This window comes from Passer montanus, unplaced genomic scaffold (genome assembly GCF_014805655.1).
Source record: "Passer montanus isolate IOZ18808 unplaced genomic scaffold, ASM1480565v1 scaffold13, whole genome shotgun sequence".
Lineage (NCBI taxonomy): Eukaryota > Metazoa > Chordata > Aves > Passeriformes > Passeridae > Passer > Passer montanus.
In genome coordinates, this window is record NW_024359832.1 from 4,001,236 (window position 1) to 4,145,414 (window position 144,179).

The 144,179-nt window shown below is 37.1% G+C and overlaps 1 protein-coding gene across 3 annotated transcripts; it reads left to right on the plus strand.

Moving 5' to 3' along the window:
• Positions 1 to 25,544: 25,544 nt before the first annotated feature.
• GABRG1 (gamma-aminobutyric acid type A receptor subunit gamma1) lies at positions 25,545 to 85,078 on the plus strand. Of its 3 annotated transcripts, XM_039699072.1 has the most exons (9): positions 25,545 to 25,808; positions 42,204 to 42,352; positions 49,921 to 49,988; positions 62,678 to 62,898; positions 65,686 to 65,768; positions 66,965 to 67,102; positions 67,227 to 67,379; positions 70,473 to 70,684; positions 75,555 to 85,078. In XM_039699072.1, exons 1-9 carry the CDS (start codon positions 25,717 to 25,719, stop codon positions 75,831 to 75,833), a joined length of 1,395 nt encoding a protein of 464 aa, XP_039555006.1. In that variant the 5' UTR covers positions 25,545 to 25,716; the 3' UTR covers positions 75,834 to 85,078. The 3 variants fall into 3 exon arrangements, with proteins under 3 accessions (XP_039555006.1, XP_039555008.1, XP_039555007.1); XM_039699074.1 differs by lacking the exon at positions 70,473 to 70,684 and having other exon boundaries at positions 75,555 to 75,733; XM_039699073.1 differs by lacking the exons at positions 25,545 to 25,808; positions 42,204 to 42,352; positions 49,921 to 49,988 and adding an exon at positions 62,509 to 62,562.
• Positions 85,079 to 144,179: the final 59,101 nt, after the last annotated feature.

Consider the following 144,179-nt stretch of genomic DNA (forward strand, 5'->3'; position numbering starts at 1 on the left):
AGGTAATCTCACCCCTAAGGAGTTACAGCTGTGCCAATTATCAAGCATTAAGAACAAGCCTGCCCTTAATAGGCCACAGCTGGATCAAATTAAGAGGGGTATTGTAAAAGAGCAGGTTGGCTGATTGAGGTGTAAGAGGGACGGAGTTTGTTGGCTGTGCTGAGAGGAAGAAACAGCTAGTGCTGTGAGGAGCTGCCCATGAGAAATCATGAAGAAGGTATGGAACTTTTGCAACAATCTAGCAACAAAGTACAGTGCCCAGGTCTGGGGTCCTCAGCACAGAAAAGACATGGAAGTGTTAGAGAAGGTCCAGAGGAGGCCACAAAGATGCTCAGAGGTCTGGGACATGTCCCATGAAGACAGGCTGAGAGAGCTGGGCTGTGCAGCCTGAAGAAGGGAAGGCTATGGGGAGATCTCATTGTGGCCTTTCAGTACTTAAAGAGTGCTTATGAAAATGAGAAGGGACTTTTTACCTGGGTAGATAGTGATAGGAGAGAGGACAATTGTTTTAAACTAAAAGACAAGAGATTTAAATTAGATATTAGGAAGAAATTTTCTACTACTTTCTACTCTGAGGGTGCTAAGGAACTGACACAAATTGCCCAATGGAGTGGATGCCCCCTCCCTGGAAGTATTCAATGCCAGGTTGGATGGGACTGATGGGACTTTGAGTAACCTGGTCCAGTAGAAGGTGTCCTTGCCTAAGGCAATTTATGGAGTGCTGAGGGATTAACAGCAATGCAGAAAATTGTCCAAAATATAGTATATATTTTTCAGGAAATACTTAATCCAAAAATCAGACTGTAATGAATAAGGATTTAGTTTCAAAAACGTGTTTTATGTCTGGATAAGAAGCAAACAGGGGCCTGAGTAATACTTGCAGAGTTAACAAATCGTATGGGAGAAAAGAACCATTTAAGTAGATCCAGCATGGAAAATATTTTGAACATTTTGTCCTGTGCATTTGTGGTGGATAGGAGTCAAAGTGAAAGATGAATATTCATAACATTTTAAATATTGAAAAGCAACTCTGCTTTCAAGTTCTTTGCAGATCTTTTGAGACCCTGCTATAACTTATTAAAGAGGAAGGAATTTAATGTCTCTTCAACTTTCCAAAGATTAGCATCACTTTTTGCTAATGCTGGACATAAGTGACAAAGAATGTGACAGTTTGATGAAGATTACTTTTTTTGTAGAGTAACATATTTAACTCCTGCAGTCCTCTCCCTCCTCCCCCCACACCCCGCCCCCCCAAAATCAATTCTTAATGTTGGAGGTAGTAAGAACCAGCAGTTAAAATTGCCCTCAAGTTGTGGCTTGACATTATTATCTTAAACCTTTCTGATGGAACACATTTTCCTTCAAAACACCTTTCTCTTATTCTTTTCTACCACAGCCACCTGACACTAATGAGTTAAATGCTCTCAGAAATGACAGTGGTTAGAGTTTAGAGTCAACCATGCTTCAAGTCTCATTGTAGGTAGAGTTCAGCTGTTTCTACTGTATGTTGTATGCAATGGTAAGTGTTTCTATTTTTAATAGAAGAATTCTGACAGCATTAATATGCTAGAACAAGTGTCCAGCAATGAGCCAGTGATCAGGTGATACTGGGAATATCAAAGACTAGATCCATCTGGCAACTCTGCCAGTTACCAATGGTAACTTCACACCTCACACTAAGACACAGTATTTTAAAAAAGCTCCAAAAAAAAAAGAGCAGAAAAAACCCTGAGAAATATAGGAGGCTGTTGAAATGCATTGATGACAACTTCCTGGCTGAGGTGATGCAGGAGTCAAGGAGCTCATGCAGCTCATACTTACAAAAGGAATGGACAGGACAGTGAGTAGAAAAAACCCTGAGAAATATAGGAGGCTGTTGAAATGCATTGATGCCAACTTCCTGGCTGAGGTGATGCAGGAGTCAAGGAGCTCATGCAGCTCTGTTGCAGCTCATACTTACAAAAGGAATGGACAGGACAGTGATGTGCAAGCCTTGGGTGACCATGAGATAGAAGGGTTCAGGATCCTTAGAGGAGAGAACAAGGCAAAAAAACTGGATACCAGCCCTGGACTGCAAGAGAGCAGACTGACCCTTATCTCTGCACAGTGCTAGTTCCATTCACAGCCCCAGGCAGCTGAGGGGAAGGGTTGAAAGAGTCCCTTGGTAGATGGCTCTGGTGAGAAAAGAGGTCCAGAGCATCTAGTTGATTTTCAAACATATTCTTCTCCAACCTCAAGCAAAGTCCAACTCGGCAAGCAAGAAGTCAAGCCAAGGTGGCAGGAGGCCTGTAAGATAAATTGGCCTTGACTAAACTCAAATATAAAAAGGTGGAAGCAGGGGCAGGTGACCTGGAAGGAATATAGAGACACTCTCTAAGTTTTTAGAGAGAAAGCCAAAAGTCTGAGGATGGGAAGGATACAAACACATTTCCTACCTTCAAAGAGGGGTGGAAGGAGGGTCTGGTGACCTACAGGTCATCTTCACCTTGATTGTTGATTGGTTTCTTTGTAACAAAACAAATACTCTTGAAAAACGTTTTCAAACATCTTAAAGACAGCAGGCCCATTGAACTCCATGTATGTGACATTACTTGTGAAGGTCTGGCATCAAGGAGTGAATCTTTTCCAGCAGTTCCAGTAGTATAACATTACTATTAGTCTGCTAGGATTTTTGTCTGATTCTGCAGATACTTTTTTTCCTACATGAAAGAGATTAGGAATAATTAGCTTTATCTCTAGCATTCCCGCAACAGTCAACACAGCAGGCAACCCTTCACCATTGCCCCCTTTCTTACCTTTTATGCTGATGTCTCATTTTGCCTTAGAACAACAGTTTCTATTCCTTACAGCTACAAAGAAAGCCTCTGAAGTATATGCTCAACATCAAAAGATACAGCACTTCCTGAATCTGCAGACAATCTGACTCAATAGATCACTTCTGAGAAGTGTCATTTTAGTGTGTTGTGGAAAAATCAGTTAATCATTTAATTGGTACTCCAATTAAGACAATTTAAGTAATTTGAGCAGGGAAGAGGGTTTGTTTCCTCTGCCAGGCTACAAATTCATATTTTTAACTTTGGTGCTTAGGAGATGGGAAAGAGGAAATCATAAAATAAGAGCCAACTGAGGTTTATGCAGTGCTACACTATAATGAATCAAAAAAACCTGAGTTTTGAAGGTTGTAAGACAAGGAAGGATGTATTTAAAAGTACCTTCTAAAGTTATAAAGCATATAATATAGTCATATTAACAGTACAGACACCTGCCCTTTAATAAGGCCTTTTTCCTGTGTAGAACACATGCTAGAATTGCAGGCCCATTTTGGTGTTGGTAAGGAGAAGCCTTTTGCCCACCACAGAAAACCAGTGTGTGAGAAGGCTTTTCATATGTTTCATTACTTTAGTTATTTCTTCTGTGTTGAATGACTAGATCTCTCATAACAATTTGATATCTTATATTTATGACTCTAAAGGTGCATTAAATAGTCATTTTAATGCTAAGATGCTGCAACTGAATCAACATTTTGCCTGCTACCCATTCTCACAATGAAAATTTCAAAATTGTGCATTCACTTTTGTAGACAATTCATGGCAACAAGATGATTTCTATTTATTGTAAGCTAATCACAATGTCATAAAGAGATGACTACTTGAAATTATTGCCTTTCTCAGTACTCACACATCACTTTTGTTGCCAAAGCCTAAGTGTTTATGTCTGAAGTATAATTTCTTTGTTGACAAATTATAATAATGGCAAAACTTTTAAGACCTTTGAGCATGATGCACATATCAATATTATTGTAATTATTTCACTGTTGATGAAATAGTGATTATCAATGATAACTGAATAATCACAATGAAATGAGAATCGTCTATGAGTAATATTTTGTTAATTTTAGCAGTGTATTTGGGTTATGACAAGAAATATGTCTCAGCTTGACTTCCCTCACTAACTCTCATGGAAGATTTTATTCTTTTTCACTTGGAGTTTCTGCCTGGTTTTATTGACCAGATTTTTTTTAAAATAAAGGCGATTAAACTATTCCCTTTCCACACAGAAGTATAACTTCTGACATTTATTTTTTATGTGTTGGCATTTAATTTCTCACTTCAGTAAATATTCCTGAATCCCTTACACCTGCTCAAGCACCAATTACTATATCCTTGCATCCAATTACATTTTTCAGTACAGTTAATTTTTTTTCATTGTGCTAAGTGTTGCAATCACAGATTAATACTACTTTTCAGAATATTTGTAAGTGTCCTTCATCAGAATTTATTTTGATCCATGGTGAAGGAATCTTATAAGTTTTGAATCTCTGATTAATAAATGATACATATATTATTCACAGAGATTAATGGTTTCATTTGCAAGTTAATTTATTGATTACAATTTCTAAAATGTAGACCTTATGTAAAATCTGAAACAAAAGCTTGTCAGCCTAAAGATTTCTTCAGTGGAGTAGTGGGTCATTGGATATCATAATTATGTATCTGTATTAGAAGGAATCACCACTGAGATGGTAAAGTCTGCTTCCTGTCTATTCCTTGAGGAAAGCCATAGCGTTTAAGTATGGAATTAAGTGCAGAAATCTACTGCAGACAAACAAGATGGCTGGAGTGGCACAGGGAAGCAAGCATTTTTGACCTGGTGAGCACCTGACCTTATATGTGTGATGTTCCCATTTTTAGTGCCCTACACATTAAATTTCATTTAGAGAAAAGATCAAATCAAATGTTATAAAGTACTAGTCCTTCACCCTGGGTCTCTTTAGCTCAGACCTCTCCTTGAAGTGCAGAGCAAGCCCTCCCAGGTTGAAGGGGTCTGGTGTGGGCACTATTCCCACCTTGCTGAACTTCAGGGGCTCCCTGTCATGGAGCAGCAGTGACCAGAATACCATCCAGGGGAAGGCCCTAGGTAACCCACGTTTATTAATGGCACAGTGCCCAAATGCAGAACGGGATTCTGTTGAAGCAAAACCCTTTGGTACTCATGTCATGTTTGATTTGCCCTCTTGCCTACGTGGTGGTGACTTACCTCAGGTAATCCTGGATTAATGGACCTCCTCACAAAGCACTTTCCTGCCCTGGTGGGCTGTGAGGGCAGATTTGCTTTACATGACGTTGGTTTTCCCCTCCAGGTTCTCTGGCTCCCGTCAACACCAGCAGGCACCTCGTGGGGCCACTGTCGGAGAGCAAAGCTCAACACCTCTCTGTCTTACATCCTGTGTGTTCTGGTGACCTGTGACAGTTTATTTGGTTTGATGCATAGGAAGTGAGCCACCAAAAACCGCCTGAGGAAGGCAAGAGCCCTGATGACCACCCTCTCATGGTGCATGTGCACCAGTGGGAAGTCCATAGTTATCTGCTACCTGACCAGCTCATTCATAAGTTTAATTGCAGTCCCAAAGGAAGCACGATGGAATGCAGTGAGGATGAGGCCAGTGCTCTGTCCTCCCCTTGTAGTGGTCTTGTTGCAGCAAAGAGAATTACTTTCCATAGGCATTGTATCAAGAATTGTTTTCAAACTACCTAATCCAGGATCAATGCCAGCAGTTAAGCCTGAAGGCATTATCTAACCTTCAAGGACCATTATTTTTTATAGTTTGACATTTTACCTAGAAGCTTTTAAAATATAAAGAAATGTTGAGGCTATAAAATAACCTGGCTATCTGTTTAGCAGCCCTCTGATGGTATCTCAGTGAATTCCCCTCCCCCAAGTATTATTTTTCCTTCCCAAAAATGGTTTAATTTAAAGAGCAAAAAGCTACAACACATCTGTTGTGTGGTATGGTACCATAGGGAATAAAAGAAAATGAAATATGCAAAGCATCTAAGAAAATAATTACTTTAATTGAGAAATAATTGGAAGGAGAGAAATTGTTCAAGTAGAATACTTCAGGATAATGACTCACACTATTTTCATAGCAAATTACAGAACTAATCTTGTCAATGCGGCATATTATTTGTATATTTGAATATTTTTATGGATTTTAAAATTAAAATCTTAGAAAATGTTCATGTTTCTAATCCAAACTACCTCCCAGTCTGAATTACCTTTAAAGAATTAATCCTTATAAGTTTCTTTTGCACTTCAGAAAATCTGACTACGAAAAAGGAATATGATTCATTGATAAATCTATTTTAAAAAGCAGTTCAGCAAAAAGCACAATAGACATATTTCTTGCCAGGCTGGAAATATGGTCGTTTCAGTAAAGTCTCAGATTAGGGTTAAAAATGTAGATTGCACAAAGCACATTGTATACACAAGCATGAAAACTAAGTTTCTCATTCATAGGGATCACCTATAATAAAACTGAGATGTCTTTCATGAGAGAAATCACTGGTTCTTCAAGGACTACTTTTGAAGAAATCATCCTTAATATTTAGAAAAATAATAATGAAACCTGTATAAGTTTTCCATCTCACCTGCTCATGCAACTGTGTAATACTCTTTAAAGCATAAAAATATTTAATAGGCACCTGGATTTCAGTAAATGTGTTGTGGGATAGGAGTATGTATTTTCATTTCATGGACTATTTCCCTCATTGTGAGTCAGAAACACAGTCTAGGTAATTGTCATCAGTTAGATAATTGGGGAGTAACTCAATCTGACACAGAAAGCATCAGAATGTGAATATCAGTACCTGTACTATTTGTGAATAATTTAAAATTAGTATATAAGTGTTTAGGAAAAGTTACTGCTATTTTCAATAGGCAATATTTTGAGGCAACTCACATCCTAATGCCATCTCTGCCCCAGGCAGCTGATGGTGAAGATGTGCAGCTCCAACCTGGACATGCATAAGAAAGAAGACGTGCAGATTCTTTAAAATCAATGAAAAAAAATTTTTGTGAGTTTCTCTTCTATACAGTTTTCTTGCCCAAAACATTAGTACTTAGATGTGCTTTTTATTTGGAAGCTATCCCACAGAGATGTTGGAAGAGGGGGCTGTAGCTGATTTGATTTCATACTTAACAGGGAGCTCGTGTTGCAGTTGAGTTTTAGAAAACCTTCCTCTACTTAAAAGTGTCTCCCTTTTGTTCTTGCAGTCCTCTATCAGATTACAAGAGACTATATAACAAAGGAGAGATTATGTAATAATGTACCACTTCAACTGAAACACATTTCATATTCATTCTTCAGTACTATATATCCCTTTCATATAGTCATATTTCAATAGTCATATTTCATAGTCACCATAAATAAATTCAGGGTTAGATTGTACCTCTCAAGGTGACTTGTTCAGGATAAAGGCAGTTGTTATTGTGTTTCAGATCTTTGTAATGCATGTACAAGGCAAGGAGGGCTTTATCAAAAGAAAAATGTTTTAGTTTTGAGCTTTTTTCTCATAGCAGAAAGTCAGACAAACACAGAGCTATTGAACTTGTACTTTCTCAAAGAAAACTTGCTGAACAATTGAGGAAGAAAACCAAATGGAATCTAAACAAACTTATTTTGTAAAAAGGTAATGTTTGCTTTATTTTCCTAACACATTTCAACCCATTTAATTTTTTCCTCAGTTTAGTTGAAAATAATTTTTCTTTAGGGTCAGGCTTTTACAGTCCTTTTCCAATTTTTTTTACACCTTTAAATGTTTCTGAAAATAATTTGTTTAAATTCCATTCGTTTTAGGTATTGGGGGTTGTTTTCTATGAGATTTTGGTGTAGATTATTTTCCTTACATGTTTCATTCTAGAGAATGCCTTCTTAGCTTAGCGAAATGAATTTTTCCTTGGATTCAATACATAATGTCGTATTTCTTTCTATAAAAGTATGAGAGCTTACAAGAGCATTTCGGAGTCTCCTATCTCCTCTCAAGCCCAAGCAAGATTAGATTCAATGCACCTCTTATTTCTGAGACACAGAACTCTTGGGAAGAAACATTTTTGTTTACAGAAACTTCTGCATGTGTCGGAGAGAAGTCAGGCAAAATACCAGGCAAACCTCAACTACATAATACCCTTTGCAGATGGTTTGAAGGTATGAAGGCGTAAGCATTTATAATGTATGTAAAGCCATAATCCTTTCCTTAGCTTTTCTGAATCATCTGAGAAATTCTGCCTGGTTCCTGTAGGCTGGCTCAGCCGCTGGCTCAGGGAGGGGATGCTCAGAGGTTTTTGGAGCTGCAGATGGGTGCAAACAGCACACTGAGCCTCCTGCTCCTGGAGGGCAGCAAGGGCAGGGAGGGAACTGCCAGCTGCTGGGGTGTTTGCTGTCTCCTCTTTTTCCCTTGCAAACTGACTTAAGACTGTGCAGGACAGGATGCAGGTTAGTGTGACCCATCCTTTTGCAGCACACAAGAGGGCTTGCATTAGACAAAATAGCAGCAATGAAAGTTATCCCAAAAATCCATGATGAAGAATTACAGTGAGTTTGCTGGAGACAGTGGGAGAATTTATCAAGACATCAAAGGAAACATGCAGTTAAGTCAAGCAGAGGATCCATATCATTAGGTGTTTTTTTCCTACAGAAACCAAAACTTGCTCAAAAAGGGCCTAGAGAAAATTCAAACCCTTATTAATTCCCAGAAAATCCCATGTTACTACTCTATAATAAAAATTATGGAGTGCATTTGTTATGTTAATAGATAGCCAGGTGCCTTAGAAGCACTTTTGGGAATAAAATTCCCTCTAGATGCATCAGATGTAAGCAATCACATTACCTGGTGTATTTTGGCAGAGTAGCTTGCTGTATTTTTTCCACTTAGAAGCAATTGAGATTGTTTAAGTATTGGAATAATGTGGGAGAAAATTAGAATCATAATAAGTGTTAAATAGCCCTAAAGTAGTTCCTTGGCTCAATGAACTCATAATATTTTTGTAAGGGATATTTAACTTAAATTTATTTAAGATATTTTCTACCTCTTCCAACTTGCATGGTGTTTCAAATTATTACTGAAATGTTGTGTAGGAGTATATATTAATTCTTGCATATTGGACTGATCCCCAGGGAATTCTCTTAAAGCAGATCACATTGTAGCTCTTGATAAAATACAGCTCAGAGTTTTACAATTTCCTTTCCTTCAGTATTTCCATTCCCAGATCAGTTAGTATGAATTGCATGAAAAATAATTTTATCTTGTTTTCCCTTTACTTTGCCTCACAAGAATTCCTCCCACATATTTTGCATGCACAAAGAGCACATCTGTACTTTCTTGTCTGAGCAGGAAGAGTGAAACGGTCCCATCACTTCCTTCTCTAGAAATAATAGCAAAGAAAGGTCGACCTCAAAGTCTCATTTCCTCAGATACCTTTTCTTAAGTTTGATTTTGATATTTATGAAGTTTTTGCTAACCCAAGAGGCTCTTCCCTCCAACATTATAAACCTCCTAGGAGCCTGCATGTCCTGCTGTTGTACTGCAGCCATGGAAGAGTAATTTCAGGGGTATTGTGTCACAAAGAGATTCCCTCAGTTCTGCTACACATTTGTATTACTAGTAAATTTACCTACACTACTTGCTTGAACTTTAGTTGTGTTTTCATTGTCATGAGCATTTTATGTTTATTGCCATAAGAACATTTCTAGCTCATTGTCTGTAAACAGTTGTTTTGTCAGAATGTTAGGGCTGCTGCACAATATACAGCCACCACAGCATCTTCAAGGTGCTGTATTTAAAGCCCAGCTGGTAACTTTGCAGTTAATTTTAAGTGAGAGTGGTTTGTTTTCCATTAGAGAGGCCTTTACACAGCAACAGGTAGAGCTGGGAGATGACTAAGCATTAGCTAAGCTCAGTGCTGCCCACTGTAAACAATAAGGGAGCACAAGCAACCTTTTTTATCCCAGACACTTTGATTTAGTGTATGAAAACAGGCTTGAGAGGTATAGTAATACCCAGGTAGTGATTTTGCTCTGCAAAAGTTGTCTTTTAAAAGACTTGTTTGTCTACCATAGTATCCAAGAGTTATTTTTTTTCCTAAAAGGACATTTCACACTTAGATGTCATTTCAGCCTTGAAGAGGTACTACTTAAATCTGCTGAATGCTGGATCATCCCTAAGGGATTTCAGGACACCACATAAAGTCAGCTTCCATAGGTCTTTGGTGCTTTATGACTAAGACAGTATTTTGAAGTGGAAAGAATGTCTACAAAGTAGATACAGGGGACAAAATGAAAAATTATGCTTAGACAATTCAGAATGGCAAAAGTAACAAGCAAACACACTAATAATTTGCAATATTTAATCACAAGCTACTGTGTTACTCCTTTTAAAAGAAATTTCCTGAAGATATTCTCCTTAGAAATTATTGATTTATGGTAGGATGAAGAATATTTAAGAACTCTTAAAGGCATCAGACACATCAGGGAAATAAAAACATGGATTCTCTAGAAAGGACTTTTACAAGGGTTATGTATTCAAAGGGGGCTGCTATATATTATCAAAAGAAGTGTTGCGGTATACAAAGTAGTTTATTGCCCTTCGCTAACTCTGTCTTGGTCTGACTAGCCATGATTTTTATAAGGGATTTCAGAAGTTCTATTCATGAGCATTTATCACTAATTTATAAATACTTGGTTTATGTCATCTTATGTAGTATGCCTCTACTAGTCATAAATTATAATTATACTCAAACAAATGTCAAACATCTAAGGGACATTTTTTCAGTGTGATTTCCTCACAGAAAAGTCTCAGAAATGTAATTGTAGACAGAAGTCTTTGGCAGACAGGAGGAAGTAGGACTTTCTGTGCAAAGGAAAGAGTTTGATCTCAGGTGCTTCACAGGACCGTAGGAAGAAGAACTGTAAGTGGAAAAGACAAACCCTCCAGCCAGACTTGCACCAAGATGGGATTACATATTTTTCTACATTTGCAGCAACTAGCGCATGCAGGCATTCCAGAGATGGACAGGAAGTCAATCAGTGTCTGTATAAGTGAACTTAGGGTACAGGTAACTTCTTTATGTGTGACACAGGGCTTCTAATTCCTGTGATTTAGGAGAACCACTCGGTGCTGGCAGCAAGCTGGTGCTGTGAAGGCTTGTGCTCCTCCCTTGCTGTAGCTTGTGCCTTTACCCTGTGCTATCCCTGCTTGTTTCCAGAGCATCAAGGGTGTTAGGACAGCCTGTGGCAGAATTCCCACTATTCTCCTTTTGATTGTTGTGGCATCAAAAGTGATGAAACATACCTAGTCACTAGACCTTCATAAATGCACAGCCTTTCATTAAAGAAGATCTGTCCTGTTGATTTGTCTATTCTTCTTTACATATTCGTCCATTACATTGGACGAATATGTTAAGAAGAATAAATAATTCATGAGATGCCACATAACTTTAAAGAACAGTGCATTCAAATTATAGTTAAGGGTAAGGTAGCAGTCCAAATGCTTTGTGTAGTGCATCTGGGCTAATGAAACATACACCTCATGCAAACCAGGAATTTATTGTTAGTCTAATTAAAGTATTAGAAATCTAATCAAATTTTGTATTACCAATCTAGCTACAATGATGCTAGCACATACAGTTGAAAGTAGCTAATTGAAACAATTTCTTATTTAAAATACAGTTGTTGAACCCAGATTTCCTAGTCTCTTTTACACACACCTCTATTATTCTGGGTCAGAATATAGATGGAGTTACTGTTAAGCAGAACATAATAGGGGGAGCATGGTTGTACTGTGGATCCAGCATCTGAGGTGCTTCACTGACAGGAAAATGGTGGTTATAGTAGGACTTCTTCCTCATCATTTCTGGTTTCACTTGGTGTTATATTTATGTGTTTGCTAAAAAAATTACTTTCTCTTTCTTCAATGGTCTTCAAATTCTGTGTTATCATTGGGGTTTAGTATATGTAGCGTGTTTTCCATGTCTTAGATACTTGAATTTTGCTGCCTTTGTTACCTCTACATGCAGTCTACTACCCTGATCTGCTGCCCTAAGAGTTCTGATGCCATCCTGCTCTTTCACTTTTAAGGGCGATTCTACATCTTGTGCTTGAGTTTTTGGAGAGAACTGTTTTTCTTCAAAAGCCTGGAGCTGTTCTTTCCCAGTAATGTAGCATTATATTGGCACAATCCAGTAAGCACACAGCCTCATTCAAGAGTAACTCAAGGGTTCATGCCACAAAGAGCAATGCTCTATGGGCACATCTATTTGTGTACTTATATGTTTTGGTAACCACTTGTTATTAAAACCTATTAGTTATGGCAGTATGACTGTTATGGAAATTGCTTTACCAGAGGAGGGATTTCAGTCACTAGAAATGGAGTAGCAATTTTAAAAAGTTTACAGTGTGTTACTTCTGGTGTTTATAACTTGTCAGTATGAGTCAGTAGCTTCTGGAGCTGAGGGCAGATTTGAACAGTTGAATTCAAATCCTTAGTGCACTTTGCACATTGTCAAAACTGTGTAGGATTAACTGTGGAGCAATTCTGTTTGAGTGCATTGCATGTGAAAAATTCATTGGTAGATCGGACTGGGATGCTGTTTCTCACTCATTGATTCCAGCTTGTTGGTATTATAACCGCAATTTAATTCTGGTGACAGACTTAACATTTGTTTCAATCCATTTATGTTTTGCCATAGGTATTTACACCACCTTAAGCAGGCTGGCAACAGAAGGAGGGCAGACCAACATGCTGATTACCAAGCCCTCCCATTCAGGATCAGATATTTTGACAGTTACATATTTAAAATATTATTCAGAATTCCTTAGTGAAATCTGTGGACTGGCTACATTAGAATAAAGACCTATAAAAATAAAATTCTGGAAAGGAGTTCTTACAGAAAAGAAGGAGAACTGGGGAAAAAACTTCCATAAGCTGCGTTGGTTGAAGATCTTCAAGGTAGTGAAGTTTGAGCTGACTTTTCAAAAGGGTATTTGAATAAATCTAGCAAGGAGTTCAAAAAGATTAAATAAAAGAATTTAAAGGCATTAAAAAGTACTAAAACTTATAGCAATTGATGGAAAAGTAGTGTCACCAAGACCTGGTAGCAGAACACTCCCCTGGTGTTCTGAGAAATCAGCTCCAAAAAGTCAGCCTTTCTTAAGACCTTCAGGTACCAATCATCAATTCTCATCAATTCAAGCAACCAAATATTCAGGGAGCTATTCAAACCTAAAATTCTGATTGAGAACCACATCGTAAATTGATCATTAAACAAACATACCTCGTCTCCTACCTCCTGTAGTTCTTTGTTGAAAAAGAACTAAGTGCTCTTTGCTTTCAACTTGTCTGTTTGACAAATACAACCATGGTAAATCCAAAGCAACTGCACATAACCTCTGCTTTGCTTGGAGTTTTTTACAATTTTTTCAGAATTGGTGGAGACATGGTGTACTTATAAAGCATGGTGTAAACCACCAGGGTGAAGAGCCAGGTGAAATATTCCATGAGCAGCTGGCTGATGTTTCATTATTGACAGCCCTTGCTCTTGTGGTAGACTTTAACATGCTGGATGTCTTCTGGAAACTCAACACAGGAGGCAGCCTGGGAGGTTCCTGGACCATGTGGAAGGTAATTTCCTGACACAGCTGGTGAGTGAGCCTACTGGGGTGGACCCCATTAGCCCTGCTGTTCACAAGCAGAGAAGGCTGGTGGGAGATGTGGTGGTTGGGGCTGTACTGGACACAGTGACCATGAAATGAGAGAGTTCTCAGTTCTTGGTGAAGTAAGAAAAGTGGTCAGCAAAACCTCTGCACTGAACTTCCACAGGGTGATCATTGGCCTGTTCAGGACTCTGGTTCAGAGGGTCCCTTGGGAAATAGACCTTAACAACAAAGAGATCCAGGAATGTGGGATATACTTTCAAACGTAAATCTTAAAGGTGCAGGAGCAGACTGTCCCTATGTGCTGAAACACAAACCATCATGGAAGAAGACTGGCCTGGTTGAACAGAGGGCTGTTGCTGTAACTCAAAGGAAATAAAGAGAATTTATGACCTTTGGAACAAGGGACAAACAACCCAGGAAGAGTACAAGGATGTTGCTAGATCATGTAGAGAGAAAATTAGAAAGGCAAAAGCTCAACTAGAACTCAATCTGGTTACTGCTGTGAAAGATAATAAAAAATGTTTTTATGAATATATTAATGACAAAAGAAGGGAAAAGGAATATCTACATATTTTTATTAGATGTGGAGGGCAACATGGTCACCAAGGATGAGGAAAAGGCATGAGGTACTTAGGTACTCCACACTTGTCACCAAGGATGAGGTACTTAATGCCTTCTTTACCTCAGTCTTTAACAGAAAGGGCAGCTATCCTCAGGACAACCAGCTTCTCACTTGGTAGACCAGGACAGGGATTTCCTGCAACCCAGGAGGAAGTAGTTAGTGACCTGTTGCTCTACTCAGACATAAATCTATGGGGCTGCATGGAATTCACCTGTGGGTAAGGAGGGCAATATGATTTTCTCTTACTCTATAGGAAAATTACTGTTAAAAGCTGCCACCACCACAATCTACAATGTGAGAGTAGTGTTTGTGTGTATAGCAGTTACTTTACTTTTTCAAACCCATTCATTCCAGAAACACTCCAGCAGTGCAGTCATGATTCTGTACTTACAGCTGAGAGAACAAAACCACTGCAATAGAGTGCTAAGGCATATGTGCTAATAAAGAAATGTGGTAGCTTGAACAATTTAGGATAATACATCTGTTTAATTGTAGATTAGCACTTGGTTACTGAAACACTTTAGCCTGTTCTCAGGAGCATCTTTGAATTTGTGAACATTGATATTACTGAGGTCAAGCTGTACTGGCCTGAAGATAATCTATAACTTGGACTTAAGCACTTTCCTTTCCAAACACACATATCAGTAAACTATACAGATGACTTAAAAAATGTTACATTTTTTTTTTTTTCCCCGGGTATAGATTAAAAAATCAAGATTGTTTCAGTATAGTATTTTTTTTACTAGACTGCTTCTCCAAGGAAAATTTGATGTTATTTCAGAGAGCATTCTTACAGGATAAAAGCTTATTGTGCTATCTTGAAACGTTTCTAAACAAAAAAAACCCCAAAAACAAAAGAGCACCAAACACTAAGAGATGTAAGGCAAGATGACCTTAGGTACATCTATCTAATAACACATCCTGCCATTTTACATTATCCAAACTCTATTTAGATGCAATTTAATCTTTGGATTTATTTTCAATACATTCTTAATTACCAATGGCTTGAACAGGATTATTAACTCATCTGTCCTCAACAGACGCAGAGTGTAAGGTCACAAGTTGTCACACGTCTTGAAGAGTTGTGTACTTGTGAATAGGCAGCTTATTTTGAGTCCAAACAAGAAATAGGTGCTCCTGGTAACACATTCACATAAGGTTCCAGCCAGAATACTTGCTGCTAGCAAAAGTCTTCACCATCCTGAAAATGCAAGTTGCTTTCCTTCTTAAAGACAGTTAGTATTTACACACCATGACAAAACTGTTCTGTGATACCAAAATTTACTGGGGACTACATGCTACACCACGGCTGTTGAAGAGTATTTTGTATTTGCAGTAGGCTCTGGCAGTCCCTGGTTTTTTTTGTACAGCTATGATTCACTTTATCTGGGCTTACACATGGTCTACTGCTTGGCACAATGTGAGTGTGACCCAAAGCCAAGAGGTAGCAGCAATGTCTTTTCCATTGCTGCAACATTCATACCTTGGTTCTGGCCAGGATGGGGTAATTTTTTGTAGTAGCTAGGAAAGAGTATGGCCAGGGCCCTGATGTGTTTTGATCCACATCACCTTGCTACCTCATGGGAAAAGGACTCTCCTCCTTCCAGGAGAAGGGGATCCTCTGGTTTGAGTAAACAGTATGGCCAATGGAGTGGTCTGGTATTTGTTTATTGTTGGGAGTTTTCCATGCAGATTGTTTATTTTTCTTACACCTTTAGTTATTGTTGCTGTTACTGTTTGCTTTCTCATCTCATTGCTGTTTCCAGTAAATTGTTCTTATCTCAGCCCATGAGGGGGGTGGGAAGGGAAGCAGTATGTGGATTTAGTAAAAATGCTGAGTTGGAGAATACCATTCCTAAGCAACTATTGTTTATTACATGGGGCAGATCCTATTTTGTTATAAACCCAGCATGTAGAGCTACAACAAAGATGAGCAAAAGTTAAGTCTCCCATTCTTGTCATGATTTCCCAAGAGAGCACAGCTGTACTTCAGGTAATGCTCACAACCAGGCTATAAATGCCAAAACCTGGAGGCAGGACTTTATCAGATGACAAGGTAACAATCCACTGGAAGCAATTTGTGGAACTAGCAAAGCCAAGAAAGGTTCATGACAGACACAAGCTCTGCAGAACAACAACACTGAAAAGAGTGACTGCCTTTATATTTCCCTTGCTTTTTTTTTTAATAGGATTTTCCATTCAAATCTTACACTTTTGACTAAGTGCGTTTTGTGCAACTAGCTCATAAATTTAATGAGGTAGTTTAAGAAATTATACAAAGTCTTTGATACTGCAGTAGCTACTTTGAGAAATGTCTGAGGTGAAAAAGATTCAAGCTGGAAAAATGGAAGTAGGTTTATAGTCCTCTGACAATAATCTTTTCATAGCAGAAACAGTGTGATGCAGGAAGAGCTGCAAATTCTACTGTAAATAGGCATCCAGATTCTGGTGCTGATCTGGAAGGAAGTAGGAACTGTCACAGAATATTATGAGTTGGAAGGGATCCACAAGGATCATTGAGTCCAACTGGCCCTGGAGAGCGCATCTCCAAAAGTTACACCCTGTGCCTGAGAGGATTCACTCACCAAAAACTTCTTGAACTCTGTCAGGCTGGTTTTGTGACCACTTCCCTGGGGAGCTGTTCCAGAGCCCAGCCACCCTCTGGGTGAAGAACCTTTTCCCGTTATCTAAGCTATTTTCCCCTGACTCAGCTTCAGGCCATTCCCTTGGGTCCTGTCACTGGTCACCAGAGAGAAAAGATCAGGGCCTGCCCCTCCTCTTCCCCTTGTGAGGAAGCTGTAGATTGCAATGAGGTTTCCCCTCAGTCCCCTCTTCTGCAGACTCCAAGTGACCTCATACACTTTCCCCTCCAGACCCTTCATCATCCTCATGGCCACGTTTTGATGCTCTCTAATAGCTTTATGTCTTTTTTTACATTGTGGTGCCAACACTGCATGCTATGATAAAGATATATGGAAGATAGAGCATGGAAATTCCTCAGCTCTGGGACACTGGCAAACACTGCACAAATGGGAGTTTCTGCTTGACACCTGTCATAAGCCTGTGGCACATTGAGACTGGCAGCAATTAACATACTGCAGCCTTTGCAATACTTCCTAAAAATAAAGGTGAGTCTCTGGGTGGACAATATTTTTCCAGGAGCTAAACAGAATTTAATGGAAAAAAAATTAGTACTTTAGAAGAAATAAAGTAAAGGAGATATGAAACAAAATAGACAAGAAAATTAAATTACATTTTATTTTATTAAATCAGACTAAATTATAATGATTTTTATCAGACTACATGGCTAGTGCAGTGTAATCACTGAGGTGAATTTTCACAAAAACATGCAATGCTTTTAACAGCTATTAGGGAAATTAAAGACTCTGACATACAGAGTATCATTTGCAACATAGTTGAAGCAGAATATGAGTAACACCAGTCTTGTCAGTGGTATTATTTTAGGAGATATTTTCAAGAGAATGATCCTTCTCTGGAGTAAATCAACCATTCTTAAGAATAGTCATCAATGATGCAAATCAAAGCAGCTGCTTCATCAGTCTCCAATCAAAAGGGTGAGTTGGTATTGATAATCATAACTGATAATGGCCTTCCTGAGAGCATATGATAAACCACAGCATAATGTGTCCAGTTTCAAAAATAGTTAATTTCTCTGTTATTCGCTAGAATGATCTCTGCACAGCAACTTTTTTTTGTCGTGCTAGAATACTGAATTTTCATCATATGCAAATGCTGGAATATGCAAGTCGGTGATTAAAGACAACCACAGAAAAAAGAATTTGTCTAGGAGCAACAGACCTAAGACTAAGGGTCTTCTATTTTCTGGTATTGTTTGAGAGGGAAAATTATTCTCCTCTGGGACATGTTTAAAAGAATATAAAAATCAAAGCACTTTCATCATACTGATGATGCAATGAAGTAGTTTTGAAAACATACCATGAAATATGTCTTTAAAATATTGGCAGACTTCTGTATTGGGATACAGTGGAATATGCATGTATTCTTCAACCTCCATGCTATGCCAATACTGTTAAATGTCTATATGTTTGATATTATCCACAAATGATTTCTGATTATCGGAAATCATTTGTGGATAACATCAAACATACCTTACACAATCTAGTGAGGACCTGTCATAATAAACTACTTTTCTCTCAATAATTAAACTAGGGAGGAATGCTGGTTTGACATGATGTATTCTGACACAATCCTACAAATGTAGATAAATCTATTGACCTGACAGCTGAGTTTACACCAAGGTATATTGTTGGGCAGTTCTATCTGATTATGTAGTGAATATCCAATAACAATTAAAATAATTGAAGCTCAGCTAGATCTCTGCTTATTTCTCTTGTAAGCACAGGAGATACTTCTGCGATGTATTCAATTGGGGTATTAAACATTTGTTTCATAAAGTGTAGTACAGTAAGCAATAACTGGAAGACAGAAGAGGAATCTTAAGAAAAATGGAGATGCGAAAGGATAAATGCAGTGAAATTTTAGAGAATGTAAAAGGAAGCAAAATACAATCTAATATACCAAAAAGCAATCTCTAAATATCTGAGACTTTTGTTAAAATTGAAAGACCTAGAGGTCAATTAATAGCAATTGTAGAAGTTCAGCAAGTGACATAATATACATTGCAGGCAGAGTGCTAATGTTCTGGCCAGAATTACTTTACTCTTCCTTTAGATTTGCTATGGGATACTGTTACCAAGAGTTTAAATTGTCATTCTGGAGAAAATGTTTTCCAATTATCAGACAGACCAGCCTTCTGAACAGACCTTTTTATCTCTTGTGCTTTGCAGATTAAAAAACTTCTTATACTCTAAGGAGGATTACTCAGGATAGGGTCTACTGAAAAGGCACTTTCAACTTTCAACAAAGGCTGGGCCAAGTATCAACCGAATCTTTTTGAAACTGGAAAAAGTACAGACCACAGTCTTTGCCTGCCCCATTATTTTTCATTTTCACATGTCTTTGTCCTCCTGATCTGGCTGGAACAGTAAGTGCTCACAGTAGTCAGGTAGAACAGCTGCCCTGTTAGCCTCTAACAAAATAAGACCAGACAGATAATCAAATAGTATTCTCCTGAGAGCATCCTATAAACTGTGAAATTATTCCTATTCTTAACTATTTGAAGGGAATTTTTGTCCTAGCTGGAGACAAGAGAAATCAGCAAAAAGAAAAGATTTCTTTGCTATGGGATTTTGAAATATGGGTGAGCATACACCGAACATACACGGGCACACTGTTTTGCCATGAATTCATGCCAGGGCCCTAGTCCTTTAATAATTTACAGTGGCTTTGGCTAGACTGGCAAATACTGGAGCGAAATAGAAGCAGATCTTCAGAGACAATCCATCCACTGTACCCAGAACCCAGCAGCCACAGTAAGTGTGGTTTGGAGGAGATTTACTTTAGACTAGCGCCAATCTAGTTCCATGGACAGAAGACCCATTAGTGCTGGAGCACAGTACATTCCAGCAGTCCTGGTCAGCACATTCAGAAGGATGCTGCAATCACCTTCATGTACCTCGTGGCCCACTTTTGATTCGAATGCTCCTCATTTGCATTGCAGTACCAAAGTAAACCACGTACTCCTTGTACATTTGTCACTGGGGTCCACTGGGTTGAACTGTGTCTCTTCCTTGACAGGAAAAAGAGAGCACAGATGGGAGACGAGTTTGAATAGTGCTCACCTCCTGCACATGACTTTGGTGTTGTCCAAGCTGGATTTGGGGTTGCTCAAGCTGGATTTAACTTCCTAAAGGAACTAGAGTGCACCTTGGTGTAAAACTCCCTGTAAGACTCCTTGCCTTGTCAGCAGCATACATGTGCCTCAAACATGGAAGTACCTCCCCTCTTCTCACTGGTCACCTTATTCCCTATCAAAGTTGGCTGCCTTTGAGGATGTGTTTTGACAGATGGTAAATCCAGGCTCCTGAGAAATCCAGGGTCCTGGTGTTTGTTTACTGGGAAATTGTCAGATAGGTGAAGGAGAAGCAAGTCAAAATTGTGCTCTTAGGGTGAAGAAGAGTTAGGGATTGTGGACTTATGCCTTGTAAAACAGGAAAGACCAAAAAGTATTTATTTGCTGTTTGCTGGCTTGTGATGAAAATACTTGAAGATCTAGTGAAAGGCGATGACAATAGCAATAGACCAAGGGAATGTTTCTGGTTTGAAGTTATCTTTCTGTACCTAGGCACTCCAGTGATGACAATAGTAATAGACCAAGAGAATGTGGTTTGAAGTTATCTTTCTGTACCTAGGCACTCCAGCCTAGTTACCACAGATCTGTTTAACTTCAATTTGTTTTTCATTTTATCTTAATGAGGAATGGAGAGGACATGTAACATGCTAAATGTAAAGGAATATCATCTTATATACTGCAACACCTCCCCTTCCCCTGGATTCAATGATAGGTGCCGTCTTCCTTCTTCATCAGCTTTTCTCTACTTGAGATTACTTCCCTTGCTTAATTTTTAAGTGCAACTGAAGATGTGTGTATGTTAGTAATCATTTTAATGAGTAATGTGAGCAGTTAAATCAATGTACAGAGATGAAATCTCAATTAAAATAGTATTTAGTTATGAAAGGTGAGAATTTTATAATTTATTTTCTATTAAGATGTTGACTGTTTCACTGAAAGCAATTATTTTGTGGTTCAAATCACAAAATACAAGATGCACTGAAGTTACATTTCTGCATCTTTCTCATCTCCTCCTGTGGATATCCACCACCATCAAGTCTAAAGGCCTGTTTTAAAAAGGCCAGTACCAAAATGTTTTCATTAGTTTTCTTTATTTTTTGAGGTGTTTTTACATTTATTGTAGTACTATGCTACTGTGCTGTTTAAGATAGATCTTTAAATTTATATTCAGGTAGGATTAACCATGATGATGCATATTTTAAACCACATTTTCTGAACTTCCCTAAGAAGAATGGAAGTGTTTTCATTTGGTTACAGGTTTTAAATACCATGCATGTGACTCTGTTTTTATGTTTGTGCTTACTCAAATGCAAGCACACAAATGACATGTGTGTATATTTTGAAATTGTCCCTTCCCATGACAAGCAGATTGGACTAGATTACCTTTAAAGTTAGATTACCTAAAGTATTCTCTGATTCTATAAATCTAAGGTGTGAGGTGCACACAGGAAATTCTTTTGTGAATACACAGTTAAGGTCTGCATATGCAATTTCATCAAAATATTGTTATGCAAACCTACCCTTTTGAAGACATGACTGCAGTGGTCCTTGAGCTCTTGCTGTTCTATATGGGGATTTTTTGGTGGAGGACAGAACACCATAATAATTTGTTCTTCCATCTCCACATGCTGGATAACTTTGTTCTCAGCAGGTAAGTGCTCCTTAAAGAACCACATGAGAGCCATTAACTTCCCTCAAGCACAGTGAACGAAGATGGGCCATCCACTAAGTCCACGTTTTCAAGGCTCTTATGCACTCAAAATGGTATGCAGGCATACAAATCTGGCATCAATCCTCATATGCTCCTGTCAGAGAAGTAGCTATATCCAAGAGAAATACAGCAGATGTAGGATGTCAGCTATGTAAAATTACATAAGAGTGTTTTTAAGTTCCTCTGTGGTCCTGAGCAATTGAATTGTGAAGAATCAAAATGCTCTTCAATACTAAGTGTGAAGCCTCCCAGGTGAAAAATAGAGTGATATTTGCTTTTTATTTATTAATGCGGCAGATTTTTTTTTCCTCTCCCTTCTATTTGGACTTCAGCTTTAATAATGAAAATTCTTTCTCATGTACTTTTAGATGAATCACAGATTGTAGGTACCTTGTGGTTGAATAGGTGAGTTCCAGACTGGAAATCAAGAGCTTGTGCTAAGTGCTATTACTCCTTTTATAGTGCATGAGGTTAGGTGTATTACTATGGAATCCAAATCAATAATTACACTTTTAAGAAATTAGGAAGCTGGTAATCTAGCCTGGCTGTGTTTTAGAGGTCTTTTACATTGGATTATCCTTGCACTCCTTAAATCTGAAGAGTAGAGAAAGTTTTCCAGTGAGCTTGGGCGAACTTTAGGTGCTGAGCTGCTCAAATTAGTGCTCCTCCTGTTTGTATGAGTATTCCTCTACAGTCCTGGAGAAATTTCAGTTAATTCTGAATATATGTCTTCTCTTGATTTTCTACTACTAGGCAGCAGCAGAGCTGATAGCTGAGATGTGATTTTACATTTAGGTACTTACAATCTTTACCAAATGTAACCCATTAATTATTTTTATTTTTCCATTTGTCAGCACATCATCACTTCCCATTTTATAATTGATATTCTACACTGTGATGATATTAACTTTTTTTTTCCTACAGACTTTCTGAAACTTTCATCTACAAATTTTTGTTTCTTCTCTTTGAAACCATTAGTTCAGCGAGTAATCAGTTAAATACAATAGTCTCAAGATCAGATTTGTAAGAACTCAACTGTTTAACATGGATAGTTAATTGCTAACAGTAGTCTCAAGCAGTTTCTGAAAGTTGGCATTACTTTCCTACTGACCCCAAAACTATGCATCTTCTTTAACAAATTTCTGACAGACCTAAAATGGTTTTGAAAGACAATAAATTATGAAGCTCTGTTCTTCTATTGATAGACTCATTAAATATGACTGAAGAAGATAGAAATGTGGTTTTCCATTGCAGAAGCCATTCTGGTTTGTTCCTCCTTAGTAATAGTAGTGATGTGAATCCTACAGTTTTCTTTAACTTTGGTTAATTTGATGTTTCTGAAATGATGCTTAGCAGGTCTGAAGAGGCATTATTAACTCGTTTCTTCACCTTAGTGTTTTTTTTTTTAAAGATGGCCTTCTTACTTCCAGCATCAGAAGGTGTTTTTAACTGAGAATTTAAATACTCTTGTCAGGTCACCTGTGCCAGTACCAAGCAGAGGAGAAATAGTTGCAGGTCTTAGTAACTAACTCACTATCTTTCAGTATATTGTCCTGTATCAACGTCTCCTTTTGACACTCAAGTAGGTGATTTCCCCAGCTTTTCTTTGATATTCTCTTTTCTATCTTGCAGTTAAAATTCATTTATTGGTTTTTTTATTTTCCTTAGGAATACAGACAGTCTGAGTTGATTTCTTTCCCTTCATGTTTTCTTCTGATGGTGAAAGTTTTCTTTTTGTTATTTTCTGTTCCCCGTTTGCTCTTCAAAATTTTATACCTACTTCTCATCTAGTATTTTACTTAATTACGGAATAATTTCTTTTCTAGTTTTTAGAGGGATGGATTTCTATTGTTTACATGAAAGTACAAGAAAAATTTGAGACTAGCTCAAATCAGCTTGTCCAGATGTTATCCTTAGTTTTGTGTCATTTGAGAAATACCATTTGCACTGCTTTTATTTTAATTTTTTTAACAGTACTTCTATATGCCTTACTGTTCTCAACCCCAAAATCAAATGAAAAATTCCATTTTCTCACTATTCATGCTGCATGTTATTTTAGCTGTAATCTTCCACCTCTTTCACTGCTAGCAAGCTGCTGGATCTACACCGGAGTGAAATTAAGTTTTTAAGTAGATGCTCCAAACTGCTCATGTAGAAAGATGTCTTGGTATCCTGTAAGTATGTTTAAACTTCTAATGTCAAATTTTTGCAGTAGTTACTTTAATTGCATATCTTTCAGTGACAGGGTGGAATTTTATACACTGGTAAAGAGCTTTAATGATTCCACAGACATCAGAATGCAAAGACATAAGCATTCATTGCATATTTTGCAAAATGCAGTCAATTTGACAGATAAATTTCTAATAAACCTAAGGACCATGGCCATTTTCAGGGCAGAGGGACTTCCTGAGGGGGACTTGGGGGTGGGCTGTGCCCATTGTCTTGCTGAGAGAATCAGCAATCCTGCTTCTTGGAGCTAGTGCCACCAGCTGCAGCAGAGGAGCTGCTTCTGCACTTACTCTGTAATAAATGCATATGCTCTGAGCTCATGCCTTCGCCATCATGCTAGGATGCTGCCTGCTGTGTTAATCCACCAGTAAAGAGACCTCAGGTCATCCAATAATATGTGCCTTTACCGTCTGCCAGTATCCCCAGGACTGGCTATTAATTTTCAAGTTGTTGAATGTTCATTTAATGTACTGCAGCGCTCTGAAGCATGGTGAGTTTCTTTAACCATTAAAGCAGTAAGCTGTATATATAAAATAACCAGATGATGAAGTGTAAGGAAGACATAACACTGCTTTTCATAGGAAGAACCACTGGACGGGGGATTATTTAAATTTCTGTACAGTGACAGCTTGACTCAAAGGAGGATGATGATGATGGCTGTATCATGGTTTGCTACTTCCACCGAGAATTCGGTGCACAGGTTACTCCCTAAGTGCCCTGTAGAGAGCCGCGAACAAGGGCATCGCCAATCCGGCCAGGGGTTTGGGTTGGTGGCAGCCTGAAGCCGAAAGAAGAAACACGCGTTATCTAAGCGCTGTTCCCCCGGGACGTGCCCACTCGCCCCACAGCCGGTCAAAGCCTGCGAGCGCGGAACCTGCGGCGTCTGCCGCGGCCGCGGCGCTTTTCTGCCCGGGTTCGGGTGTGTGTGTGCGGGGCTGCCGGGGGCATGCCTGGCTACTTTCCCGCCTACATCTCCGGAGAGAGACCCGGGAGGAGGGAGCAGCCGAGAGGAGACAAGAAGGGAAAAAGAATGAAAAAAAAAAAACAAACAACAAAAAACCCGTACCCTTGCGTTTTGCACGCCCTGGCACATCGTCCGCCTCCCGCCCGTCCCCCCCGGCGCTCCGCGGCCGCGCAGAGCCGCTGCAGCCGCCGAGCCTGCGCCGCTCGCGCCTGGGCGGCGCGCAACTCCCGCGGCTGCCCCTGCGCGCCCGGCGTGCCGCCCGCCTCCAGCACGGCTGTGGGCACTGCGGCTGCACGGGTGTGCTCCCTCTCCTGGGGACGAACGAGGGATGGCGGATGCCCCCTTCCCCGCGGCTAGGGCCCCCCCCCTCAAAATCTCGATCGTGCCAGACGTAGAGACGCGCGCAGACCTCGCGGGTGTCCGGGCGCATCCCCGCGGTGCTTCTGCTCCCGGCTGCGGGTCTCCGCTAGGCAGGGAGGACCGGACCGCCTGCGTCTCTGAGAGTCGCCCTCTGAGTAGCCTCAAAAATAGAAATATTTAAATGTATATGTGTAGCTTTAAACATGTATTTAACATTTTATACATTTTGCTTATTTATATTTACATGTATATACGTAAGGTCTAGTCCATTTCCCTCTTTGGAGAAAAATAACCAAATCAATGCCACCCTTCCTCCCAGGCATGTTTCCCTTCTAGTAAAGGAGGCTCCACCTCTGCTAGGGATTGATTCGTCCAGCAGTTTTTAGGATAATTTATGAAGCAACCTGATGAGCCTATTGGGCGAGTTGCTCGGTCCTTGCAGAGTGGGTTTCTACCTGTTTGGGTGTTTTATTTTATTTTTTCCCCCCCTTCCCCTCCCCTCCCTTCCCTCTCCCTGCCGTGTGCCGCGGGGTGGTGGGATCGGTAGGGTCGCAATTTCCCAGGCTCTCCGGAGAAAACTCGGGCGAGGGAGAGCGCCTTCACGCTCATGGATGCGTGGGGGGGCCCCGCGCCCCGCTGGATCGGCCGCCGCGGGGCCCGGCTGCTGCTGCTGCTGCTGACCGTGCGCCTGGGGAGCGGGTGAGTACGGAGCTGCCCCGCCGCCGCTCCGGACCCGCGAACCGCGCCCGGGCTGAGCGCGGGGCTCCGGGCGGGGGCAGGGGCAGGAGAAGGAGAAGGCGGCTTGTTGCGCCGCCAAACTTCGACCAGCAAAGGTGTCGGTGCTGCTGTGGCTCCCGCGGGCGGCTGCGGCGGGAGCCGGCACCGGCAAAGTAAAACTTCAGCCGCATGCCACTTATTCGCTGGGCGGGTCGGTGAGTCCAGGCTCGGCTCGGCGCTGCTGAAGTCCCCCCGTGCCGAGGGCGGCCCGGCGCCGCGGGCCCCCCGCGCGGTGCCGCCCGTCCCCGGCTGCGGGGAGAGGGNGTGCGGGGCACCCACGGCGGCAGCGGCACCTGTGCGGGGCCCCGCGCGGCACCCGCTCCCGCCGCTGCAGCGCTCGGCAGCGGCATCCGCCTCACGCGTGCGATGGAGCAGCGCAGCTGCTCAAGTCCCAGAAGTTGGAAACGCGCGTTTTAAGGGACAGTTAGAAAATTGAGCTGGAGACCTCTGAAGAAACAACAGTTTGGTACAGCTGTGGTCATGTGTTATTAGTACCCATAACAACGAAAAGCAACGTGATATTTCAACTTCATTAACGATGCAGAGCTAATGTGAACCATTCCACAGGTTTCACTTATAAAAATCACAAAGCAGCACTTTAAGTATAAATAAAGGGTATTTTACTGTTGCTCAGTGTGTGTTTCTTTTAAATGAAAGAAGTTATCATTCTAGAGGATATAAAAATGTGTAGTGTAAAGGCTGACAAAAAAAAAAAAGAAAATAAAGGGAAAAATTCTATTAAAAATTTTTAAAGTCCATCATACTCTACACCCCTTCCCCACACTGAATGATGTGTGAGGTACGTTGATCTCACCACGTCTTTCATCTTCAGAAGGCTGCTGTGTTATCCTAGTCAAAAAACCACTGATTATACTTTTCTTAACCTGTGTCTTTTAAAACCTTGATAAATTATGGAAGTGTTTTTCAAAGGCATTGATGAAAATGATACCAGTGCAGCTGTGCATCTTCAGAATGTTTCTTAATGATCATAGTGTACTTCAGGTGTGAAAGAAATTATCAAGTGGTTTGAGAGAAAAGAATATGCATGCTAATTTATCAGTTCAAAGACTTTGTTACAAAGGAGGAGAACTACCTAAAAAAATATTTTGCTTTGCTTGTCAGACTGTGGGGTTATAAAACTAGGTGTAGATTACTATGGATGCATCTCATTAACATTATAATTTATAAATAAGGTGATAAGAAGTGAGAAAAAGAGGTAACTTACATGCATTGTTTTGTTCTGTGTTCCAGGACATCTCAGATAAAGGGGAACCTTTGCTATGAATAGCCATGTATCTGAATCAACTGTTTTCAGCCTTGACTTTTTTTTTCAGAGGCTACATGGAACAATGGTGTTTGCAAGATTTCTCCCCCCCTTCCTTTTTTTTTTTTTTTTTTTCTTTTAAGTGACCTCAAATGGACATGGGGTGCAGATCGGGATTCTCTGGTATGTAGTGCATTGCAATTCTTGGGTGTTTGTGGGGATCTTAGGACCTCTGACACTCTTTAAAGTCTGCTCCAAAGTAGGATGGAAATACTATTTATCTGCTTCTTTGGATGCCTCTCTGTAGTTTCAGCCGAAGATTTGCCTTGAAGCTCAAACTAAAACACAGGAGTAATGTTTTTTCTCAAGAGTAGACCAGGCTGCACCAACTCTGCCAGTTTTTCTAAAACTATCTTTCAGGAGCCAGTCTGCCTTTTCAACACATATTTTTAAAAGGATGCAAATTGCATCATTTTTAGTATGCATGTATACACAAAGTACTTTGTGCTGAGTATGAATAAAGTTGCTTCAGCTGCAACAAATGGAGCTAAAGCCTAAGCAAGGGCACTGGAAGTGGAGCCCAACCAAGAGTTTATTCTTTTAAGATACTGCTCCAGAAGATGTACATTACACAAACATTACACCAAAGTCTGGGAACTCTTTCCCATAAAGCAGTTGTTTACCTCCAGTTCTTCACCTTCAGCACTAACGGGTCAGAATGGCCAATGCCCTTGATTTAATTTAAGGGGTCAGTATTTTGAAGGACTACTTTTGTCAATAGCAGATATCTCTTCTGTAGCAGAAATTGGGCTGTGAGCCTTTCTACAAGATGTGTGCAGGGAAAGAGTACTTACCCAGCAGGCACTGCAGTCCTGAATGTTCAGCAAACCCATTATTCTTGTTGAATTCAAATAAACAGATAATTGATAGGCAGAGCATAAGAACTGACAATATAATTAATGTTTTTTTCTTAGTTCCACCCATACAGGTACACCATAACTGTAACTTTTCTTTTAATTTATACTTCTTTAAATGGTATGTGGTGGTCAGCATGCCTAAAAGTATATTGTAAGCTTAACTTAAGTTTGGCCATAGCTTCCCTTTCGTTTTGTAGTCTGATGTTCTAAAACAATTATAAATGCTCTATTGAAATGCAACTGTCAGCAGGTACAAATGTCAACTGATGTTTTCTTTTCAAAGTATCTGTTAGGAAAATATATAATACAGCCTACGTTTTCCTCTCCTATAAATTCGTGGATCAGAGTTAAGCCTGTCATAACAATGTTGGTTTCTTAGTGCTTGATAATAGTGATTTACTGTTTCATTTGAACATCTGTGGTGTTTATTCATTATTATCCTCACTCTTACGTTCTTTGTTCATGATGTGACAACAAAGAACTTGTTATTCAGCAGTCCCAGTGGTTTAAAATACAGTTTATTTTATTGAAAGTTTGTTAATATTTTCTTTTGTTGGTATAGTTTAAAGAGACCTAAATACTGAGAAATACTTATATGCTTTGCACATAATCTTCTTACAGCAGTTTCAAGGAAACCTTCAAACTATGTCAATCTGTTAAATAAAGAAAAGTCAGCAAATTGAAACAAATTTTCATTTACTTTTAACTTTCTGTTTATTAAATATGCCTGATGTTAAAAAAACCACCTTTGCTGCATATTCAAGCTTTTTTGAGCTGGGCAGAAAAGTTTACAGGTGAGCACTTGTTGAGCTTGTTCAACTTCTTTTTCTGAATACACGAGTCTGTCTACAGAGTAGATTACAAGGGCATCAGGAGAATAGGTGTTTTTCTTTGAAGCTCTAGAGGAATTGTATTAATATGGTCAAACAGAGCACCTAATAGGTAGGACCACTTAAATGGACTAGGTTTATGCACTGTTTGAAAGTGAGTTGCTTTGGTTTGGGCTATAATATATATATATAAACTAAAAGAGTCATAAGTGTTGAATTCGCAGAAAACCAAAAATGACCATCTCAAACTCCTTTTTTGTAGTACCATTTATGATAGAAGAGAGTAGCACTTTTTGAATTACCTGTATAACTCTTTCTTGCACTGCATCTTAAATTGATCACGCGCATGAGTAAAATAACGATATCATAACTTAGTTGGTAAAGAGCAGCAGAGACAAGTACTAATTATAAGTGATTGTAACACACTGACAGGAACCTTTCAAAGGCTGGTGGATGACAATGACACTAACTTTTATTTCTTAGCAATTTCTCTGAATAGTAATAATTTGTACAGAGTAATTCAGATGCAACTGAATTAATCTAAAGGTGACACAGAAGTCCTGATTTTGAATTTTTACTCATGCAAACATTATTTAAGACTGAAAATAGTGTGGTGAGTTCAGTGGCCTACAGGCTTATGTAAAAAATTGATTCTATATATATATATAAACCTAAAACGGTAAATCATTTGGAGCAATGCTGAACTAATAGAGGTTACTAGGGAGACTAGGAAGGTCATCAGGAGTTAATCAGAACAGAACTTATTTCAATAAAGGGGACAATTTCAGTGATATGGACATGATGGAAATAGTTTCTAAAATATGCTTTAATTAGGGATTTTCCAGTCAGTAGGATTTGTTGAGATAATCTGGTCTTATATAAGAATGTATAAAAGGCTAGACAAAACTAGAGATTTTACCCTGGCATCTCTATCAGGTTTGTTCCTTCAGTTTAACTAAGTCCCCGCATGCAGACTTGGTGAGGAGGAATCTGATGAAATATTAGACAGTATTTCTAGTCTGAGGTTTCTCTGGCTTCTAGCCAGTGGATCTCTTGGTCCCAGTGCTACCTGCTACACCTGGCTCAGTCACTGGATTCCCATGTCCATCTCTTTGTGGGGAAATCCATGTCTTCTTTTATACTTCTGGTTCTGCAGGGTAGCCTCAAGGTATAGACCAATGGCTGCAGCTGCTCTTCAGGAACAGGGTGTGGTCTGCATCCATCTGCTCTTCAGCAAGATAACCAGTCATCAAAGCTCCGCATTGTTCTGATTGCCTCTGCCAAGTTTTGCCCTGACAAGAACTCAGAGCATCTCAAGTGAATCCTGAAAATTCTTAAAGGAATCAGCATTTTGATCAGAAAATATCCTGGTGCCTTTCTCTTTCCAGCCTAGTCTTTCATAATATTTTGTAGAAACCTCCTCACCTCAGGGCGACAGGAAGCTCCAGTGTGGTCAGATTCCAAGCAGTTGTTGCAGGATGAATTATCTAGTCCAAAATGAAAGTTCTGTACAGATGTGCCACAACTGGAGATGCACAGTGGAAATGTCCACTGAATTGGGTTTACCCATGCTACAGTCACACGAACTGATCTTCAAAGCACATCCTGGTATATTTAGTTTAAGAGACACCTTGATAGCTGCTTACATTCTCCTCTCACATAAGTAAACTGAGATACCTGCATTTCTTCAGAAAATATTTAATTATTTGCTTAACCAGTTTTAAGTGCTTTCCAGTTTCTTGTCTGAAGAAGAAATACACACAGAATATTGCTTCACTACTACTTCATACTGCTCAGATACTCTCTCACAGGATTACCTTCAATACTGTTCAAGTGTAACTCATGTTCTTTTTGCCTTGGTTGTCAAATCCTTTTCTGTGTCACTACATTCATATCTGGTAAGGTGTGAATGGCTAATTCTGCGTTTCTAAATTTATACGCAGCAATTTTTCTTTGTTTTAAGGGAGAGAGACAGACATAGTGGATAGGAAGAATTGAGGTAGAACAAGATACATCCCCTTATGATTATATTATTTGATGTCTCAGATTGTTAGTATTTTCCTTTAATATGGTTTTCTTCTTGTTTAAGGCAGTGTACCATGAGGGATTAAATGCTATTATTATTATTAGTAATGTAGTATTATTGTTCAGTTTTTCTTTCTAAATAAAATTCAGTTGGATAGAATTTATATTGGTAAAAATTGTAGCATCAAGTGTCCATTTAGGTGGTAATGTGTCAATGTAAGTCACAATTTTTTTTTTATTTCATTGTCCAATGTTAAATTTACATGACAGAATAAACTATGTAGATTTTTTAAAAAAACTTGTCCTCAGTGCTTTCTCTGGAGGAGAACAGTTCTTAATATCATCACCATACAGCCATTGGATATGGATTGGGTTCACCAGACCTGCTGCTGGTGACCCTGTGGACCTGTACCTTAGGTTCTTGCTTGGCCAGTGAGTGCCATCCAGCTGATGGCCTGTGGGTTGTGTCCAGCAGAGGACAACTCTGACTACCCTAAATTTTAGTCACCATCTAATGTCAGGTGTAATTCTCCTGTTTTAAAGATATGTGTAATGTAATACAAAATACATTCCATCAGAGAAGACAATTTTGTGCATAGAGAGAGACAGCAAGCTTTTGATTACATGGTTTTGGTATTTCCATTCTTCCTTACAGAGTATATTCACCTTTCTATACAATTATTCATTAACTTAGCTGACCTTTGGATTAGTCCATAATTGCCTAATTTTACACTACAATTTCGGTAGAACCTATTAATTGTATTTCTATTGGGTACATGTTGTCATTGCCTAGTTATTGTAGTTGTATTGCTTTTTCTGTAATTTCAAGCCAAATTTACTTATATGCTGCAATTACAGTGTGAGATTCAGTGCAAGTCTCTGGTTCTGTTGCTGCTTCAGTCCATGCATATTTCTTTGGCTCTTGTGGGAGAAGGATGGTGCCTGCTCACATCTGTACCAGAATTTGGAACTATTTCAGATAAGTTTGGTTTTATGAGGGGTTGTACTAGATTTCTTGTCACCTGAAGATTTTGCAGGAAATAAGTGATTAATTGTGATAGAACAGATGTTCAAATGGATATGATGAAATACCATCAGCTTAAGTGACTGGTAATGCCTTATAAAGGATTGCTCATTTGATATATTTTTTGAGATGCTGATGATATTTTGAGGTAGAAAATTGACTTTGCAATTTGATGAATTTTATAGTTAGTGTGGGATGGCATTTAATTAGGTTAACTTCTTTTTATTGAGGTTATGGTTCTCAGCTTTCATTTATCAAAGGTTTGTTTTAAGTCTAGTTTCACTGTGGAAAATGTATCTTGGATCAAAATGCTTAGCCCATCAACAGTGTATCTGCTCATTTTGAATTTGATGGCAATTAACCTTTCATCAGTCAAGTGTAGATAGTGTGTGAATGGTGTGCTGACGTGTGACACATGGATTTATGTGTTCCTGTCTTTATATCTTTGTGTGATGATCAGTCTGAAACTTGCAGGAGATCTGGTACTGCCATGGTTAGTATGTGTTTCACATATCCAGAGAAGTTATCAACACTGTGTCCTTCCTTAGCAGTTTGGGGATGACCTTTATTTAATACCTGTTGTCCCTTTTCATTTATATGTACTTAGGTTCTATAATTTGCTTTGGTATCCTCTTCCTATCCTAGCTTCTGTTCAAGTCTTCATTTGTTTCCTGCTGCTTTGTCTAGATGAACAGTGGGCTATGGCTGTTTACATTCTGGTTGTTTGATTGCATGGTATGGCCAAAACCCACAAAGAGGGTAAAACTTACCAGCTGAGAAAACAAGATTGCACCTCAAGTCCTGTGTTCAGTTCTGGGCCCCTCATTATTGGAAAAAACATTGACATGTTGGAGTGTGTCCAGAGAGGGGCAGGGGAGTTGGTGAAAGATCTAGAGGCCAAGTCCTGTGAGGAGTATCTGAGGGAGCTGGGCTTGTTTGTCCTGAAGAGAAAGAGGCTCAGAGAGGCCCTTACCACTCTGTACAACTGCCTGAAAGGAGATTGTAAAGGTGGGGGTCAACCTCTTCTCTCAGGCAGCTAGAGACAGGATAAGAGGAAATGGCTTCAAACTGTGCCAGGGGAGGTTCAGGTTGAACATTGGGATGAATTTGTTCCCAGAAAGGGTTGTTAAGCATTGGGAGGGACTGCTGTGCTGGAAGATGGTAGAGGCACTGTCCACGGAGGTGTTCAGGAAACAACTCTGTGGCTCTTGATACCATGGTCTAGTTTACTAGGTGGTGATCAGTCAAAGGTTGGACTTGATGATATCAGAGGTCTCTTTCCAAACTAAATGGTTCCATGATTCTGTGAAAAGGCAACATACAGCATCTGGTTACAACATTTCAGTTTGTAATCAGAAGACTAACTAATTTCTGCAAGGAAAGAGAAGTGAGAAGTGTGTCCTATTTCCTCCTTTGTCTGGGGTGCAGCAAGAACTGCTCAGAACATCAGGAATGATGATTTTAGCGTAATGTTTCTTGAAGATGTTTTTTCTGTCTTGAAATATTACTTTTTTATCAAGTTCATATGTTTGCAGACAGGGCTGCTGTTCTGAGGGAGCAGGAGAGCCTGGGGTAAAGGGTTGACAGGAACATTATAAAATTCATCAAGGATGAGTGCTAAAGTCCTGCACCTGAATGGAAAGTCCTCCTCAGCAGGACTGGAGCTAGCTAGCTTGGGAGCAGCTCTTCCAAAAGGACCTGGAATTGCTGTTGAAGAGCATGGCACTTTGGCAACAGGGAGGGCCAGCAGCCTTCTGGTGTGGGATCAGGTACACATTCAGGAAATTGAGGAAATTGACTGTCTCCCTCTGCTCAACACTTGTGAAACTGCATGGAGATACTGCATCCAGTTTGGGGCTTAAACTGCAGGGAGCTAAGGAGAGGATACCAGGCTGGTCAAGGAGGAGCACCTGTCCTAAGAGGGGAGGGCTGATCTGACGAGAAAAGATGACTTCGTGTGGGTTCAGCATCAGTGGGAGACGATCCAGAGAACATAGGTAGGCACCTCCTAGTGGTGCATGGTAAGAAAATGAGAAGCAATGGTGATAAATTGCAACAGGGAAATCTCAACTAGATATAAAGAAAAAAATCACTAGGAAGATAATTAAACAGCAGAACAATATATCCAGTGAAGGTTTGGGATGTCTTTCCATGGAATTTTATATGCCAGCTGGATTAGGCAAGCACTCTTGTCTAAATTCAGAATCGGCCATTCTTTGACTAGAAGTAAACTTCTCAAGATCCCTTCTAAATTTTATGTGAAAACTAATAATTTTTCTGGAAAATTGCAGAAATTATCTTGTATTTTTTGTTTTGTTTTGCTACTTGGGCAAAGTGCTTGATCTCTATAGTGTAGCACAAAGTGAGTTGTAGAAACAGGTAGTTTTCTGCTCAGGTCTACAAAACCGAATATTTTTGTCATCACATATGGAGATAAAGATATGGTCAAAGTAAGATTGCTATACTAATCAAGCTGAATATATTTTAGAGCTCAGCAGCTCTGAAGTGGTGCAGAGAATTACCTGTGCTTGGCTAGACAGATGTGAGAAAAATTGTCAATTGATTTCAGGACTGCAGCTTGATAGGAGTAGAGGCAGCAGTTATACTGATATGGCCATATCAGTGTTTGGATGAACTTTCAAGGAGAGAAGATAAACTTTGTATTATGTGAGAAGACTGATGGATAAAGAATATCTGAGATGCTTTGAGTCTTTATGACAATTTTGTGAGATCTGTAAAATCCATTTGAATTAATAGCATTTGACCAGTGTAATTTCAAACAGTATGCAGCATTATGTGAAAATTGACTTGGAGAAGAGCAATTTGTGTGGATCTCAGAACAAAATTGTGCTCCTGGAAGATAGCTTTAATAGTATCTGTTGTTCTTCTTGTTATAAATCCACATTTCTATAAATATTCTTTGCAGTCAGATTGTGCCTTTATTAAGTGCTCAGAGTTAAGTCTGGTTGTATTGTTCAGAAATTTTGAATTAGTTTTTAATGTATAAGTATCACAAAGATGTTGAAGATTTTATGAGACATGTGAAGGTATCACTTCCATTAAAATTAGTTGGACTGAAGTTAATGTGTGTTGGAGAAAATGTTTAATATATTTCAGAGATGTGCTTCAAGATGTAATGACTCAAAAGATCTTAATCACCCAATACTTGTGATATGTATGAATATCACAAGGTTAATAGTCTAAACACACTCAGATACATAGGCAGCACTTTTTGTTACAGAGTGAACACCAAAGGTGTGTGTTCTTATTCTGTTACTGCTATGATTGTTCATTTTTTTGCAACAAAGCTTATTTAATTCCAAGCAAACTTCCCTATGTACCTTGTACTTCTAATCTAGTGTTCAAATGTTTCTGTGTAGGAATTTAGGAATTCTTAATATTTTTTCTACACTTTTCCCTGATAATTAATGTCCGAATTAATCCCTTCACTAAACACCCAGGAAGAAGAAGGGAAAGAAAAAAACAGAGGAGGAAATTATAAACAGCCAGACAAATATGAAATAAAACAAAGAGCACAAGGCACTATGTGTATTCAGAAGAAGAATCAACCTAACAGTATGTGGTGGGTGTACTGGAAAAAAGACACAGAGAATAAGTAAAACATACTTCAGTGGGAGAGAGAAATACTTTTTGACACACAAAAGAATATGCCCAAGTCTGGCAAGGCAGAAAGGTTGGGAAATCGACAAAAACATTGGAGATGGAATGGATGGGGAAAAAAGAGATTTTTGTCAAGAATGTCTAAACCAGTTTAGGAAGGATAAAGAGGAAGGACTATAATATCAGTGGCTCTATAGCCCACAGGATTATGAGGAGAAAGTAATGCTTTTTCGACACATATTTTCAGTAGCTGTATTTTTTTGCTTGCAGTTACTTTTATTTTCCCAGAAAATTTCTGTGACACATAAAGCATATCAGTGAAGATGCTGATGATGAAAAGCAACAGTTCACTTCCACAGAATTATGACAAAACTGATGACTATGAAGTCAGCCATAAAGTCTGAAAGATAAGTCTGGAGAGATGTTTAAACATTCACTACTGACAGCTAGCAGTGATAGTGAGCTTTCAGGCAAGTCTTTTCTAGAAAAAATGGAATTGAGTTCTATTTAATGAGTCATGACTATGTGGTCCTAATTATTTTTGCTATTTGAGAGTAGTATTTGCATACCTAAAGAATTGCTGGTAAAGTCTCAGCTTCTGAGGATACCACAAGTCTATCTAACATTCATGTTTTATCTTAAGAAGATTCAAGAACATATGCAAATATATAATTTAAATTTCTGACATGAGAGTAATTACTCACTCCTTCCACATTGAAGTTGCATTTTTCTCTGCATTTAAGGAACTTTGCTCTGCTTCAGACATTTCTTAAACTTATCATCCTGCCAGAGTTCAGATTTTCATCTGCACTTGGTCCTATGACTTGATCATTCACATGACATGACTAAGTACTTGCATTTTTTGTCTTCTGAACTAGAATCATCACCATCCTCTGTACAAATGTCTGACTCTAGACATTGGTGCGTCAGTGATCATGTTTAGCTTTTCAGCAGAGCTTTAGGACTTTTTCATGTGTGGAATTTGGCTATGTCAGGTGAGCTCTGACCTCACATTGACGGGGCCATGAAATACACTTTACCACATACAAGCATATAATGCTGGGTGTTCTGGAGCAAGCTAGTGTCTGATTAGATGTCTGTTGGAAAACTTCCCTGGGAACCTTACCTGTCTTGACTGACTTTTTATGAAGGCCAGTCTGGTTAAATGCACTATTTTGACAAACCTGTGAAGCAGTATTGTTGCTAACAAAGTAATCTGTCATGTTTACACTTCAAGAAACATTTTTTGTTTGTTTTTTTTTTTGGGGGGGGGGGGGCAGTTTGAAGCAATACAAAATAAAGGTTAAATTGCATTATATTTAGACAAAGGACGTATCCTGGGGAGCACAGCCAATGAATAACAGCTGTCTTATGGCATGTTTCATCATTTAGGTAAGTGTCACTATGCCCTACCTGTGGTGGTAAAACTCCTGAAGCAACTGAAGATCCTCAGGTAAATGAAGTAACACAAATAACCTTGCTGTTTTCATTCACATATGTAAGGTGATAAGGAAAGAAGTGTATTTGTTTTAGCTCTGTCAGCATAGAAATTATCTGAAACACTCACTTTCCTCCTTATTAATTAATTAAATAATCAATAAAGAGTATTTCTTGTACAGAAGGATCACTATCTCCAAATAGACAAGGTCCCTATGAAGGTTGTCTAAACCTCACAGATACCAAGAGCTTGACTGAGTTGCTTGTGCACAGACTCAAAGCTTCAGCAGAGATAACTCAGGTTCCTTGACAAGTCTCTTCTTTTCCAGATGTCTACAGGTTCCCTATAAATCAGCCCATCTTGGAAGACTGGATATCCTTGTGTGTGTTGGATAGGAATAGGAGCCGGGAATGGACAACTGAATTGATGCTTAGCTATATTTAAATACTCTCACTTACAGCATACATGTACTTCTGGGTGTAATACTTTGACATGCATGATCCAGATAGCAGTCAGAACACTTTCACTATATTCATTTTTTTTCCAGTCCATTGCATAACTTGACAGATGTTAATTGCAACACAAAGGTCACTTGATTTTTCTTATATTTAATGGAGAACAAAAACCTATGGTATTAATGGCTGAAGAGAAGCATGTTGCCTGATGTTGAAAAGACTTATTTAGTACTTTGTCATTTGTGCCCAGAGATTTCTTAGTCATGGTAATGTTTCCAGTTAGTTGAAGGACAGAGACCATAATGGAGGCACTTTTTGCCTAATTGCTGGTAGCTGTGTACATGCAGTTTACTGTTGAGTTTATGAGGGTACCTGAAGTGTTACAACAACAAGCATCTTAAGAGGTGAGGTCTCTTTCTTATTTATAAAATCATTAAAATCAGAATTAGCACCTGCATTAATAGACTTAAAGTAGCACTGTGCCATGGAACAGAAATGTTTTAATGTTTGATGATGTATTTTTGTTCTAAATCATAATCTCTCCAGACATTCTAAAAAATACAGTGAGTGAACTTAGCTGGAACAAATATATTTTACAGTAAATGGAGAGATGGTCAAGTATTATGTTCTGTGTATAGTGAAATAACCTTTAGATTAACTTGGAAAGGAAAAGAATTCCTCTTTAATTAAGCTTGCCTTTCTTCTTGGGGTTGTGAAAGAGACATGATAGTGCTGCCATTAAAGTAGGAATGGTGTTAATTGACATTAATCTTCATAGGTTTTTTAGATTTGTTTTAATGGCAAAGAATTAAAAAGGTCTTCAGCCCAAGTTAACTGTCACTAAATAATTGAATGCCATACCTGAATTTAACATTTTGTTTTCTGGTTTGGAATGAAGTTTGTTGCCTTCTGTTTTTCCTTCTATCCTATTCCAAACCCTGGAGAAAATGCTGGAGATACCCAAAAACCTGGTGAAAGATTAACAGGTTTGACCCATCTTGTTTACTAAAGTGAATGTTTCTTTATAGAACATTGTCTAGCAAGGTCGATTAACTGATAACACTATCTCAACTGATTCTGCAGACTTTTTACATCTGAAGGGATTTCTGTCTTTAAAACAAACTAATTCAAATCTGTTTAGCATGACAAATGTTGGTAATTCAGGTTCCTAGAAGTGACTATGTACACAGTGCCTGTCCTGTTGCCTTCACATGACTAGATGCTCTTTTGAGGGAGCTTGGTGCAACTCCTCCCAAACCAACTGGATTGACAATTCAAGTTGCGAGGTGATGTGCTCTGCTTAATTGGAGGGTGTACAAAGTTCTCTATATTCTGGTCACTACCTTCTTCCATCCCGTATCATTCATTCTTAGCACAGTCTTGTTGCTGCACATCAGTGGCTGTGGTTTAGGAATCAGAACTGTAGAACTGGGTGCCATCACATTTTGGAGATACTATAGTCTTTACTGCGCTCTTGGTGGTCTTGGGCACATTTTAAAGACAAGTTTAGAAGATGGTTTTCAGCTAGTGAGATGGCTTCATCTCACTCAATCACCTGTGAAATGGCTGGTAAGATAGGAATAGAGTAAGAATAGCTGTTTTCACCATGTAGAACAGGTCTTCCACACGTTTGGTTACATTATTTGATTCATGTTGGTTTCTTTGCCAGTTTAGCAAATGGGTTAGTGAGTCACAAGCTCTTGTTGGCCTTGTGTACTAGTGTAGAAGTCAATTGTGTTTCTTTTCGTGCAGTTGGCTTTTTTTTCGGGATACAATATTTCCTAGATAAAATCAAGTAGTTCCATGTAAATAGTTAGAAATGCGCATTTTAAATCAAGACTTGTCAGACACCAAGTAAAGAAATGTTGCCTCTAATAAAACTACCTTCTTAAATGGATTTATTTACTGGTGCCTGGAAAAATCACTCAGATATTGGGTTGGAATTTTTCCCTCTCCCCCTAGAATTGAATTAATAGCTTTCTGTAAGCCGTCATTGTATACCTGTTTGTAGTTCAGAGTTTTAAAATTGGAGGAGGACTAGAGATACTCCAGTTAAGTAAGACAGAAAGTGAAAAAATTAAAAGTGAAAGTCTGAAATCTGTTTTTATTTTCATTTTTTCTTCTTGTTAATTTCCAGTTAATTTAAATATATTAAATCGTAGAAAAGAGCCAAGTGGAGATCAGGTTGCTCAGAGAGATTGTGCAGCTTCCATTTTTGGATGTCTGCAATAACCAACCTGAGCAAGCCATGAGCAACCTGCTGTGACCTTAGAGCAAGCCCTGCTTTGAGCAGAAGGCTGGACTAGAGAGACCTCTCATGATCTCTTTCCAATGTGATTTGTCCTGTGAATCTATAAATAAAATTAAGGACTCTTTGAAATGTCAAGATATTCAAGTGACTTTGAGTTGAGGTGTTGTGGTTGTAACTCCTATTTGGTTTAGGTGGTCATGGCTTGACCTCATGTACTTTCCATTTTGGCTAAATCTCTGCTGTTCTTAATAGCTTTGTGGAAAAAACTTTAAAGCAGAACAAAGTAGTGTCATAATCACTTCAAACTCTGCAAATAACTGGGCTGATCCAGAGAATCAAGTGCCCTGAATATATAATTTCAGTATACTTTCTACTGTTTATGGGATGGAAGACAAAAAGAAGAAGGTCAGTTTGGTGGTAGTTATGTGTCTTTCCTTAGGGAGCTAGTTATAAATTAACTTTTAACTCCTCATCATCTTAATGCCTCTGGGAAAAAGCTGGGATTGCCTCTGCACTCTGAGCAACTCTAAGATAATTTATAAAGTAATTAGACGCCAAAAAGTGCAAGCAGACCATAAATAGATATAATAATAATAATAAAAAAAAAGATGTGTGGCAACAACACATGAAAGAAATAGGTAGCTCTGAGGGAGAAAGAGTGTACATTTACAAAACTTAGCTTCCTAGTTTTAGTGCTCCCATTAGTGGGATCCTGCTAATGGGAAATGTTAAATATTTAATATCTGACATTTCTCTATGTAGTGCAGTAAAGATTTAGTATTTTATGATGCATTTCAATTTAAAAGAATGAAAGCACTTTTCAGGCTGTTACAGGGGAGCTGTCAGTGAGCCTTGTATTTAGACTGCGTATTACTTTCTGCTATAATAGACTCTTTCAACTTGTTTGCAGCAAGCTAGGTATGAAAGCTCTGATATCTGAACAGTGCCTTTTGTTCATCCTCTGGAAACCTATTGAGCTGTGGCAAGGTTTCACTTCCCAAATTAAGTAGGCATGCCAAAACCACTGAGAGTTTCCACAGCCATGACAGTTTTGATTTTCAGTGAGACTTGCTAGTGTTATCCAAGAGGTGATGCAAGGCCTTTCTACTACAGACTGGTTTGAGGCATTCCCACAAAGGGCTGCAGCAAAAGGCAGGCATGCCTTCTCTCACTCTGTCCTTTCCTGACTTTTTCTGTCCTTTCTTTACATGGAACACACTGGTGGTCTTCTTTCTTGTAGTAAATTTGCTGAAAATTTCCACTCTTAGTTTTGAGGGCAGCTTATGTCTGTGTAATTTAGAAGCCCTTAATAAAGCAGTAACATTTTTAGTTTTGGTGTACAGTGTGAATTGGCACAAGGATATTAATATAATTCCTTCCTTTTACTGGAATATTGTGCTTGTGTTAACATTGAATCTGATTTATAGGGGCTGCATATTTTCTGTAATTGCTAGCCAGTGCCCATTTGTGAAGGTAGGTTGTGTTAGTTACTGCTGTCAGTCTCGAGCAGTTTGCTTGACCTCAAGCCCATAGGATTTCCTTGAAATAAACTGGATGAGTAATATAGGTTGCAGTTTTTAGCACTGGAGAAATACTGAAGTCCATACTCATTTGATTGAAATGGAAAGAAAACTACTTTCAGGCATTCTTTGATCTTTTGGTGGTATCTGAGTGAATTTGCAGATGCAACCAAGGTATTGCAATTTTTTAAAATGATCTAGGGATTAGTTGTCTACTGCTGCTTATCTAATTAAAAGATAGGTAATAAATGAATGTGTAATTATTTTCCTTGTACAATTTGTTTAATCTTGATAAAATAGGTAGCTAACAAATGGTCTGAAAATGGTGTAGCATTCCTTTCAGTTAACTATACCATGTATACATACAGCTATATAATTGGCATATGACTGCAGCTTCTGCTTCTGCTAATGCTTAGTTGTAGCACATGGGTGTAATGTTTGCTTGCTTAAAATGTGAATGGAGTTTAATAAGTATACAAGGCTACTAGGAAGGAGATTCAGTTGATGCTCTTTTAAGTAGCATGCAATAGGTATGCTATTATGAAGATTAAGCATCTCTTAGAAATATCAGCAGCATTTCTTGGAAAAGAAATGCATGTACGGAAAAGCTTTGGAATTGCACTTCTGTTTTAAAACAGGAAAAGGCTGATGGTAAGATGATGCCTGCTGCTGCTTTTGTGGGTTTGACTCATGGCTTGAGATTTTCTATACGGGTGATGTGTAAATGCCTCTATTAACCCACTCTCCACCATCATAAAACAAAATGTTGGTAAATATATCTATTGTAAATAAGGGCCTGTTTCTTTTGGCACTAGAATGCATTTGTGTTTGCACAAACTATTTTAAGTAGTGTTCAATATTTTTATCTTTTTCTTCTCCAACTCTTGTTTATTCAGTTTCACTGTGTCTTGTGTTTTTCCAAACCTTCCTTGGTTTTTGTTTTTTTTTCTTTTTTTTAATCACACAACATAGAGCTGATAAAGCAGATGATGAGGACGATGAAGATCTAATGGTGAATAAAACATGGGTCCTTGCACCAAAGATTCATGGTGGTGATGTAACTCACATATTGGACTCCTTACTTCAAGGATATGACAATAAGCTTCGGCCAGATATTGGAGGTAAGCTCATAAAATGATTCTGTACAATAGAATATGTGAACTAGAGATGGTGTGCATTTGTCAAAGATGGCAAAACTCCATGCTTATTCCAATATTTAAAATTCAGTATAGCAAGCTAAATATAATAGTAATAAAATACAGTCATTTTCTGGAACTAGTAAAAAAATGTTCTGTGCAAGATAAGACTTCATGGTCTATTTATAATATTTTTTTTTCTTATGGAGGGTACTGGTTTTGGGGGACAGTGAGCAATCTGTAATAAATCACTAAAAGGCAATTATAATTTGCTTTGTTTAACAAAGATCTTCTGTCAGAAAGAATTGTAGATGTAAACCAGCCATGGTCATTTCAAAAATTGATCTTAAGTCTTTAGGACTTCATTAAAGAATTATCCCTAGACATTTTATTCTTACTGTAAGAAATTCATTGTGTCTATTTTGAGCAAATATAACTCAACTCAATTGTCTTCTTCCCTTAGCTAAGTTTTTGAAAAAAATTTCAAGAGTCTAAAAATATAACTTAGGATCCATTTTTTAGTGGAATATAGGAAGAAAAACTGCATTGCTATAGATCAAACTTTGCAGCTCTATGGAGGCAATTTTGTCTTCCAATAGTCAAAGCATCAATTTGCATATAACTATTAAGCATAAATACTTGAAAGAATCTTGTTTTGAAAACATATAGTACATGAAACTATGCCAGCTCCTTGCATGCAGGATCAAATAAGAAAAACAATATATTTTCTCTGAGTTTGTTTCCTCAAATGTGAAGGAAGAGGTGGAGGACATAAGTATTTGTGATGTACCTGGCATTCCCTATCAAAGGAATGCCATGTAAGTCTGTAAGCAGCACCACAATCTAGACCTGTTTCATTTATGTATGGGAAGAAAAAGACACAATCTCAAATTATGCCTCTTCCTTTGAAAGCTTCTGACAAATTGTTTTCTTTCCCAAACTTCTTAGTGCTGTTTTATTGGTGACTGTTATCTTAGAGATGTTGAAAGGCAATAATTCTCTCCTTGTCATAATATAATCACATATGAATCTCATAAAGTTTGGTTTAAATCTTTTCCTTCATGTTCATTTAATTGAATTACTAAAAACATTTAGACAACATGGAAAGTCCTCCAGCATGCTTTTCCTTAAATTCTCAATGTGTGACAAATGTATAGCTTACTGTTGGTTTTTCCCTGTTTGATGCAACAGACAGAAAAGTGATTGTGAGGAAATGAACTGTCTCTTCTAGGATTCTTTCTAATGATTAACTTGCAGGTGGGGATGAAAGAAAAGAGAATTATTTTTCTCTTTTCCCCCCATAAAACTTTCAAGTAAATGGAACAAATACAGAGGAGGAATTTATTCTGACATGTCAAATGCATTTAGATGGGCATAGAAGAATTTTGATGTAATTCTTTTATTTATTTTTCTGGTTATATTCTGAGTCTTGATAGGACAAAAACTGTCTTTTTGTGAGTAACTCAATGTACAGCTTTTTGGATTCAGAATATCAGTTCCCAAAAAAAGACACTTAGTTCTAGCTTCTCTCTCATACATGTACCTCTTCTCAAAATTCTGTACCAATGTGACCTTTGCTATCTGGGGCCTGCATCCATCCACTATACTGGAACTTAAAGTTCATGAACAATCAGCCAGAGTAATGAAAAAAGGAAACATTTGGGAGTATTCACTTTGTTTTGAAGAAATGTTAAGTATGATTCTGCCACAAGGAAGAAATTTTGGACAACATAAGATGAAATTTCTGACTTCAGGTGAAAGCACTGCATTCTGTCCAGTTGTTTGGGAGCTGCAGCAGATATTTGACAGAAAAACAAAATCAGGCTATAGTTTATTCATCTTAATCTGCTTCAAATATGTGGATAAAATCTGGTGTCAGATTCCTTTCTTCAGAGTGTATGTCAGTTCTTGTACAACAAGGTTATTGAACTAGAATTTTCATTATCTTTCAAAACATTAGAATCCCACAGAACATTCTTATGATTGAATTACAAAGCTCATTTACAATAGCAACATTTTTGGTTTTGAACTTGGGCTGTTTGGGTTTGAATCCCAGAGCAGAATTTAGTTTTCTTCCTGGTATTGACACAGAATTTCAGCATCTCACAGTGAGATAAGAGTTCCATTGTTAAACATGCAGTTAGCTGAGGGACATGCTAAAGAAGAGCCAAATGAAAATTGGAAATTTGGAGGCAATACTGAAATTTAGTAGGGGAAAACCACTCTTATCATTTTATGTTTGTCTCATTCTAACATCCATGAGTTGTAGTAATTACTTAACTTCCTCCCTTTGCTATGTTTAGTAATCTTACTGGCCTTTAACTCAATTTATGTAGTAGGCTTGAGGTGTTTGGAGAATAAATGTTCTAGCATTCTTCTACTCTGTATGAAGTAATAGTAGTTATCTGATAAAGTCTCCTGTCTTTGGTATAAATATTTTTAATTACAGATACAACCTTGGAGTGTTGATATACTAATAGAGCAGTATTATTCTCACTGTAACATTACCTTCTGGGTGCATGATTTTATAACCATACTGTTTCAGCTCTAGTCCTGCATCAAAGTAGCTATTATTTTTGAACTTTCCTTTTTAATGGAAAGAATTCTGGCTTCTCATTTTTCACCTCTCTCATCCTAGGGGCACTGATACATTAATATTAGCCTATCAAGGTACAGATTATTTTTTCCAGCAGTGATGTGTGTAGGTGCGAAACACAACTGCACTATCTGAAAATTTAATTAAAAATAGGAAACAATCATCACATATCTACAACTTTAGTGAGTGTTTTCATTAACAGTTTAAGACAACTCATCATTGATGGAAATTTTAAGAATGGTGGGAATTTAAGGGTAATTACTCATGGACATAGAAAAATTGAATACCTAGAGAAATGTGGATAGTTGTTACTACCCTATAAGCAGAACATGGGTAAATAATTACATCTCTCAAGTGCACTAATGTGAATAGTGATGTTCTAAGAGATATAAAGAATATGTGGAAAACACAGGACTTTCAAACAGAAGTGCTAATTCTCCAAAAATAAATGTATTAGAAAGTATTCTGTTGAACAGGTGCTCCTAGTGTAGCAGTGATGAAATTATGATACAGGCTGAAAAGTAATAAGCACAAAATAATTCCTAAAAATCTTTAGATTTTTATATATTGTTCATATGTTTGTAACTTTGCAGACTGTTAAGGCATAGTTATAACTTCTAGTACTTTTCCTGACTTCTCCCATCTTTTAACAAGCTTTTACTAATACATTTTTAAAATTCTGTTTATTAGTCTAGCAAGGACACTTTGTTTTGCACCATACACTGTAGACACAATAACATGGAGGGCTGAAAGATCGGGGTGGGGGTGTGTGTGGGGGGGGGAATGCTTCAGTGGAGCAGAGGAAATTACCTAACCAACTGTTCTTCTAATTGGACAATATTTGTTAGATATACTAGTTGAATAACCTTATAAAAATTGTAGAAATAATGCATCATGTGTGCATATCACTATATTGTGCCACTGTCAACGCTTTCCATTAAGGACTTGCTTTTACATTTGCATTTTAACACTCTTTGGAACGGTTTTAAGTTTTATTCCAGGCAGCAAAACAAGTTAAAAAAATACGAGTTAGAGAGAGATTTATTTTGAGTTGAAGAATATTTTCCAATAATTGAAGAAAATCAAAATACAAGAGTAAAATGGAGAAACACATATTCAGGGAATGTTGAAGGTATTGGACATGTGCACTGCATAGAAAATCATGGAAATAATAAAAGTGGATGGATATCTGCGAAAGATGTATTTCTTTTAAATAGAAGGATAAAAAGTTTAGAGGACAGGGCTCTGCCTTCCTCAAAATCACTTTGAAAAAATTCTTCAGAGGTTGACATGGAAGCCTACTGTAGACACGTGAGGCTGAATTTTCAATATAATAATCTTAGATAGCTGATTGTGAGAATTGTATTATTCCATTAAAAACTATTACAAATTGAAGGATTTAATTAGTTCTGAATATGGTACTCACCAAATTTATTTGCTGAGTAACTGCTTTATCACTAAAGGGGTTGCTTCTTTAGGCAAGTAGTGAGGAGTTATAGCAAACATGCCCAAAGAAAATAAGCCTGGATGAAGTTATAAAAGTGGTCTTAGTTAAAGTTGAAGAGCATAAGAAATATTAATTAAAAACAAAGGTGATGTGATTTAGACCTTCATTAGAAAATGAGGGAATTGTGGTAAACTATGGGGTTAGTGTATTTAGGTGGACTACCATGCTCTAGGTTAATGTATTGAAGTAATAGATTGGAGGAATAAAAATAGCAGAATTAAGCAATAAAAAGTGCAGTGTTCTGGACTTTTATAATAATGATAATTATTTGTGTCAGGAGATAGGTGTTTATAGAAGGAAAATAGCTGATAACAAGAGCTCTTAAGTGTAGCAAGAAGAGATATATGAAATATTAAAAGCTGAAAATTGAGCCCGTAAAAATATAGGCTGAATACCAGGGGCAATTACTAAAATAATTTGTCAATGATTGAGATAGATTTTTATTGCTATGTTTTTCTTACCAGGAATAAACTTTTTTCAAAATTTTTAAAACCAGAAGTTTAGTCTAGCAAAAAAAAAAAAAAAAAAAGAAGGAGATCAAAAAGTGAGTATACCTCTCTAGATTGGGCTTACCAAAGGCTTACCAAACAGGTTCTCTGTGTCCTTCAGCTACATTAGAAGCTGACCTTGTGGTCAGCTGTTCCTTTGTGCTCTTCTTTCTCTGTTTCCCCCTTCCTCTTGAGTATGCACTCTATTGTCCTCTCACCTTCTTGCTTTACTCTAGCCTGCATCATACTGTCTTTCAGTTTAAATATTTAAAATGTTCAAGCCCTTTCTCCTCTTGTTTAGAACACTGCTGCTCTGCACTTCATGCAGGATGTGTTAAATAGCCTTCTTCGTACTTGAGTTTTCAGGGCTGATACCAGGTTTTAAATTAAATAGAAAGCAGTCAGGGTCGGAAAATCTTCTCAATTTGTTCTTCTCAAAGTATCAAGAAGGTATTTTCCTCCAGTGTTTGTCATTTTCATTAACTATTATCACTTCAACGCAAGAACATGAGAAGTATTAATTAATCCTTCTAATTCAGAAGTACATTTCTCTGTACCATATAGAAGATCTAAGGTAACAAAATAAGCTTATTCCTCTTGAATTGAGTTTCTCTCTCTGGATCATTTATGTCAATTAAAATAATTTCAACAGAGGCTGATTTTTAAACTGTTCACTGGCTCTTAATACTTCTTATAATCTTACTCAGAGAAGTATGGAAAAGGCAAAATTCACTGAGTGGCTCACTACAGGAAAGCCCTTGTGGCAGATGAAGTACTGCATGATGCAAGTTGGAATTTCTTAAAATTGACACAGCTCCCATTAAACACTGTGTCACTGACAGAGCTTGAAATTTAGTTGTTAATAAAGGATGCCAGTGGCTGGGATATCTATAGTGTGGTGTCATAGGAAATTTTTGATCGAGAATAATGATATTTTGGATTACTTTAGCAATTCATTTTTGTAGTAAAGCTGGCAGATGACACAAAGACTGGTGGAAAGGGAGTGGCTGCATCTGCAGAGTATTTAGCTTCTTGAGTACAACTGGAATTGAGAGGAGAAAAAAAGGAGGTGGAGGGGAAAAGAATCCTGTGAGTTGTATTTCAAGGAAGTATTCAGCATTACTTGAGGAATAAGGCAAGATATACTTTGATCCACCTGCTTGTGTTCTGGTCTAGCAGTGAGGCTGCTGTTATAAATAGGATTGCAAATTAAAGGAAGAGGAGATCTGTTTGCAGAATATTATATATGTCAAAAGGATTATGTTATACATATGACTATGTACATACAAGATAAACTTTTTTCCTACTCTGATATTTCAGTCTGTGTGTATGAGTTCTCATGCTGTCCCCCTTCCTTTATGAGCCCTGCAGAAATTGAAAACATTTGCAGGTCAGAATCAATGAATAACAGAATTACAGAATATTTTGAATTGGAAGGGACCCATAAGTATCATTGCAGGAAGTATTTATGTTTTTTCCCCCAGGAAATGAATTGGTTTCCAGAATCTGTTTAAACTTTCTCTGAAGTATGCTGGAGACAGTATGGTGATCAAGTGACTCTGTGCTCTGTGGTCATACAGAAAATCCTTTGTGCAGCCTTACTAGTCTGTGTATCTGTCAGGCTTATGTTCACACCATTAACCAGATTTGGAATCAGGGCAAGTTTCCTCCCAAGTGAGCTTGGCAGGGAAAAAGTATCTTGGGATATTTAGGAAAAGTATCTTGCCTGTCATTGTAGTTGGCAAGGATGTCAGTGTTACAGTCTTGCTTTCTGTATGTCTGTTAAATTTTCAGAAGTTAGGTTTGTGGTTAAACCCTAGGCAGTCTCTGAAGTTTTGCTGTATAAAAAAATTGTATCTGGTGACCTAAGGTCCCTCTCCTATGAAATCAAAATGCCTTTTTGTTTGCACCTTCCCACTTTTTTTATCTGCAGCTTGAAAGACATGCTTATTTTATTGTGTCATACCATAAAAGGACCAGCAGAGCTCTATTATTATTATCCCTCTCCATTCCACTGGGTACAAGGACACATATTCTCTTGTGTCCACAGTCTGGTTCTCCAGCACAAACTAGAAGGCAGATGCTTGGTAGAATGATGAAATAAAAATGCATCCTCTCCTCTTTCATTTGTGCCCTTTTTTTTCTGTATAAATCCATTAGAAGGAAAAAAAAATGAACTATCAGAGCCTCCTGTACTTCAGGTGTGCCTTTTATGTACACTCTGAGACTTTGCGTCCTTCTGAAAATGCACAGAGTAGAGAGTATATTCTGCAATGGAACATATTTTTTAAAGTTTTTGATTGTCTATCTGCACAGTGAGTGTTTTCCCCGTATTTAAAGAAAAATAAGTTTGGTAATGTTTACCTTTTAAATAACTTAAATTGATGAGCTTTCAATTTGGTGTTTTAACCAGTGTATTAATCAAGCTGATGAAAGAGCTTTAGTAATCCCTAGGTGTGCTATAGTTTTATGACTCGAATAAACCTGTGGTGAAAAGTTATTTTTAATCTGTTACTTATTCTCAGCAGAAATTGATAGAAAGCACTTCATATTGACTCCTTGTAGCTGATAAACATATTTGTCCCAGACCTCATGGTTTGTTGTATGAAAAAAATGTTCAAAACTTGTTTTCTTCTTAGGACTGTATTTTTATGTTGGAAGAGAGTTTTGGGTTTCTTTTTTTTATTTGTTTTTCCTTTCTTTGCCTTTTTTATCTGTCTTATATGGATCAAATAGCACGGGCATGATTGTATTATGAATTAAAAAGTTCTAAAAAGTCATATGGAATAAGAGAGCCAAGTCACATATGATCCTTCACAAAATGAACAAACCAGAAATTTAATTATTCTGAATCTAATAAAAGAATACCAGATACGCTGTTTTTAGTTAAATGAAATAAATTGCATTAACAATGCACAGAGTTAATGAAATATGTAATTATTATGGTTACTGTTTTGTGTAGTGAGAACTACAGTCATTGAAACAGATGTCTATGTTAACAGCATCGGTCCAGTTGACCCAATCAATATGGTAAGTTCTGATTATTGACAGAAAATATCATCTGCATGTTGCTATGGGTTAATATTATGAAATAATTCTAATCTCATTGAAATTTTTCTTTATTTCTTACTGTATATTCTTATGCTGTTTGATATGATTTTAGTTACTGTGGAGATACATTTAGTCCTTCTGTTTGAAATTGTTGTAATTTTAAAAATAATTTTTCTCTTAAAAAAGTGAGGTCACACAGAGTACATTGTATCAGATCCTTGTTTTAGTTTGTGTTGAACATTTCCACAATATTTGCATATATCTGGTTTATCTCTGGCCTGGTTTGATTTCATGGAGCTACTCTTCAGAGCCTAAGAAAAATAACAATTGACACAGTATTTGAACAAAACTGTTTTCAGTGAAGTGATCTGTTGTTTGTTTGGTTTTTCTTCAAATTTATAGAAATCAAAATTTGAATTAACTCTTTTGTCCTTCTTTTTCCATTTAGTCTTCTGTGTCTTTTCAGTGTGTGTGTGTGTATACATGACTGGTTTCCTAGAAGTTAAGAAATACATCTCACTTAGTTTGTGGTACACCTGTTGAGATCTGACCTATCTGTTTAGTACCAACACTGAAGTAACAGCACTTATGAGGAAGTTTGGGATGTGGTATTGTCTTAGTTCTCTTAGATTGTGTGTTGTATGAAATGGTGGAGGCTTTAGAAAGGCCTTTTGGTATGACTTCTACCCAGGACTAAGAAGGGGCCTTGCTTAGATTTAGAGTTTACCTCCTTTACTTCCTCCCTACAGAATTGCTGACAGTATTGAATTTGCATGGCAGAGAACAGTTTTGTTCAGAGGCTAGAGCATGCCAGTGCAGAGGGCTTATGAGCATTTCCTGAGAGTGCAGTAATTCTCAATTATTAATAGGGATCTTTTGGTTTAGACATATGTCATCATGTGGGGGTGGAGAACAAGCGAATTCCAGTGATAGGAAGCCAAGCAAGAAAATCCAGTGGTACTTAGATACTGTGGGAAAAGATGCAGGTCTGTGGCAGATCATTCTAGCATAAAGGCCTAACCAGCTTAGGGTTGGCATTGCCTGGGGCTGTGGCAGGGAAGTCGATGTCTCAGGTCAGGACTGCATGTAATGAAATCTGTGATAGAGCATAAGAGTGACCGTGTTCGGTGTAAGTGGTGTCTTTGTTTTGTCTTTTGCCTCCCTCTGTCTAATCCTCTTTGTCTTTCTCTTTTGCTTCTCTCTGTCTAATCCTCTTCTGAATGAACTTACTGTGGAAGCAAAGTGGGAAGATGTGTAAGGAGGATCTAGCAAGTGGTAGAGACGTCTTTTTCCAGTAACCTAAGTAAACTTTTCAGCCTGTGACCAGTAGGTATTGCACACACTGGAATTGAGCATGAGCTATGCTTATAGCTTCTGTTTTCTAGTTTAAGAGAGCCAGCACATGCAGAACAACTGACCAGCTTAGTAGATGAGGGAAAGGCTGTGTTCTACCTAGACTTCAGTAAAATATTTGACACCATCTCCTACAGCATCCTCCTGGAAAAACTGGCAGCTTCCTGAATGAAAGGAAGATCATGAGGGATGCATTTTGGCCCATACTTGAGAATTTATCAGGTTTCCTAAAGTTGTGTGGATTCAGTGTGCAAGCAACAGAAATTTTTGGCAAGTCAAGTACATGCAGTTCATGCAAATTGATTTAATTCTCTTTCAAATGGCAGGAATTCCGTGATCAATTTGTTCATAAGACAGGACAAAAGTACCAATGGGTCTTTTAATATTAACTGTTACTTATTGTACAGTATCTCCTTTAAAAGAAGTTAGAATTATATTTTTTTCCCAGTGTACATTTTTATTTCAGTTAGGGAAGATAGATTCCAATCATTGTGGTGCCTGTCAGCACTGCAAGTGATCATGGTTAATTGGCTTACTCAGATGACTGAGATTGATGGATGCTGTTCATGTACAGCAGCTGAGTAAATATTTTTTTCCGTAGCTTTGAGCATTGTGGAGGTATTTATGGAATATACTTAAAAGTCAAACTAAATATTTCTGCTAGCATATTTCTAGCAGAATATTTCTTATGTAACCATCTCTAGAAATTGAGTAATATTTCACAAGTACAGTTTAATGATTGTTCTCTCCTTTTCTTTATTTCCCAAAAAGATTGGCTTTAATTGATTAATCTGGTTCTTGCAGTTTGATTACTGCTATTGGAAAATACCTCTAAGATTGTCTTGTTCAGGGAGAATTGGCCAAATACATGCAGTATCCTGCTCATACTGGGACAGCCTAGCAGTTGCTGTTCAGCAGTTGGTTCCAATTCCTGTGATCAGTTTGAAGGGAATGGTGAGGAGTGAGAGAAAATGTAGTTACTGTACAGGTAATGTACTGAGCTGTTACTGAACAGAAAATACAGTTACAATACTGTACTGTGCTGTACTGACAAATATTGCTGTAGCCTTCTGAAACCAAAACAGAGAACAGACATCTTTTCAGTCCTGATTCTAAACAGCATTCAGTATTTTTCCTGTTTTCAGCTGCAGTTTACCAATTGTCCCTTAATAAATGGGAAGCCAGGAGAGGTACTGAATGTTCCACACAAGTGACTAGGAAAATCCATGCTCTTTGCTGTAAAATATGGCCTAATTTCTATGTGCCATATAATAGCATTGCTATGTAAGGCTGCAGTTTTTTTGTGCTGGGGTTGGTTCTTAAATCTTAGATTAGTTCATGCTTTAGGAAATACTGGTTTTGTATTGTACCACTGCATCACTTAAGCCACAGCTGGCATGGTTGCAGTAATGATAATAATCAATATAGTAGTAGTGGTACTACTACTACCACTACTGTTTATTTTTATTCACTCCCCTGTTTTCAGTAGAGTGTGCCGGCATACGCTTTGGAAATCCTGTTTGTTTTGTCTCACATTCATAGCATTCACAGCCAGAGCAATACCAAACTGCCTGTGAAGTACCTGAGATTTCAGACGTAAGTGCTCTGTAGTTGCACAGGGCCAATCTGTGATTCTGTAACTTGCTAAAGAAATGGCAGGAGTGCTGAGCTGTGGACATGGATAGGGCCAGACAACAATTCTGAAAAAGCTTCCTTTTTATCTGTGGTCAGTCTTTCAGTGTGTTGTGATAAAGTATCTTAGTTTCTTGTGTTCGTTACACTTGATCTATTTAAGTATTGATGTGAATGTATTTCTGAAAGCTTTTCCTTTGTTGCATCTGCACAGTATGTCTTCCACAGTCACCTTTTCTTCTCCTGTGCTCAGTTCCTTCTTGGAAGTTTCATGCACAAATTTAGCCACCTTTCTTTGTCAATAGCCTGCTATTCCGTGTCTTCTTTTGTCCTAAGGAGTCTAAATTCTGTCCTGTGTCACTCATATGTGTTCACAGTTGTTTTGTTAGCTCAATATGGCTGAATCACAGCTTTAAAGCTTACACATTTTCACCTCTTATTCACTCTCAGTTGCTGTGAATAATCATTAATTTATGCCATTGAGGACTGAAATCTAAAAATTTTCTATGATGTGATGACTCTTAGAATCAGGAGTAGAGTCTCAATTTTAGTCTTGCAAATTCTGGATACAAAGGGATTTTATATTTCTTTATTTTTTAGCCCATCACATGAAAACTGTTGTCCAAATCCCCATCGTTATGCTAACAAATTTCTGTAACCTTTCCAGTTGCAGCTTGGCTCCACTCATATCATCTAGAAATGTCCTACAGGTAGAATTTTCCACATTTTCTACTGACTTATCTCTTGCTCAGGTTCTTCTTTTGTCTTCTCTTTCATTGGATTTCACACATAAACTGTTCCCTTTCACTTTCAAGGTACTTCAAAACCTGTCCTCAGCGATTTTTAGTTGGTTTTTTTTTCCCTCAAGAGGCCATTTCCTGCCTCAGATCTTCCTAGTTTCTGCTCCCATACTTTCAAACTTCTTATATCAAGCTGCCCTTTATGCTTGAAAGAAACTTCCTATAAATGTCTGCAAAGCCACTTCATTGTTTCTCTTTTTGTTTCTGTTTAAACTTACTTTTCCTTTTGCTCATTTCCCATTTTTCCCCCTCTGTGAAGGTTACAAAATATCACAAAGAATTATGCTCATGTTGTGCTAAAGGTGCTATCTGTAATTATGCCCCTGTTGGCTTTCCAAATCTTGCCTTTTATGTTAAAGTCAGGCTCCTTGCAGAAGTTAGGTATCCTGTGTAAGCAATATTGAGTTCCTGCATAGTTCAGTTGTGATCTGAGATGATCTAAACCAGGAGTAATGTTAATGTATTACATAGCACTTGATTGAGAAGACAAAGATATTGCCTAGTGTTAAAGCTATCCCAAACAGCACTTTACTCTTTTTTTCACCCCAAAGCTGCACAGACTACTTCTCTGCTCTGATGTATATTTTGTCTTACTTCCTGTGCCCTAATATCCTCTCCAGATACTTTCTGTCTTCTTCAGCTGTGTTGTGTTCCTTGTGTCTACAGCTAAGATCCATTTAATTTTCTGTCTGTACCTCTTATCTCCATGTCAGCTAGAAGATAAATATTTTGAAGAGCATTACACACCTGTTCTTTAATTCCTTATCTGTCTGTCTATACAGACACATGTCATGCTGCATTCCAGTTGTGTGAATAATTCTGCTGGCCTAGATTTGAGCTGGATTTTGGAGAAGAGGCAGAGGGTGTGCTTTGATTGTTGCAGTGGCTAGTAATAGCTTGTTGTGATAGGTTCTGACCTCAGCAGTGGCTCTTATCACAGGGGTTTTCGTGGCTGCCTCTGCGGCTGTGCACCAGTGAAAGCTGCTGTCATTCACTGGCCCCTTGTCCTGAGTTGACTGTGTGATGCTTTTATCCCTAATTGTCTGTTCTGTTTATGCTGAATAATTTTTGCGCCTTTAAGACTTGTTCCAAAGAGTGAAGGGGAGAGAGAAGAAGCACACAGTTTGTTTTCAGACACGCACCTCACTCCTCCACATTCTTCCTCCTGGACTGTTGTTGTCTGTGGATGGACAGACAGCAGGACAGAGCTCTCCTTTGTTTTGGTTAGTTTTAGCTAGCTGAGGCAAAGAAATTCCATGGACTGTGTTTTTTTTCCTTTTTCTTGAAACTGTTATACCTGCTCTGGATTGAACACCCAGAGGAGCACCGGCAGCTCCACTTGTGGCCCACCAGGCTGGACCTGGGCCGCGGCATTTCCAGTGCCGGAGGGACTGATCAGAGACTGAATGAGCCTAGCTGCAACCCGGGGAGGGGACTGTTCTGAGTTTGTCATCTCTTTTGGAGCAGCAAGAGGTTTTATTGTTTAATACTGTTCAGGTTTTATTGTCTAATAAACAGTTTTCTCTACTTTTCTCCAAGGAGGTATTTTTTCCCCAACCAGTTGAGGGAGGGGTCAATTGAATCTGCTTTCCTAGAGGAACGAACCCCTTGGGGGTTCTCTCCCAAATTTGCCCTCAACCAGGACACCCCTACAAGGGCTGCTGTCAGCATGTGTGCTGACACTACAGAACCTCCTTCTCTCTAAAAGCCAGGCAGCAACAGCTGGGTTTTTCTCCTCACGGCACGTTCTACAGGAATTTCACTTTGCTGCAGGGGAGCGCTCTGGAAGCCTTGTCCTGCAGCAGCACCTCCAAGCTGTTTACCAAGAAAGTAACCCTACCCCTGGAGAGAGTGCTTCCTCGGCAGCCGGGCTGACTGCACTGACCAAGTAGCTATGAAGAAATGGAATATGCTTTTGCTGATAAGTGAATGCAGCTTCACTGCTTGTTGATCTTGGCTTCCATTCTGTTCTGGTTTTGCCTGATTTAAATTTCACTGAGTCTTTCACATTTGGGTGCTTATTTAGACCACCATAGAGAATGCATGTTTAAAATACTTTTTCTTGGGCTATATTGAAGTGTGTCAATCACAACCATGCAGTAAATACTGATTGAGATGTTGCCTTTTTGAATAACAGTAGTGTCTCAATTATATAGTTTTATCCCCACAACAGGTTGTGTTCTTGAAAACAGTAAGACTAGGAAGTAAGTAGAGGCTCCTTTTAGGAAGTTCTTGATGGCTGTACATGCTCTTATATATTCTATATCTTGTATAGTATAGCAGATGATTGGTGTTTGAAGCTAATTTCTGCCCCATCAGCCAGAAAACCAAATAGGTATACTGTAATTCATGTGGGACCATGTATTTTGCAGGAGTTGCAAAGTAGAAACCAAGCCACAGATAAGTCTGTTTGCCATCAATGTTGGAATTTTTAACCATGTCAGGAAAACCATGCACATTAAAGATCCAACAGTAAGTGTGCAATTCGTCTTGCTTTGAAAACAGTTGCACCATACTGAATGGTGAAGGATTCCCTTTACTTACAAAGGGAAACTACAAAGCCATATATGCTTGAGTAATGTAAGGCTTTGTTGTTAAAATTGCCTGTGAGTGCAATTTTGGCTAGAGTGTTTCTAATTACAGGGAGGTAAATGTAGCTACTTAATTTAGAAAGTCAATGGAGCAGATAAATCACTATTGACAATCTTCAAGCCAAATCCTTAATCTGTTTATTCCTGTTACCCATTTACACGTTTGGTGGTTGGTTTGTTTCTGTTTTTGGTTTTTGGGTTTTTTTTTTGTTTGGTTGGGTTTTTTGGTTGTTGTGGGTTTTTGTTTTGTTTTGTTCTGAGCTCTCTTCCCTAACTCTTTATAGAGTGTCATGTTATTCATGAGAGCTACTGGCTAAAATATTCAAATTGATATTGAAAAGTAAATCAAAACTTTTTATATAATTTTTGCCATGAGAATGTATACAGATTATGTATATAACTTATCTACTTCCTCTCCTTATGTTCTCTTCAAATGTCCAAAATCTAAGGTGATGAAATAAAAGCATAGATTTTGCTGAAGTGCTTTAGTTACTTTTCTAGCTGATCTTTTCACTATTGGCAAGATTTTAATGATAGTTCATAATCTACAAAACATTGAAATAAGTCTTGCCTTTTATTCGTATTGTCGTTTGCATCTGTCAATTTGCATGTTCAAAATAAGGACTAGATTAGCACAGATGCCAAATTATGATGTGAAGAGTGAGATTTTTTCCTGAATTGTGACTATGTAGGTCTTGCTGTACTCCCTCACCTTCTGTAGATATGATTTGCCATATTTCCACTTATCCTGTGCATATGTTCTCATAGCATCCTCCGGTGTGATTATCTGTACAGTTACAGCAATCTGACTGATTAAAACTCTAGAAGCAGACACTCTGCACTTCTGTTCACTGCATTTCCTACAGCCCTCACCTCTTTCATGGCTGCAGGATTATTAATGTAATATCACAGATATGTGTCCGAGGCACTGTGGTTTGTTGGATCTGTTAGGTTTCCCCCTAAGGTCACTAAGTTCAGATTGCTTTAGAGACCAAACTAAAATTTTTACTAAACAAAAAAATTTTACTTCTGCTTTGGTTTCAGCCATGGGGATTAAATTCTGAAACCATCATTGGCCCTGAAACTCAAAAAACCCCCAACTCTTTAAAGGGCTTCTAAAGTAATCTACCAGGCAGAGTAGCCACATTTTCAACGTTTTGTTAATAGGGGTTATATATCAAAGATAGGTTAAGTATTTTAATAAATTACTCTATAGCCCTTTACTGATGTCCAAAGAAATTTGGGTGAGGGAAAAGGCAAAGGTTACTAATGTTTATTGGCAGCACTGTGGGAAGATGAAGATAAATTAGCTAATGCTTGATGCTTTATTTTTTGCTTACCTTATAGGAAAGCATGTGGTTATTGGTTTTGTCTATGACTTCTTTTGTTTTTAAAATCTTTTCATCAGAATACTAAATTGGTATTTGGTATTAAATCACATCTCTTATTGTGAAAACATATAGGCGGTGAAATGCTTTCTTTAGTTTCCCTTTCTTAATTTTTTTTTTCTGAAAAATTCCCTGAATCACTGATCTTGAATTCCAGTTTAAGAAATTAGAAGGCAGAATAGAATAGAATGATAAAGTAACTGACTATAAAGTCATGTCAACTTGTTAGTTGAAATGCTTTGAGGGGCTCCATATGAAACAGATTTCAGAATGTACCATTACAGGAACACTGAGGTGCCCTTCACACAAAATTTTGAATCTGGAAGAAAAGCTGGACTGGGTTTCTGAGCAAAGATGAAGTGACAGGAATATGTTTTTATTTATTTCTCTATTAAATTCACTGGTCATTAGCTGCATTGTAGGTGTGCAGTTTGCAACATTTTGTTTTTTTAGTTCTGAGTTTGGTTTTGGGACTCTTCTTGATTTTCTGTTTCAGAAAACAGAACTAGGCCACTTTCTTCTGTTCTCAAACAAAATGTGTTGCATTTAACATAATCCAGCCAACAATTTAGCTATTTGTTACTTGCCTTCTCCACAGTTGTTTGTTTTTTTTTGTGCAATATCAAATCAGTGGTTGGACTGTCAGGAAAAATATCCAAGAATTCTTTATTTCTTTTTGCTACATTTTTCCTATCCTTACTGATATTATATTGGAATTTGTGTGATATAGTTTATAAAGAGAAACAATTTTATTAGATGATATCTGCCTCTCTTTCTTTCACAGCTTTCCAGTAAAAAAAAACCCAAACAATCCACTGACGTGTTTTGAAGTCTGGCTTTAATTGAACTGTTCGAGACAATGAAACATATTGAGGATCTTATTTGTCCCCCTTCAGTAGCCGTTCCTGCTTTGTTTGAAGTAATTGTTTTTATATATTAAATGACTTCCACTCAGGCTATGAATCTGTCAGTAGTCACAGTTTGTGCCCTGCCTGGCTCTTTAATGGTAATCTCTGATTGGTCACACTGTTCCCAGCCTTTGGAGTTTGCTAAGATCTTTTAGAGAAGAAAGAGATGGAGGAGGATTGAAGTTATCTGTCAATAATTAGACAGGTGAGCACTTCATGCCAGCTGTGAAAAAAAAAAAAGAACTCAGCAATTTAATCAAATGCCAAATATGAGCCACTATGTGCCGTTGTTCTTGAACCCTGTGAGGCTAAATATGAATAATCATGCTATGGCTGTGACTAACACAGTCACAGATGGATTCCACTTTATTTTGCATGGCTATTTTGCCATTAGTTTAATTTGAAAGAGAGGGTAGTAAACCAATTTTTATGGTTGCACAGTGGCATTAAATGGTGAGTTTCATGAAAGACTAGTAGAAGTGATAACAGTTTAATTTTAAATTTTGTAAGAAAACAAGGAGAGCAAGATAGTTGTCTAGAAAGATTTGTTGCGCTAAAGGAATATTGTATAAATCTTGTTGCTGTTGTTCTTGCTTATGCAATCTCTGAAAAAACATAGGGCTTTTATTCATCTTGTTTCAGAAATAAAGTGCGCTCAGAAAAGACAGTATGGTGATTATTCTACGTAATTTGTAATAAATTTTAGGGACCCAGATTTCCCCTTCTTAAAAGGAAGTAGGAAATATTTTGGGCTAAAAATGTGATCACATGTAAGATACATTTTGTGAGGAATATTGCGACCTCAGGATGTGTTATGTACCATCAAAGACAGAGAGGTCTTAGGGAGGCATAGGATAAATAGATATGCTGAAGAAGTCGGTAGTAATGTCACCAAGGCAGATGGTAGAAGTGGAGTAAATATTCTTGGCTGAAATCAGAGCATTGTCTCCGGGTCCCTGCTGAAGAGCAGGGTGAGCTGCTGCTGCCACCCACCATGAGGCAGTCTTTCAGGTGGGATGCATGGTAGGATTGTGCCTGTAGTTGGCTGATTCCAGAGGGAGAGGAAGAAGGATATGTCTAACTGCAGAGGTGTGAGCTTATACATGGAGGACAAGTCTCTTCATGTGTGTTAAAAGAGGCTAGCACTTGGATCTCATTTGACATTCAGCAAGATGCTTGGAAACAAGATGTTGCTGATTTTCTGATGTTAAATTATTGTGTACTGGCTTACTTTTGAACAGTTGTAAATGTATCATGAGGAATTGTTCTTGGGGGGTTTTGTGTGGTTTTTTTTCCCCCAAAAAGTTTTCTAAAAAACTCCTCTAATACATGCTGGTTTCATCTGAGATAGAAACAATTTTCTGCTTAGTAGCTGGCACAGTGCTGCTGTTTGAAGTTAACAGGATACAAACTTGCATGTTTAATACTGAAAGACAAAAGAATGCAGTCATCTGAGTCCGCTGAGGCCATTCCCTGTTTTTTGTGCTCAAAATAATCTTCCTTTTTTATTCTAACTTATTAGGGTGGTTGGTATTCTATGACAAGCTGTGTTTTCTTGCTTGGGTTGATTTGACTGTAATGACTCTGATAATTTTTTTCTCAAACCAGAGAAATTATATAATTATATAATTGCTACTGTGAAGTGGCTGCTAAGAGTAGCGCCTTCAAACTCAGACATTCTTCACTTTTCATACATTTCATCATGTCTGTTGATTCTGCTCGCTTCTTTTTTTCTTTCTCCTATTTGTATTGTAAAGGCAATGCATAAATCTTTGTTCATTCTCTCCCATTAAAGCCCATTAAAACACTTCTCTGGTGCACTGCCTTGGGCTCTTCTTTATACTACAGCAAGGCAAGTTTCGTTTTCAGTTGCAACTACAAATGAGCACAGAAAGCTGAATTTTAACGTTAAAAAGTTCCAGGGTTTTCACAGGTATCTGGAATCACATTTACAGACACAAAAAAAATAGGTTAAGGACTTGCTTTGGTCCTCAGAATCTTCCTCTGATGGCAGTGACTCTCAAGAAATACGCAAAGTTTTAGAACAAAGTCACCTTAAAACTGTATTTTTATAGTATTTTTGTTCTCACTGTCTCTCCACGGTTTGCCTCATGCATTAGTTGCTCATAACCATTGGAAAACACTGAGTTACCACAGTTCAGGTGGTAATCCATCTGCCATACTTCATAGAGCAAGAGGAAACCTCCCTCTAGCATATCTGTTTCCTGAATTTATACTTCTTCCATCTGGAGATGTGGGAAAACTATGAGAGATTAAGATAGTTCTGGAATATCTGCTTTGGTACTTCTCAAGGATGAAGTGTGAAATTTCTGAAACTTTCCTAAGAGATGGGTGGTATCAGTTGCTGAAACTCATAGTGAGGAATCTGTAACTTGTACAGTTGGCTGCTGTGATTGCTTAATAGGAAAATGAACAAAAAAATCCACTCCAATCAATGAAGCCTTCAGCTTTTATTTAAAACCAGAATTGATTGACTGCACTATGCATTTTTATTGACTTAGTAAACTAATACTAACCTATCGATGCACGGGTGACCCCTGATGAAGGGGAGAGAAAATGATGCATCTGACTCCATCATCAGAACGCTAAAGAATTACTTTATTATTCTATACTATATACATTACATCTAAAATGAGTCTGCCTTGCACTCACCCTTGGTGCACAGAACTGCACTCCTCTTGATTCTCCTGTGACTGTCTCATGACAGTCCAACACACACACACTTCTTGGCCCTGATAGGCCAAGGGAACAAAACATCCTCACTTTGGGTAAACAATCTCAATATTGCATTCTATTTTAGCACAACACAGGCACAGCAAGAAAGATAAGAATTATGTTTTCCTTCTTTGCTTGTCTCACAGCTTCTCTCTGTTCAGAGGGCATGTAAATACCACACCAACTCCTTTGGCTCAAGCAAGAGTGTGAACACTGTCTCTTCCTCACTTTTGCCTGTCCATTCAACCTGTAACTGAGAGGTGAACAACCAACACCAAGTGTTTCATCTTGGTCTCCAGCTCTTTCCCTGCAGGGGAGCTGCCAGGTTGCTCATTGAAGCCCTCATGGGGCAGCCGTGCAGGAAAGATCACATCTGCCATCAGGTAGTGAGACTGTTGCCATTAAAGTCAGAGTATGGTCTAGAGCTCTGACAACACCAAGAGCTGCTGCTTTACCCCTTTGTCTGAAGTGCAGAAACAACTGGCTGGATTCTTCAAAAAGAATAATTCTTTTATGCATCTGTATTGATATCCCTCTCAAGTTTTACTGCATCAAGAATTATTTCATGAAATGGGGTTACCTTTTATCTATTTATTTTTGTTTTCACCTTTCTTTTCTGGCCATAAGTACAGAAGAATTTGATTTTCTATTACAGAAGGAGCTTCCTTGAGGCTTTAACAAGTAAAGTGGAATTTCTTTAAAGAAATTTTCTTCTTGATTATGATTATGTATACTTTTATATGTATGTTGGTAGGTGTACAAGGCGGATGATAACAGTTCTGCAAACTGCCATGTTTAATTTCCACATATTCATGAATTCTTCATAATCTGAAATGTCTTGAAAAATACTGTGTGTTGAAGAGTTTGGGGGAAAACACAGAAAACTTGCTTTTTTTGGTTCTTAAAAATATAGAATATCTGTGTTAACATAGTCTAACCCTGAAGTACTAAGGTTGCCCTTAAATTTCTGTCCAGGGCCCCCAGAGGTGATTGCACTGTGCGGGAACCTCCAAGTTACACTCCCATCACTTATCTTCTTCTGAAGTAATCAGTGTGTGTCAGGGGAGAGGAGGTAGCAACAGAAGGCTGTGTGCATCTTGTGTCTCTCATTCTGGGTTCACGGGCTGCTGTCTGCTATGCAAATGGTAATACAGAAGAGAATAGAGGAAGTGGCTTCGGATTTATATACGAGTCAAAAAACAGTTGGCTTGCAGACACTGGTAAATGTAAACATAGATATGGTTGTTTCTCTGTTTTTAGGAATACACTATAGATATAATTTTTGCCCAGACTTGGTATGACAGTCGTCTAAAATTTAACAGCTCAATGAAGGTGCTTATGCTTAATAGCAATATGGTTGGAAAAATCTGGATTCCAGACACTTTCTTTCGGAACTCAAGGAAATCTGATGCTCACTGGATTACAACTCCTAATCGTTTGCTTCGAATCTGGAGTGATGGAAGAGTATTATACACTCTAAGGTGGGTTTTTATTATTTGGGTAGAAGAATAACCAAAACGCTCTTATGACTAGGAATATGAAAATAATGAAAGTAATGAATATGAGTCAAATTCCTGGCATCTCTTTTGTTACGGACCATAGGAGTTTGCCAGGAAATGGTTAAAAAAGAAAATAAAAAAGATCATTCGATCACAAAAAAGATGAAGTTCATAATATTGAAATATAATGCAGAGATAACTGCCTAAGTACAACTGAAGGTGACAGCAAATTTTGGTCTCATTTAGGTACAGGCAAGATTTAAAAAGGGTGCTGTATAGTATATAGCATCAAGGTGGTCTATCACTAATATACTGCGGATTAATTATTTTTGGTCTAAATATTCATAATCTAATTTTCACTAAATTATATTCTGTAAGTAAAATATTAAATGCTTCAAATAATTAAAATTATAAGAAATTTTATTAAGGCTAAGGCCCCAGTCCTGCATGTATTTCTTTATGTATTTACTCTTGTAAGCTATTAAAATCAACAGATCTGTTCATCCAAAATAGGCATAAACAAACATGTTGGTGATAATTCCCCTTGGCAAATGGGAGATGCGTGCTGCTTTTAAGCTTAAGACTATCTGTACTGATTTTTGAGTCACTTTTCAAACAGCTCTTGAAAGGCTGTAGTCTACAGAAAGTATTTTAGGGTCATCTCTATCATATTTTCTAAATATACCAAAAAATATTACAGTAAGTCAAGAACTGATCAAGAAGTAGTCTATGCAGAGGATGCCATGGATATGATTTTGCTCTTAAGATTTTATTTATTTATTTATTTATCTATTTAAAACAAAAAGTGGCACTTTTAATTACTTTCTTCTCAGTCATTTATGCTGTGTTCATATGCAGTATATGTTGTATAAACGATGTATAAATTTTTCGTGTATCAAATGTCAGAAGAATTAGAATGCTTTATAAGGATTCTATTCACTGAATTTTTTCCTAGTATGCATTATTTGAGAGCATACAGACATCTCTGAAGAGCACTTTTTAAATGGCTTAGTATGCCAGTTGGTATTTATAAAAGTCTCTAGAGATCCCTTTCTGTTGAGATTCTATTTTTTTTTTTCTTTTTCTAATTAGCAATTGTAGAGTCATACTTGGACTTTACCCTTCCATTGTCCATTCATTTTCAGTGAAAAAATTCTTCTAAAGAGATGCAAAGTAACAGAAGGAAATAAATATGAGCAAAAAAAAAAAAATCATGTGAGCCCTCACAGAGCAATAGGTTAGAATTACTGTGTCAGAATATGAGAAATAAAGTGCAACGAACTGGTAACAGAACAGCAGAACAGGCTTTCACCCTGCCCTGCAACACACAAACATCTGTATGGGTGAAGATATGGCCTGAATTTGACCTAAGGTAAAACAACATTGAGAGGTTCATACCTGACTTATTGAAGGAACAATAACACGAGCTGACAGTGCTCCAGGTTCGTGGGCTCCCCTGTATCACCACTCTTTCCTTCTTGGTGATTCAGGGGGCAGACATGGTGAAAATGTTAACCAGCCTTACTGAATTTCCTCTGAGGGTGGCCCACGGTCTGTCCATTGCACCATCAGTGATTCCAGATCTAGTTGTTGTGCTTTGAACACAAGGCTCAGCTTGTTTTCTTTTCCTGTGAGTGTTTAACTATCCAAAAATTGAAAACCGAAAATAAAGTCAATAAATGCATAGATCATAGTTGACAAATTTGAAAAGCATCTCCGAGAACTGCAAGCGTTCTGCTTAAAAGTGTGGGGAAGGGTCTTTCTTCCTCTCTCCCACAGTGTATGCTACTAAATACACTTTTCCTTATAAACCTTTGGTCAGGTCAGAGTGGCAGTTTGTGTAGAATAAATACTTTGTTCAGACACTTACAAAGCTATCTGGCAGCATGTCTCAGAGTCTTTTCCTATCTCTTGTCTAATATGTAAGCATTGTACACAGTCAAGTATGTGAGCATTATGGCAATTTTTGAAGTTGATTTTAGAAGACATTCTGCCTTTCTATGCATTGTTGCCAACAAAGGAGGAGGTATTTGAAATGCAAAGAAGTCAGTTTGAAGTCTAGTCCCTTATTTTGGCTTACTAGCGAAAGGTAGCAGAACTGGGTTTTGCACTTACTGCTTGGAAGTCCTGTGGAAATCTGTGATAGCATTTTCAAAAGCAGAAAGTGATTTAGTTCAGACAATTATGAATACTAAACCAGTTCTATAATGTTTATAAGTTGTGAATTATTTGAGTACCTTAGATAGACATTAAACAGATAGAAATGTAGTTTGTTTTTTCCTATGTAAATACTGTTTTCATCAGAACTGTTTCCATGGTATAGAGCAAGTCCAATGTACCCCATAATTTTTCTCTTATGTAAAGCCACAAGATACAACAATGCCAAATGCAATTTGACTTGATAAATGTGTTCTACAAAAACTTCCTTCTTGTGCTATCATAAGCTCCTCTCCTTCCCCTGTCTTCAGACCCTAATTTTTGTCCCCTATTTCTTGTAGAGCTGAGAGGTGCCCCCAAATCAATTGAAATTTTGGAAATGGTCTGAAATACTAATTGAAACAACAGAGATCCTCAGGTTTCATGCAATAATAATTCTTGTTTTGTTCCCTGGTTCTAATGCTGGATTGTTTTTGTGATACACAGGAGGCTATTCATAATATCTGTTAGTTGGCAAAATTTATTTCTGTGCATGGTCTTTAATATGTAGTATGAAGTGTCTGAATTCTTGAATGTAACCTATTTTCTTCTTCCCCTTCCTTTTCTAATTAGGTTGACTATTAATGCTGAATGTTATCTTCAGCTTCATAATTTTCCAATGGATGAACACTCCTGTCCTCTGGAGTTTTCAAGCTGTACGTGGTAAAACACTTTTTTGTCCTCTTTACATTCAGGCTTTAAATTTACTTAAATTTTGGCATAAGAAGAGCAAATGTTTATTTTTTTCAAGGCTTGCAGCAAAAGAAAGAACTGACCATTCATGTTTTGACTAGATTTATTGCATTGTTTAATATACTATGAATGAGTTGAATCACATGTATTTTTTGCAACTTTAAAAATAGTCTTTTTGCTTAGGAGTCTAATACAGTGCCTATTCCAGTTAATGGAAATGCACTGTCCTGGGAAAACTTTGTTTTCTTATGCCTGCAAGACTTGCCAACTTTGAATTAGTTCTATGTGGTATACTTAAAAGGAAGAATGAGATATGTCTTCTTCAACTTGCTCCTGTAAATGCTGAATCAGTAGAAGTCCTTTTCCTTTCTGTGGGACTTAGTCTATATGAGCAAAAACACAACCTTCAGGCTCTATGTTTTGATGCAAACTATGTTAAAAAGAAAATCCTAGGGAATTGTGCTATTTTAATCATATAATCATTAATGTTGGAGAAAACTCCAGTATCAAGTCCAGCCTATGACTGAACACCAACTTCTCAACTAAACCATAGCACATAGCACCATGTCCAGTCGTTTCTTGACTGCCTCCAGGCATGGTGACTACACCATCTCCTTGGGCAGCCCGTCCCAATGCTTTGTAACCTTTCAGTGAAGAAATTGTTCCTGATATCCAGCCTGAACCTGCCCTGATGCAGACATGAAGCCATGTTCCCTCACCCAGTTGCTGACCGCATGGGACAAGAGGCCAGCTCCTGTCTTGCTACAGCCTCCTTTCAGGAGGTCTTCCTTAAACCATCAAATTATGCATTAAGAAGTGTACTTTTAAGCTCTTTCTGATCATTTAATGATAATGTAATGACATTTAGGTTTTCATAGTGATGATTCTGAGCCAGCTTTTAATATTGGATTTTGAGAGTGCCAGATAGATATTTTTTAAACATTTGAATTTGTACAGTTTTTGATTGGTCTTACATTTACCTAGACTTAAAATTGAGGCCATTTATTTTGTGGTTGAATTTTAAGTGTATCAGAAGGACTATAGATGGTCTCAGATCCACTTTATGTACAGACCTGGTATAGTTTATAAATAACTTCAGAGATCAGAAAACGTGCTTTAGTACATTCTGTGGTTTGTGTTTTTTTTTGTTTCATTCTAGATGGATATCCCAGAAATGAAATTGAATACAAATGGAAGAAAACCTCTGTTGAAGTGGCAGATCCAAAATACTGGAGATTGTATCAGTTTGCATTTGTGGGGCTACGAAATACAACTGAAATTTCTCATACCTTGTCTGGTAAGGCAAAGTGTTGAGTTTTATTTTGTGCAATATCTATTTAGATCAACACAATAGATGAAGAACCGAAAACCACATTAGATGTCATATAAATACTTCTTATTCTTTTTTTTTTAATTTTTAGGTGATTATATTATTATGACAATATTCTTTGATCTCAGCAGACGTATGGGATATTTTACTATTCAGACATACATTCCTTGTATACTCACAGTTGTTCTTTCATGGGTGTCATTTTGGATCAATAAGGATGCAGTTCCTGCAAGGACTTCACTGGGTAAGAATGTCTTTTTTCAGCCTTGAAGGATCTGGTAGTCCCAAAGAAAACAAATGTGCAGCAGGGAGTAAATGAACCACAATTTATTCCCCTTCAGATTGTGACCATTCGTGTTCTCTCTTTTGAACTGCCACATTGGGAGTAGGAGAATCCTGCTGTAGTTGCATGGCAGAGTTTAAGGAAGCAAGGCTGAGCATGGAAATCCTGATCCAAGTTTGTTGGTCTGCTGTTGTTCACATAAATATGTTTTTTCTTCTTTATGTTTTTTTTATCATTGCCAGGGATAGTCATGTGGCAATTATTAGTCTGACACTTAGCATCGGGGAACAAATGAAGTCATTACTACATGACCAAAAATGGTGAAAATCTGGTTTCGTTTTTTTTGGGTTTTTTTGTGTTTGCATTGTTTTTTTGGTTGGTTTGTGTTTGTTTGTTTGTGTTTGAGGGGGTTTGTTTGGCTTTTTTTTAGTAGAATGATTCAATTATTCTTTTAGACCCAGGATAAGACAGAAAATTTGCAACCAAAGTTGTACTTCAAGAAGTTAAGCCTATAATTCACAAAAACTCCTGCTTTTACAACAGACAGTTCTGAATTGTGTTGCAAGTTCTAATACAAAGGTAATTCTGTGTTAGTGTAATCTTGGTTCACCTGTTTAGCACAGCATCAGTCTGCTAAGTTTGACTGTTTAGGATTCCAGTGCTGCCTTGGAGGAAAGTTGTAGTCCCCACGTAAAGCCTGATAAATGGGTACACGGAGTGCACAGGACACAGCTTCGGGCTTAGCAGGGACAGATGCTTATAGGAGAACTAGTGGCAGCAGTCTAACCTATTTTGGGGGAAAGGTCAAGAGCTGAGAGTTGTGTCTTAGGAAGTTGGAGATGGGAGTTAATTTTCCTCATTAGCTGTATTGCTGTGAACACACCATTCCCACCCTACAAGATCATTTGCTACCAGAGGCATGAGCCCACGCTTTAACTCCCTGCCTTTCTCACTGAAACTGGACCACCAGCAAGTCTGCCAGATTAATGAGTCAAGAGAGAAAGTATGCAAGAGCAAGCATCGCTCAGTAGCCTAATGGAAAGGTAAGGGAAGAAAATCTCAGTTTGGACCCTAACTTTATGTTATTTGAAAGTGCTGCAAAATGTAGTGGAGTCTAAGTTCTCAAATAAATAAGTGAAAATTACTTTTGATAATTTTAGACCTTGATGCAGAAAATTCATCAGATTTCTTTGACTCATTGAACATCATTGTGGACTCTGACTAGTTTCAATACAATAGTTAAGACAGAAAAAAAGTGTTCTCTTGGTATCTTTCTAGTTCTGTATCCAGTTTTTTCTTTTTACAAAGCACTTGTTATATGCCACGAACCTAAAACTCCGTCTTTGATGTCACCGTTAAGCTGAAGTTTTCGATCTCTCACTTCAGCAGTACTAGCCTTCATCTACTCGAGATGGAATACAAACTTTTGTAATATCTTATTTAGAGTTCCCTGCAGGTAACTCTGAACTCCTTTCTTGTAAACATGCAAAAGCCATCACATGACAGCTTGTAGGATGACTTTTCTTACATGCAAATATTCTGGAGGAGGAGAAAGAGAGTACCTGTCAAATAGACACAATTTTATGGAAAGAGAAATTAATACAAGAAAGCCAAAACTAAGCAAGGTTTATCAGGGCAGGGAGCTGTTTTGCTGTTGAAGGTTTGCTCCCTGACAGCCCCCTGTGCCTTTCACATAGCAGACAAGGCTGGGAAAATTTGTGTCTCTTTTTGTACTCTCTGAACGGAAGTCAGTACAGGGAGTGATGGATGCCACTTCCCACCTGGAGGGTGTGCTGGGGTCTGGTACCCTGAAAAGGCTGGACCTTTTTCTCTCATATCTATTAGAAGATTGTGGTTTCCCAGAGCAAAAGATTTGAGGAGATTACAGATATTTAAATATTTAGTTATACAGAGGAATGCCAAATCAGTTTTCAAAAGTATCTGGTGGGACTGAAGCACTTTTGAAGAGCACTTTGGTTGTCTGTTTGCCCCTTTAGGCATGTAATTTCATTGGGAAATCTGTTGGGAAAACACTACTGCCTTCGTGCTGCAGGAATAGTCCATAGCGACCAGTGATTCCATGCTTTGATTTGTGAGCCATAGACAGTTTTAGCCTGGTGTAATGCTTTTTGTTTGTTTATTTGTTTTGGTTTGGTTGTTTTTGTTTTAGTTTTTAATAAACTTGTGCATGTAAATAACAAATTGTTTGCGTGTTCAAGAATTGCTTTTCAAAGGAAAGGTCACACTTTATTTTGGACTACTGTATAAATGGATTTGCATCTCCCTGAAGCATCAAATAGAAGAAGAAAATGTTAAAACCTTATAAATTCTAAACTAATGAAGAGTGGTATAGTTGAGATTTTGAACACATAGCTATTAAGGCCAATTTGTTCTTTTAATTAGCTTGTATGTAACTGAATCAAGGGAAACATTTTCTATCACTTAAGACATAGTGTTAAAAGCATATCTGGTAACTTAGACAATGAGACCAGAAAGCCGTGAATGTCATCAAATTTGATCTTCTATGTCTTCTTCAGAAGCAGACAATTGGAAACATTATTCATTTTTCTTTTGTTTACCAAAAGCTTGAAATCATTGATAAATAATACTCCTTTTATTTCTGAATGCATCGTTTTTAGCATGTTAATTGTTTGAGCTGAGGGACTTCCTTGTGCTTATAAAATTTGTGTGGTTATTTGTACCCATTTTTCTACTGTATTTATGTGTACATTTCACATCAGATTTTTTAAAAGTTAACAAACTTAGTGTCATTGTTTGTTCAGTGTATGTTGAAAATAGGAGGGATTTAAAGGGAAGGGGAAATGTGCTGCTTTCTCTATGATCCCATGGAGGATGCTGCATCCATAGGGATGGATTCTTGCCATAGCACCAATGTATGTGAATATAACCAGTGGTGAACCCACTGACCCCTCCTGTTGGTCAGTCCTTATATGACTCATCAATTAATTAAAAACGAATATGATTATTTTTGTTGGTGACAATATGATTTGATCACCTATACATTTCTTTCTTTCTTTTTTTCTTTCTTTACAGGGATCACAACAGTGCTGACCATGACAACGCTGAGTACAATTGCTAGGAAGTCACTCCCAAAGGTTTCCTATGTGACAGCAATGGACCTTTTTGTTTCAGTTTGCTTTATTTTTGTGTTTGCTGCCTTGATGGAATATGGCACCTTACATTACTTTACCAGCAACAGAAAAGGGGTCAAAGGAAAAGAAAAGAAGGCAAAATCTAAGCCATCAGTAAGTTTAGTCAAACAAGAAAAAAATAAAAATACAAAGTGTTTTTTTATTGTAGCATTCATTTTGAATGACTGCTCCTTAAGTAGAAAAGCTAATGTTCAAAGATAATTAACACTAATATTTATTTTTAATTTTTTTTTTTTTGCAGTTGGGTGCTTGTACTAATTTTATGTAAATACAACTAGTGAGCAAAGGGTTTATATGATTTCACATATGTGAATGAGGACACATGAGCCTAGGGTGGCTTGATATAATATTCCATATCCTTGGTGCTTCTAGAACTGCCCATGAAGTGTGTACCCACAGATATGGTTTTGTAGGGCACAGTACTTCTGGAAACAGCACCTGGCAGACCACAGCTAAAACTGTAGCAGTAAAGATAATGTGCATGGACTGAAAGTATGAGGATTTCTTTGGATCTGCATCACCTAAGTCTTACAAAGCTTTGAAAAGGAAAAAAATGCTTATTATTGGCCAGTATTCTGAATCCCACTACAGAAATTCTATCTTAACTCTTTTCTAAATTGGTTCCTGTGTTTCTTTCTGGCTAAATTAACCTTCTGCTTTTACAAGTTGATATTTTTATGGTAAACCTCCACATATCTCAGGGTCAAGTATTATTCAATTTTAAGTCTTTCTGTTTGTGTGGTAAGAATATTGCTATTTCCAAAGAATTTATTGTTGGAAGTCAGTACCAATATTTAAAGGTAGTCTTTAAAGTAAGAAAACATTGGAGACAATAAGAGAAAGGAAAATGTTATAAAACCCCTTTCCAAATCATCTCATCAAAAGATGCAGGAGCATACCTGAACCATAATACCAGTTGCCTTTTCTGGATGAAGGCTGAATACCAGCTCTGTATGAGGTGAAACAGAAATGGATATGAAATTACTGAAGTAATTGCAGGTATGGAAGTGCAGAAATCCTGTTATGAACCATATCCATTCTGCGACTTACGTCAGCAAGAACTGGTGCACCCATTCTGAGCAGCACTGCTGTGGGCCTCTCTCTTACGGGGAAACTGCGAGGCTGTTGGGGGTTGATTCCAGGGAAATGAGAGCCCTTAGGCTTCATTTGGTGAGCTGTTCCAAGGGGATCAGCTATGTATTTAGGACAAGGCCAGTGGTGAAGTGTTAATACTTCCCTGTGCTGCCTTGGTAAGACATCACTGTGATCCTCAGGGAATCCAGCACAGTCAGGAAAACTGGAAAATGGAAACCTCAAACTTGCTTCCTGTTAGTGGTAGAAACACATGTGGGAACAAGAGAAGGAGCAGAACACAGGCTTTGGCAAGGGCATAGCTGAGTTATGAGGGTAAAAGGTAACAGAGGATGTGGGGGCATCACAGTGTCAGCATAGCTGAGATTCTGTTTCAGGTTGCTGCTGCAACGAGGTCTCAACAACGCTCGGTGAGCGGGGAGCTGAGTAGATCTGCTCTTGGCATGCACAGTGAAGAGCAGGTGAAGATATCAGGATGTACTGCTGTATTCAAACCAGGCAGTTATTAAAGATCAGCTGTTGACAAATCAAAAGACACTGAAGCAGTTCGCAAGTATGTTCTATTGAGTGAAAGAATGCCACTCTGCAGAATCTATTCACAAATCACCCGTGTGTGCAATAATCTGCCAAATGCTTTGAGATTTTCAGCGCATACGAAAATTTTAAATGCAGAATAATGATGAGATAGAAACTATGAACTTACTGAATAAATAGCTGGAATTTGCACTAAAATTAAAATTAGCAATATAATACAAAAATACTGTTCAATCATGTTTTACTGGGTTCTTAAATGGTGCTTTTTCTTTCTAAGGAGTTGAAAAAATAAATCTTCTTGAACAGAATATTTTAAACATGCTATGGCTATAAGACCATACGAAATAAAGAGATTACATAAAGAAAGGGATAATTAAATTTAATATATTTAGATGCATGGATTCTAATTTGGTAAAAATTTTTCTGGTGATGTTTTAGAAAAAGCTGTGACTTTTCTTGCTCAAAATAAATAAAGAAGGTATCTAATTAGTTAATGGGAAGTCATACCATTACAAATCCTTTTATTTTTATTCTTTTTTTCCTTTTATTTTTCCCCCTTTATTTTTGTCAAGAGAGTCAATTGATAGACTTCTATCAATTCTTTTTGTTTTGTAGTTTCAGATATGTAACTCAACAAAAACAGTTTAATTTTTAAAGTCGGTTTAATTCTTTCTGAAAACTCATTTATAAGTGATTTTTTCCTTGGGAAACTTGCTTTGCATAGATCTTCTATTTCTACTGCAAAATGCTATAAATGGTTACTACTCCAGGAACTGATGCCAATAAGCCACAATAAAGGATCTTGTGAAAAAAAATGGCGAGATTTTGCAGATGATTACAGCAGTTTTATCTTAGAAAATATGTGCTGGCATCATTCAAGAAAGGTAGTATGAATTGGCTTATACAAATCCACATTAGTAAGGATAATGAGTTTGGGCAGGAAAGATTAAACTTAATTAGTTGTGGATCTTGTTCTCGTCATCATTCACCTGAAATAAATGTATTACCTGTTCCATGATCTCCACAGAAAATGACTTCCTTTTTTACTTGTATTAGTGTTATTGCAGAATAATTGGGGTTTGATCCTATCAAACTGTATTATAAATGATCTCACAATACATGCTGTTTTATCTACAATTTCAGTACTCTTATCCATAAAAAATCAGCATGTACTTCTATATCTACACGTTGTGGGTGTTTTGTTGTTTTGTTTTGGTTTTGGTTTTTTTTTTCAGTTTCTTCCAATTTATACAAAGGCATTTTCTTGTTAGCTGTTGGTCTTTTTTCCTCTTTTCCCTCTCATTGCCTCTTACACACATTTTTTGTACTTCCTGTGGATAGCTAAGCCTACAGGATGACTGTGTCTGCACCTAAGCCACCTCTTCAAACTTGTAATTCAGTAGCCACCTCCAGTCTTTGCTGGTGTTGTGAACAGTGGAAAGCAGTACTGTAATTTTTTCCTTCTCCCATCATGTTTCTATGTTGAGGATTCCTGTTTTTTCCCACTAGTAGAAACAACTCATCCCATAAATCTTACATGGGCAAAACCAATAGTGAGCAGAGCAGACTAGGTGTGAATCAGAAATAGGCACCTTTCCCTGTTTATCTTCAGCAGAATAAAGACTTTTTCTTAATTTCAAAAATAAATTGAACCTATTTTTAATGTTTTATAAAAACAACCTCACTTTGCAATGCCTCAAATTAGGATAGAAGCATATAACTCCTGTTTCTTAGTACTGTCAGTATTTTATCATAACTGAAAAGAATAATGAGGTCCTTCAGGATGATAATTAGCTCCCTAGGTCATCATGTATAATCAGTTTTGAAACAGCAGTCTGTGTGAAACTTTCTCTGGTAGAGACACTTATTTAATAAAACTATTTGAAAACATGGTGGATACTGCACTGCATTAACACCATCCCTTGGGATACCGGGTAAAATGCCCCTGAAGCAAAAGAATGTCACCTTAACAATGTATAGGGGTCTGTGTACTGGCCAAAGTAATTCCCAGGAAGTGAGACAACAGGACTTTAAAGGATAACAAGAAGCTAAATGAAGGCTTCCCACTTTCCATATTTTTTCATGTGCTTTCATTGTCTATCATGTATAATTGGTTAATAATATCCTGTTATATTTTCTCACTGCTTCCTTTCCTGCTGTTTTATGTCCTTACATGACAAAATATGAAGAATGTGGAAAAGAGAGAACACAATATAAGAGTAGTGTTAATGTAACCCTTCTCTTTGGTCTGAAGATTTTAGAAGCGATGCCAAATGTGGGGTGGGGTAAGTTGAAGAAGGATTATGGAATAGTTTAAAACAGCCATGAGATTTAGAAAGAGAAGATAAAGGACAGATGAAGAGAATATATTTTGAAACAACCAGGGAAACAAGGATGATGCATATAAAACTGTGGAGAAATGAAGAAATAAAAGGTGAAAATTGGGTTGTATTAGTGTAAGTAAAAGGAAGGTGGAAAAGCAAAAGTCACAAGTAAGGGAATAGCAAACACTCTATGTACTAGGTAATAAGCCACACAGATTTTTTTGATGAGAATTATAACATATTACGCTGAGTTTTTATCAGGTGCAAGAAGATTGTTACATGTCTCAGTCTGTTAAACTTCCCCAGTGATGCTGTGTTAAACCCATTTACAAGAAGATTGTTATGACCACAGAAAGTAAAAGTAAGAATCAAGAACTTAATTAATTGGTGACTTGAGTGGCATTCTCCTAAGGAGCCATGTCTTGGATTCTAAAGGGGGGCTGTATTGTTTAGGGATTTAACATTTGAGGGTTAGATGGCATAGCCTGCTCTTACATGTCTCAGTCTGTTAAACTTCCCCAGTGATGCTGTGTTAAACCCATTTGCTTTTTTATTTTTGTGAAAATGTAGCTTCCAGAAACTCATCTAGTCTCCTAAAGACTCCAAAAGATGGGAGGACCACCATTCCTTTTCTAGTGGTGATTATAGCCTGCTTGTGGACTTGACTGTGACCCAGTTATCAAGAAGTGACTGACTTCAAAATGTTTGTCTGTGTTGTGTAGATGGGATCACCTAACCCTGTCTGTGTAACTAATTATCTACTATTCCCAAATCCCAGCACAACCCAGTTTTCACTGTGGCAGGTGAAAGTAGTTCATGATCTTTTGCCTGCATGTGCTAATTACATATAGCAGTTCATAATTTTCTAAGCTCCCCAAACTATTTTCTTTAACACAAGAATTTCTGTATATTGTACTGAAGGTGGTTATATTGCCAGGGAAGGCCTATGGAATTATTTAATGTGAGGATAAAAGCACACAAAACTATATTTCCCTTTTTTTTTTTTTCTTAAGAAACCACCTGCAATTGCTGTTCGACCTGGATCAACACTAATTCCAATGAATAACATTAATCATCTCCCTGAACGTGATGATGATTATGGATATGAGTGCCTAGAAGGAAAAGACTGTGCTAGTTTCTTTTGTTGTTTTGAAGACTGCCGCACAGGATCTTGGCGAGAAGGAAGAATACACATCCGTATAGCAAAAATTGACTCCTATTCTCGAATCTTCTTTCCAACTGCCTTTGCATTGTTCAACCTTGTTTACTGGATTGGCTATCTTTATCTGTAAATTTCAGAGGTTTGACAAACTCAGAAAAAAATATTGATTGAATAGTCATTAATACTTTTAACTGAGCAAAGATTAGAGCTGGTCCAAAATGACTCAAATTGTTTGTATGCTTTAAAAATTTGAAACAATGAGAGGAAATATGATGATGTAGTCTCCCTCTTGTGATCAGCTGTAGAACTGATACTAGTATTTTGAAGAGAACATTTTAAAATAAATATCCCTAAGATTTATCTTTCCTGAACACACATACATACATTTTTTTCCAGCTCTAAGAAAATGCAGAATCACAGGCTATGCTATTTAACTGAACCAACCATAAGCTCTCAATTTTAATCCTAAATGACAATGCAGAAGGATTTTGTAGCATCTCTTACACCTTTGCAAAGAAAGCCTTAATTAAATGGGATTAGTTACTCTCATCCATTTCATCCATAAGGTGATGATTTTACTAATCACTAATTTTAAAAAGTTGAAATGTAACATTTCTCTTTTCAGTCAGCCATTTGTTCTATCCAGTATGTTAAAAAGTGTGATTAGATGATAATTAATCAATTCAGATTTATACAGAATGCAGATATAGGAGCAGCTAGGAATGGATGTGTCAAAACGCCCAAGGATAATTCTGAGCTTGTCTTATCTTGACCATGGATAGAGACTTTTGGCTTTCAACCTTAGATTACGTTTATATCTGTGCTCCATTTCCTGTTCCTGTTTCCTGCTCATTGTCGTGAGTTCCCCAAAGTTGTCCAAGAGGTCTACAACTTTCCGAAATTCTTATCCCGCTGCCATTGCCTGCTCAATTCATGGAAAGCAGACTGGTGTTGGCCCAGATTATGGCCATTAAGCATAATGTTCTTCACATACTCAGTGTTGGAGAAAAAGTTATAACCCTACATTTGGAAGAATTTGTATCAGCAGAATTTGGAAGGCCTGTTACAGCGCTGTGGTCATTGTACTCAAAGTGTTAAATCCCCAGTCCTAAGAGGGCAGTGTGGGATCTGGCCCCCTTTGCACACAGCATGGTTTTGTAGATCCGGTTTGTTACTGCACATGCCGCTCACTGAGCCAGAGCCAAGTGGCATTAATGTATTGAATGTGTAGTATGGATTGATGGTTAATTACCTTCTTGATATTTGTTTGCTTCTAATGGAAAAGATGTGTTATGGAGCGGGGGTAAAATAATCCTTATGCATTGCTGAACCTTCTCCAAGATGGGATACATCCCCCCAAAATCGTAGGACCAGTTGTCCATTCTTTCTGTGGTGAGAGCTTTGGTAGAAATCCTTCAGGAGCTGTCTTTCTGTACTGACCTGTTGGTGTTGACTATTGCTGCCGGAAGCATTTCATATCTAATTTCTATTTCTAAATACATTGTCTTCATTATGGAAAAGTGCGGTCTTTCCTCCTTTCTTAAAGACAAATTGGTCTCAAGTGAGCTTGCAAAAGTCACTGTAAAATTAAGATATGCATTAAGTAAAAGTCAGCATTACACAGAAGACCTTACAGATCTTTAAAGAGGATTAATGAGATTAGTATTTGGCTGTAGGTAAGGATGTTCAGTACTAAAGATATAGACATGATTAATAGCTAAGAATAGAAAATGTTACATTAAGAGCTCTCCCCTTCCCCCAATATTTCTGTTGAATATGCTCCCTCTTCTGAATTTCTCAGAAAGGATTACTGTATTTATAGTTCAGTTGGTACCAGGCATAGCTAGATATGATATACAATACACATTTCAGAGGAAATGTTATTCCAGTGTTGAGCCCCAAAATTTAATAGATAGTGTGAGATTATGTGCAGTTGTTATGGAAGGAGAGAGGTGTGACAAAAGATCCAATTTTAATGAAAACTTTTTTCAGTATTTAGCTGATGACATATAGGAGTGGTTGGGAGAATCTGAGAGCCCTGATGATGAGGTGGGCTGGCATTATTTGTGGTATGACCTTTCTGAGTACCAGCTCTTCTGACTGTTGGACTGAGTGTAGAAGTGTGGTATCTTTAACAACAGTGATCTGCTATAATTTATTGTTTTTTTAGAGTCTCATTTTCATAAAATGTTCAGTCCAAAAGAAACATGTCAGTTTTTATTCCATAATGTAGGTTGATGCTTTTTGACAGCATGCTGAACACTTTCTTCTGTAGGAGGGATGAAGGTGGCTTCAGCAGTATGTTGGATGTGTGCTTGAAAAGCAGTCAGCTTGCTGTACAATGCAAGGCCCAGATTTAGTGAGTCCCTGAGGTTCATTAATTCACCTTTAAACAAAGGAAACTTAAAGGAACTTGGCACTGCACAAGAGGAAATTCAAATTTCACAGCCTGCTCTCCTCTGGCTCATCTAGTTAGCTTTTTCTATTCATGTGGTTGTCAGTTGCCAATCGGCCTCCAGTGACTGAATTGGAGAACTGAAAACATTCAGAATTGGCAAGGGATGGATAAGAAGTCTTTCATCTCTAATTTCTATGGAACAATGTAATGGAGTATTAAACCTATTGAGTGTTATGGCTGTTTGGCTTATGGATACACTTGCTTCTGTCTGTTGACAAACTTTTCTGTGTACTTCATTTGTTTCTGATGAAATAATTTTAGTTTCTCATAGTACTGTGAGTGCAAATAGGAATGAGAATGCAGTGAAATGTAACATGGCATGTAATAAATTTGTTATTTTAGTCCTATCCATTTTCTTTCTAATCTGCATGTAAATGTTTGATTCCAAAAAATCTAAGTGATACTTTTAAAAAATGGCAAGAAACAAACAGTATAATTAATTGGAGTTAGATGCTCCAATTTTTCAAACTTAACTGGATAAAAAGTTTTTTTACTCTTACTTGGGATCATATTTTTGGGAGTCATATTATTCTGACCATCGCTGCATAAGCAAACACTTAAACATATTCCTAATTAGTACTGTTATTAGACCAGAATTCAGAAAAGGGAGTTCTTCTGTACTGTCATGAAGTGTGATGCTATCATGAATTGATGCCATTAACACATGCTTAATTTGCACTAATTTCAATAATGAGTGTTCAGTAGCTCAAATAATTGAATATTAAGGATGTGAACCAGAGCCTTTTCAGTAAAAAAATTTCTTGTAGAAAGAGAGGGACATAAGAGGAGAAATTGCTCTAAAGGCAGAGAGGGGGAAAAAATCTGGGAAAACTGTTTTATACTGCACCTATCTTTGGCATATCTTGAAATGTATTTTTCAAAAAAGAGACTTTTCCTTGATATTTCTGTATTAGTGTTTACCAGCTGTCTGTTTTAGTAGTGAGTACAGATCAGTGTGTTATTTTTTGGTAAGGTTCTGTCTATGATTGTACCTCACTGAACTTCAGTGCATGTCTTTTGCGTCTGAATAAATCTGTTTTATGTAGTGGCAGTGCAACCAAAGCATGAACTCTGAGTAACGTATTTTGTATTCACATGTTGATATGCTTCAAAGACTTTAACCTTATCCAGTTTTCTGGCATTCAGAGATATAGGATTGTGTTAGACTTTGCAGGAGAATCACCTCCAACAGTATTTTTATAACTTTCTGTTCTTTATTTGGTATGGTCGTAAAACATTTGTTTAAAATTGATATATGAACTGTGCTTTGTAATTTGTGAACACTTTACAATCAAAAGAGAACAGGTGGAGTCTGGATTTAAATGTCTATCTGCCTAAAGTAAGATACGTTTAATTTGATTGTATCACTCATAATTTTTGTCTGCTGTTTCCAAATAGATGAGAACTAGTGCAAATACATTTTTCTGTTACTATAATTATTTTTGTAGAATTCATTGTAATTTTAGTTATATCTTAAATGTGATCTTTCATGTTTATGAAATGATACTGTATTTTTTAGTCATTATAATAGATACAGAAGATAGAAACTAATGTACAATTCCACAGCTGAAAAATACAAAGCCAGGAATCAGAATTACTGTGCTTCTGTTCCTAAAAAAGCTCAGTGGAAGTCCACATGCCTCATGAATGTGCTGGAGGGGGAGATTGACTCACAGGGGGTGGTAGAATAGTCTCCAGACTGTAGAAAAGGCCTTTGCATTGGTTCATGCCATGAATTTTCTACAAAAGTGGTTTAAATGGAGGAAAGGAATAGATCTATCCTTTTTTTTTTTCAGAAATCTCTTATTTCTGCTTCATTTCAGTCATCAACAGCAGTTCTAATGCTCTGTTTGTTGCCACATGAAACAAAACCTGAAAAATTATCTTTATTTTCCTCTTAGTTGGTTCATATTTCACACAGATGGGTGGGATCATCTGACTGAACACACAAGATTATAACCAAGTTTTTCTCCAAGGTGGGTGGTGGGAGTTTGCAGCTGGAGGATGAAGGATGGCTTGTTGTGATGGGCATTTTTCATTCAGTTGAGAATCTGCACTGAAAACTGGTGGGAGGAAAGGAAACAATGGTATAAGGGAAAGATTGATGGTGGCAGTGATCCCAGAATCAAGTTACATGGATCTCAGTGACTTATTTTTAGTTCATAGGTTTCTCACTTGTATTTATGATAATGCCCTTGATTTCTCTGCAGCATAATTAAATATTTCTAATGTTTTAAATAAAAAGGAAAATATTGTCTCTTTCCTATACATTAACTACAGACTAAAGGAGAAATAGAAAGTTATCTTGTGTAAACATTTTGGTGAAATGTTGAACAGAAAACAGAGATCAGGTTATATGAGAAAAATATTTTTTAAAATCTCCATTTATTATTAGAGATAAAACCAGTTTTAAAATTACTGAGTACTAATTAGTGCAGTAGGCACTGGGAAAGACCTAGTATCCAGTCTAAATTGCTGTTAGTCCCCTCAAGGGCTAAAATATTTAGGAATAGAAACCTGACTCAGACTGTGCTCAGTTATCATCCGCTATTTCCATCAGGAAGTGAAAGATGAATTGTGATTATGCCAGACATGAACTAGGATAGCTGGGGTGCTCCAGGGAGGTGGTTTCTGGTTAGAAGGAAGGGTCATTTCTGCCTGAGACTGTCATTTGAAACATTCCCTCAGAAGATGCATCTGTTCTCTGACTTCTATGATGATGGAAAAGCATCCCTACATTTAATGTTTATCTTTGCACAAGAGCAATTTCACTGAATTGACTGTCCTGCTATGAGGCACTGAGATATTCCCTGTGTGGTGTAGAAGAGTTTTGGTGGCACTCCTGGGCAAAATGTTTAAATCTTGTCACAGGGATCAGTCACAGTTGTCTTCTGGATGTTATGATGACTGTAAAAAGGCAGTAAATAAACTTATGATTTTACTTACTAGTAAACCTCACTGAGAAAGCCAGAGGGGTAATGAAAGCTTTAGCAGAAATCTCAGATGGCCCTAGGAGACAGGAGATTGGCTAAAACTGAAGCAGACCAAATGATATAGCCCTTTTTAACATAGATGGGTCCTGCACTAGTAATATGTTGATTCTGAAAAAACTGGAAAAGCCTCATGGTATTTTAAGGGAGAAAAAGATCTATAAAATTCTTATTCCCCTTCTCAATGACTAACCTTGCTCTGCCTGCAGACTGTCCTTATGGTACATCAACCTCACTTAAGCTGTGTGAGGAGAGCCATGGGGGATGTAAGACAGAAGACCTGTAAACTGTTCTGGCTTTGTTCTGGCTTGTTCTTTCTCAGTTCCTTTTCTTAGTCAAGAAAAGAGGTTCAGAAGGGTAGGCGTATGGCATGTGCAAATGAGGACAATTTTACTACTGACAGCAGGGCCTGACTGCCACTGGCAGGATCAAGAGGGATGAGACTCTGCTCACAGTCATAAGGCTTGTCTTTTGTAATTCTTTGTAGTAGCTACTTTTCCATACATCACTGTGGGCCTACATGAGATTCACAATATTTTTCAGGTTGGAAGTAATTCTTTTGTGTGTTTCTGGCTTCATACAATATCTTTATCATCAGGGTTTGAGCATTGCTGAATTCAAAAGGAAAGTTTTCCTCTTGAAGTTTCCTTGTCCAGGCATTGCAGGTAGGAGATGCCTTCCTGCCAAACATTGGAAAAGTGATTTTCACTTGATCCTGCTAAGGAGACCCCTGCTCTCAGGGGTGGCATTAGGATTCCTGTGTCATTTAGACATGAGAATGTTGAAGGCTGTTAAAAGCAATGACCAGTGCTGCCTCCACAGAGGGTGTATTACTTTTGCTAATTTGATATTTAAAAACAAATTCCAAAGCTGTTACCGTGGGTGGGAAATAAGGATGAGCCATCATTTTACTACAGATATATATTTCCCTTTGAATTGTTTTTCTTCCTTAGGAAGATGGTATATTAGGAATCTTTTGGCTTGTGAAATATTCAGAAAAAAGGGGATGGTCACTTTAAACAGTAAAGTCATGTTAGTCCATCTGCCCAACGATGGCCTAAGAGCAGTAGAAATGAAAGCACTTGCCCTGTAGTTCAGATTTTCCAGGAAGGATAAATATGGACATTTGCATATTCATAGGCCCAGTATTAATATATAATCTATGTTCACACTTTAGTCACTGAAAAAAATCTTAATGTTTTGTGCATCTTCACAGTATCTTTTGTATTTCCCACTGTTGTCCACTACAAACACTTGGGCTCTTTGTCTGAACATGAAGAGTTGTGTTATGATACTTTAATTACAGTTTAAATTGCTACATACTGAAGAATCTGATAATCCGATAGTGATTCCTATATTTAAAAAATTGACTATTTTTACTTGTTTTACTTAAGCATAATACTGCTATAATTTATATTTTCCTGCATTAAATTTTTATAAACAATTTCAATTTATCATATGAACACTAAATTTTGCAGAAATGTCTTTGAAAAATAACACTTGTTGTTTTATGATATATCTCAGGGTATTATTTATTTCAAATAAATATTTATTTATTTAAAAATAATTATTTATCATATTGAGGGTCCAGTATTCAAATGCACTCTTATTCCAAATCTCTGTCGGGTATCTATAGTTCACATAATGTTTCAGTTATTCAGACTTTGCTTCTTACTAGTTCGTCCTTGTTTTTTATTCAATGTTTATAAAAAATGCTGATATTTTTAACTACCTAAGTGAATATTTATACTATGCATTTCATTTGATAGAGTTTTGGCAGCATTGGACAATGTTGCAATATTATACATCAGTGTTTCTTTTAAAGTTATTTATTAGTGCCCTTGTGGATAACTTACTGTAAGAAATATGGAATATAAGATAAATGTTGTAACTCTCTGTGCTGCTTCTAATGTTTATATATATAAGTACGTGATACTGAAGCAAATTTATTCTTCCATTTCAGTTTTCCTTCCAAAAACATCCTCAGTTGGGGTATTATTTTTATTATTATTACTATTATTACTATTATTATTATTATTATTATGCTGATATTATCAGTTCTGCTTAGTTATTTGGTACTTTTCCAATAGTCTTGGAATGTATTCATCCATTATTAAATTAAATTACCTGGAAACATCAAGGTATCTTCATAGTCTTTCAATGTGATTAAGCCATGACTTCTTCAGCTTCTCTAAAAATGCCATAATCTTTTGTGTGCAATACCAAAACTAAAGCATTTTCAGGTATTAAATTGAGTTTTACTTGCTTCTCAATTTTGAAAAAGTCTGTCTGCTGCATTATAATGAAACACTGATAACATCATTTTTATATTTGACAACATTATTAATGATCATGGCTGAACCAGAAGACTTCAGAGTTGATAAACAGATTATGCTCCTGACTAAATCCCATGTACAGCTAAATGGGCATTATAGAAATTATAATGGCAATGGCAACAACATGTATATATATATACACTGAAAATCAAGGTATGAGAACTTATACATGAGTTTCTGATTGTCATTTTAACAAGATTCCTCTTGCCAATAAAATTTATATTCTAAATGTGACCAAAAAGGTCATTAAAAAAAACACTTAAAAATTTCACATTTGGCATGTAGGAGTGGTTCAGAAGCTTAAAATAACTGTGGGTCTTCATTTGATGGGTTTTGTGGATTAATTTTTAATTTTACTCCTCTTTACTGAAGAAGAAAGAAGAGATAGGCATGATATCACTAAAGGTAAATATTAAAATACCATCCATGTGAATAGTATATTTTCATACATATCTGTAGGTAGGAGCAAATTTCCTCATTTTCATCTGCAGTTGCAGAGTAGATGGATTCTGCTCTCTGTTTTCAGAACTCTGTTGGTATCATGGTAAAAGATCAAGTCAGAGTTTCGCATTTTTTATTATACTCTTAATTTTTGGATGCCTTATTTTCTGATGTGCAGTTTAAGACATGAAAGAAAAAAATCTGCTTTTCAGAAGTTTAGGCCTTTTTAAAAATTATCCCTTGAGCATTCAGCTTCAAGTACTTAAAAAAAAGTAACTAGGCATCACTGAGTGTTTTAAATAAATTGGATTGCTATAGAATAGTGTAGAAAGTTCAATTAAAGTTCAAGGCTAGAATTTTGTAGCCTTTGGGGGAATTTTCTTTCTTTTTTTTTTTTAATAGTTTTCTTGACATGTGGGAGATGTGAAAGCAAAGGGACAGATTTCCTCCTATGGTTGCTTGGTTTTCTTTTGTTTTCAGCAGCACAGCTCATGCAGGATGGTGTATTAGCTGCTAAAAGCTGATTTTACGGAAGGGCAAGTGAGACTTTGAGACTGGTAACAAGAACACTTTAACGGGCTCAGAAAAGGAGATGCTTGTGGCCTTCATTATCAGAAGGAGCTTAGAGGCACAAGGCTTTGGAAACAGAAATTCTGAAGTAAGGTTATGAGAAAGAGTTGGATTATAAGGACCTCCAGAGAAAAAAAAATCTCAGAAACCTTTTGCCAGAAGACTAACAGTGGTTTGAAGGATAGGTTTTATAGTTCACAACTCTCCTGTGAATGTTAACATCTATTGAATTTTCATATAAATGTTGCACTAGTCCTTGTGCATTGAAAGGAAGTGTGTTTGCACCCTGGTGCATGGTTCATACAGATGTTATTGCGATGTAATCTGTAATCTTCTAAATGTTAAACTCTGAAAGCCATAGTCTTTTGAAAAAATAAATTTATATCCCACCATTGAATAACATGTGTTCTGTGCAAAATGAATGGATTAGATGTTTGTGCTCTGATGTCTCTTAAATTGATAAGAATCAAGGGAGTTTCAACACTGAATTTTGTAAAGCAGTTGTAATGCATTGTTTATGCTGTATCTGCTGTGAAGTTGATTAGTTACACTGTGAAAAAAAATAAATAGTGCCTGGCTACTTACTTTCTTATGCTATTTATTTTCTATATGCAGTACATTCTTTTCTCTTTACGACAATGATGACAATGGTTTTTCTGGTGAAAATAGTTTTACACATGGCTCTGATATACAGCAATTCTTTATTTGCTTGAAATTTTTCCCTTCCCCTGCCTCTTTTCCCCTCCTCTTTCCTTCCTTTGACAACAGCAGTCATGCCACAGAAATAAAGCTCTGGAGCTAAAATTCCACTTTTATTGGTCATTTTGTTTGTGACCAGTTTTACAGCTAATAAGTATGTCCTGCTTGTAACTGTATTGCTTTCCCATACAACTCTTTCACTTTGGCCAGCACTGGTGCTTGGCTAATACCATTCTCTTTTCCATTCCAGAATTCCTCATGGCCATGGTATTTGGCTCCCTCTTCTTTGTTCTGTCATTTTAGGAAAAGTTGTAATGCCCTATTAGATGTGCTTCAGGTCAAGGAGCAGCACTCATGCTGAAGCAAATATCCAGGGGAAAATCACTCCTCCTTATTTTCCTCAAATACATTCTGTTCTCTGGCCTGACTGTCCCACCAGAGAATCTGCCTGTAAGTGTCATCTTCCTCATATAGTCAGTCCCAGGAAATGTTTTTAATGCATTCTAAACTGGATGTGGAAAGGTGACGAAAGAGGGATTTAGTCAACGTGAAAACCCTGGGAAATAGTCAAAGATGTTTAAAGTCTCTGGTAGTTCTGGGAAATGCCACAGATATCTGCAGTCTCTTAGATATCATTTTCAGATTAAATTTAAGGATCCCTACTTATTTCCTTTAGCATTATATGTTTTTTTTTCCCCCTGGTAACTACCTCCAGTATCATGTCTTGACAGCTTACTTAAATTATTAATATCATTTCCTTTAAGATTGTTGATGTCTTGTCCATTGTACATACAGTGAAAAGAACTGTGGTACTTCATAACAACAAACCAGAGAGTTAAAAGTGTTTTGAACGGCTTTTTAGGCCAAAAGAATCAAACCTCTAATTTCCACAGTACTGTTGATGAATGAAGGACTTAGGCAAAGCCTTTATGTACAGACTGCAAATCAAAATCTGTCATCTGTATTTTTAAGGTAAACATTTTTCAGTATTATTGTCAGTGGGGTGAATTTCAGATATACATGCCTGTAAGGAGCTAAAATGACTTCATTTCTCATGGTAAAGCCAAAGTTTATTATTTTCTACCAAACTGAGACTACTATGACTTGGGGTGACACAAGCCTTGCTGACTAGAATTACTAAATATCAGAGCAGAGCCAGAACAAGAAAGTTAATTTTAAGAGTTTCCAACTACTTTATCTTATTAATATCTAAGATAACCTTTTAATTTGTAAAAATTAGTAAATAAACATAATAATAAATGAAAATTTCTTAATAATACCCAATTTTATTATTTGCCAATAATATCTGCAGTAGAAATTAAAGAAGTCATCTAAAGTGTGTATTAGGAACTCAAAGTATATACATGAAACCTGTGGATATTAAAAAATCCTAGTCAAAAGAAATGACTGCTTTTCAGAATGACAGGACTTTTCAAAGTAGTAGGTGAAGCTGTCTCTGCATTCCCTCTCATACCCTAAGGTCCTGCACTGGGTTTTTTTGTGAGGGAGTATCCTGGTCCACAATCCCTGAGACAGCCAGCAGAGCTCTCTTGGTAAGGGTAACATCTGTGGTGCTCTCACTTCTCTTTTGGGAAGAGGACTGTGAGCTCAGAAGTCATTCCACACAGGCCAGTGAGCAGGCAGCACACGGTAACTGTTCTCAGCTGATGTTAGGTACATACTGGAACTGAATATTTTCATGGTCACTGCCAGTTCCTCATGGATTGTGTCAGGTCAGGAGTTACTCTTCTGTTTTCTCATGTGTTCCATCCGACCCGAAACACTTCAGATTTCTTCATCCCTTCTCCTTTTTTCGAGTTTTGGCTACCAACTTCTCATAACTTTCCTCAGCAAATCTGGTTCTCGGTTCTTTTCCTTACATTATAAATCACTTGTGTTTCCTAAACTTCCACTGTACTGTCTATCCTTTTCTCATTTTCTGCACATTTGTTTTCTCATTTTCTGTTATTGCTTGGTTAATTCACACTTTCACAGCAAGAATTGCAGAGGGTGAGGGATGATATCTGTGGAAGTGATGCTGGCATAAGAAATGGGACATTTCCTCACACAGCAGCAGCATCAGGCAGTGCAGTATATCAGCATCCTGCTGAGTGAAGAACACCTCAGAGATTTTTGTCTGGTATAAGTCATCAGATAAGAAATAGAAAATAAGCAGTAGATCTTTCTTAACAGTCTCCTAAGGATGTCAAAAGACAAAAAGGACCAAGATCCTTGAGAATGATTTTTGTTCAGATTGTTGATTACATGGTCCTGCTGTTGGGGTCAGGGGACTCTGAACAGCAGAGCCTCCAAAGATGCTTGGGATCCTGAATGCAGGGGATTCCTTACAAAGTGTTTGGAGGGATAACATGGCAAAAGTTTGGATACTTTTCCTGCCAGCAGTACCTAAAGAAAAGGGGGCACCAACACCTCAGCAGTGACCTTATTTCCCTTCTCCTAATTGTTATTTTCCATAGAGATCCCTACTAGAAGACTTGGGGGCTGTGCTCAGAGCATGAATCAAAGGTTAGATATGAGCCTTAAGACTCGGATATCAAGGTTGTCCTTTTCCTATACTGACACTGAATCTGCAAGACTCAAATATTTTCTCTTTTATTTGAGGGAAATAATTTTGTGTGTCTCAATTTACATCTATAGAATGTCAATAATGCTACTCATAAAGCTGTTAAAATTAACATTGACTTAATGAATGCAAAGCACTCAGCTTTTTTTTTTTTTTTGTAAAGAACTTGTCAGAAAAATAGAACAAATTATATTTGTGAACTTCAGTTCTGAGAAAGAAACTTATGCATCCCCTTAATCAGAAGTGTACTGATTAGCAGATGGGTGATATTTCTGTGCCTGGAACTTTCCTAAGGTAAATAAATAAGTAATTAATGAAGACAAATCTTCAGAATTTAGCAATCAGGGTTCCCCTCAGGAAGTAATAAGGAGCAGAACTATCTGGCTAGTAAATTCTGAATCTGAAAACTCTTTGGAAAGAGGTGTGAAATTAAGAACTCCGATATCTTTCTGTTATTAATGATAATACACAAGAGCAATTTTATCCTTCTTATCTGTTTCCTATTTTGGGTCTGTTGCTGATAACAAAGCATGCTATCTTAATAATGGGCTTATTTATGGTTTGTCCTATAGGCAGTATTGAAATACTCTAAGACCTTCATAGTTGCAGTAAATTAAGCTGTAGTCACAAGTACAGCTCATCACTGGCTAGGTTTGAATGAGTGGGGAAAAAAAATCTGCCAGTCAATAGTAAATAAAGATAGCAAAGTTTAGTTGCTGTAGTGAGATTGCTGATCTGATTTTATTTAAAAGTTGACAGGATCAGAGTCTCAGTGTAAGGCAGCATTGCTCCTCTGCAATCAATGGAACTGATTTACAGCTGCAGCTGCAGGACAAAAATTATTTTATAACTAAAAGCTGTATGTTCTGATGTGACTGAGAAATATAACCAGTGTTTTGCATCAAAGCATTTGGTCTGGAATCACAGCCTTCTCAGCACATAGTAAAGTCACAGTGAGATCACATGGTCATCATTCAGACTGTCAGTGAGAATCCAGAACTGTTCCCATCAGAAGCTGATAGTTATTCCATGTAGTGAGCTGCACTGAGTACATACATTTGTGGCTTAACAACAGAGTCATCTCTGCTGAGAAATGAGTTTGAATCCCTATATTTGGAATTTCTACAGCAACATGCAAAAGGGCTTTGAAATATAATTTACTAAAATATTTTCACCATGTAGCATTTGTTGGGCTAGAGATGTTTTGCTGCCTTCTGACAATCCAGTGCTTTAAAATTCCAACATAATTATTTAACTAAATGGGAAAATCCTGTTAGAGACAACCTTCACATTTCCCAGAAGCAGCAATGAAGATAAATTTGAGTGTGTTATCGCCACAGCATTCCAAAAAACACATTAAGGGAAGTGATACATCAAAGCTGACGTGTCCTACAGACTGCCAGGGATTAGTGGTCAATAACTGGGCAGCAGGGCCAGAAGAGTGCAGGCAGCCATGGCTGGTGCCCTTGCTGTCAGAAGCAGTGCCCTGTAACAAAGGCAGCAGTTAGAAATTTGCAAAAACTTGGAAGTTGTGCAGATGTTAAAACAGCTGAGTACATACATTTGTGGCTTAACAACAGAGTCATCTCTGCTGAGAAATGAGTTTGAATCCCTATATTTGGAATTTCTACAGCAACATGCAAAAGGGCTTTGAAATATAATTTACTAAAATATTTTCACCATGTAGCATTTGTTGGGCTAGAGATGTTTTGCTGCCTTCTGACAATCCAGTGCTTTAAAATTCCAACATAATTATTTAACTAAATGGGAAAATCCTGTTAGAGACAACCTTCACATTTCCCAGAAGCAGCAATGAAGATAAATTTGAGTGTGTTATCGCCACAGCATTCCAAAAAACACATTAAGGGAAGTGATACATCAAAGCTGACGTGTCCTACAGACTGCCAGGGATTAGTGGTCAATAACTGGGCAGCAGGGCCAGAAGAGTGCAGGCAGCCATGGCTGGTGCCCTTGCTGTCAGAAGCAGTGCCCTGTAACAAAGGCAGCAGTTAGAAATTTGCAAAAACTTGGAAGTTGTGCAGATGTTAAAAGTTGTGTTTCTGGACCATTGCCATGTATGGCTTTGGGTCCCACCTCAAGCCCACGTGCTGTCATGTCCCTTAGGGGAGGACCCTGTGAGGGGAAGGTGACTCTGGACACCCACAGAGGCTTCCCCTGCCCTACTCTCCTGGGCAAATCAGTGTTCTCTACTGCATACACCTGAGTGATCCTTCACTTTCTACAATCCCATTTCTGATACTTAGTGAAAATTTAGCAAATGTTTATGATGTTTTCACATTATTTTTAATAGATTTTCCCCTCCATTGTTTTTTATTTTGATTTTGTAAATATTTCTCTTACCTTCAGTTCATTATTCCTGCAATGGTATTTGGTGATACCATTGTTTCCCATCTCTCTCTTGCATTAGAGATTATCATGATTTTGTTCTTTCTTGTCTCCTCTTCCTCTCCCTACTGCAACTTTTCCCTTTGGGAAACTCGGGTGAAGCAGCTGAACTAGTATCAAACACTCTATCAACTCTATCAGTGATGCTTGCATTGCATTTTGAGCTATCAGCCAGGTAGACAAACAGCTCAACATTTTTGGGCACACAAATAAAGTTCAAAGATAGAAAAACAGGCAGGACTGGACCAAGAAATTACAGCCTACCACTGAAATAAAATTTAAATATCGGAATTCTTGTTTTATAACAAAAAAGGCACCTGCACAATCTCATTTGATCCTTGCTTCTCAGAGCATGACAATGAGGGACAAAATGGATGAATTCAGCATAAAAATTGGGGTGGTTAGAGGAACAGATGTGAGTTCCTTGGGACCCATAGGCATTATTAGGAGTGCTATGCCGTGCTCTGCTGAAATGTGCTTTCCTGAGTGTCGTGATCTTTGATAAAGCTGTGCTTATACTTCTTTCCCAGAGCTGGGTGGAGTTGCATCCTGGCTCAGTTCTGTGATCAGAGAGAGAAGGGAGACTGGGACAGGATGCAAATAAATTCTTCTGCTTACCTGGGGATTTCTTTGGGCAGGAGGCCCAGGTGGACCATTGACCTGGTCCCAGAGATCCTGACCAAGGCTGGTGGTGTGCTGCAGGCATATCTGTTCCATATTGCACACACGGCCTCAGTGATGATGGCCCTGCCTATTGTGAGTCTTTCCAGCATCTCTGCTTAATGCAGCAGGGAAAGAAGAGGCTTTAAAACACAGACAGACTTCCCATTATTGTTCCAGTCTCCTTTCTTCTGTGAGGAAGGCAGTGGTTCTGTCTAATGGCTTAGTCAGGAAGAAGAGTATTATCTTTCTTCCTCCACACCAACTGCACAGTCCATATCAGCTTTTTTTCAGTGCTAGTTGGTGAGGTACTTCAGGATGAAACCAGAAATGAGTATCTGAGAGAATATCTATATTCTTCTTTCTTGGTGAAAAACGTGTACAGTTAATTTGGCAGAATACCTCCTGGCCAGTGCTGTTGGAGAACACAAAATCATGTATTTTACCTTTCTGCAGGGCAAGTTGTGTTTTTAATTACGAGTTTGCCCTAGTTTTACCAGTACTGCTGTTTCTTCTCTTAGTGTTTTATCTTGCTTGTCACCATTTCACTTTCAGACTGCTGCTCTTGAAATACCAATCAGACAGGTTCACAACTGCACATCTTAAATGGATTACAGCAGAAGAGTAAATGAAAATTTCTGTATTTGAGGTCTTTCCCACCCTTAGAACCCCTGGATCTCATAGAGAAGGCAGAAAGCTTACACCAAGCAGAGATTAACCTTTATTTGCTTTGTATTTCTAAACTTTTTTATGTTCTCAATTAAAAATATTCCCTTTGAAGGCTTTCCCTCATGAAACGGATTATTGCTTGCTTGAAAAATAATAATTAGCTGATAATTTAGCCTGAAAATAAATAAACCACTAATTCATAATTCATAATACAGCAGGGAAATTATAGTTGCCTGTGAGGTAATCCAAAACTGCATTCTAATAGCCAATATCCCCTTTGGAAAAAGCTGTATGAAGGCCAGGTTTTACCTGGAGACACCTTCACTGGGAAATGGAAGCTGAGGGCTCCTCCTTGCTCCTTTTTTATACCCAGACAAAGCTTTCCAAGAATAGTGTCTTCACAGTTTCCTTCTACAGGGGAATTTCATAGAAGGAGGAAGAAACAGAAGGCAGGAAGATTGAGATGCTAGCACTGAAGGAGATAAACAAAACTTGAAATGTCAGACTAAGACACTATACCTTTTAGTGCACCCTCAGATGATGTATCACCTGGAGTGATAGTGAATGAAGTTAAATCCAGTTGGCAGTGGGTCACCAGTGGTGTTCCCCAGGGCTCTACAGAGGGATCTGGACAGGCTGGATTGATGTGCCAAAGCAAATGGTATGAGGTTCAAGAAGGCCAAGTGCCAGGTCCTACACTTGGTTTACAACCCCAAGAAGCGCTACAGGCTGTGGGAAGATTGGTTGGAAAGCTGCCCAGTTGAAAAGGACCTGGGGGTGCTGGTGACAGCAGCTGAACATGAGCCAGCTGTGGCCAGGTGGCCAAGAAGGCCAATGGCACCCTGGCCTGTGTCAGCAACAGTGTGGCCAGCAGGACCAGGGCAGGGATTCTGTATTCAGCACTGGTGAGGCCACGCCTCAAACCCTGTGTCCAGTTCTGGGCCTGTCAGTACAAAAAAGGCATTGTGGTGCTGGATCATGTCCAGAGAAGGGCAACAAGGCTGGTGAAGGGATTGGAGCACACGTCTTGTGAGGAGGGCTGAAGGAACTAGGGGTATTTAGCCTGGAAAAAGGGAGGCTCAGGATGAATCTTATAACTTTCTGCAACTCCCTGAAAAGAGATTATAGCCAGTCTGGAGGGCAGTTGGTTCTTCCACATAACAAGTAAGAGGACAGGGTGAAATTTTCTCAGGTTGCACCACTGGAGGTTTAGATTGGATATTAGGAAAAACTTCTTGATAGAGATTTTGTCAAGCATAAGAACAGTCTGTCCAGGGAAAATCTCGAGTCACCATTCCTGAAAGTATTTAAAAGGTGTGTAGAAGTGACACGTGAGGACATGGTTTAATGGTGAATGTAGTGGGTTGATCTTGGCTGGATGAAATGCCTTATGCCTCTGTGGGGAACTCAAAATTAACAGGTTTTTTTTGGAGCTGCTCTTCTAGACACTGATTTAGCCTAAGCCTGGAGCAAGAACATCTGTAAGACTAATTAGAAAGAGCAATCCATCCTGTATGACCTGAATGAAACTGTCAGGTGGATTAAATCTTGTTCTCCATTGCTACAAAATCTATGGCTTGAACAGAAGAAATAATGGAGTCATGAAGAACTATATTGGACCTTATAGAGTTTACTTTGAACTTAAATTGAATTGCAGTCTCTTTGTAGGTGCTAGATGATTTTTTTAAAAAATTCTGTGGTTCACAAACAGAAAAATAAATGTATGGAAATAGAACATAATTATTAAGCAAGACTTCCTTTACAACTGAAACTGTGCTGTTTGGATAATCTTGTGTACAGTCCTGCTGAAGATTACCAAGCTTTTTTACTTTGAGTCTTGATCATATTATAGATTGTTTCAACCTTTGGAAGTGTAAAGAAGTTAATTAAACAGAGATCTGAAGGGAAAGAATCTCAACTGCTGATGAGTCTTCTCTTTAGCAAGATAGTATATGAAATTCTATTGAAAATGCCTTAACAATTAAATTTTAAATTCCAAGAGTAGATGACCTGTTTGTCAAGTGATTTACAGCTACTTGGGACTGCCTCTATATAGCAGACAGGACAACTGAGTCATACTTTTACTGAATTAGCCTCTGGCCAGCAAAAGATGTTTCTAAACCAGAGTGCCATCCAGAGAGAATTTGTTATGCATTCTAGCTTTTCTTTGGGCTGTGCTAGAATGACAATCTTGTTCTTTCTGAGGTAGAAAGAAGAACATGCTGTACATCTAGAAACAGGAACTTAAGAGAATTGGTGCAATCTCATTATGAAGGCAGAGGACTTTAGCAGATTGTTCCCATATTTCTGTTAGGAGTTTTTGTGAGACTAAAGCCAGAAACAAAACAAAACACAGAAATTTAGGCGTTGCAACATTTACACAAATGAATCAAGCTGTGAGGATATAGTTTTGGAAAAAAATGGCTCTTGTCATTGCAGCATGTCCAGCCTTTGTTATTGATCTGCAGAACAGCCTTCCTGACATGCTATTTCTGTTACTTGTATAGTGGAAATTCTAGAAAGCCCCTTTGAAATGTTTTTTTTTTTGTTGTGCTCAACTACCTGGTTATTCTTAGATGACAGGTAAAATGACCCCCTCTGTTTCTACTGCTTCTGGAAAAAATTATTTTGTCTGTGGTAGGTTAGCTTTGGCCAGCAGCTAAACTTCCACCCAGCTGCTTTTTCAGTCTCTCCTCCTCAGCCACTGTAGGAGAGAGAAAATAGGAAGGAAAGGGATGAGAAAACTCCTGGGCCAAGATCCCTTGCCAGTTACCATCACAAACAAAACCAACTAGACCTGGGGAAAATTAACTTATTGCAAATTAAAATAGATATCAAGTTACTGATTTGGGTAGGATGAAATGAAAAAACAAACATTAAACTAATACCTGACTTTCCCCTTTTTCCAGGCCCCCACTCACTCCATTTTTTCCTCTACTCTGGCTTTGTCTCTCCAAGGGCTGCAGTTCTTTAAGAGTATCTACTTCACCACGGAGCACCTTCTCTTTCTCTTCTGGTCTTGGTGTTCCCACTGCTGTGTTTCACTCCTGTCTGCACTCCTGAACTGCCTATGTGGTGTATTCTGCCTTTTTAAAAATATGTTTTCACAGAAATGCCACCAGCTTTTCTTGTAGGCTCAGCTCTGTCCTGTGGTGGGTCTGTTGAACCCTCTTCTCTTCCCAGTGGGCAATCTTTCACAAATTCCTAGCCATGCCTGAAAATTACTTTGAGAAGTAAAATTTGTGAAGGTATTTTGAAACATTTTATTTTGTATTGTGAAACCGTCATGACTGTACTGAGAAGACCATTCTCCCTCTTAAAGTCCTCCAGGACCCGAGGATAGCTGTAGAAACCATACATTCGTCATCATAGAAGGTTAAAAATCAGTCATTTATTTTAATGAATGACAGTTACATTCTGAAAATACAGTTTTTAATCACAATACAGAATATTTTTACTGAGTCTCAGTGATTTAAACTGTTTTTTAAATCAGTGATGAATTACAAATTCTGCAAGTATAACTCAGGGTTTAGAAGTCAATTCTGACAGTAAGCTGTAATCTTGTGCCCAATTTATATATGCTTTTCATACTATTAGATAATTCTAACTGCTTGAAAAATGTTAAAAACACCCATTATCATATTAATGGTTGTTTTAAACATTGTTCAAGCAGTTAGAATCTACTGCTAGTAAAACTTTGTAATGGAGTCTGGTAACTAACTAAATTTTCCTTTGGCAAGGCGAATATAATTTATACCACCCAAATAGTTTTTCAGACTACATTGTTTTGATTTCTCCCTAAGTCCTGTAGATGCACAGTACTTATTCTGTTTTATCCAAGAATAACATCTTTCATGAGACTGAATATTTACTGTTTGAAGTTCTAGCCCCCTTGATAATATTTTCTAGTATTATTAAAACATAAATGCAAAATTGCTGCTGTTCAGAGTACACCAGCAGGGAAAGGCCAGATTGTTGATCAGCCTGATGCAGAGACATGCTGACAGCAGAATATTTATTTACCATTTCTAATTCTGAGTCTGCCCCAAAAAGTGTCATTTGTTTTTAGCAGTGATTCCAGCTGGCATTTGCATCACATTGCATTACATTAAGCAGTGTTATGGTTTGGAGAAACACTAAGCTATGTAGGTAGAGCACACAATTTAAAACAGCAGCTCCAAATGAAAGACATGGCTAACAAAAAGCCCTTGAAGTTTAGCACAGCTGTTGGAGGAAAGCTGAATGGAATTCAGTCTAGAAAGACTGGAAGACACCATTGCGGAAAGATAAGTGGTCTCATCAAGTCAACTAGAGCCCAGAGCTTCTTTCTGAGGTGCTTAAGTTGATTAAATCTGCCTGAGAGTTTTTTACATGCATGCAAAACGGTTATTTCCTGAATTCCCTGCTAGTGTGGTTTTGAAAATGGTCTCAAATGAACCAGCACCATTTTTTTTTCTTAGTTTGCTATACCTTCTTTCTGCCATAAATCCAAAAATACTAACCACTGAACTCCCAGCTGACTTCTAACCAGACTTCTATATTCTGCTTTGCATTAGTCTCAACAATCTAGTAGAAGGTGAAAATCTCTTTTTCCTTCAGTGCCTTGCTCCTTTCTTTCTATAGAAGCTTGCCCTCTTCCAGCTGGCTTTATATGGAGCAGGTCTTGTTTTTAGTATTTTCCCCCACGTTTACCCTTTAAAGTTATTTAAGAAGCTCTAGCATGAGCTGTAGAAACCCCAAAGTAGTGCTGTGCGCCAGGTAATGTTACTCAATGGTAGAAATGTGTTTAGATGCTCAGATATGTGTAAGTTTAGTAATTTTTTTTGTAGGAAAAAAAAAAGATCCAACCCAGTTCAATGGACAAAAGTTAATATTCAGCAACAATTTAGGCATGGGATAAATCTGCTCCTTCAGAGCTTTGTATTATGTCAGATAAGCAAGAACTATATGTGCACATATCGAAACTCATGTGACAAACTGAGAAACATGGAATAAGCTTTCCACCTCTTGTGCATCTTCAGCTGGTGACCCTGCTGCAGAGATGGGTGAAGGCAGTGTGTTTTGCCTTTCTAGCTACTACTGTCACCCTTTCTGATCATCATGACCAGTAGATCTTTGTCAACCTCATTCTGAAGATGACCTGACAAAAATAAGTCAGAATGGTATTCCTAGAGCTGAACTCCACAACAGAAGATTTGAATGTGAAATAGAGGTTCCTTCTTCTCTAGTTTCTCCTTTTCCTTCCCCAGACACATTTATTGTCTGTCTCCATCTTCATTTGTATTCTGCTGACTGGCAGACTGAGTTTCTTTAACAAAAATGCTTTACTCTTCTGACTGGGAAGGCAGCAAAAAGAACTATCTTTCACTGGCACAAGTTTGCCAGTTCTTGGTAAGGCTTACAGGATCAGGGACCAGACGCTACAAAGGATTAAAATTCCTATAGCAAGATTCATGCAGACATTTAGTGATGAAATACAAAATTGTGACCTCAAATTGTATCTCCTTAATCTTGAAGCTGTCTGAAATCACTAAGACTTAATTTCTGTCAGTACAAAATCTATTCTTAGACTGATGATATATGTGTGCAGCTTCACAAATTTTGTTCCCAGATACATTTTCAAAAAACAGAATGTCAGGGGACCACAGTATTTCAGCACAGCAGAAAGGTACTTTTTCTGATTTTCACTTCAGGTTCTATTGCTCTGACCTGAATTTGAAATGCCATCAGATAATAGTGCCTAATTCTATTTAGGAAAGGAGCGTCAGGGGAGACTTGATGATACTGGAGAGTCCTAAAACTGTATTTCTATTTCAGAAAGTGTAATTTATGTTGATTTGAGAGTCCTAGAGATTAAAGGTAACAAGAATAGAGTAAGGACTGTAAAAAGATAGTGATGAAAGTGTTCTCTTCAGCCATTTTAAGTGCTGTGGGCTAGGTCAGCATACTGGGCTTAAAGCCTAGTCTGCTCTTAACTCTTTTTATATTTCAGTTATCTTTGCCACTCCACAGTGCCCACAACTTGGCTGTGGGCTTAGGACTGCAAAGCTTGCTTGAAAACCTTGGAACTTCTTCTGCAATAACTTTAATTTTGGAATACAGTTACCTGAAATTTGTTGGCATGGTGAAGCTCAGTCAGACTGTTTAGAAGAGGGTGTTTCTGTCTGAGATAAAATACAGCTGTATTCAGCTCCCCTCAGCTGTGACTTCCCTTTACCTATCACAAGTTTAGGAGGGGAAAATTGCTCTCTGTCTCTGATTATGCAGAAACATCTTTGCTGCAACTGAGCTGCAAAGACCAATGGGTTCCACAGAGATTCATTTGTAAGTGTCCATGTACAGGCATACAGATAAACACAACTGATAGAAAAAAAGACAAGAGATGCTATTTAAATTAATATTTCTGTGTACTTGCTTATTCTCAATTATTAAAAATAATAATTAGATTGTTGTAACTTCTGGAATGACAATGGTATTGTTATTTAATATTCCCAGTGGTCTTACACCAGTACATTTCCTTTCACGTCAATTAAGTACCATGGAAAAAATGGAGAAGAAGAATGTTTAACAATGTTATACAAGTAAAAAAAAAAAATACCTTCTTAGACATTGTTAGCTCAAACTAAAACCAGACTGAAAAAGGAAAAACTGTATTTATTTGGAGAATGACAGTAGATAATAATGAATTCTCATTAAAGACTGCAGTTAAAACTCAGACCTTGGTTTCAAATTTTCTGGCAAATTATTTTAAGCCAGTTCATAGTTAATGGTAAAGTGCTAAGAAAAACTTCTAAAACATCCAATTAGAAAATTTGGAAGAGCAGTAGAGAAAAGTTTTAAATCCTGTATAAAAGTTCAGGTTAAAGAAAAATGATTATTGTGTGTTCTGTGGGGTGAAGGGACTGTGATTTGTTTTGATGGGGCTTGTTTTGTTTTGTTTTCTTTTTACTAGACCAATGTTTCCTGCAAAGAAACTCAAGCTTTATGGAAATTTTGTCATATGTGAAAGCATTTTTTCACCAATAGAATCAGTATTCCAGCCTTCTAGTAAAAAGATCACCACTTTGACCATTGATGGTGTTAAATTCAGTATAGAGTAAATATCATCTCTTCACTGAATTCGTGATGGAGGACCAGACTGTTCAAAACTGATTGGAGATTTGGCCAGCTGACTCCATCCTGTAGTGAATAATGTGATTTTTCATTCCTCCCTGTGACTATCAGCACTTCTACTTGTAATGCCTTCATCAGATAAGTATGGAACTTTTACACTGTATCTTTGAGTTCTTAATGAGTACTTTTACATTGGTACGTATTTAGAACTTCTCCTCTGTAGTTTCTATATGTGTAAAAAAGCACCAAGGAATGTGAAGGAAAGAAAGAGTAAGAAGTCCTATAAAATTGTGTATGCTTCATTGGTGGCTGTAGAATAAGGAAATAAAACAGTAAGAATTTGTCTTTTACTATCTAGTATTTGGTATAAAAATGTGTGTTCCAAATTTACTTTAAAACAGGAGCAGGCCCTTTCATTTTAGAAAGGCAAATATTTTGTCTGCAAAACAGACAAAAGTTCCTAAGTTCTAAATTCAGTACCTTAATTTCTTTACTCCATGACATTTGCAAAGAGCAACTGGTAGACTTGGTAATAAGCTCTAATAATTCATCATGGTTGAGATTACATTATTTAACACCTCAGCACTAAGAAATCTAGTTAAAAAAAAAAGGGAAAAAACCCCTTTCAGTGCTGCTCAGAATGAGCAAAATTCATTTGGTATGTGGCAAGTATTATGCTATGGTACTTACACTTTGAAATTGAAACAGCTCTTTTTCTCCTGCAGAACCTTACTTGAAATTCAGATGCTTAGAAAGATGGTTAGGAGAAACAGAGTAGCACAGATTTGTGCCTGTCATTCTACAGTTGTTCCACAAGTTGTGGTTACTGGACAGCTGAGTTAACTATAAAATAAAAACACAATTTCCAGAAAGAGTTCTGGGTAGGATGCCTTTAAAGCTCTAGCCATATTACTGAAAGAACAGTGAAACTGAAAGCTCTCTTTAGATGCTATTAACAGCATTTTTTAAACTAAATTTTAGTCTTTGATGTCATTTCAGTTCACTGTTGACCATGAAATTACTGATGCATTGCTTGAAGAAAGTGTGTGTCGTGGGGTAGAGGGGTAAAATGTATATTGCTTAGGTTCTTTGTAAGAAGAGCAGTGGGCAGGTTCTGTACTCCCAGTGTGTGGCTACCCAGGAGTGAAGTCAGTGTTGGTTTTCTTTGCTCCGTTTCAGAATTTATATACAGCCATTAGTTGATTTGGGCAGATTGTGCATGCTGGGTGGCATACCTTCTCCTGCATCATCTGTAAATCCAGGCTTGCTAGCAAATTGGCCTAGAGCATGTAAAAGGCCAACTCATGGATGAATGACAGCTGGATAAAACTGAACCCAGATGAGTTTAGATTTGTTTTGAATTCATGCCCTAGTTTTGTTTTCTACTTGGATTCTTCATCTTGGATTGATCACTCTTCAATACTAGGATTTCCCCTGTAGACACCAGAGTAATGCTCAGTTCTTCTCGTTCTTATGAGGAAAGCAATCCTCAGCTGTTTATGCATGAAACTGCTGCTGGTTGGACTGCAACAATAAACTGTGTCTGAAGTCCTGTGTGCTTTCAAAATTCTAGTGCAGAGCACTGGAATGAATAGTCTCAGAAACAAAAGACTTAGACTATTTTTTCACAATACTTCCTCTGTTTCTCATCTATTGACAAAACATCTCAGGCATAAAGGTCAGTATCAAATCTAGGGTGCTTACAGTGGAGGGAGACTTCTCAGAAGAGGTGGAATAGAAAGGCAATGGCTAAAACTTTATGATGTGTTCTCTACTTGCCTTGGCAGCTCCAGTTCATTAAAACAATGTTTTGATTCATTGTGATCTGAGTCAATAAGCCTTGGTACCAGTAAAACACAGTGTTCATTTATTCCCCTCAGCAGTACTGCAATGCTTATTTATGACCAATCAGACTATTCTGCAGAAGGTACACTCATGCCAATTACATGCTGCCCATTGCATGAAATGCCTATTCCACTCAGCAGTACTGCAATGCTTGTTTATCACCAGACTGTTCTGCAGAAGGTACATTCATGCCAATTACATGCTGCCCATTGCATGAAATGCCTAATTAAAGTTTCCTGTATTGATATTAACCTTATGGAAGTCAACCTGCTAGCAGACAGTCAGAGGCATGCCAAGACCTATGTAAGTAGCAGGTGATGTCTGAAACATATTTTTCTCTGATTCAGTTTGCATTAAGCCACTCTGTAAGCCAAAATTCAAAGAGAAAAGGTAAGTCTAAAATCATTCATGCGTAGAAAAATAAATTTTAAAGTACTTTTAGGTGGCACAGCATAATCTCTTACTATCTTAGGTTTTCTTGCTAGTTCTCCTAGATTTCCCTGTAATTTAACAATTTCATGTTTCATTGTTAATATTGTGACTTGGCTGATAGAAATACGATTGACAATTTGTATCCAGTTACATTATAATTATGATCAATATAAGGATAAACATGTTTAGTCTCATATCTATGAAAAGGACAGGAGTTACCCCGTGCTCTAGACAGTATTTCTGAAGGTGAGCTAATTGAGATACATATCATTAAGGTGGCAATAAGTGAAATATTGAGAAATTTTATTTTTCTGTATTTTATAAGGGATAAAGAGCTATTTTTTAAAACGTTCTTATTGTTTTAGACTTAAATATAGCTTATATAGCTAGAGATGTAGTTCATCCTGGTAAGGCCAGAAGAACATCAACTGAAATAATTTGCCTTTGTTAAGTGAGCATATCCCATTGATTACGCACCAACAATTATGTAATGCAAGGAGGGACAATTAAACTCTGTAGATTTAAACTATTTTATTATATTGAACTATATTATGTGGTTTGTGGAAAGAACATGACACATTTAGTGTAGTAATAACAATTTTCCAACTCACAAGTCATTTAAATGGAGATAGATCTAATAATAGTCAGCAAAAGTGGCTTTCCTAAAGCTCATACTCCATTTCAGTTTCACTGCCTGGAGCTTATGAGGGATGGCATTTCAACACCCTTTTTCATGGCCTTTTCAGGGATAAAGCTGCATCTCATTAAGATAACTAGAATATGCTGCAATGAGTAGATTATGGTCATTTCTGGGAGGCTGCAGGTATGGAGAAGATATTCACATGTTTTCTATGCTTCTTACTGAGAAGCTGAAAAGAGGGAAACTTGGTTTTTCTTTACATTTCATTGCCATCCTGACAAAAGGACACACCTGTCTGCATCATGTGCAAAGATTATGGGCAACTTTTAAATGTTATCATTAATACCTTATGCAGGAAAAAAAAAAAGAATGAACACAAAGATGAAGGAACTAGAAAAAAACTGAAAACCACACTGGGAGCCAGAGATTCATTGTCCTTTATGGTGATGTCTTGAATAGAAGTTTTCCTAGGTTATTTGCATGACATTCCTTGGATCACAAAGTAAGGAAATAACTGGAGTGATGTTTCATGGTCCATGTTTTCAGCCAGGAGGGAATGAATTTTTTACAACAGATGTGAAGGGGTGTGGCCAGGATCCTGATGTCATTGGATACAACCTCACATCATTTCCAGGGTGGGGAAGGGACTCTCACTTCAGGGGAGAGGGTCATTCTTTCAGGTGGAGAAGACATGGTGGGAGAGAGCCCCCACCATGTTTACCCCTGATTTATGTCCCTGATTTGTCCCCTGATTTACACCCCTGATTTGCCCCTTTAAGTTGAATAAGGGAGATGAAACACTACAGCACAAGAGAATAAGTTTGTACCTAACAGTAGAAGATCAGAACTGAGCTTGTAAAAATGGGTATTTGTTTATTTTGGGGGGCTTTTTGTATAATTTTTTTCTTTGTCTTACACATTTTGTTATTAATATTTTTACTGTTACTGTTCATTTTATTATCTCATTGCTGTTTCCAAAAACTTGTTCTTATCTGAACCCATGATCTTTGCTTCCAGTTGGAGGAGGAAAGGGAAGCGAGTGGAGGTTATAGTGTGAGTACTAAATTGGAGAATACCATTACAAATCCATGACATTCAGGCGTTGAAAATCTATAGAAATTGGAAGTTGGAAATAAACAGAATTGAATTTCCAAGGAATGGCCATCAGTTTCATCAGTTACAATTGTGTTTAGACCTACCTGACTTGTAAGCAGGATGGTAATTTTTTGCAGTATGTTAATTTTAAAAGGGAAAGAGAACCAGGATTTGTTTTTTATGTAGCACAAAAATAGGCCATGGAGGAATTGTTTCCAACTGCTCGAGACTTATAAAGGAGGGGAACTTTTCCAACAATAAATTGGAGTTCTTTTTATCTTTCTATAGGGAGAAACCAAGAATTTCTGAATTCTTGCTCTTTGGTACCTGCAAAGACACCAAACTCTGTTGTTCAGGTTATTGTAGCAAGGACATAGATTGTCATTATGTACAAAATATAAACCACTTTTGTATCCTTATCCTCTCCCTTCACAAATCTATGGACATATATATATATCGAAGCATTATGCATTCACAAGATGTCTTTAGATGTTGTCTTGAAAAGAAAAGAAATCACAGATAAATCAAAACTTTTTTATAAAAGTAAATGCAAATTTTTCTTTCTAATACTTTAGAAGTGTAATTCTCTTGTTGAAAGACACAGGGCTGGTGAATACAAAATGACCTTTCTTTTATGAACTTCTGTAAGGGGGATTTGAAACCTAAGATAAAAATGTTTCATTCAGATTCTTCATGTTAGAGGTAATCTTCACAGAGATATAGTTTACTTTTTACTTCTGAGGTAGAAGCTGTATAGTTCCTTGGAAAAATAAAATACTGCATTAACTTAACAGCATCCACTTACCCCACTCTAGAAATGCAGATTTTTCTCAACCAATATTTTTTACACAAGCGATCATGGCAGGAGTTACTCTAGGTAAAAACATATGCTTTTTTTTTTATTAATTATGAAGGGGAAATGAATGATAATATTACTTACCTGCTTTGCTAGAAGATGGCAGTCCCATGAAAGTTAAATCACCCAGTCTGATTGCAATAATTAATTTCATCATGATACATGCAGTACTTGAATTTCATTAGACTATGCATTATGTATTGTCTAAAACACTATAAAATTAAATATGCAGAGTATTTTATTTTTTAAAATAAATGTGTCTATATACATATTTATATCAATAAACCATACAGGAAAGAAAATGATAAAATTGTTTTCCCTCATGAGTTGAAACAAAATGCATTAGTGTTTTTCCATTTAAGATTTTTTTTTCTGTTTTATTTTTGCTGTATGAACCCTGCTGAAGGTTGATATACCCTATTTACCCTTTTAAGCTGAAAAAGTGAAATTAAACACTACAGCAGAAGAGAATAGGTTTGTACCTAAGAACAGATGATTGGAATTGAGCTTGAAAAGATTTTCAATGCATCTTTGCCTAAAATTTGTAATTAATAAAAAACCCAAATGGTTCCAAACACCAGATCGCCAGGATTCCATTTTAGTGATATTTTTGTCTATAGATTTTTACAAGCTACCATAGTAGCAGAAACATTTTTGCTTGGCTTTAATAGCAGCTGTCATGTCAGGCATAACAGCTGCCAGTTCAGTTCAAGGAAATTCTAGGGTTAGAAGATCTCACTGGTGATAAAATAATGGATACAGGGGAAGAGATAGGTTTTGTAAGGATGTGTCTCCATTAACAAGTAGTTTAGGTTAATAGAAGTGGTCTGAGAAGCATTTGTCCCTGAGGACCTGTCTGCCATATTCTAATCATCTTGGAGGTGATATAAAATAGCTCTTGTCTCATATGCTCCTGGACTTTATTTTCCAGTTTGGTTTTATACAAAAGAAGAGCATTGAAGCCACTTTCATGCCTCTCCACAATGCTAACCAAGGTGCAGTAGGTGGTAGTAAGCACAAGGTTCAATTCTAAAGTGCTGTCCTCAAATTCTCTAAAATGCTAATACAGATGCATATTGTTTCATCTTTTAGTGTGTGCTGACTAGACCTTGTTAATGATGCTCTGTAAAACTGGGACATGTGGGTGTTAATTTACCAGAAAAAAAATCTGCTAATCCTTTCATAATTTTATGAGAAGGCAAAGAAAAACCCCATAAAATTAAAGGTATAGTTTTTCTCTATAAAAGGTTAATTTATCGTGAAACTTCCAAAGATAAAAAATAAAGTGCTTTGAAATCTATCCTTATATTTTAAAGATTTCATGAAATTAGTACTGGCAGTCAAAGAGAATCTATAGTCTGTTGCTCCAGTAAACCACACTATTTGTGAACCTGTGTATCCTATTGAACTCATACTTTAAGTATTGAAATAGAGACCTGTGCTATTTCTGAATGACACCAGACTTACAGCATAACCCACACTATTTGTGCATCTGAGATCCTATTGAATGTGAACAGAACTGATGGTGCTGAACTTTTCTAATCAGAAATTAAGCCTAGCTGCACCCAGCTGCTCTGATCTCTGAGGACTAGCTGGAAAGTAAGACGGTTTATTTTCTGCCAAATTGCTTTACCCTAAAAAAAAATAGTACGCTGAATTGTCTGGACTCTCAGGATGTCATGAAACTGTTAAAGGTGTTCTACAGACAAGACATACGTGTTTTAAAGGCTGATTTTTTTCTCCTTTCTCCTTCTACTAGAAGGCCCCCAAAAGAGTGTGTCTTGAATTTTTTACTTCACTCTAGGCAAAGTAGCATGCCTTCTACAGCCACAGGCAAATGCCAAAAGTTGATTTTTAGATGTGGGATTATGACTAAAAAAAGTTCTGAAATTGAAAGTCTTCTGATTTCTTGGAAAAAGAGATATCTTTCCATGTTGAATACAAACCTTGGGCTCAGCATGCTTGAGTCAGTGCCAGTCCCATTCACTATAGTGCCTCCAGAGGCCTTGTCTATACCCAGAAAGATCTGCTGGCAATTAAAAGCAAGCAAACAAAACTGCCTAAACCAAGAGTACACATTTCATACCCAGAGTATGAAAAATGTTATACATAACTTTAGTTGAAAACTGTTTCAAACTTAATTTTTTCACAGAGGCTGTCTTGGCAAGTAGACACAGTAAAAGATATGTTGAAGAATCATGTTTTCAAGCACACAACAAAAAGTATATGGTGTTGTATCTACAAAACTGGTAGGGTTTTCTTGTTGAAAACTTAGCAAAACATTCTCAACAAATAAAAGCTTCATTAATATTTCTATGGATTCTTTGTTCAATGTTACCATTTAATTTGCAACATTAGTATACACTTTTTCTATTGTTTTCAATGAGTGTATTAGAAACAAGACTACTAAGTATACTAAAAATAAGGCATAATGTTGTTTTGATGAACTAGGTGTTTTTTTCAAAAGAAAGCTAAATTTGGTGTATTTCCAGTTTACATCAAAATCCAGCAAGCTGGCTAAGCTGACTGGTATCCTTTGGGAGATGTGGAAATTGTGAGGTTTACCATAACTTTGGAATATGCTGATGTCATTAGGGACTGGAACACCTCTCCCTTGAGGAGAGGCTGAGAGAGCTGGGACTGTTTATCCACAATAGAGTGGTTGGAACTGGAATACATTTAGGGTACCTTCCAGCTGTAGGCTGTGTGTGAATCTCTGGTTCTATGATTCTATGATGTGTAAGAGCTGGAGCTAGCTGAGGACAGAGTCAACACACAAGGTTTGTTTGCTGCCCCTGTGTCACCAATTGTGATGCAGTAGAACTTGCTACATGCTCCAGCAGAGACTGCTGCCTGTGGCTCAAGAGCAGATCCCAGGAATGCCGGCATGGATACACAGCACTCTCTGAAGGGGGTTGCTTTGCTGGTACTACATCAGGGCACTTAGAATCATGAGCAATTGCCTTCTTTCCCTGGTTGCCTCGTTGCCTGGAATAATCATCATTTGTGGCCTGATTGCTTTGTTCTGCATTGTGCTTTTCGACACCAAACCTGCTCATGGGCAAATGAGGACTGTTAAGTTCAGGGAACCAGGAAAGATTGAATGTGGTATCTGTAATGCAATTGCCAACACAAATGTACCTCAAGAAGACGTTGAACATGATACAGATGATTTACTATTCAAGGTGGAGAAGGAGATCAGTCCTGACTCCAATGTGGTGAGCAGCAGGATTTTTATTATTAATATTATTATTATTATTTTATCTGTACCATCATAATGATCGGTTTTCTTTTATTTGGTTGTTGCTGTTCCACACACAGTTTAAAGTGGAATTTAACTCTATTTCTAATTCATCTTGATATGTAGGTAAAACAAGGGGATCCCTTTCCAGAAAGTAGTGGAAATTAATTAATATAAGTTATTTGAAAAAACTATGAGCTGATATCGTGAAGTATTTAAGGATGTCTAATGTTGTTTATAGATTAAGCCTTTGCAAATAGTTCATTAGCTTTGAATTCAAAATTAGTATTTGTACATCTCTGAATATGAAGGCAGGCCTGACAACGCAGTTTGTGTGTTCAAAGGTAGTATATTTATAGCAGATGAAAATGGTCAGTGCTAGTCTCTTGTATTTCTATATGAATATGTGTATGATATGTACTTACAAATTTATATATGTGTATTAGTATGTTAGAACATGGCTTTTTTACATATAGAACATAATATATATTTTTAATGTTTGAGAAGACAGGTTCATCTGATCCTTCTAACATCCTTCCATAAATTTGCCATATTTTTCCTCCTTTTATTCTAGTTGTCTGTGTGTTACTAGTTTATGGCTGGGGAAAAAAAAGTATGCAGATGCTTGTATTGTCAACATTACGAATATTAAAAAAAGATACTATTTATGTTTATGGAAAAGTCTACAGCTTTTTCAATGCACATTTATTTGAATGTCATCCATCTGGCACCACAGGTTGTATCATCTGTTGATCTGGTTCCTTCTTGCTCAGAGTTCCATATAATGGAAAGAATACAAATTTGTAAATATTTACATACACATACATATGCACAGACGCACACACACACACACACATATATGTATATATACCTCTATATATGTATACTATACATTTGTAGTATATATGTATAGTATATATACATATACATATATATAGTAGGTGCTGGGGTCTAGCAGTGCTGCTCAGTTTTTAAACATCATTGTGTAAGGACAGCAGATGAGGCAGCAGGTATTACTTATGGCACAGAAGCCACTGTTTCATGCTGGCTCCAGAGATGGTTGCACACCATGCGCATAATGAAGCTGCCTTTTCTTAATGGTCCAACACTGTGTAAACTTTGAATGGCAATCATTTGTAGGTAATGACGTTTTCTATAATGGTGCACTGTAAAAGATAATGATGAAGTTAATTTTTTTCACTTTTAGAACCATTTGTGCTAATGTGAGTCCTTTAGACAAACAGCAGAAATACTGTTTCTGGTTCATTTGAAACTGCTGAGTACATTATGAAATGAATAGAATAAAATTAATCAGCAACAGTAGATGGCAACTGCAAAACAATGTGACTTTTCTGTGTTTATATTGCACAGAACTCTGTAGATAAAGGAAGGGGAAAATAGTCTGGCATAATGAAAGTGGGAATAGCTTGTTTACTGGTACACTCTGCCTAAACATTTTCCTGAGAACTGCAGAGCCTGCAAGGGTTCTTTCTGGTCTTTGCGGGTTTTTTGTATGTGTGAAACCAGATGTGATAGAAATCCAGTTGTGGAATGACATTTTGGATGCTAGTACAGTATTAATTAAAGTAGGTAGAATATCTTTCAGCCAGTGATCAATCTGGTATATTTTAATTTAAAAAATAATTGAGGTAGTGAATATAACTGCTGTTACCAGTACTTACCAGGCATTTATCCACCCTTATAGAAATTAATGCCATTATTTATTTTTTATTAGAACTGTAAATATGACTATGTTTTTGACAATCAGTATTGAATTTTAGTAATGCTCTTCTTCTGGGCCATTACTATCAGAATACTGAAATGAACCTGTTTTTTATTAAGACCTTAGGTTTAATTAAGTTCTTTTTTTTTTTTTTTTCATTTATAAAGTGCCTGGAGATCTTTCCAAAAGAGCAGTTTGTGCCTGGCAGCAAGGTATGGCAAGTACAACTGATGACTGATGGAAGACAAAAGTTCAGATGAGAAAAGTTATGTTTTGACTTTCCACTACTTGCAGAACTCTTTATGGATCTTCCTGGAGATCATTTCTGGCACTTTCCAGAAGAGAAGTGATGTGAAATTTACCACCATCAGTAAGAACAGAAAGTCCAAGTAGGCAGCAAAAGCTAAGCCAAGAAGGCAGCAAAAGTGAAGTTAAAAAGAGAGAACCTACCCTACTTTCAGTCTGGCAACTTGCCCTTCTACAACCTTTGGTGCAAAGAACCTTCTCTCCTTTGTCACCTAAGAACTCAGCTTTGCAGGCGTGTTTCTTGCTGCTTCATTAAAAATTCACTGTGTTTAACACTCATACTAGATGTTTGGGCTTATTTATAGCTTTTTATATTTAAATGTGATACAGTCACATTGTTGGTATAATTAAAACTCAAATTCGTTATTTTAACTACGGTGCAGAGGAAACTATGGGGAAGCAAATGCTTTTATTTTACTTTTCCTTTTAAGAAATAGAAACAGTGATGAAAAATAAGGATTTTTCTCTTAGTGTTAGCAAATCAAAGTCTCCTATTAATTGATGCCTGGGCAAAAACTCTAATATTGACAAATTAGAAGGCTGGGAATTCATCAGCATGTGAAGTTTAATAAGGGCAAGTGCCAAATTTTGCGGCTGGCATGGGGCAGCCCTGGATGTGCATACAGACTGGGGAATGAGATGCTGGAAAGCAGCACTTCAGGAAGGGACCTGGGGGTCCTGCTTGATGGCAAGCAGAACGTGAGTCAGCAGTGCCCTGGCAGCCAGGAGGGCCAGCCCTGTCCTTGGGGGCAGCAGGCACAGAGTCACCAGCCAGACAAGGGAGGGGATTGTCCCGCTCTGCACTGGGGCAGCCTCACCTCGAGTGCTGGAGGCAGTTTTGGGCACCAGAGTATAAAACAGTCAAAATGCTATTAGGGAGCATCCACAGGAGAGCAACAAAGATGGTGAAGTGTCTGAAGGGGAAGCAGTATGAGGATTGCTGAGGTCACTTGGATTTTTCAATCTGGAGAAAAGGAGACTGAGAATTAACTTTACAACTTCATCATTAGGGGAAGCAAAGGCACTGATTTCTTCTGTCTGGTGACCAGGATCCCTCAGGATCTGATGGAACAACATGGAGCTGGGTCAGGGGTCATTTCAGTTGGAGAGGAAGAAAAAGGTTCTTCACCCAAAGGGTGAAGTTCTCTCAGTTGAGCACTGGAACAGACTCCCCAGCAAACTGGTCGCTGCACCAAGCCCACCAGACTTGAGAAGTGTTTGGACAATATTCTCAGGTACATGGTGTGACCCTTGGGTTTGTCCTTTGCAGGGCCAGGATTTGAATTGTGATGATTCTTTTGAGTTCATTCCAACTCAGGATATTCTATTATTCACATAAGAAACACATGTGTTAGTTCTAGGTTTATTCCACTGTAGCAGGATTGCATTTTTTTTGTGACAGATAGGGGTCCAAAGAGTGTATGAATGCTGTTTGCTGTGGACTGGCACTATTTTTTATTCTATTACCAAGACCTTTAAAATTTTTACAGAACTGTATTTTAATGTATCTTAAAAAAATGTGTTTTGTTTCTTTGAATTTTTTTTAAGTATCACTGAAGGATTTTCACATAATTTAAAAGACTCTTGTATGAGCTTTCAGATTCCAACTTTTGTGAAATGAAAAATCCATGCCAGGAATATGAAAGTATTCTTGATTAAAAATCTCATTTTAAAAATAATGATCTTCTCAGATATCTGGGAAAGATACCATTAAAGTTCATTTTTTTTCAATAATCCCTGCGGAAATGCTAGTCCAGATTGATTGCTAGGTTATTTAAGTTCCTGAGCTATTAAAATAGTGTAGAATATATACTGCTCTGCAATTATATTCACATTTGTTTCCCTTTAAATTTAAAACTTTTTCAAATATTAATTATTAATGATGAATTACTGAACAAATTAATAACGAAATAATGGATTACTTTGTTCCTCCAGAAACATTTTGGAACTCAGTGAAGATCATGTATGCAAAAGTTTAAACAAGTATTTAAAACCATTAAAATCAATACACTCCATTTTAAAAAATTATTCACTTCAGTCTCAGAGAGAAGTTAAATGAGGAATTTCACATTGCATTCTTTCATTTCTATGCTTAATCCAAGCTATCAAACCTTTTTAAACCTGTGGTGACTACACTGTCAACACTTTACCACCGCTCTTTTCTGTAGCTGGAGAAATACTGCTTTGAATGTCTTCCCCCCAGTGCCCCAGCCTACTCAGTCTCAGTCATTCACTTCTCTTCCAGCAACCTTTAGATTCCTGACAGGTGTCTCAGTATGTCATTATCTTTAAATTCCTCCTTTTGCATTTCTTTCTTTTACAATTCTTACTCTTTGCCAGAAACTGTCAAGCAAAATAAAGTGTACAATCATAGAATCATAAAATTGCTAAGTTTGGTAAAGACCTCTAAGATCATTTAGTCCAACCATTAACCTCATGCTGCCAGGTCCCCCACTAAACCACATTCCTAAGTACTACATTATTAATGTCGTGACAGTTTTGCACTTGGTATGCTGAAAAAGCTAATTTTTTTTTTTTTTGTGGTTGGTTGGTGATTTTTTTGTTTGTTTTAGTTTGTGGTGTTTTGACTTTTTTTCCCTAAGCTATCTTTACTTAGGTATGCAAAAGTTTTGAAACTTTCTGAGCTGCACACAGACTTCAGTACAACACTTGTCTCAGAAATATACAATATAGTGGGTATAACACCTTCTTGAATCTTTTTATGTGAAGAAATGAATCCCATGCTGACTCCATAATTGCTTCTGTAAACTTAAAAGTATTTTTGAGGGGAGGTGGGTGGAAATGTGAAGAGATGAGAGGTGGTTGTCAGTGCTAGCAGTGAATGATCAAAAACTTTCCCACTGAAAGACAAGGAAGAGGTGATACTGTCTCCTCCAATGTGCTGTCTGACATACTGACCTGATTTGCTCGTGACTAACACTGCAGCAACAGAAAATTAATCACTGGTGGCTGAATATCTTGCTCATTTATCAGGATGTGGTATGCAGAGACAGCCATTTTGGACTGTTTACTGCCTAGAAATAATGATATCTGAGAAAAAAATAGTAATTTTTTAGCCCAATTCTAGTATAGTTATCCAATATTTAAAAAAAAATAAAAAAATTGTTGGTTAACCATGTTTGGAAATGGCCCCAGGGAAAATGTAAGCTAGTCTTTAAAGACTTTCCTTTCAAGAACAAAGATTGCTACATTTTTAAAGCAACCTACTTTGCTCTGGTAATGTGTCAATGTTTCCCTCAGAGACTCCATGCCTCACTTTGCTTTCCTTCTCATTCAGTCAATAAATGTAGAGATGAACATATCATGATGTATATATTATACATATATAAAAATAAATAATTACATATTTAATAAAAAACCCCTTTCATGAGAACCTGAAAATACCTTGCTGTAGGTAATTTTAATAATTTTATGGAAGTTACGCCTCCTTCCTCTCTGATTATGAGTGATAATTTTTGTTGTTACAATAGATCAAAATATTGAAGAGGTTGATCTAATGAAAAAGAAAAACTAATTGAATTTTAGATGGGATCTGATGTGTTAAATATCAGACAACTCATTCATAATCTAAGACCAACACTAGTAATAGAAGAGCAAGTACTGAATAAAACTGAAATGTGGTAAGAGAGAAAAACTGAGTCTGTAACTTTACCAACTTCTCAGAACAGGCACATCCAAATTTAACCTCATTTACTATATCTGATCCACAGAAAAAGACTCTTAATCATATGTGTATTTAATTAGAATCAAATAGTTTCAGAGAGATTTTCAGCTTTGCAAGTTTGCAGAACGTAGGACAGATATTTCCTCCTCTCACAGGATTTCAAACCTTAGCTCTGACTTGGCTCATATACAATGCAAAAACTGCCCTCTTTCCCCATTGTCCCTTACTTACTGTCCTCAGTCTTGGTAGCTGAAACTTTGCAGGATGCTAACAAACTGTGCAGCTCTAAAAGGAACAGCAAGATTATTTCCAGCCTAGATGACAAGTTTCACCAGGAGAAAGCCGCTATTAGGGCTGTTAGAACTTGTAAGCTTTGGTTTCCCTACAAGGTTTGTATCTCATTGTTTTACAGAGGACTTTCTTCTTATAATTGTCTGATTAATATTTTTTCTAGTTCTCAAAAAAAGTTAAAAATTGAGAAAAAGGCTTTTAAATTTTTTGTCATTGTTTTAAACTTTAATAATTTTATTATTGTCAGTTGAGATTTTTTTGTGTTCTTTCTTACAGGAAAACAGAAACAACTTAGATAATTTTTTTTTACTTTACTTTACTTAGATAAATTTTTTTTTACTTTTTTTACCTTTAAATTTTATTTTTATGGCTTAAAGATGCCCCAGAAAGGTACATGTTATGTTGACTCCCTTGAAAGCAGGGAGGCCCTGCAGAGAGTATCCTGTGCAGTCCAAGAGCTGGATTCAATGATCCTTGTGAGTCCCTTCTAACTCAGCACATTTGACCATTCTGTGATTAACCCCTGGTACAGTGCATTATCTCTTTTATTAGACAGCTGAAGGATGAATCAGTAAATATAACTAGCTGCAATTACACTGTCATGATATGGATTTGGGCAGTTAAAGCATTTTAGTAAGGTCACTTAATAAACTTTTTCTCATCAGGCATCTGTATTTTTGCTCAATTCATTAAATATCACATAATTTTACTCTTTCATGGAAAAATATTTTCATCTGAATTCACCCAAATTAATTTGTTAATTTGTTAATGTGTTTCTTGTCGTGTGAGTTGAAAAAAAGTGTAGAATCTCCTTGTATAATCTCTGGAATTGGTAAATCTCTAATGGATATTAAAGATACTAAAGAACTTCAATAATGCAGCAACAGTACTGATTTTACTGCTACCAGTGTTTCTTTGTCCTACTTTATTCCATTTCTCTGTATCTTTCTCTAAATCCCAGAAGGTAAGATGGTAGAAGGTGCAACCTTCAGGATGCATGTCTCTGAAACATTCAGCCATTCAGCTTCTCTCCCACTATGGCTCTTCTGGAATAAATGAGGTATGCTTATGTCTTGTCATGTCTATTAGCTTACTTTATTTTAAGGTGATTTGATAGATCTACTACTATTCTACCTGGGGCAGGTAGGATGTTGGTGATCCTGAAGGAACCTGGTACCCTGCAGCATTCCAGGACTCCCTGGATATCACAAAGGCAGGACTGGACATTAGTGTACAAGAAAGTGTTATCACAGGGAAATTTTATTGTTATGGTGCTCCTAACAGAGATTGTCAGTTAAAATGTTTGTGTTATTAGTTAACCCAAAACAAAACTTTGGGTTGTAGAAAACCTGACACAGGAAAAAAACCCCATAGGATATTGTTCCCAGGTTTTGGTATCAGACTTGCTTATCTGCTGAGAGTGCTGACAATGCTTAAAGAAAATAATTATTCCCAGATAGTTTTTTCATTCTGGAGAGAAGCATTCAGAGTTGTTAAATATAATTTCATTTTGAAATTTGACTATCAAACTCTGAGGTCTGAATTTTTTGTTTGTGATAACTAAGGTTGGTAAATTGCACATTAATTCAGCTTATTCACACCTTGGGTAAAGATCAAATCATGTTGTTCTTAGACAAAACCTGTAATAAAATAACTTTCTAGTTTTTCAATTTTAACAAAACCTATAAGAGATTGCAATATAAATTGCAATAGAATATATAGAATGAATAGAATAAAAGTTTCCTACTGCTACATGAATTTGTTGAATGGAATTATCCTTTGCTTGAAAAAAAAAAAGGGATGCAAAACACATCACAGCTTTCCCCATAGATATACTTTTGGCCAGTGTCTTTTCTTTTTCAGTCACACGTCAGAGTCTGCCTCAGGGTTTCAGTAACAATGACTTAAAGGAGTCTGCAAGGTGAAAAGAAGATTCTTTCACTTATTGAACCTAATGGAAACTTTTCACCAGAGTTAGAGAAGTTTTTAAAAACATCTTTCCTTCTGTAAAGTTTTAATTGTTTCTGTCCACAACACAAACCTGGCTGAAAGACATAATTATGAGTGAGGTACTACTGTGTAGTTTTATGATTCTGTGCAATGGTATTTTTAAATGATAGTTCAAACTAATAGTGGAGTTATTTTTATTTAAATGTCTTCCTTTGGTGTGTCACACTATTATAAGTAACATTAATATTCAAACATAATGCACTATATTTAATTCTACTACAGGGACAAATCATTATAAAGACTGAGTTCTTAAAAAGGGTTGCCACTTGTCCTGCTCTGTGCTACTGTGAGTGCATTTTCAAGTTCATGGCTGTACAGTGACCCACATATTCTTGCACGTGTTCACAGGGCTTCCAGTCAGGGAAAGTTATCTTTACATTGCACTTGGGGAAATTGAGCTAAAAAGCACTGTGGCACAATGAATATGGCACAGCAGAATTTAATTTTGAATGTTATTCTAAGCCTTGTTACCTTCACATTAAAAAGCAAAAAGAAAATAACCCCCTAAAACCACCAGGAACTGTCCTCATCCAAATAGGACAGACTGTGGACACTGTCAGCCACCATGGGAAACAACTGAAAGCAGGCATTTTAATAGGATACTGGAAGAGCTGCACTCAAAACTAAAAGTACTTTTGGGCTGCAGTTTCATCTGGCTTGATTTTGAACATATTTTTGATAGAAAGGAAACATTTTTTTAAGCCTGGCAGCTGTCATGGAGCTCACATGTGGCTGCTGACTGATCTGAGGAAGATAAAAATTCGTAGACATGGTACATCATTAGGAATGACAGTGAGTCAGTGTGTAATCTCTGGTTTCTGGCCACTTAACATTTGAGGCAGAATTCTTATGCCTCCCAGAAAGCATAATTTATCATCCTTTTTCTTTTAAGTTTTTTTGTTTGTTTGTTTGGTTGGTGTTTTTTTTCATAAAATAAGTACAAGCAAACAGTACATTGTTGGGAACAAGCCAGTTCAGAACATAGAATTTTTGAACTCATAGAACTGAGTGATAAAAGCAAGTTAAATTAAGCAGAAAATGCTGCTGATAATTTGGGCCATGTAGACTTGATAAAATTAATAAAGTTGAAATAATCTGAAAGTCTTTGGATTCTGAGCAGGAGCTTTATTTTCCCCATGAAAAGCCATCATTTCCCTTAAATGTAATTAACCTTATCAGATCACTTTTGGTTGCAGCTTAGTTACAGCACTAACATTAGCTTGTGAACATCTGGGACAATTATTCCTTCTTTTTGGCTGATCAGTGGGTAGCACAAACTGAAGGGAGGTGTTACTAAGGACTCCAAGCAGTATTGATTATATACTCTACATATGATTCCAGAAGCATGTGGGAGGACTTCATTGCCATAGTCTTCTACTGCAATAAGTAAACAGAATTTAGATTTCATTGTTGGCAAGGGAATTAGCTGGAAATGTAGAATCTACTGGGCTGTAAGAAGGCTACTAGTAATCTAAAGTGAAATCTTGGTATTAATTTAATTAAAATATTTTATCCCACTCTTCTAATCCAAGGTACTCCTTTATCTTAGGTAATGTGCATTGTTCTGAACATCTGCCTCTCCCACACTCCTCCCTTTACAAAAAGACAATGATAAAGCTAGAAAAAGTTCAGAGAGGGACAAAAAACAATTCATAGAATGACCAAATATATGGAATTCTTTTCTACAAGGAATAGGTTGGAAATGTAGGACCCCTTGTTTAGAAGAGAAATAGTGTAAGAAATTACATAATGACCTGTAAAAACATCCACATCATGGCAAAGATGCAGCTCAAAATTTCTTCTGGTAAAAGAGCAAAGAGCCAGATGAAACTGCTGAGAGTATTATGCAAAAGGAACTAAGGAAGTGATTCTGTCCATGGTAGGTAGGTGAGCTACAGAGCTCCATGACATGACACGAGGTGACTGTTAAATGGGTTAAAAAGATATTAGGCAAATGAATGAAATCCAAAAAGACCATAAAATTCAAGCATATATATTTTCAGAGTAAGTACCTGAGCTGAAAATATTGGAGCCTCTGAAAGAGTTCTGGGGAAGCATTGCTGCCCACTTGGTTGGTCCTATTTTCCCCTGACATCTGCTTTTGACCTCCATGCTGGATAAGAAATATTAAGCAAAAGGACTTTGCTTGGATGCAGCAAGTCATTCCTATTTCAAAATGTAAATCCTTTTGCAATAAGTCTTTTTGGGACTAGAAAATGATAAAAAACCACTACAATCATAGAATATCCAGAGCTGAAAGGTCCCAAAAAGATCATCAGAGTCCAACTCCTGGTCCTGCACAGGACATTACCAAGAATCACACCATGTGCCTGAGAGAATTGTCCAAACACTTGCACTCAGACAGGCTTGGTGCTTTGACCGCTTTCCTGGGGAGCTTGTTCCATTTTCCAACACCCTTGGGCCAATAACCTTTTCCTAATATCCAGCCTAAACCTCCCCGACACAAATTCGGGTCAATCCTTCAGGTCCTGTCACAGGTCACTACAGAGAGATATCAGTGTCTGCCCCTCCTCTTCCCATCATGAGGATGTTGTAGACAGCAATGAGATCTCACCTCAATCTCCTCTTCTACAGGATGAGCAGGCCAAGCGACCTCAGCTTCCACTCAAGGCTTTCACCACCTTTGTTGTCCTCCTTGCTCTCTAATAATTTAATATCTTTCTGATATTGTGGTGACCACAACTGCACATAATATTCAAGGGGAGCCTGCCCCAGTGCAGTGCAGAGCAGAGCAGAACAATCCTCTCCCCAGGGCAGAGTTGGGCCTCGTGGCTGCCAGGGCACTGCTGACTTGTGTTCAACTTGCCATTGACCAGGACACCCAGGTCCCTTCCTGAGAATAGGAAAAATCAAGCTCTGGGAACAGTGCCTCAGTATTCCTATAAAGTTGCCAGGTTACTATGTGCTTCCTTATCTGCCTACAGAGATACTTACACTTCTGCAAGAGAGGGGAAAATAGGTCATCAGACTTGAAATGCTAATCCAACAGCTTTCCAAAGTTCATAATTACAATTGAGGAGCAATTATTAATAATTTAATACTTCAGGTAAATTAAAGGACTGTGAACTGAGTCAGTGTCATAATTTTTTATGCTTTATTAGTAAAGAGGAGCATGTTTAAATCAAATGTATAAGGCTTAAATATGGCATTGTTTTCTGAGACAGCTTAGGACATCACTGGAAAAAGAACTGGTGAGAGAAGTTGTCCACTCATTATTATTGAAGAATCAAAACCCCCGTTTCATATATCCACCTGATCCTTCTTCTCCACTTCTACCATGTGCTGTCTTTGAGCATTTAAAGGACAAATTTTCTTTTCAGAATGTTCTCTGACTCATAGAGTGCCTGCTAGGTCACACAACCAGCCTGGGTAACATGTTGAAAGAAGTGTGGGGTTTTTTTTCCCTTGAAAGCTTCACAGCATTCCAGAACACAGAGTATGATTCATTCTTCCCTTTGCAAATTTTAATTAGACAGACCCTTGCTATCTAATGATGAGTTTTACTCTTCCTGCTACAATTCATCCTTGCTGATGCCTTGCATTCATGGAAACCTCATTATAACCCTTTTGTGTTTCACATCTGGTTAACTGCCATGATGTATGACCCAGCTAGGCACCAGAGCTGCTCCCCACAGCCTCCTTCCCAGGTGGGATGGGGAGTAGAATCAGAAAGAAGGTACAAATTATAGGTTAAGAACAGTTTAATAATTTAGATAAAATTAAAAAAAGACAAAACCAAAATAAACCCAACAATTATAATAAGAAGGGAGACAACAACAACAAAAAGAGATAAATAAAGTCCAAGATAGACAAGTCATGCACATACAATCACCCAGTACTGGAGACTGACACCAGGTCCATCCCCAAGCACTGACCAATCAGTAGCTCCTACCATTCTTCACAGTTTATGTACTAAACATGACATTCTCTGGCATGGAGTATCTCTTTGGCCAGTTTGGGTCATCTGTCCTGACCATGTTCCCTCTCAGCTTCTTGCCCACCTGCTTATGGGCAGAACATGGGAAACTGGAAATTCCTTGACTTAGAATAAGCACTACTTAGCAACAACAAAGCATAAGTGTGTCATAATAAACCCAAAACATGGCCCTGTACCAGCTACTAGAACAAAAACTAACTTTATTCCAGGTGAAACCAGGACACTAACTCAAAGTACCAAGCCAAAAAAAATCATCTTTGGATGTAAATCTAAATTCTGAAAATTTGGACACATTTAGAAGCAATGTCATTTCAAATGAGAGCATGCAGATCAACATCTCACTGCAACAAAAAGATCTCTTCTTGAGGATGTGGAGTTCATTTCAGAAATGAAGATTTTGGCATTAAGAAGAAGCTATTCATTTCAGGCTGACTACAATAAATTGATTCAGAATGAGCATTTATTACTTCTGGGAATAGGAAGCACATTGTATTTATGCAAGGCCTGAATGAATGCTTCTCCTCTCCTGCAGACAGAGCACCAAAAGAAAAAAAAAAGTTAAAGTAAGAAACTCACTGTCCTCTATTTTTTTTTTTTTTTTTTTTTTTGCCAAGGATTCGTGACTGATTACAAGTAATACCTTGCTTCAAATCCTCTTGCAGCCTAGAATGCCTTCCAGGATGAAGCAAGTATATGCAAGAAGAAAGGCAGGGGGCATCATGTGCCAACATTCTGGCTGACACCACAACTTTATGGCCACTTCTCCCACTACATTTTCCATTATAGGAATCTGAAAAGGCAGAGGAAAGATATCCAAGCATTGTGCAAATGACAACACTGGGGACATCCAGTGAGTTTTGTGTGCATTTCTACTCCCAAGTAACTGCCTAACTAACCTGATGTAAATTAATTTTTCACCCACTAAAATGTTGGTGTAATATTGTTGTGCAAATGACAACACTGGGGACATCTTTGATTCCAGTTCACTGTGAGTTTTGTGTGCATTTCTACTCCCAAGTAACTGCCTAACTAACCTGATGTAAATTAATTTTTCACCCACTAAAATGTTGGTGTAATATTGAAAGGATGACAATTCAGAGACCACATCTATCTTGTTTTCACTCAGCTACCTCCCGATTAGTACTTTTTCATTCTTGCTCCTTTCATGATTAACAAATATATATTCATATTTTAGGGTATTATCTCCTGGGGAAAGAAAGAGACATTAATATTAGGAGACATTTAGGCAAAGTGAAAAATAAAAGTTATGATAATCTAGAATAAAAAGAAAACATACCTGTCATGCATTGCTACATACAGAAATAGGACATAACGAAATAGGATTGCACTGGGTACTTTTAGTACCTGCAAATGATACTGAAAGTTTTACCTAGGAAACCCAGTGTGCATATGTACATAAAGGTATCCTTCTGCAGCAGCTGCTGGAATGGGTGGAAAGTATATTAGATTTACATTCCAAATGGGATTATTTATTGACATTTTAAGTACTGCTTGTATCAATTGTATGTGAAATATTTAGATCTGTTATTTTAAGGTGTTAAATTTTTAATTCAATGTATCAGTTGCCAAAGATTTTATGCTATTTCAGTGGTGATTGAACATTACTTGAGATAATAATTTCTAATTTTGAGGCAGATTTGAAGTAAATATTTCTGTAATGGTTCCTTTTATGTGGACTATTAAAGAGGAGAAAGCATGGTTGTTTGGTGTTTTTAAAAAATAGAAACATTGTTGCAGTCTTAACTAACATAACTTTAATAATGTCGCCATGGTAATGCTTAAAGATTGTATTTGCTTTTATCTTGCACTTTCTAATTCAGAGATCAGCAGGGATATCTCTAAGCTTATGAAGTTTTCTAAAGATCAGACCTGGATCTATAAGTTTGAATGAAAGCACCTGTCAAAAACAACTATAATGGGTCACCATATTTTCTTCTGCTTTCTCTTTCCTTCATCCCTTTAGAGAATTCATGAAAAGTTTCACACTGTCCTAGCCTTGTAAGGCTAGTACACTTAGAGTTATCATCTAACAAATCTGTCATGTATAAATTAGCCTGAATAGCAGCTATATAATTTAAAGAAAATTCTCTATTTAGATTAAAAGTCTTATATATATAATGAATTAGAATTGCATTCAGTTTCCTTAGCATGGAAAGCAATGTTAAGAGTGTTAAAAATAGACTGCCTGAATTTATTGATTTTGCTAATCTGATTATACATATAATTTCTTGCTAATGAATATTGCTAAAGTTAAATAATAATTGAAATAAGATATAGTGATTTTTAATCTAAGATATAAAACTCCCTGCACAAACTTTGAAATGTTCTGATAAAATTTGTCAAACATTCTTAACACTTTTGGAGAATTACAAATCTAAAATCACATCTACAGCTGGCAGTACTGACCCCTGAGATACACTAGGAGTCACAGGCCTCCAGCTAGACACTCTATGGCTGAACAGCACCCTCTGGAACCTGCCATTCAGCTATTTCCCAGTCCACTGCACTGTCCACTCATTCAGCCTGCACTTCCTAAGTTTGCTTATGAGTATGTTGTGGCAAAGATCATCAAAAACCCTTTTGAAATCCAGGTTAACATTCTCCTCATCTACCAGGCAGCCAATCCAGGAGATCGCACAGGTCAAACAATATTTCCCCTGGCTGAATCCATGTTGACTACTCCTGTTAACCACATGAGCAGCTGTTCCACCCCTTCACCAGGGATTGAGGTGAGGCTCACTGTCCTGTGATTTCTAGGATCCTCCTTTCTGTCTTTTTGAAGACTGAGGTGACGTTGGCTTTCCTACAGTTCTCAGGCACCTTTGCAGCTTTACTTGACCTTTCAAACACAATGGAGAGTGGCTTATTAATAGCACCATGCATGTGTTCCACCAGGGCCCATGGATTTGCCATTATTAAGTTTGCCTAATTGACCTCTAGCCCTATCCTACTGTACAAAGGGAAACTCTTCCTTCCACCAGAGGTTCCTGGTGTCAGTGCAGGGATTCTTGAGGCCCAGGCTTAGTGGTAAAGGCTCAGACTAGGAAGGCATTCAGTAACCACCCTCTCTGTGTCCATCATCACCAGGACACCAACCTCATTCAGCAGTGGGCTGACAGTTTCTCTAGTGTTCCCTTTCTTACTGATATAATTGAATAAGTCTTTCTGGTTGTCCTTGACATCCCTTGCCAGCTTTCATTCCAAATGTATCTTAGCCTTATTTGTCACATCCCTGCATACTCTAAAAACATGCCCATAGTTTTTCAGAGTGGCCTGTCCCCTTTTCCACATTCTGTACACTTTCTTCTGTTGGAGTTTTGCCAGAATCTTCTTGCTCATTTATGCAGGACTCCTGACCCCTGAGATCTTACTTGCAGAAATACCCAGATACTGAGCTTGGAGGAAGTGAAGCCTGAATATTAACTAGCTCTTGTCCAGAGCCCTAACTTGTGGAATTTCTCCAAGTAGGACCATCAAGAAAACAGAGTTAGCTCTCTTGAAATCTGGGGTTGTAATCCTACTTACTGCCTTCCTCCTTGCATGCAGGATCCTGAACACCACCATCAAATACCACTGGGACCAAGACTGCCTTCAACCTTTACATGCATGATTGGTCCTTATTTGTTAGTACACTGTCATATTGAATTCAGATGACCAATAAAAATGTCTTACAAAATTCAGGATTGCCAAGTGTAAATACTTGTCATGAATTACAGGTGTCTTTTGATGATTACTGCCTCTGTGACTAGCACTATAGAACAACAGGAACCTTCAAGTTTTTCTTAAAAAATAAACTCCTCTAATTGAAATTTTCTGACTTCAAGTATTTCTATTAATTGATTTTGAGTAATTTCTGCTTTTTCTATGCTGGCCAAGGTCAAGGCTTTATGCCTGAGTATAACAAAGTGGTGATTCTTGAAAACTAAAAATATGAGTATAAATTTCAGAGGTACCCAGGTGACGTACAGTTTATGTTCACAGACAGTTAATTCACAGAAAAGGAGGGAAATAATTTATAGCACCACTTTCTTTCTGGGCACATCAGAAAAGTACTTGTAGATTGGACTCACAAAGGTTAGCTTTAACCTAGCAAGGTTAATTTCCCAAGGCTTCTCTAAACTCAGAGGAAGGAGATAACTTCATCTAAAATGGGACTCAGCATGGGACCCCTCATCACAAAATGACATTTTCCAGTCTTGGAGTCAGATTGAAGAAATTACTGTGGTGTAATCATGATACACTAAATAGGCCATGAACATGAGTATTTACAAATATATGATTTATTTTCATCCAAAAAGGCTAATTCTTATTTAAAACAATCTCTTGAAATTTAAGTTGACATATTTTTCACTGACTATGCAGGAGATTTTATATGTTGTTTTCATTGAGAAGCTCTGACAGGCAATACTCAAATTTCTCCTTTACTATTGGGATTATTTGTAAAATGTAGATGCTCCAGTTTCTACTCTTCACTGCTTCTAGGAAGAATGTAATATTCCTATTATACCAAGTTCAATCATTACTTTTTACTGTAAGAGACTGAAATATTAATGGTGATTGACTTGATCAGCCATTTGCAAAAGCAGCAGGTGCTTTGCTGAGGATGAGCACAGTAACAGCCCAGGTGCAGAGGGTGTGAGCTCTATGGATTAACCATGGCAAAACAACATTTGTTTAGCAGAAGCTAGGTTTTGAGGTAGCTAAGGGAAAAGGCTCATAAGAAGCAGATCCTGCAGGGTGGGATAATGCTTTTCACCATGCCAGTGTCCCTCACACGAGTGGCTCAGTTGTAAACTCTTCCCCCTGCCCCACACTGTCAGATGGGGAAGGTATTGGGACATTCACATTATTCATCCCTTCTGATGGGGCATAACTGGTTCAGCTGTGAGAGGCAACTGTAGCTGTCACATTTTAGATCTGTCATACATCATCAAAGATTCCCCAAAGTGTGCTCAAACTAAATTCAGGGGGACTGTCCATGATCCACACGGCCACAGTAGAGACAGCGTAAAACTTCCTCCTAGGGGAGGTACCTGTGTGCTTTCACATAGCCTGAGCATATATTAACCCACTGAAGTTTGTGTTTCACAGGCCTTCCCCATAGCTGATGGATCAAGACTGCAACCACTGCCAACTGACATGGAAATTGCACCAATCAAGTCTTGTCACTGGATCCCTGGGTGGTGATATCTTTCTACTCTTATCTTTTTACTTCTAATATTTTTTTTGTTTTCCTTATACATTTTCTTAAGTACGCTTTTATATTATTATATGACTATAAATAATAATAACTATAATGGCTACATACCTCCTTTCCATTGCAACCAAATTGTTCTAAAATTAACCCTACATATGTACATATTTATAAACACTGATCATTTACTGTTGTTTCCCTCTAATCTGCTTCAAGGAACTATTTACAATAACCTGAGTCACTCTGCCTTCAGGTGCACTTCTGTAATGGTCAGAAAGAGACAGATATAAAGAAACATAGATATTATCCTGTAAAAAGAAGACATAGTTACCCATCACATCTGTAAAAGCAGAAACCTTGCTGCTTGGAAACACGCAGATGAATAAAAGACTGGAGATACTTACATTGCCAGCAGCTGAATTTATTGTGAACTTTGTCAGTCAAAATGTCATTCATGTCTCAAATGGCACTGTCAATTAAATCACTTATAAAATATATAGCAACAGTTAAAATGCTTAATTTTCAACATTTTGTGTTAAGTACATTGTTAAAAATCAATGTTTCTATCCCTTTAGAAGGACAGATGCCTTTTATTCTGCAATGAAATTTTCTTTTTTCTTCATTTGAAAGTGTCTATCCATCCAGTTCTGCAGTGAGCAATCACTAGCTTGATCAGCACAAAAAATATTTTTGAAACCTTAATGTATTCTAACCATTCTGACAACATAAATAGTAGCAGTTACAATTAGAGATAACAAGAACAAAAATGGTAGCGAAACCACTGCTCACATCCCTTCTTCTCAAATGAAGTTTATCTTGAGAAACAAGCCCAGAACATCATATCCCAAGTAAGCCTAAGCTGAGTGACAATTATTAATTTGAAAAACCATAAAGAAATAACAGAGACACATCTTTATTATCTGCCATCTCTATGAAAAAGTTGCAGCTATGTGATTAGAGGTTGTAACAACAAATATCTGTGGACATTTGACATTAAGAGACACTTAACAAACATCTTATTAAAGTTGCTTTGCTAAGATGGACAAAGGCAAAGGCATTCATAATTAAAGCAACTGTTGTCCTTAATTATCCTCTAGCTGTCTGTCTGCTAGATGTCCTGAGGGACAAGAATCTGAAGATGGGTCATGTCAGATAGGCATATTACTCAGAAGAATACATTTAAAATTCATTGTTCCCTACCTTTGTACAAACTAAAGGATATTCCAGTTTGGTCTAATTCTAGAAGGGAGATATGTAGGGACACCTTTTGCTTTTGTTACAGCAATGTAACATACAGGTCAGTCAGAAATGTGCTTCTCCCATCACTGTCAGGTTGTATGGCGACTTCTACATTTAAAGCAGTGGTAAGCTCCCTAAGCAGAATAACTTTCCCCAAACTGTCATTATTTTCAAAGTGGATCTGATCTTGTCAAACACAAGAGCACTGCAGATTGATGACATTTGAAATACAAATGGGAGAAAGGTTTGTGTCTGTTCTTGGGAAAAATTAACTCCTCATCACCCTCCCCCAAAGAACTAGTGAATGCCCTCCAAGCGTGCTCTGCTAATCTCTCCAATTTGACATGTACGGGGACTTACAATACCTAAATCTAGAAGAATCAGGAGATTGTTAGGAATCTCCTGTTAGAAAAGGGATGCCTGATCTCCAGGTATCCCTCTCCTGTGCCCATTAACTGGTTTGGCTGCTGTTTAACTTCCAGAAAGCCAGTCTTAATGGGAAACAATCAAGACAGAAATAGGAGATCTATCACTTCCTCTGATAATTGTTTTTTCACTCATTAATCAGTATTAAAACTCTGTGTGTTTGCATATTGGATTTGTTTGGTTTTAGCTTCCAGACACTGGATTTTGCCTTTCTTTCTTTTATAGCTCACCAAGTGCCTTAACAGAGATTTTCTCTGTACGACATTGTGAAGCCACTCACATTAACTGTCATTAACTTTCTTTTGCATAAACCCTAGTGATTGAATTCTTTCTGTCTCCCTCAGGATGACATTTTCTTTAGCCTTTGACTACTTTTCTGCACCCATTGTGATTTCTCAGTAATGTTTTTGTGTAGCAAGAACCCCTATTGCTACTCATTATGCTTGTGTTTATCTTTTCATTAATTAAGGAGAAGTGAAAATCACTTTGCTGTTGTTGCTTTGTAATGCAAGTTATATTTTTTCTTTCAAAACCATTTAAAGATGTGCTTAAAGCATATGTTTTTCACATTTTTTCAGTACCTATGCAGAATTTCATATTCTTTATGTAGTTTTGTCAGTAGCTAAAAAAACTGCATTCAGTGTGATTGAACCTTGTTTATCACTGTAGGAATATTGCCCTGTCCTTTGTACTTTGTCCCTACCACTACTTATGATGTGACCACCCTTTGTGTTACTTGCACAGTTTACGTGTAATAACTGTTCTGTTAATTCATTAAGTGTACTTCAAATGCAGTAGAATACCTGTGTGTTGTGCTCTTCTGCCTCACTTTTAATTAATATTTCTCCACAGCTGTCAGGTACACATTTCCTAATCATCGATGTGTTCTCACAGTGCTGTGCAGCATTAACATTTTAGTTGAAACACTGAATGATTAGGTTCCTATTTAAACAAAGTGAAGCATTCACAATAAACAAAATAATTTATTTGGAAGAGTTTGTGTTTTCAAGACATCTGTCTTTACTCTTTCCCCACTGGCATAACTCTCTGAGCCATCTCTTTCTTCCTCTGTTGCTTCCTGTATCTCTTTTGGCTGATCCTGGCAGCAGAAACTCACATAGGTCCCAGGTTAATGATGGTAAGAGCCATTCCACCTCTGTCAGACACAAGTGCTCTTCCATTCTGTTAGTCTGAATTTTTATTTGATATCTAATGATGTAAAGAAAATAATCCCTCCTTTCCTTTAGTAAGTTTGTACTAGTCATACTTGCTTTCCTGTAAAATCAGATGAAAGAAGGTGGGCCCTCTGCTTCTCTTTGCCTCTGTCCCTAGGCAGTCCCCAACAACTTCTGTCCTCTTCATGAGCTTCAAAGGCTGCTTCTCTTTCACATTAAAATATTTTGTCTAGCTTCTCAATTTTGTCCTTTCAGAATACTCTCATTATCTTCCTTCTTTCAATGTCTCCCATTACCCCTTTTTCTGTTTCCTTAGATTTCTCAGTAGGCTAGACATAAATGCTTCCTTCAGCGGGATTTGCAGTAGATGTTTCTCTCTGTGTCCATACATTTACTGTTCCAAACAATGAGTCCTTCTTGATTTCTCATTTAGGAAATTTAAAAACTAAAAGCCCTACAATGAGTAGTGCTCTACTCCCATCAACCTCTACTAATAAATCACTATTTTCTTTTGGTGAGATCGAGGAGATGGGAGACAGCCCTACAGATGGGAGAAATTTGTGACCACTGCATTCAGCAGGTAATTATTACCAAGCTCAAAGTCACTTTAATGCTTTTTCTTACCCATCTGAGATTAATTAGTTTATTATTGTGATCTAGGAAGGTTCCAGCAGAAGAAGAATGTATTTTTCTTATCTGCTGAAGATGACTTCTAATATGTCTCCTTTGTTCTCACTCCTTTTTTCTTCACTGCTAATATGTTCAGCTAATTCTTTTCTTCTTTCACCTCAGGAAGGCTAGAGTGGGAAAAAATGGAAGGAACAGACTGCTTAGTAAACTCTGGATCAGAAAATGCAAGAGCACATTAAAGAGTTTTCTGTGCTTGCATATATTTGGCCCTATTGCCTTCTGAAATTTCCTTTACTTGGGGCAGTCAGTGACTTCCTAAATTCACCACAAAATTTTATTTGGGTCTTGGTTAAACTGAGGTAAACAAGAATTGCATTTCATGGTATTAATTTAGGGTAAACTTTGGGTGACTGACATTAGAATTAGACTTTTATACTGTACAACTTCCGATTTTCTGCTAAACTGGTCAGAAGAACTTCCTCTGAATTTCTGTAATCCTGGGAAAATCTGCAGTTGCTACTGAAACATAATTATTTTGGGAAATTTTACTTTGTGTGTTTGATGTGATATGACTGTTTTGACAGCACTCTATTTCATGTGGGTTCTTTGTGACCTTACCCCAGGATACCATGAACCTACTTAACTTTAATTTAATTAACAAACATATCATTCAAAATACTGTTGTGGAAATAAAGTTTCTTTTTTCTTTTGTATTATTTTTCAATCTATAAGGTTAGAGGGTCCTTTTCTCATCAGGTTTATTTTGGTATCTGAGAATATTTCTGTTCACTCAGAGAGCTACTCCATTTTGACATCAATGGTATTTTCATCTCTCAATTCTAAGGCCAGTAGTATTTCTTTAAGTAGTAAGTGACATGTTTTTTTCCCGCTGGAAAAAGGCCAAGGAGAGAGTTTGCAATGTGGTTTTTCTTCTGGATCACACTTTAGATAAGTGCCTAGAATATTATTAAATTTTCCGTGAAGAATAGATTTTCCTTCAAATGTTGAATTCAGTTGTTATGAAGTCATTTATGATTAGATCTAATTTGTCTAGCACTAAAAAAGTAAAAACTCATACAATATGAAAGAAAATAATCTTAATCTGAAGCTTTGTTTTAAGAAAATCAATGTCTAGAAAACTCTCTGCCTCTTTTTTAAAAAAAGAAATATTCTGATACTGCATTTAAGGTAGTATTGGGAATAATATGCTCCAGACAATTAAGGACATTAAAGAAAGCCAGGTTAAAATCCGTATTATATCACTAATGTAAAATTCATCAACTATGCACCATTATTGTGATAAAACTCTCAGTGTACAATTCCAAAAACCAGCCCATATTCAGCCTTTGATCTGGAGTCAAGATTGGAAATGTCTTGTAAAGTTGATTAAAAAAAAAAAAGATTTTTTTTGTCAAAGACTGTGGCTGAATTTGATTAAAGTTTTTTTTTCCCTTATATTGAGATAGTAAGGTATCTCTCAGGTATCTCAGAGCTCTTGTATAACTCAAAGAAATCTCTTCTGATTTTTTCCACTTTGTCACAATTCATTTTAGGTGATATATTTATGACCACAATATATCTCTTCATTTCTGAGCTGTAATTTGTCATTTTATGAAAGCATTCTTGTCCCAGATTTCATACTCAGCAAGATCAGATTATCAGAGTTACGAGATTGTGGCATTAAAGCTACTTATTTTCAGAACCTGAAAGTATCCATCCTTCATAGTTATCTTTAATTTTAAAAAATTAGGAAATTCTACTTGGACTCACTTGATATTCAAAGTAATTTCTAATAACAGAAAAAACTTTTTATGTTCCTTAATTACAAAGTGCTGGCCATATAGCCTGCCCATTCTATTCTAGCAGAACCTAAATATGTAATATAATTTTGAAGGTTTTCTGATAACTGAGAGAAATTATTTTGTAATAGAAGATCTAGTTTTCAAGAGCAAATTTTAGCTTATGTACGATGTACTTTGCTATCTTAAGTAGATCGTTACTTGGACAATTAGCTAGAAGCAAAGTAATTCTCCTTTGGCATTGATTTGTGGATAGAACAACCTGCTCACCTCATTTGCAACCAATGACATTCTGCCAAATTTCAAGCCATTTATTTTTAACACATCTTCTCCTAATACAATTACTATGTTGCTACTTTTAAAGTAATCAACAAGTCACAGCAAGTAATATTATTACTTATTCAGCTGTACTTAAATAAAATATGGTGGAAATATTTTCATATTTATGTACTAGGACAACAGCAATTATAGGATGTAATTTCTTTAAAATTTTTTTTTCCCTTGGTAGGATAAGGGCCATTTCAGAATATACTGCTAAAATAATGGTACTTCCAAATGTAAAGAGAAAAAACATCTAATCCTCTGTCCTGAGCCTAAGAAGAGATGGGTTAACATTAACACACAGGGTTTGACTTTTCTGAGCTCTGCAACAGTACACTGAGGTATGGGAGAAAAAGCTTGAGATGCATGCAACAGGCCTAGATTCTGGTGAATGTCACTAAAATTATAATTTTCCCATTAAAAATGTCAGATTCAATAAACAATTGTACTGGTATCAAAACTGTATAGAGACAATGGCAGTTCTAGGGCTGTGATTCACAAGCAGTCTGGATCCTCCTTAATTTAAAATATAAAAAGTGGCATTTCAGTTAAGGCTCGCCATGTACAAATGCTGCTCAGGGGAAATACTGAAGAATAAACCAATGGCTAAGGCCCTTCCCTCAGATGAGAGGAGGCCTGGCTCAAGCTCTTCAAATTCTATTTAGCTGTCCATACAAGAGGCAAGGTTTCAACATAAAAAAATCTTCACACTTTAGTATCTTTGTTGGTATTTCCAGATCCCAAACTTAATTGAAAATGCATTTTTTAAAAGTTTTGTACTAAGAAAAATCTTCCAACTAATCCCACTGGTGGTTTCTGCCAGAGAATGGTGTGTTCATAAAGGAACTCTTCTCTCAAAAAGGAGGAGGGAAGAGATTTCTCCATAAATCACTATTGTCATCAATACTTATTTTTAAAATTTAAAAATGTATTGTGGCTCATCAGTTACTAGTGCTATTTGACCTTATGTTTGACACAGCAAATGGTCCAATGATCATCATACTTTATTTGCTACATCGGGAACCATGCTGAACAAGACCATGAGTCCCAGTAGCAGTGTATTTTGTTAATTGATTTTAGTTGTACAAAGTAAAATATTCTCCAGTGCTATCTGCTCAGACTTTTGGCATCAGGGCAGAACCAGGGACATTTTTTTTTTTAACAAGCTCAATAACATAATGAAATTCATGGACAGTGTTGCCATATGTCCTACAGAAACTAGACTATGACTCACTGCAATACCTACAAAAATGTCAAAGCAGTTTTCTGGAGCTTACTTTCTTTTCCCAGAAGACAGAAACTGTTCTATATGCACTCTTTACATCACTTCACAAATTTGAAAATTTTACAGTGGTGTATTTTTCTCTATGATTAACATCTGTCTCAGCATTTCTTCCTTATGTGTCTTCTCTAGGAGAAAGGGAAAAGTGTGGTCAGTGGACAGTTTCTGGGAGGCTGACTTTTTTTGCTGTTAGTTTAAAGTATTCTGTTTCATGTTTCTACATTATTGGAGGCAAGGACAAAATTATCGTTGCATGTAAGATTAAAAAGTGGTGGTATGTTTTTCTTTGATATAGGAGATTTTCTACAGTGTTAGAAAGTATTCTGAGGAAGGAATCTCCATATTTATAGATGTACTGTGTTGTTTCAATTTATCTGACAACCCATGACTATTAGTTATCTCATAACTTTAAACTATCTTGGATTTGTAAGTCATCCTTTAGATGTCATGGACGCAGTTCATTGAATGCTCTGTGTTTTTTATTTGTTGGTGAATGGATTTGTTAATTATGTCATTAATATGTTAATTATGTGAACTGTATGGCAAGTATGAAATTTTAGGAGAAAAAAGGGCAAAGAATTCACCCAACATTTATGCTCTTATTTAAACACTAGTGTTGATTCCTAAAGCACAGTTAGCACTTTCCCCAGTTGTGCTGTGTACTCAGTGTAAGCAAAATTAGTGCAGCGTTCATAACTTTCTTGGGGAACAGAAAACAAACAAACAAACAAAAAAACCCACACACACAAAAAAAATCACAAATAGAAGTTTACTTTGTTCTTCTAATCTAGGAAGTCCTGTTGTCTCTAAGTTATATATGAGTTGCCTTAAGTGTTGTTCAGTAATTAAGCTGAGATCCAAGACAGGAATGGAAAATGTAATGTTCAAGTAAGGATGATTTTAAAAAAAGGAAAAACATCACTGTTCTTGTAATTTCATTTTATTGACTCTTGCTTTAATTTGCCCTGTAAAACTCAAGCAAAACTTATGGACAAATCTAAAATTTTAAAGTATTAAAGTCTGTGAGTTTCTGCTCTTTATTTTAATTGGATGATATATGGGAATTTTAAAAAGTGCTTTAACACTCCGTTTGAATGTAAATGTCAGAATGAACTGTATTGTCAGGTGATTTATAGAGGAGTGTTTCAGACAGTACAATTAACCACATTTTCTTAAGATTCATGTCCAAGGCTTCTATGTCCTCATGTCCTCACAAAGGCAAACTTTCTTTGGGATCAATCATTCAAAGTAACATAACTGTGAATGTCTCTCCGCAAGTCCAAGATATTCAACACAGTCTCAGGGAAACCAGGGAATTAATTTTCTCAAAAAATATGTTGCTGTGCTAAATCATATGCTAGATGATTTATCTCCAAGAGACTACCCAGAGTAGTCAAAAACAAATAACCAAGTCTAAATGGAGCTGAAACACCAGAAACTCAAGCCTACTTTATAAGGCCATCATATATTAGTGAAACTCTGAGGAAATCCAAGGAAATCAAATTCTAAATCTGTTTGGAATCACTCCATTAATTAAAATAGATTACAATTTCAATATATAAGTCCCCTTTCTTCCTAAAGATATATTGCTCAGGAAATTATGAAGAGGCTCTCAGATTAAAATCACTACAGCTGTAGTCAATTGTAAAGTTTTTGCTTCAGCTCTTGATTCCATGCACTATTATTTTTGTCTTTTTCTTGGTTATCTTTTATGTTTGTTTTGTACAAAGCAGTTTTGCAGAGCTAGAATTAGGCTAAACCCCATTAATGACAATGTATCTAGAGCAGTTAACCAGTTGGAATGAGTTCAGTGTTGGAACACTGTATTTTACAATTATTAAGAGCTGACATGCAAGGAATTATTCTCCATGGAACTGAGATTCTCTTGGCAACTTGCCCAGGTACTCCAGCACCTCACTGCAGAAAGAAAATGCCTCAGCTTTGCATGGATGTTTCCTGTACATTGTGGGCATGAACACACTCTCCAGAATGGCACTGTATGCAAATATATTATTTCAGATGTTTTTAAAAGACATTTCTAGGACTAGCTAACCTATCACACCCCCAGGAGAGAAATGCTTTTCTCTTATTCAGTTATTTTGAAATCACTCTTAATTCAAACTGCCTTCAATGTAATATGCATCACAAAAATATCAAGATTGCAATAGCTGAATAGACAGACTTGCTACAAACATTTATAAAAGTCACAGGTGGTGGAATGAAAATTCTCACTCCTTTATGTGACTTCACACAGTCTTTTTACTTCCATTTAATCAAGGATTCTTTTCTTCTGTAGGCCTTAGATCTCTGATTGTGTCCAATTCTTGTGTCCAATGTCCTACTACTTGAAGTAGGGCAACCGTAAATTTAAAAAAAAAAACGAATTTGTATTTGTACAACAAGAAGGTCTCATTCTTGAAATCCATTCAGGTATGTTTAATCTTTCTCCATGAAACTTTTTAATTTCTTTCTTCTTCACAAGAAGGTTTTGTCATTCCTCCCAGTTAGTGTCAGTTCTTATTATTATAGGCTTCAGTATTTTTCTAAAGCCAGGTATCATTTCCTGTGTGTGACTGATGGATTGGCAACCTTTTGTCTCAGAAGGGATCAATTCCCTTCTTTGATAACTCAAGATGTGTGAAATGTCTTTTCTGCTGAATCTTATATTTTATAGTAATCTGTAGTTTAATGAAAATACTTGACACAGAAATCTAAATGGGTGAATGGATGTAGCTCATTAATCAATTTTAATTAAAAAACAGGCATTATGGTAGGTAGCCTGTTCAGAATGGCTTGAGATGATTAATCTGGAAAATTTTCTTCTGAAGCTACTATAAGAAGCCTTTAATCTCTTTGTGCCATTCCCTCTTTCCACTTACACTGCCTAGTTCTGTGCTTGTGAAAAGAATATCTGGAATTATACAGAAAAATCCCTAAAAAAGAGATACCTGGAGATCTGGAGAAATGGACTATTTTGGGGGAAAGGAACCTCTTTCTATTTTGGGGGAAAGGCCTCTGCCTTTGAGCAAGGGTTTGTTCAAGGGTTCTGTCATGAAATGCATGTAGCCAAGGTTATTTTTTCCACTTGAAAATACCAAGCTTTGATACAGTTGCTGGAGCTAGGAGACTTCTTAATTTTCTTCATGACTGCTCTTTATGTCCCAGATCATAACCATAATCTGTTTATCTAAGGGCTAATTGGTTTTCACTTTCTCAGCAGCAATGTATGCATTCAACACATAGACAATTTTCTACATAAATTGCTTCAGCAATATTGTGTATTGCTGAGTTACACCAGTATACTCTCAAATTCTAAATGCCTAGACAAATTGAAACTCTAAGGAAGACAAATACATACTTTGTCTCGACATTCTTTATACTTGAAAACGGAAATTGGTAACTCTGCTATATTTCATTTACCTCTCTGTGTATTTTTTGTGTATTTGGATGGCATATGCATTCACACACAGAGATCTGCAAGCTGAGAGGCAGAGTTTTTACCACTATTAACATAAAGTTTTAAAGCAGAGGAATCCCAAAGACTAGGACAAAGGTTTTTTCTGAATTTGTAGAAGGAAACAGAAAATCAGTGAAATTGTTACTTGTTCAGCAGCAGTTTTAAAGCAGAGGAATCCCAAAGACAAAGAGGAATCCCAAGGACAAAGGTTTTTTCTGAATTTGTAGAAGGAAACAGAAAATCAGTGAAATTGTTACTTGTTCAGCAGTTCTTTTGGACCACAAACATACCAGCTACCAGCTTCCTTATGATGCACCCTTGGAGCTATGTAGGACATGGCAGGAACAGACAAGGAAAATGGTCCTTACAGTGTAGTGAGGAATTGAAGTTAGAACAGAAGAATTGGGAAGGAAGAGTAAAAGAGCATTCTGTATTCTGTTTTCTACCAGATTTTGAATTCTCTCAGGTATAAAGACAGGAAATTACAGCTTGAGCTTCCTCAAGTGTTTTGGGAATTGCCAGGAAAAGGGTTATTGAAGGTGAGAGGAAATGTCATTGTAGATTGAAAACTTCCTCAAAACTAGCATCAAATATGTAGCACAAGCAAGCAATTGTATCAAAATAAGAAAACATTTGTTTAAAAAAAAGGGGGGAAAAGAAGAAAAAAAAAACCTTGAAAGATCAGAAAAGAAAGGATTTGTGCTGGTAGAAATTTCTTTTCTGCTGCTGAACTGTATGCTTGTGAAGATGCACTGTCTTCCCCTTCACGAAATGGATCTTCAAAAATGCTGCACAAGTTCAAATGAGTATTTGTCTATACATTGAAAAAGGCAACATGTCCAGCAGCAATGGTATGTTCATAACAGCACTCAGAAGGTTATAAAAGCATTTTATTTTCATACAATTCTTATCATGAAGCTAATGTTTTCCTGAGGGAAGGAACTTAAGCTGGATGATAGCCTTCTTGGCAGACAGTCATAAGACAAAGACTGACCTGGGGTTACTGTGAAATCTCTGAAACTTCCTGTTGAGGATATTATCCAAAGATGTCTGTATGTACTTCTAAAAGGATAACATGTCTCAAGATTTATGTGGAGTTGTATTGCACCATTTCTCAATAACAAAATTAAATATATTGCTAATATACTAACAGCCAAAGAAGAATAAAATAAATTTGCATGGCAATGCAGAATGTGAATTGTCTCTATGGCACTAAAGATTTAGGCTCAAAAGTCTGATGAATAGTCATATTTTATGGATTCAATTTCTAGCAAATCATTTTGCTTCTTTCTGTGGCTTTGTTTTCTGTCAGGTGGTCACTTTCTTAACATGTTTGAAGAGTGAAAATAACTAAATAAGATGTTTAGATAGAAATAAACATTTTTATTCAAGGAAAAAAAACCCCAAAAAATATCCTTACTCTATAAAAAAATTAACAGATAATACAGGAAAAAAAGAGGAAAAATTAAATTTTAAAACTAAAAGAAATATTGATTTGCTAGTAGAATTAAATTAATGAAAGTTAATATAATTTGTGTTAATAAAATGAAATAATCTGCAAAAATGATAATTTAAGCCTTTCTCTTAAACTCTGTTCAGCTATAATTGCCAGAGTAAAAAACTTAAACTAACCAAACAAACAAAAAAAATAGAAGTATTAGCATGAGTCAAGGTTCCTACACACATTATTCTGTTTCTGGAGTGTTTGTGAATATCAATCTGTTATTCCACAATTAAAAAGTTCTGTCTTTTTCGTGCTCTATTATATTTAATTATCATTTAATTTTGTTATCTCTTTTGAACTGAATTATTTTCCTCCACTGATCAGTAAAAATGTATCTCCATTATTCATAGATTTTATTATGTTTTTAAAACCTCCCTGTGTTTGACTCTTGTTTACACATAAAAACACTAAAGGTTTTGCCTGAGCTACAGAAATTAACTTTAAGTCCTAATTTTATAAAGTCGTGGCCTTACCAACTTTAATCAAATTTGTTAAACAATTGCAAAATCTTGTACATCTCCAAATTAATTTTTAGATTTGTTCATCTTCCAATAATTTTCCTGTTATTTTTAGACCAAAAAATGTGCTTTTCATTAAAAGCTGTGTTTACCTGTGAAGAGAAAAAAGTATTGCAACTTCCTGTTACTTGGTAAATGCGGAAGGAAATCATCTTTGAAAGACTATTCTGGAAATTTAGCTTTCTTACTAATAAAGCTGGTTTTTTTTGCTGCCATCACTGTTGCTGTGGCCATGCCACATGAAATACTCCTTTGCTCCTGGATATACAAAATTGTAAGTTCAGAAGATGGCAAATTCATTTTTATAACTATGTCTGGTCACCCAGGTCTTTGCTGGAGAAAGCTAACTCTGTGGGGATAGAGTCTGTTGTCAAATTGTGTCTTTTCCCAAGTGCTACCAGGAAACTGCTCCATACCACTGTGGGGTGCCCCATCCTGGCTTCGTTCAGCTCACCTGGAAGGTCTCTCCCCTCACCTCAATCACCCAAGGAGTGAAAATCTCCCCTTTTACTCCCAGGTAGCTTGGATGCATTACATAATTCTGGTACCTGTCTAGTGTACAAAACTACTGGAAAGTAACATTCATGTGCCCATTACCAGATAAAAATCTTGTTGAAGCCATTATTTGAACTGTAAAGCAAGAGGAGCTGCATGGAAGCCATGTGCTGAGCACCAAAGTTCATATCACAGTAGTTTTTGTCATCTCTGTTCCTTTACAAGAATTTAAATATATTGATAGCACTAGTACCACATGTAAATAATTTATGTTGATTGTTCCTTGCTGAAGTTTCTGGAATGGGCAAAATTTCTAGGAGTCTTGGTTTTACAATGTGCAAGTTGTCATTTCTTCTGAATGTAAGAAACAGAGGATGGTAAAAATGGAAATACTTCTTAAAAAAGGTAGTGCTACTTTAAATTAATGCCTCAAGGATCAGAAGAGCTCTTAAAAAATGTGAAGATTGACTATTGTTGTTTTTCCACTTTTTGCCTTGACTAGCATTCTCTTACGTTTAATATTTTTCCCCGCTGTAGGATGAGGTAACTCCTCCTCATGCCCATGTTATCCATAGCACCTCGGGTTACATCTCAATGATTCCTCCTGACAACATGCATTAACTCTTTGGTGATGTAAACCTTCTCTGAACAGGTTAGATCTTTCCTGCTGGATCTTTTCTGGTGCACGGTGCTGCTCATGCTCCGTGTGTTAAATAACCTGTCACCATTTGGTGCTGATTGTTCACAGCTGCATTGCTTAATTACAGCCTGTGCTGCTATAGGTTCAAAGCTAAAAACAACAGGGAATAAATTGTCTGATAGCAATTTTGGCCAGCTAATGGCCAAATGTGTAGCCAAATTAAATTTCTCCAACAAAAGCAAATAAGTAAACAAATAATCTAACAAAACCTATCAAATGTAATAATGATAGAATGGGAACTTAATTAGCTTCTATGTTATAATCATGATGCCAGACTGGATCACACTGACTATTTATTTATAAATCTTTCAACTGTAGTATAGAAAAGCAAAGACTACCACCCTCAGTTCCTGTGACCCAGAAGAAGAATCCAGCCAGAAGTATCCAAGAGTGTGAGTGTATTTTCAACACAGCTGTTCACAGAGAAGAGCTTCAGTTTTCACAGGAGCTCTTGACTTTGTGTAGGAGACTGGCATGGAATCTAGTGGAAGGAAAAAAGTCATTGTTCCCTAATGACTCCCTGTACAAAAGGTTTTGTATCCCCACTCTATTTGCAGAATAGCACAATACTAGCCCATAATGCATTGCATAGTTGCTGTTAAAAATGTTTACTGCTTAGAACAACAAGTACCTTCTTGCAATTTTGGTGTTGAGCATGATGCCCTGTCAGAGACCTGCTACAATTCTTTTGTTTGGTTATTAGGCAGATTGTTGGGCTGCCTTTCCAACCTACTCTTGAAGCTCACTGCATAGTTGCTGTTAAAAATGTTTACTTCTTAGAACAAGTACCTTCTTGCAATTTTGGTGTTGAGCATGATGCCCTGTCAGAGACCTGCTACAATTCTTTTGTTTGGTTATTAGGCAGATTGTTGGGCTGCCTTTCCAACCTACTCTTGAAGCTCACTAGATATTTTCTGCAAAATAAATGCACCTTTAAATAATTTGAAGCATGAGACTACTGCACGTTCTCACAGCTCAACTTGCTAGGAAATGGTAAAAAAAGAATGACAATATGTTGCTGTTTCAAAATGGGCTCATTCAAATAATGCCAGTTTCCCTGGAAGATCTACACCTGCTATATTCACAATAATTTACGGGAGTAGTGTCTAGGAAGATGCTAGGGAGTGAATTCTTTGCAGAAGTTTTTTTTCAGCACCTATAAATTACAGTTTTTCTTTGTAGTGTACTGCCTCCTTGATTATAAAAGCACACCTCTGCTTTCTCCCAACAGAGATCCTTATGTTTCTCTGTCTGGGTCCTGTTGAATTTCACCACTCTTCCTGTTGCTCTGTCCAATCTCTACCTCACATTATCTCCCTTTCCATCAAGACAAAAAGGAGACAATTATTTTCCCATCTCTAAGGAGCCATGAGCAGAGTGATTATTGATCATAACTGGAGTATCAGTTTGTTTGTTTTGTGGAGACATTCTGACAGATGTTTAGATGATTTGTCAGAAAAAGAGTATTTATTTGGGTGTAGAGGTGTGATAATTTTGGCTGTAACGGCTTCATATTGTCCATGAGAATTTGTGACTTTTGCATCTGTTCCTCAAATCCTACCTAGACTCAGATGGCTTCCATACAAATGTTTGCCACTTCAAAGCTAAGCTCATGCTTAGATGTATTTCCTGTTCACATCCTTAGTTAAAATACAGCAAAAGAGTCTAATAAATAAATGAAGCCAGGATGGGGAGTTTTAATCATTTATTGATTGTATGAAGTGAGTTATTTTTCATTGCAATTCTGTGTGCATAAAGCTTTTCTTTAGCAGAGAATGATACTCCTGACAGAGAAATCATTCATTGTTAACTAAACAGTACGTGCAAACACTTTAAAATTTACTTGTTGGGAATCCTTTCCCATGAAGTATTTCTTAATATGTGTGATTTTTCAACAGTTATTATTCTGGTTTTGTTGTTTACCTTTAAAAAAAAGCATGAAAACATATCGTATTTTGACTTCCAACAAATAATATTATCTAAATATAATTATAAATTATTGATATTATAATGTGACCATTTTTATTATCTATTTGAAGATTGAATATCTTTTAAACTCAGTAGAATATGCTGTACAATGTCATTATCCACATTAAGTTTTGATACTTAATATGAAAATAAAATCACAGTTGCTCTCTATAGGCACCTCTGAAATGAACAGTTTGCTTCATGTTACCAAGGAAACAGATTTTTGCAAAGATATAAGGCCACTTTGATGTCATTGTAAACCACTAAAGTAGAAATCTTTAGTGTTTGTCAGCCTCTTGAGAGTAAGCAGTTTGCTCTAATCAAAATGAATATAAAATTATTCTGAGCATGTAGAAATGCAGTATTCTTGAAGCAAGCATGCTCACTAGTAAGCACACGTTTTTTTTTCAACAATGATTCAGGACCAAAAGAAATCTGATTACACTTTATTGAAAGATACATAGACATGTAACCCTGCATATTCCTGAGCAGTTTTGTTCCTGAAATTTAAATTGGCACAAGTATAACAAGTTGAAAATATATTATTCAATTCAGCTGCATATTGTGAGTTGCTCAAGGGGATAAAGCATGTTTATTTTTGAAACTCACTAGCAATAAAATGATTGGAACATGGTGGAGGGGGGGACCCCCAATGAATAACTCCTGCTGTTCAGGGCTACACTGTGAATTCAGAGAACAAGCCAAATCCCTTTGTGTGAAATGGCCCCACAGGCATTTCTTCTTAGGGGATGAAATTACTGACTAAGGCACAAAAATAGTAGAAAAGAACTACAGGGGAAAAAATAAGTCTCATTTGAAATATAAAACCCCATCTCTGTGAATATGGAAAGTCAAGTCCTGTTTATCTGTCATTCAGAAGTTAAATACAATAATAATAAATCCCAGACAAAGACAGATAGCTGTTTAATGCTTTTCAAAATTATTCTCTCCAGGAGCTGAAAAGAAGTACCTATACAAATATGTTAAAGCAAAACTTTGTCACTGGAAATATAGTCAATAAAAATTAAGGAAAATGTGAAAAATTAGAATTACAGTCTGACATTTCATTGAGCCAGAATCTTTTCACTTGACTACGCTGATCTCAATGGAAACAGCTGGATTCATGATAAGTGGAAGGGGGAAGAGAACAACAAAGCTGGAAAGTACTTTTGGGGAATGGGTGAAAAAAAAGGAAAGTAAGAGAAAGGACATGGAAACAAATTGCAAAGGAGAGAGTGGAAACAATGAGGCTGTAAATGACATACCCTGAGACCATCAGCTACAGAATTCTGGGAGACAGGGCATGCATCCACAAAGGAGATGCAAATAAGAACCAAGCACTGTAGCAGTGGAGTAAACTAAAGATACTAGTAGGAAGTGGTGGGAGTGGAGAGCCCTTGCTCACCAATGGCTAATTGTACGTGGTTGGCTTTTTGTTGTCATGTGTTCCCTTCACTTTCCAACTTTCTGTTTATTTGTTGGACATTTTGTCAAGATAGGGTATTTAAACACTTATTACTTTGTTAAGTACATTCTGCTAAATAAATACCAGATTAGCTATGTTTGTTTAGTGGACTGTAGGCTTTTGGTTAAGTAATGCCTTTCATTCCTTCAGCACCATTAGGAATGGGGTCCTTGTAGGTATTATTATCATAGTCTGACCTTACAGATAGCTTAATGTTAGCCCCAATACTGCTTAAATTCCTTAACTTTCTATGAAAATACTATTAACAATATTTATTACTTCATTTACACATACTGCAAAAGCACAAGTCTGTTATTGATATGCCTTCATGGTAAGGATAAATCATTTGTACATTGTATATATATATATATATATATATTTGTATATGTACAATTCCTTTATATTCTTTCAATTATTATAACCTCCTGAAAAATCCAAATAAAATGACTTGTTAATATCTGATTAATTTATTTTTGTCAGCTGGAACAGCTATCATTTTATAAAGGTATAATATGAGCAACAAAGTCACGAACCTACAAAACAGATCTATAAATTTCATATTAGCCATATACAACTGCACGTGTACACAGCTTTTCTATGAGACAGAGGAAAGAAACTACTGCCACTCTGTTTGGCACTGATAAAATAGTATTATAAATACCATGTGTCTGATAATTCCAATTCAAGAGGTATGAAAACTTATGCTAATATATATAGAAAAATCTCTTTCATTATCCAATAAAAAACAGTGCACCAAGGATATATATTCTTTATATAAAGAGTGAGAGTGAGAGATAAATGACAAAGGAGAATAAATATTCTCTAGGTCAATGGTGACATAAAAATAAGAAGGAACTGTTGATTTAAAAAGATCTTAAGCTGTAAATCAGAAGGATGTTACAATTATAAAAGAAAAAAAAATTCTAAGCTAGGTTCCCTACAGTGATAGTGGGAGAAAATAGATTATGATTTTTACAGTGTATCTTTGATATTTTTCTTATCTGGATTATGTATATCTGAAAGAAATGCTCTTTGATCTGTGAAATCACTTGCAGCTTTCCTATTTAATATAAGAATCTGATTGGAAGGTGTGCCAGAAAATCGATGGGTGATTGATACCAGTCGTGTAAGAAATGCAATCTATATAAATGCACACACAAAGTCTGCAATATCTGGTCCCTGTGCTGCTGCCTAAGCATCAGACATATATAAACTGAGCGGGATACATAGAAATATAAATTCTGTCTTGTAAAGTCACGTGAACACCATAAGATTAATATGTACTAATATTAAATACATAAATATTGGCAGGGGCTTACCCCAGTTTTAGCTGTTTAAAAATTAGGTATCCAAGCTAAGTCATGGCTCTCTTTGAGCTCTGTGCAGTCAGCCCTGGCAGCATATACATGCCACCTGCCTTATACACCAATTTATAGTGAGGTTAATTATTTTCTCTTTATCATAACCACTGCCTTAGTTGGCTGGCTTAAATTAAGCTTGTAATTTTAATTACTGTCATAAATCTGCAATTTCCCTTTGGAAACTGTAAAAGGAATTTTTGCAAATCCCACACAGAATTTAGTGGCAGTAGTTTATTTTTAGTATCAGTTACTCTACTAGGTGTTCAGTTAATATGCACAGTGGGGCACAGTGAATGAGATGAAAGAAAATATCTGCAGAGAATTAGAGATTCCAGCTGAACGGGATAATGAGGGGACTGACCTACAACTCTGCATTGCCTGGTGCAGGCAGCAGGTTGGCAACATCCAGGGATCAGCTGAAAACTTCTTGCTCATGAAGATGCAGGCCAGCATAAATCCCTCAACAGCTTCAGCCAGGTCAGCAGGCACTTGACCACCTACTTTGATGAGTCGAGTCTCATGTGACATGAAGTGTATCACATGCATCTGAGGAACATGCTGTTGGAAGAACTGTTGTTGGCAGAAGTTGCCCCAGTTGGAATGACAACACATATCTAAGTTGGAATGACAATACATATCTGAAGTTTATGTTTTCACCTTGTGCTGGGGGAAGGAGATCACAGTGCAAGGAGCAATTCTTACAGCTCTGCCTCTATTCTGACAATAAAAATACTGCCAGGCAGGAATGATACCTGTGCACAAAACTATGATACAAGCAATTTCATAATGATATGGCATAAAAGTCCTTTTCCTCTTGGCTAACACAGTCAGTGTATCCTATAGGGGAATACTGGTGATAATAAAGGGAAAACAGCACTTGATAGGGCTTGTTTGCAGAAGAATTCCAGTCATATATGTGTCAATCACCAACCAGTACCTTTGTTAAATATGTATTGCAAACAGCATTCACCTTGCAGCTTGCACAGAGGTAAGTCCTAGCTATACCACACCATCCACTGCAATGAAATTCCAGAATTCAAAAGTATTTCTTAACCACCAAGACTAAAGTCTGTGAATTTTAAATACAGAAAACAATGACAATGCCAAGGTTCCTGCAGATTTAATGACTCCACTATTCTCTATCTAGTAGTGTACTTTGCTTTTAATGTTATTGGGGTATGAAGTACTTTTAACGGATAAGTTGTTCCACAAGACAGACTTTCCTAGCTGGGAAAAAAACAAAACAAAGAGTCTCAGTAATGTAACTGCAGGGCATCATGCCAGCATTTTTGAATGTTTCAGGGAAAAAAAAACCCAAAACAAACAAAGAAGAAGAAGAAAGAGAAAAATATAAGGGGAGAATGGCAAAATTATACTGGAAGTAGGCAGTAATATGCATTATATTAACCAAGCAAACTTTGTTCTGAAAGATTCATGCACAGAAAGTCATGCAGAATAAATCACATGACGTTAAGAAATAGAATAACTGAAAAAGGATAAGTTTTAATAAGGATTAATAATACTAGGAAATTTGAATAGAGTAATAATAAAAATATAGTGTCTTTTGCATGAAGATTTTTGTGCCAACAAGAATTTCTGACACAAAACTCATCATAGGAAAGCCTCTTCATATCAATATTGCATAAAAGAGGGAATTTAATGTGACTAGTGACAAAGTTGAAACTACTGGTACAATGAAGACCAGAAAAGGAAAAATGTAATAATAGAAATCCAGTTACATACAGTTTGAACAGAGAAGTGTAAATTATATAGAAATGGAGATAAACTAGCCAGGAATAAAGATAAGCAAAAAAGACACATCAGGTTCTTCAGACAGTTATATGGTTTCATCTTCTTCTATTGAAGGAGTAGAAAGCAATAAGATTGAAAAAAATGAACCAAACAAGAAAATT

Excerpts from the sequence above, each read along its gene's own strand:
- GABRG1 (XM_039699072.1), top strand. The coding sequence starts at position 25,717 with ATGGATGCGTGGGGGGGCCCCGCGCCCCGCTGGATCGGCCGCCGCGGG. Across the intron at positions 25,809-42,203 it reads ACCGTGCGCCTGGGGAGCGG|AGCTGATAAAGCAGATGATG; the intron begins GTGAGTACGGAG and ends CACACAACATAG. Across the intron at positions 70,685-75,554 it reads AGGCAAAATCTAAGCCATCA|AAACCACCTGCAATTGCTGT; the intron begins GTAAGTTTAGTC and ends TTTTTTCTTAAG.